Source organism: Dermatophagoides farinae, unplaced genomic scaffold, assembly GCF_024713945.1.
Source record: "Dermatophagoides farinae isolate YC_2012a unplaced genomic scaffold, ASM2471394v1 contig2, whole genome shotgun sequence".
Lineage (NCBI taxonomy): Eukaryota > Metazoa > Arthropoda > Arachnida > Sarcoptiformes > Pyroglyphidae > Dermatophagoides > Dermatophagoides farinae.
Window position 1 is genome coordinate 241,966 of NW_027461517.1, and position 104,588 is coordinate 346,553.

The following is a 104,588-nucleotide window of genomic DNA, read 5'->3' on the forward strand; positions in this document are numbered from 1 at the left end:
CAAGAATTGTTGAATTTTTTAAACGATTATTCGAAAATACTTCTTTTTTTAACTCAACAAAGCAGTTATATGAAAAATATAGTAGCGAAACTGTTTTATCGTTTCTCAACTACAATCAATGTTTATTCAACTTGATTAAAGTTATCAGGGTGTTTCGAAGCTTTGAGGAAAAAAACTTGAAACTTAAACTTGCATTGCGTTCTGATTCAGATATAATACTATTACTATCTACTCTAATTGTTTATTTTTTATTTTCTACTAATATAGATATAACTAATACTACAAAGTTTGGTCAAGAATTGATTGATTTAATACATGGAATATTTGGATTTCATGAAAAACCCAATTTGCACTCGCTACTCAATTTATTCTTAGAACTTTTGTCGATTTCAGATATTGATAGCTTGTTTGAACAATTATGTCGTGAAAAAACTAATTCAGACAACATTACTCAACTAGAGAACTCTATTTCAACAACTCGAGATGTATTTTCCATGTTATTTTTAGCAATGAATATCAAAGAAAATAACGATGTGTTTATTTTTGGACCTTTAGGCTGTGGAAAATCACTGATAGCAAAAAACACGCTGAATCAACTTGCCTATTGTTATGAATATGAGTTAATCAATTTTTCTCAAAATACCAGAGTGACAGATTTGATTGATTTGCTTTTTAAATCTTGTCTATTAATTAAAAATACTGAATATTACACGCTAAAGGCACGGGCAGTTAATAAAAAAAAAATTATATACATCAGCAATCTAGATTTGCTTGCCCATAACGTGGACTGTAACGAAAAGGAATGTATTCTCGAATTCTTGTATGAACTCGTCACAAATAAAAGTTTCTGGTACTTTGAAAACAAAAAGAATTATTGGGTAAAAGTCGTACTCGAGGACGTTCAATTTATTACAAGTTTCAGTGCAATAAATAGCAAAGCCGAAATCCGCATTCCACCGCATTTACTATCGAGACTTTTTTTCTTATCAGTTAAATATCCAACAACTGATGAATTGAAACACATTTGTTTAGTCAAATTTAAAAAAACAATCGAGAAACATACAAGTTGTTCACCAAACCAGGTCAACTCTATTTCTGAAAAATTTGCAAATGGTTGCGTTGACTACTTCTTAGTTTGCATAAAAGAACTTCACTTTAAACGTCCACATTATATACTCAGTCCCCAAGACCTGCACAATTGGCATTTAGCGTTTCATACTTTCATGCCAAACCTAAATTTAGATACACCAATTGAAAATGTATTTGAAGAACTCACGCTACTATTAGTACATGAGGGAAGAAAATTATTTTGTGATAAATTGGTAGAAAAAAACGAAAAGCTCTCGTATTATGAAAAGTTGAAAGAAACTTTCAATGTTAGATTTGATGACAATTTTCTTTATAGCAGTTTCTCTGAAGGTCATCTCAAAAGGTGCTCTACCGAAGAACTCCGTAATCAGTTGTCAACTAAAATAAATAACATAGATTATATATTTGATAACGGAAAATACGTACTTTATGACGATTTTATTTATCATTTGACCAGTATTGTTCGATGTTTCTCCATCCCTGATTGTCATTTAGCTTCTATTGGAAACGTCGCAATAGGAAAAAGTTCACTTTGTTTTTTATCCAGTTGCATTACAGAAGTTCAGTATCTTAATTTCCATCCCCACGATTATGACGATAAAAAATATTTTCAAAGTATACTTGAATCCATAATAACGGGCTGCGGCATTGAACAAAAAAAAATCTGTTTACACATAAATATAGTTGACTCAGCAAACGATGACGTCATCAAGTTTATAACAGGTTCGTTGTTAAACTACGACTTCATCACGAACATGGATCATGAGCAGCTCAAGTTATTGTTAGACAAATTTTTGCCTAACTGGTGTAGAGCAACCCCGATTGATTTCAATAGTCCGTTGATATTGAATTTGGTGAATAATATCAAACAAAATTTGACAATGGTGTTCACTTTGGAACCTTTAAACGAAGATGACTCAGCAATTTCATTTAAGCTTAGAAACTTGTACTCGCGATGTGTCATTGATTATTACGGAGAATTAGACGAAGTTAGTTTGGAAAAAATAGCACATGACATATTGAACGATGAGGTGTTAACTGATCTTGCAAATTTCAGACTAGTACACAAAAAAGGAACAGACTCGATATCGTTGCCAAAGGTTCATTCAATTATAAAGTATAATAGCAAAGGCTACATGGTCACTCTAAAGAACTATTTCCAATTTTTAAAAAAGCTCAACGAAATGTTCTGTAAACTGACTGATTCCTGCGATAAAAAACTGAAGAAATTAAACAATGCGATCACTATCATTAATGACACAAATAAACTTATAGTCAATCTGAAGCAAGAATTAGATTTAAAACGCAAAGCCATCGAACTTGAGAAGTCCTTTGCGAACGAACACCTCAGCCAGATAACTGAAAAACAAACCATGATCATAAACACAGAAAAAGAGTCTCAGAATCTGACGCAAGAATTGGAAAAGTTACTACACGATAATGACAAAGAGTTAAAAGACATCAACAAAGAAAAAGCCCTCCTTGTGGACATGTTTGAACAATCCAAAATGTTTATAGATCAGCACTATAAAGAAATCGACCAGGTCAAGACGCTCAAACAGCCTTCATCCTTGATCCAAAGTTTAGTTACATGGGCAGTTCAAATAGTAACTTCAAATATGGAAATTAAAGAATGGGCTGAGGTACGAACACATACCGTATCCTATTTTGCAAACAAAGTAAAAGCGTGCAATGTAAACAACATTACAGCAGAGCTCGCTTCAAAAATTCAAGCCGAAATGGCTGAACAAAAGCTGAATAAAGAACGAATCAAAAACGCCGGTGCGATAGCGGTTGCATTGTATGAGTGGATAACAGCGATCTTGAACTTTGGTTATTTAAATGATAAAATAACAGTTATTGACGAAAAAATTGCAAAAGCCAATGGTATAAAGAAGCAGTACCAAAGCCAACTCGACTTGAACAGAGCAATCATTGAAAATGCCCAACAAAAACGTGAAGAATATCAAGCTAACTACATAAAACTTCTTGACAAAATAAAAAGGTTTGAGGCAGAAATAAACAAGACTGAAGATTCGCTCAAAAGGTCGGAAACTATAATCGAATTTATAACAGAAGAATCTAAGCATTGGTATTTAGAATTGAAAAGCTTAAAGTCTCTGAACCAGGCTAAGAGCGTTTACTTGATCCTACTTGCCGCATTCACGTCTTATTTCGGTATTTTCGAGGCCGAGGAGCGAGAAAAGCTTTTTGAAACAATACTGACTTACATTAAGTCCTGTTGCGGTTCTCTCGCAATTACTTCATTGAACGAACTCCTCACATTATACGTTTCACTCACCGAAGACAAACGTTACTCCACCGCGATACACGCGTCTAAAAAGCAAATCAAAACTCAAAACTCAATTTTATTAAACGAAGTCACTCAGTATCCCATGCTGATTTATCGTCACAGCCAAGCGGACGACCACATCAAGTTATTGGTAAACAGATTTACACAATCATACAAGGAACTGGCAGCAAACGCCAACAACTTTGAAGCAAATTTAGCAATGTGTAAAAAGTTTAACATACCTGCACTTATAAATTTGCACAACGAGTTTCCTACAATCTTGTATTATGTTCTGGCAAACGATGCTTATCTTTACACACTCGCAGACAATGCTGAAACTGCAAGGATTAAAGATGAACGAAACAACAATAACTTCCAAAATTACGTACTACGTGCCCGTTCAACTAACGTCCTTATTAATAAAACCTGCTTTCAAAGCAATATATCTGTCATAAATTACTTTGAATCTAGCTCTCAGATGGATGAAATGATTCTGAATATAATATCAGAAAAATTTTTATGCAAAACTCAACACAAACTACAAATCAGCCACACGAGCTTACTAAACATGAATAACGAAATCACCGAACTCAGAAGTTCTCTTTTGTCAATGTTTTTGAATAACGACATTTGTGATTTAGTTAATCAAGAATATAACAACCTTATTATTATAATGAGGAAGTTGAATTCGGACATAGCTAGCAAGAACGCAATTTTGACAACTATTGACCAGGAAACCAAAGAAAATCAATCTTCTCTAGAGTTATTGCGTGCTCTCACGAAAACCGTTAGTTGTATCTTCGCAGAGTTCGAAAAATTTTTTAAGCACAAAACAGTCATTTTGGAATTTTTTATTAAGCTTGTTACTTTCCTTGTTAATAATTTAACCAGTAGTTCCGACGTTTCAGCGGAAAACTTGTCGAAATGTTGTTTTGAATTTCTTCAAGAACTTAGCACACATCTTTTGACTTGCGTTTATTATTTTCAAAACAACCAAGCAGTTTGGATTCACTGCTTCGTGTCAATCGTCAGTGCTTTTGCTGACAAATCATGGTACAAAGAATTGAGATCGGGGCTCGAGGCGCGAGCTACGGAATTCGTCGACTTCGTCGAGGCAATTTTCCGAGTTAACAGTTCGCAGGCGACTTCAGAAAGGCTCTTTGCTCAAAACCTAAGCCTGGTAGAGAATCAAAACTTGGTCGTTTCACAAAATGATTTTATCGATTTCATGGCCGAAAATATATTGGACAAAGACATGGGGCTCATGATTTTAAACTTTCATGACACAAACGTCGAGAAGATATTTACAGACCGGTTTATAAAAAATCATGAAAACGAGACTATTAAATTTCTGCAAGCGGGAGACATGTTTACAAATGCAAAGTTGCAAAGCGAACTTGAGAAATATTTGACGATTCCCACCAATGCGGAGTACAAGACTTACTTGATCATACAGCATTTTCATCTTGTGAACAGAACTATCTCGAACTATTTATACGAATTGGTTCAATCGAACAATGTGAGGGTGATTTTAATTACGGAGAAGCGACAGCTTAGTATTGCACTATTGGAGGACTGTTTTCTACCTATATTTTATAAAGAAGAATTGTCAATTGCGGAATATATGAAACTTGGATTAAGCATTTTAACCCCAGGTGAGCAAAATAATATTGTCTGCAAAAAACTTTGTGTCTTACAAAGCATACTAAACTTCCGATCGCGTTTTACCCCGATTGGTTTCAGTGTGCATTATAATTTCACGCTTTCAGATTTGCAGTACGCGGTCAAACTGGCGGCGAACACGTGTTTGACGATTGACGTTTTGCTGGACGTGCTAATGAAAAACGTATATGGACCAAAAATATTTGAACCTATTGATGTTGCCACACTACAAGCGATAGTTAAAGCAATATTTTTGGCCGAGCCCTCCGATTTATTTGAATCGAATGAGTTAACAACAATAGATTATGACACGGTAGACTTACTAAATATTGAAAAGACATTTCCGCAAACTCGCGACTTTCTGATAAGTGGAATGTCGAACAGCGACAAAACCTTGTTTATCGACTTTATGGGTAGAGAATATACAAATCTTTGCACAAGAACACGCCAGTTTAATAGCATGTAAGCTTCATTCGCGGACGTAGTAAGAACAGCCATGAATCGGAATTTTGTCGTACAAGTCTTCAGTGACGTAGTATTTGTAATGGTAGTTACATTTGTAGCATTTACCATATGGTTCTTCCTTGTTTCTTTTATACAAACACTTGAGGTTGACGCAACATTTTTGCGATAAAACTTCGTCTAGAACGTAAATGTTTTCGAGCTCTTGTAGGTGTAAAAATGATTTTATTGGAAAGCCGTCAATCAACACGGTGGGGATCGCGTCTCTGTCTTTTTCTGGGATCTTTTGTAACAATTCTTCGTTTTTGGTTTCCGCAGCGTTGGAAAAGTCTGTATTCAGGTCCAAGTCGAACCAAGTGGCTTGTTTACATATCAGTAACTGGATGATCTTTTGGTAATCGTAAATCTGAAATGGTGACGAGTGCAGAGACGAGTGGACGATGATTATTTCAGCAGTAGGCGACTCGAACAAATCCATGTTGTAAAAAGGTTTGGTTTCTATGTTGTACTCGAGCGACGAGTCGCTGTTGGACGCGTAACCGTCGTGTTCGATGTAGTCAACTTGTTTGGAATACGTTATATCGCTTATATCTGAAGCTTTTTCAATGCTTGGCTCAGTATCTTGGATTTGCAACTCTTCTTTTAGATCAGACTCCGTGTCTTGAGAATCTTTGTCCCAACTCTCAATACGGTACATAAGAGGATTCGCGTCTTGCATATTTAGTTATTATTTAAATGCCAGATGAACAAAGGACGTAGATTGATTTAATTTTAAAGAATTTATTTTGTATTTAGAAATAAAATATGTCGTCAGAACGATGGCGGTAACCCATTCGTAGCTGAACTCGCGATCTGACGTAGTGAGCTTTCATGTTATGCATATACGATCAATATTACAGGCGAATGTCGCATTTGGCGGCTCACGCTGGATAATCTAACAATACATATTTACAACAGTTATAATAATAATGAAGTTTATGGGTAAAACCAATCATAAATTACAAAAAGCATTTATAGAAAAAAACAACGATCTTCGCTTAGTAATCTGCTCTGTATAGTTTACCGTTGGTGACTCTCTCGATGGTTGACAAATACTTACCGTGCTTCACAGGTTTGTAAGTAATGGAAAATTCACCGAGGTAGTGACCAATCATTTGAGACTTAATTTCGACGGGCATGAAAACCTTTCCGTTGTGAACCCCAATGATGCTGCCGACCATTTCGGGCAACACAACCATGTTTCTGTAGTGGGTCTTGACTACGGCGGGACGAGTGCCTGCGGGAGCCTCAGCCTTGGCCTTGCGAAGCTTGTTGAGGAATCTCTTAAGCTTGGTTTCTTCAATGTGGCCTCGGGCGAACTTTCTTCGCATTCTTGCTGGGAGAAGCTTGACAACTTCTTCCAATGGCTTCTTGACTAAATCAGTCACAGGAATACCCCTGTAATTGATGATTTTTTGAGCACGGCTAACGGCAGTTTTTTCAGTCTAAAATAATGTACTCATTGCTGGGCGAACTTACCATCTAGTAAAGTTGTACTCACTAACAATTTGTGGTTTAATAAAAGTGTTTTGTCTAATATTAAAATCAATTTTAACCAAATTATTTTTCAAATAAATAAATCCAAAATAAAAAATTTCTGGCCGCACCGGTATCTACAATTATTTTGGAATTACAAGAAATACAAATCAAAACTACAACTGTTTAATTATTTATTTATGTTTCACTAAAATTTGTCTTTACGCTTGCGAGCTGTATATTTGCTGTCGTTTTTGATAACTTTGCCTAAGCTTCGCTGGCGCTCTTTCTTGTTTAATACCCGCTGCTTCCTACTTTGAGCTCCCTTTTTACCGTTTTTGAGTTTTCGACCGTGCTCAGTCGAATTCATTTCAGATAAAGCGCTCGCAATGACAGAGTCGGGGTCTGTCGGCTGCCCAAATGTGCAGATCAAAAACAGCTTTTTATTTTTTTTGCTGTCTGGATTATCGACATAAAAAAAAGTAGAAAAGCCCACACTGGCGGCGGCCTTGCCAATCAAAGCGACCTGGTTGTCGTCAGAAGGGTAAAATTGCAAGACAGCTCTGGCGTCCGTCGAGAGAACGTCATATAGCCACTGAAAAAAAACGCGTAGACGCGTTCGCGGGTTGTGATCGGACTGGAAACTATGGCAGAGCCATTGAATGCAACTGACGGATATAGCGCCTGCGTAGCTTCCAGGCTCGAAATCTTGCTTCGTACCAATGTCAGCAAGCACAAAATCGGCTTTAGGATTCGCCATGTGGCGCTGCTTGCACAGCTCAATCATATCTGCAGAATTGTCAATGCCCGTCCAAGCTACACCCAGCTCAGACAAAGCGTCGCCACTTATTCCAGAACCGCAACCTATGTCTAGAATTTTTCCATTCTCAATCGCATCGGGAGTCAACTCCAGCAAATCAATGCAACGGTTGGCTAGCTCGTACTGGATTTTATTTATTCTGCTGTTATTTGTGTACTTTTCAGCGTTTTCGTTGCTGTAAAACACTTCAGACGGTAATTCACATTCTGGGCGAGCTGGACACATCGTAACACACTGATTCTATCAGTCCAAACTCTAATAATATCGTTTTCTTCAATTTTAAAAGGTAAATCGTTCTGTTTTTTATTTGCCAAAAAAGATTTAAATTTTTAAACTTTTTTGCAAGCAAAAATTAAGTTTATTTAATTTTGTAGCGCCTGGCAGTCCTGTTGTTGAAGGAGTTCTTTTTTTTTGCTCTTCTAAACAGAGATATAGCACTACCAAAAGTACTTAAGTCTTTGAACTTGTTGAACATCATAGCCCCAGCCGCAGAGCCGGCGTCACCCTGTAAATTGTCGTAAAAATCGCTATCTTTGTTATAAGCTGGCTTGATGTCATTTTCTTTGTTCGAATCGTTGCGCAACTCAGTTCTCGAGTCCAAGTTGAATTTGCTGCTTTCCTTTATGAGCGCTTCGTCGTATTGCTTGATTATCGAACTCTGGTGACTGTGTTTTTTTCGTTCGTTTTCGTCGTCCGATAAGGTATGGTATGTACCGATGCTCTGGTTTTCTATTTTTTTTCCAGAATTAAACATAATTTCAGAATTCGAAAGGTTTTCTATGCTCAGCCTTTCAATGTTTTTCCCTTCAATAAATATGCGCGAAGTGCCTTCAGAATCTTTGTACTGAACTTTTCCGTCAACCAGAGTACCTATTTTAACGTTTATCAATTCTAATTTGCCATTTTTCGGCTCGATTTTTTCCAAATTTCCCGCATAATGTTCGCCGGTACGAGTAGACACATGAATAAATGCGTTTGAGAACGGTAAGGCTCCAAAAGTTGTAGAACTCATTTTTTAATTTTTATTTTAATATTAACGAAATATAATAGAAAAAAAATAAACAATTTCCAATTTTGACTTTTTATGCCCATATTTATGATCGGTAAAATTTTTTAGCAATAATTAAATTGCGTACTTTGTGAAATATTAGCATGTAAAGGTTTAATTTGCTAGTTTGCTACTACCAAACTTTTTTCAAAAGTTTAAGACGGCTGCACATCATCAAACGCATATGCATCAGTATAACCTGTGTCTTTTATGTAAATCGCCACGTTAATTGCAAATTAGAACTGCTGAATTTATCTTTTATTGGAATAATTAAAATCCTCCTCTCAACCGCAACACCAGATGCAAAGTTGATTCCTTTTGAATGTTGTAATCTGACAATGTCCGCGAATCGTCAAGTTGCTTTCCAGCAAAAATTAATCGCTGTTGATCAGGCGGAATCCCTTCTTTATCATGAATTTTCGTTTTCACGCTTTCAATGGTATCGTTTGGCTCTACTTCGAGAGAAATATTTTTTCCTGTCAAAGTTTTTACAAAAATTTGCATACCACCTCTAAGTCGAAGCACTAAGTGTAATGTGGATTCTTTCTGGATATTGTAGTCTGACAAAGTTCTAGAATCTTCTAACTGTTTTCCAGCAAAAATTAATCGCTGTTGGTCTGGCGGAATCCCTTCTTTGTCCTGAATTTTCATCTTTACACTCTCAATAGTGTCGTTGGGTTCGACTTCCAAAGATATATTTTTTCCTGTTAAGGTCTTTACAAAAATTTGTATACCTCCTCTAAGCCGTAGCACTAAGTGTAACGTCGATTCTTTCTGGATATTGTAATCTGACAAAGTTCTAGAATCTTCTAATTGTTTTCCAGCAAAAATTAATCGTTGTTGATCAGGCGGAATTCCTTCCTTGTCCTGAATTTTCGTTTTCACATTTTCAATTGTGTCAGTGGGTTCTACTTCAAGCGAAATATTTTTTCCTGTTAATGTTTTTACAAATATCTGCATACCTCCTACCAGTAAATATCGAAGGTGCAGCGAAATATCGTTTTTATCAGACACATGCTTCAGCATGCAGCTTTCAGCTATTCTCATATTATTGAATGTTAAACTAAATTTACAATCCTTTTTTTTTTCCTTTTTGATACTATTTATAACGTCCTTTACCTGGCAGTCTGCGTCAAAATCCGCCGCAAATACGCATTCATCATTTGCCAAGACTTGGATTTGCTTTATATTCAAATTAACCATGTGTAAATTGGAATCTGATCAATATTAAATAATCTTGAAAATTAAATGGTTTTCTCTGTTTGAAATATTTATAATAAAAATAGATCTCGCCTGGTAAAACTGCTCGCTACAACTGAACACACAGATCGAATAATTATATTTTTATTTTAACAATTATGTGCGGAAAATTACAATTATCAGCCCAAAAATAATTTATTTATAATTACGGCAAAATTGCTCAAAACTTCGCGTCCTACAGCATATTATTAATTATATTTTATCTTGAAATATAATATAATGTTTTAATTTATAAGTTATATTATCGCCTATTTTGAAGCAACACAAAAAATAGTTATAACTTATTGAATGCTCGTGTCTTTAAAGTTTTTTACTAAATGTCAGATGAAGCAAAAATAGTTTTTCCAGGCGATTGTGAACATTGTGACATACTTTCGATAATTCTGCCAAAACCCATCATTAAAAAAGTCTCTTTTTTAACAATTGGTCATGAGTATTTTCCAAAACTACATGATGTTATCATAGGAGTTGTCTCGCAGAAAACTACTGACGCGTACTTGTTGGACATTAATTACTCATCTCCAGCGTTGCTCCCTTTCAATGCTTTTTCCAGAGCGACAAAGCAGCACTACCCTAAGTTGAAACAAGGGGATGTTGTGATGTGTGGAGTTTCTTTTTGTGTCAATAAATTACAATTACAGGTTTCATGCTGCACTAGCGGTGAATCTGTTGGTTGGGACACTGGAGAAACATATCTAGGCCCGCTTGAAAACGGAGTGTTGAAATACATAGGCTTAATTAACTGCAAAATGTTGTTGTCGGAGAATTGTACAATTTTGTTCTTGCTCATCAAGCGGTTTGAATTTACACTCAGCATAGGCATGAATGGGTACATTTATGTCACAGCTCCAACGCTGTTTAAAATCAAAGAAATCGTTTATTTAATTGAAACCGGACTCAAATTTGAATCGCTTAAACAACTAACGGCGTTCATGGATGATTATTTTAGTTAATCACTTTTTGCTGTTTCTTGGTTTGGCTGCACGCTATCTTTTAGATAATAACCTACAGATTTATCAACTAATTTTATTGCTTTCAGTAGTTGGTCATTTTTTATCGCGCTGATTGGTACAAATCCAACTAAGTTAAAGTCCTCCACCATTTCAACAATCGATTTTTCCAAGTCGAAAAATTTTTTTTTAATTTTAACAGTTTTTTCGTCGTCAGTAGGCTCAACTTTGTTTGCCAAATAGACCAGGTTGTCTAACTCACTAGCTTCCAAATAATAATCAAACGCGTAGTCGAGCTGTTCTTCGTTGATCAAATCGCTTTTACTAAAGAAATTCAAAAAAGGAAACGGCAAATGTATTTGTATCGATAACGCTAGCAGCAGCGAACTGATGTATTGGTGGTGTTCTTTGCAAAGAGTGCTGTCTGTTATGTTAACTACGCAAAATCTGATTCCATGTTCTTTTTCGTTAATCTCTTTTAAAATAGAAATTATTGAATTGTCGTTTACGTATAACTCTACCTGGCCGGGGCAGTCAAAAATGTAGTACAACTGCAACTTACCCTTTTTTTCTTTGACTTCTTTTATTTTTTTTTTTAGCCAATTGATATTATTTTTTAAGTATTGCATTGCATACAAAAACGATCCATTAGGACCCAGCTCGAACTTCTCCATAATGTCTTCCAGCTTAATCAGTTCACGCACGTCAATATCAGGCTCCAAAACCATATAGTCGTTATTAGCAGCGTCCTGCTTATGTACCCTGTAGTCTTCCGTAGCAATTAAATCATTCGCAAAATCTAAGTTTATTACAACGCACTCGCGATTTAAATTTTTAAGAATATTTTGTATCGCTATGCAATATGTTGTTTTTCCGGATCCTGGAGCCCCAATAACGACTTGTCCAAACTCAACCATTCTCCTATTGACCGTAGAGAATTTTTTATCTTATGTAGCAAAAAAATTTTAATTTATAATCGAAAATATTTTATACTGTACATGGCTTACTAGAAATGCCAATCCAAGTAAATACAAAATTATAGCTTATAGTTAAATTTATATATATACGGTTTCTGCTTCGTTACACATTTATCAATAACTTATATCGAAAACGTATAGACCAGGCTTTTTTACCTTACACACTTTCCATCGTCCCAGACGATTTTCGGTGGCAGCACTAACGAGCAACTTTTTTTTGCAATCAGATGTACTCATACTAGTAACGATTCCATCGACGGCAAGAGTATCCAAAATTTCGATTAATGGGCTTGGTTCAGCTTGAACCTTTAGGACAAATATTTTTCCACAACTCGTTCCAATAAAAAACACGTCCGTATGCAAGACACTTGTCATGCTGACAGCCCATTCGTCGTCAACCGTTTCCAGCTGTATCTGCATCAAACATTTTTTCGCCGATAGCGAAAACAGCTTTACTACGCCATCCACTGTCACAGTGACAAAATGCTTTTTATTGATCAACTTGACACAGTCTACAAAATTTTCAACTTCCAAAATGATATGTTTTTTAAGTTTTAAGTTCCAGTACCGAGCTGTTTTATCTTCTCCACAAGAAACTATAAAGTTTTCTGAAAAACTATCCAAACTGTTAATTGACGATATGTGTCCGTAGTGAATTTCCTCTAGTTCCATTGTTTGCAAATTCCAAACCACAATTTTAGCGTCTTGGCCGCACGAATACAGTTTAGTTCCAATCGCTTTAAGCGCGTAAACGTCGCTTTGATGCTCAGCCAAAGTATGTTTCAAGACGAAATCATCTGATTGAACGTTCCAAACATATATGTTACCGTCAGCCCCAGCAGAAAACAAATATATTCCGTTCAGTGCCATCTCTAAAACGTATATTGGTTTTTCTTGTATCTGAGGGAACCGTAAAACTTTCTTGTTTGTAGGATTGATGCAGTATATATCTCCACTTTTAGTTGAACAGTAGTATCGAGACCCACAGTCAGAGTCAGAATTTTGTGAAGCGTAATCTTTATTAATGTTATTTGAAGCGACTGACGTGATCACCTTTTTTTTTAATGGTGAGTAAAAAGACACATTTTTGTTAATACTAAATGAATTGGATATGCTAGTAATAATTATGTCTTGATGCATTCCCAAAAACAAAAGTTTGCTGATCGCTTCAACGCCATCTTTACTTGAATCTAGTCCATGTTGAACAAGTAATTTTTTTGCTAAGAGCATTCGGCGTTCTTCAATTGATATAACATGTTTGGTTTCTTCTTCGATCTCCGAATCAGATGCGAAGGATTCGACACTGGTTATGCTAACATCAGACAAATTACCATCTATTAAGTCTTCATCATGCAGCGCGTTCTTTTTCATGAAAAGAAATAAATTTTAGCGACCACAGAAAATGGAATGCTAGTTTAAACAAAAAAAATGATAGTCGCAAAAAAAAAAATTTATAAAACCTATTTCATAAGAAATAAAAAAATCCTAACCCTAGTAATTAATGAGTGATGAATGTAAAGAATCAACTCGCGTACAGAAAGACCGTCTGAAAAGAAACAAAGAGACCACACCTCATTTGAATAAAAAGTTCAAGAGTTTAACTGCCCAGAACGAGTTCAATCTCGGATACAATGAGTCATCTAACTGGCTTACGAATCAACCTTTTTCTGCAAATTATTACAAAATTTTAGAATCACGAAAACAACTCAAATCTTTTGAAGTTCGTTATGATTTTGCTAAGAGTCTTTCACAGACTAAAGCTTTGATTGTTTCCGGAGAAACAGGTTCAGGAAAAACTACACAGTGTCCGCAGTTTGTTCTTAAAGCAAATCTAGCATTCGGAAAAAAAATCGTGGTAACGCAGCCACGAAGAGTAGCTGCTATTTCCGTTGCAGCTCGTGTAGCTGAAGAACTTGACGTTGAACTAGGGCAGGAAGTGGGGTACAAAGTACGATTTGAAGCGAACTGTTCTGAAAGATCTTCAATAGTGTCTTGCACCGACGGATTACTTTTGCGAGAAATTCAAACTAACACAGACCTTGAAGACTGCGGGGTTGTAATTCTTGACGAAGCTCACGAAAGAACATTGGACACAGATATTTTGTTTGGATTATTGAAAGAACTATTGAAAAGACGCGACGATTTCAGAGTCATCGTAATGAGTGCAACGATGAATATTGACAAATTTTCGACGTATTTTAATGCTCCTGTTTTTCATATTAAAGGACGTTTCTTTGCTGTCAAACTAGTTTATACGGAAAAACCTGTAAAGGACTATTATAAAGCAACAATAGACACCGTCCTCAAGATTCACTTAAACGAACCTGAAGGTTCTGTTTTAGTTTTCTTGACGGGAGAAGACGAGATAGAAAAAGCTAGATCCGAACTCGAGGATATTTTTTCTCAACTCAACCAAGAAAAATACGGTTCTGTACATATAAGTGTAATCTACAGCTCGCTTTCTCCGCAACAACAGCAAGAAATATTTTTGCCTTGTCCTCAAGCGAAGAACGCTAAAGGGCGTCCAAACAGGAAAGTCATCATTGCAACTAATATTGCCGAAACTTCAATTACAATTAACGAAATCAAATATGTCGTCGACTGTGGGTATTCAAAACAAAAAATTTACGACCCAAAAACTCGAATCGATAGTTTGCACATCCACCCCATCTCTCGTGCAAATGCAATACAAAGAGCTGGAAGAGCTGGTAGAACGTCACCTGGAGTTTGTTACCGCCTCTATACGGAGCATTCGTTTGAGCATGAAATGCAAGAACGTGCTTACCCTGAAATTCTCCGATCCAACCTGACGGCCGTTATTTTGCACCTGATGAACATTGGAATCAAAAACTTGGTAGAATTTGACTATTTAGAAGCTCCTGCGCCGGAAACACTGATGAGAGGTTTGGAAGAGTTGTACTATTTGAACGCTCTCGATTTTGATTGTAACATTACTGAATTCGGAAAAAATTTAGCCAAGTTACCGCTAGATCCTCCTTTAGCAGCATTAGTTTTAAAAAGCGAGCATTACAAAGTTTGCAACGAAGCCATAGCTTTAGCTAGCTTACTTTCGACTGCAATGCCTTCATTATCAGAGAAAAAAACAAAACAAAATCCCAATTTAACGTCTCACTCAAGCGACCATTTAGCTTTGGTTAAAATTTTTTTTTCCTATTTGGAAAACAAAAGGTCACGTTCTTGGTGTCGGACAAACTGTTTGAACGAACGCGTTTTGTTTTCAGCCTATAGAATCTACAAACAGCTGGTTTCCTTAGTCAACAAATTTTTCAGCTTTGATGTCACAGTTGACTACAAAATTCCAGACTCGTTTGAAAAAAAACGGCTTGTAAATTTCAAAACCTGTTTGGTAGCCGCGTTTTTCAACCGTATAGCGATTAAAATAAAAGAGAATAAATATAAAACACTGTGTGATGGTTCAGTAGCTACAATTCACCCAACCTCGCAGATTTCAATACAACCGAAATGTGTTATTTATAACAACCTTTTGCAAACCTCCAAAACATTCTTGTGTACAGTCAGCGAAATTGATATAGGCCTTCTTAAAAATCTCATGCCCGATTATTTCGAATTGATCGCCAAAAATATTACTAGTTCGGAAATCGTCTCTTTCTTGTCAAGTTTTTAGAAATAAATAAATAAATTTTTTCACAAAATTTTCTATACAAATATTTCACAATGGCGCAAAAAGCTATAAAAGGGTCTTCTAAGCCGAAAGAATGTACAAAACGAAAAAACAAACCATGCAGAGCCGTCAACGTAATTAGTAAAGCTGAAAGAATGCTTCGAAAGGTTAGTTTGTAAGCCAGTTATATTATTTTAGAACAAAAAATGCGTAAGCGTCAAAAAAGTCGAGTCTACGCTCGCTGAAAAACTTAAAAAAATAAATTCAAATATCACTATTGTAAAATAATTTATCAAACACACCGACATATAGCTAATTATCCTTGTTTTCCTTGGGTTTTGCATACTTTTTTGTCCATTCACGTGCTATAAAAGGTAAACTGTTTTTTTAACTTACCAGTTGCTTCAGCTTTTGCTGGATCTGTCTTGAAGACTGTGGCAATTTCTTCGTCTAGAGGATCGTTTAATTCAGGCTCACACATCAAAGCTTGGATACTAAGAAGCAAGGTGCGAACTTGCAACGCTGGAGACCACATATCTTTAAGGATGTCGAGGCAAATACGACCCATTTTGTCGATATTTGGATGAAAAATTTTAGTTAAGAAACGCACTCTTGGAGGAACTAAGGGGTAGTCCTGTGTCAAAAACAACTCCAACTCAAATACACCGTTTTCGTAAGGCGTGTCTGGCGCACCGTCGAGCCAAATGTGCAGGTATTTAGGAATTTCTGGATCAACTGTTACTTGAATTCCAGCAGTAGGATCTTTCTGGAGACTCTCGATTTCAATATTACATCTAGTGTCCATTGTTCTTCTCATTTTACTTAATGCTTAGTTTGAGTGATAACGAGTTACGGTCAGAGATAAAAATTAACAGTTAAATAAAAATTGACAACTAAAATTATTTTTTATTTATTACTGACGGCTATATCACACTACTAAAACAGTTGAAAAGATCATTTTGTTAATACCTTCACAAAAGCGTCTAATTAAATATTTATTATGGTTTTGCGCGTTCGCGGTTTATTGTCGTTTAAATTCAGTGAACCCGTGCAAAAATAGCTGTTTTTTGATCATACAATGCTTGGAAGTGAGCAAAAAATTACATGCTTAGTTTTTTTCAGAATTGCTCCTAAACAATATTAGGTCAGATGAGCTCAACTAGTAAGCCACCAATGTCCAAAAGTTTTGGCTGGGCATCCAAGCATTTTCAGACGGTTACAAAAACTAGCATAAGTAAAGATTTAAAAATGAAACCCGTTCAGTCCAAATCTTTTGCAAAATTACCTAATTCAAACGTAGGAATCGCCAAATCTTCGCTTGAGTTAGAGAAATCGAAAGAACAACCAGTAGAAACGCTTAAAAGTGTTACAAGACCTAAAGACAACATTAAATATCTTGACAGTCCAAAATCTAAAGATGTTGCAAAACAAACAGAAGGTTTAAAGTCTAAAGAAAGCTTTAAACGTAAAGATATTTCAGCACCCAAAGAGCATCATGATACTAATGCTGCCAAAATCAAAGATGTGACAAAACTGAAAAATAGTTTATACGAATCAAAAACAGCCCCTCTAGCCGCTAAAGATTCCCCGCGAACATTAAAAGCGCTCAAAAGCGTGAAAAAAGAAAATCTGGGTTCTCCAAAACAAATTACTAGCCCGGGAAAATCAAATTTGTCTGCGCCGCCAAAATCAGAACCTAACATGCCAAAAGAATTACCTATTTCGTTAAAGATGTCGAAAGGTAGTTTCAAGCAAATTGACCCAGCTCAGCCAACGAATGCGCTAGGAAATGCTTCCCTTGGCATTAAAAGTCCAAAACCAGCGACAACCAAGGAAGAAATCTCATTACAACAATTAAAAAAGAACGCAAAACAAGCGGAAGAAAGAAAAACCAAGGTAATGCAACGAAGTTTGACCAAAATAGATTTTTCAATTGAAAAAGATAAACCTGCAGCCGAGACCGATCCGCAACTGCTTGAAAAAAGTCAGCAAACCGAAGACTCAAATCAATATCTATCTGATGCGGCTAGAAGATTCGATAATACACCAGACAGCAACGAATCAGCCAAAAGAATCATTCAAAAAATTAATGAACTTATGGTAGTTGGAGATGACAAAGAAAAGTTTTTAAAGCTTATTAATCTTTTTTCTACTATCAACAAACAAATCAAAATTTTTAACTCTGACACAGAACTGCCAGAAGAAAATATTGCAGGCAACGCCATTACTGACGCAACAACAAGTCGAACTCAAAATGCAAGTCCACGTAACGATCCCGCAGACGATCCAAATAGAAACTCAACAGAAACCAATGAAAAAGCTATAACATCCACGTTCGAAGATTCAAAATCTGCGGAATCTATGCCAAGACATTGTTCTAAACATGCTCGAGAGTGTTACACCGATGTAGTTGCATACCACCCACCTGAGAAAATGCCAGAGGACGGAAAAAACAGTTCGTCAACCTGCAATCTGGATTTGAGTTTCACAGATTTAACATCCAAACAAGCTGTAGCCGACGCTTTATTTGAGAATGCCTCCAAGCTAATTCCAATGTTGCAATTGGCACAGTTTCACGCTTTTTCAAAAGCGTACCCCGAAGTCGCAAGTCAGATGTTGAAAGACATTTCAAACCATAAAAAAACAAAGATACCTGATGACATAGCTCAAACGCTTTCGGAAAATACATCATCATCGATTGAATCCGAGCTGAACTCACTGATCGACATTATGGAGGAAAGCAGCAGTGAAAACAAAAAAAAATCTAAAAAATATCGCTATAAATCTAGAGGAGAAAACAGCTCCAGTGTCAAGAAAGAGGTGATATCCAGCACTGGAACGTCAATTTCGTCTGATGTTTCTATTGAATTTAGCGACTATTGCAGCAGCGATTTTGAACAACTTGGAAAAACGACTTCTGCCCGTGATATACATTTGCGGTCTAAAGATCTACACGATGCCCAAGTCAGACAATACCTTCGCAAGAAAGCTCATTATAAAACCAAATCCGTCAAGGATTGTACTCTTAATGATTGTTTAAATTTTTTAATTCCATCAAAACACAACATCAAAGAATGTAATATTTGCACAAACTTAGGGTTCAACGATGTGCCATTGATGCCTTAAATCTTTTTAGTTTTTAACTGCGGTCTAAAGTCAGCTATTACAGCATAATTTTCTTTTTTACTTGTAGAGTTAAGACTAACTAAAGGATTGATTGCACGCATCATGACGCTTACAAGTGAAGCAGAATGCTGTTCTAACGTTGCAATCAACAACTTAGTTCTTAACCGCTCAGTAGGAGACAAGAAACAGGCAGGACAGTTTTCTGTGATGATTGGTAAATTATTCTTCGTAGCGAAGGCTGCTAGCTCCGCTTCGCGGATATAAACCAACGGACGAACAATTTTAGCTAGGTAAGTAGTGCCTGCCTCGCAATCTCTGGACGCTGAAGAATCTAAGTCAAACATAACACACTCAGTTTCATACGCAGCCTTCATGGTATTGAGAGATCCGCTGTAGAACAAATTCATCAAAAAACTTTCGACTATATCGTCTTTATGCTGTCCTAGCGATAATACGTTGTAGTTTTTTTCTTTCATTGTAGCATAAATTAAACCGCGTTTCATACGTGCACAAAAAGAACAGAGCTTGTTGACTTTAGTTTTGCTCTTAGCAACCTCATAAATGGGATATTTCACGTGATAGTAAGGAACGCCAAAACTTTCAATGTAAGCCTTCAACGGAGACGGATCGTAAGTAGGCATCATAGGGTCAATGGTGACAACACCCAGCTTGAATTGGGAACGCGACCGTTTCTGAAAGAAAAGCCATAAGTGAAACATGGATAATGAATCTTTGCCGCCTGAAACACCGATTAAAACATTGTCACCATCTTTTACCATTTTAAAATCATAAATTGCTTTAGAAAACTTTTTTTTTAACTTGTTGTCGATTACTATTGGATTCAAACCAAAATTTAAATTGCTCACAACTTTTGTTGCAGTGGCAGGCACTTTTTCAACTGGATCTGAACCATTTTTCCCGCTTAGCAACGGACATTGGAATGCCTTATTATCAATCTGAGTTACTTGCTTAGAATATTCATTTAAGCTGTCGTTAAACGGCTTTAATTCATCTACAGCAGAGCCTGTATGGACGTCACCATCAACAACGGAGTTTTCTAAAAAGCTTTCATTTTGATCATTGACAGACAAGTCTTTTGAGTAAACAAGTTTTTGCAAATCAATTTGCGGTTTTGCAGATGTTTTTACACTCAACAACCGACAGATCGCTTGCATGCCAAGCTTTCTATTACTAGATCGCTCGAAAGCGTTGCCGAAATCGAGAACTTCGAAGGGCGAGTCTTCTGGCCTTTTACAAAAACTGTGTTGTGAGTTTTTAAGTATCGGTAAATAACCAAAAGAGGGATTCTTACATACACAAGGCTCACTCCATTTATTGCTAAACAAAGAGTAATAAGAATCACTAGGGAGAGCAAACCACAAAAGTCTAATAAATTTGTCGTCTAACGTGGCTCGCAAACTTGGATTTTGAGTTATCAGAACTGTTTTGCTTCCAACAATATGTTTTTCTTTTGTTTTTAATGTATCAACAAATTTGTTGCAGACACTGAAACGCTCAGAATAATTTATAGTCGAATCTAAATTTAATTCATCAGATGTAACGGTCTTGTTTGACAGAAAATCTTCAGGAAGCCATTTAGAAAACAAATTGCGCTGAAAATACACACAAGACCACGAACCAAGTTCAACGGAAAACGAATATATAGAAAGTAATTTCCATCCATGTTCGGCAATCCACAACAGGGCGTTAGCTATGTAATCGATTTGTTCGTCGCTCTGTGAAAAATGCAAAGAAACACGACAAAAACCTGGTCGAAAAATTTCTAAGTTCGACTCTTCTAGACAGCGAAGAAAAACAGATGAAAGATCATTTTCGTAATTAAACCCTAGCAGATACTGTGTCCAAATAGCGGCGCAACTACATCCAGCTCTAGATTGGATTCCAAAGAAGTCATTCAACAAGGTAGAAACGAAATTATGATGCAGATACAAGCCATTTTTAGCTCTGGAATTTGCGTAAATTTTATTTGTGCCACTGACTTTGACAAAATCAGATGCGGTAGTGTGTACAGTTAAGTTGTTACCGTATTTAATCAAAATACCAAAACAAGGTTTTCGAACGTAATTCACAGCATGACCGTTAGGGTCACAAGGCAATACGAGTGATCCAATTACTTGGATGTTGTCAGCCTTAAGAATGGTCGAAAGAAACCTTTCTACGATCAAGTTGCTGCGTTTGTTTATATACGCGTAGTCAAACTGTTTCAAAACGTTAAAAGCGTACCCAACTCGAATACAGCCAACCAAGTTTTGTGTTCCCGGTTCATTACGTTTTTCCAAGTTAAAATTGTAAAGCACAGAGTTGCTATTAACGTATCTAACAGTGCCTCCACCAGGATGTGGCACAGTTTTGCTGTTAAGCAGGTTTTTCTTTAGGATCAAGACACCTGAAGACCCTGGACCTCCTAAAAGTTTGTGTGGTGATAGGACGACTGCATCAAGGGGTTCTTTTCCTGGATAGGAAAAAAAAATCTCATTGTACCCAAGTGAGCTTGCAAAATCCCAGATGCCAACAGCTGAGTACTTATGCAGCAGTTCTGAAATATAATTCGCATCTACATGGATTCCGGTAATATTCGAACAAGCGTTAAATACAGCTAAAATAGTTTTCTTGGAGTTAAAGTTTGATTCACAGATGCGTTTCAGTTTATACTCTAACTGACTCAAGTTAAACATGTTATGCTCATCAAACACTGTCACATATTCATAGTGAAATTTAACAGCCACGTTTACACCGTCATAAACTATGTAATCTTTCAACTCGACGAACGGTAGCATGCAAGAGTGGTGATTTCGAATGTCTATCAAAATGAAAACGTCTCTAACTTCCAACTCAAGTTGGATTTCGGATTTATTGCTCGCATCATTATTACAGCTATTCAAGTGGTTACGCAGCGTGGTTTCGTTTTCAAGATGTAAGCCACATGAGTTACATTCAAAAGTGTGCCACCGCGTTTCGGAATAGTTGTTCTGGCTAAAGCGCCAAGTCTGCTTGTGAAATATGGAAATCAAACGTTCCAAAGCGCTTGTTGCACCTGAACCTGCGAAAATCAAAGCATCATCGTTAGAACAGTGTAGATGATCTTTGATGATTTGTCTGCTGTGCTCTATAAAATTCTCAGTATCCAAGGCTAAAGATTCAGTGATGGAATGCGTGTTGCCGTAATAAGGCAAAATATTTTTGTTAATCGAATTTTCAACACATCTTAGGGGCAAGCCAGTTGCCGTGTAGTCAGCATATATACACTTTTGCTTTCCAAGAACACTATGTGTGTAAGCGTTTTGCACAAACAAATTTCTCCTGATTTTCAAACAAAGTTCGTCGTAGTTTTTTTCGCTTTCCAAATCAACAGCATTTAACATTTTAGCAACTGAAAAATGCGAAAAATTTTTTAAAAAGATATGTTATAAATTAATTTAAGAAGTAGCAGACTAGGTTAAAACAGTAGACTAATGTAGAAACAAGCTGTTATGTGGTTTTGGCAAAACAAAAAGCAAATAGTTTAAAATATTTCCTAGAAATTTCATGTTTTTTAGAAATAAAAAAATAATACACGCTAAAAAGTTTTGTAGCAAATGAGCCAGCCAAGCAAACTAAGAGCTTTTTTAAATAAACGGAAAGAATCCAGTACTACTCCAAAAGCCAGTGTTTCAAACAAGGAACCTAATTCTTTTGAAGACGAGTGGAACTCCGACATCGATCTCAAGGTTACCGCAATCCCACAAGCCTTTACTGAAAGAAGCGACGACGAAGATGAAGATATCATTTACGAACATTTGGAAAAAAATAAACCCATCTGGGATAAAAACACCACAACCAAACTGATTGAAAGCACAGAAGAAGCCTCCGCTGGCAAAAAAACTGCAGCAATCGCTCCACAAGCTCAGCCAGGACTTTCATCGCTCAGTTCGCTTGTCAGTCTAGAAGGCTTGACGGCGCTCAAGCTCAAGACGACCAGTGCGAAAGTGTACGACTACAAGCCTTTAGACGAGGTCGCTGTTTCAATAAAACCGGAATCTTCGCAAAACGCAAGTAAATCTACAAATAAAAAAAAAAACAAAGATAAGAAAGACAAAATATCGATTTTTCAGGATATCCAAAGTAGAAAACCGCTTACTTCAAGCGATATTTGGAGCGTTGTAGGCAACTACCAAACACTCAGCACCAAGCCAGTGTCGTATTGGTCTTCTCTGGCGCTTTGATTTAATTTATGCAAGCTTTAGAACAAAATACGCAAATACGAGAAAATTAGTAAAACTCACATCACCTCAGCAATCTGAGCTTCATTGACTCGTAGCCAAGCGTGATTATGTGGCACCGTTTATTTTTCCTTTTCCAATATGTAACTTACGCTACGTTTAACGTAAATTTTGCCGTCGAACCTGGTAACTGTATATGCTTGTTGAACTTACTCTAATATGAACACTTTGTGCAGCTCCTTCAGAAACTTTTGGATTTTAGCGTGAGTAATGTCTAGGTAAGAGATTTTTTGATTTTTAAGTTTGTAGTACTGCAAACACAGCGATTCGAGACCTAAAATAAATCGTTAATGGTTAGATATGCCAGACATTGACCACTAGCCAACGAATCAAAACATACTTGACTCTAAACTCTTGATGTTTTCATGCATTTCCCAGCATCGAGTGTCAGGTTCGGATGTGTACTGTATCAGCAACAAGTATCTCATAAATTTAATATCCTAAAATAAAATTTTGTTTATTCGGTGTTTTTAATTAAATTCTTGATTAAAATTATTAGCACGAAGTGCGAAACGAACCTGCGCTAATAAAAGAAATTTACGAGGCGATAAGTTCAATCATAGTGACAATGTTCATTTCGGTTTAATGCGAGACTCCAAAAACTCGTACAAGTCGTTTAGTTTCGATCGGATTTTTCCATAAACCGATTCGTAGGTTTGTTCCGCCAGATTATTGAGTCGTCGTACTTTAGTGTAGCCCGTTAACGTATCGCGTCGTAGTTTTTCCAACATTAAGTTGACTGAATAACGTTTTTTATTTATAGCATTTTCTCCGTTTTTTATGGATGGTGTTGTGCTAGACAAAAGGTTCTTAAAACTGTCCAACTCGGAACTAGTGTCTAAACTACAGTTGGCCTCGCTATCGGTAAACAACGAATAAGAATCTTTGAAATCGTAACCGATGTTCACTACAGACTCAGTTATGAGCGAATTTGAATTTCTGTTTGAGTTTTTGAAATAACTGAACATTTGTCTGTTTTCTAAATAACCGAAAATTGGAGTGACCGACTGAGAATAATTCCCTCTGCTTAAAAATTCGTCAGTGGAAATGAGTTCGTCCACACTAGGCGTCGAACAAAACTTTGAAGTGTTTTTCACGCCGAAACTATCTTGCGGAATTCTTCTAAGTGTTTCGGGCTGGTATTGACGTTTGTTTACAGTAGTTGCTACAGATCTACACGCTTGCTTACTTTTAAATGGATGAATAGTAGCAAAGTCTGATGGGTTTGAAACAATCGGCGTGTTGTCGTCGTCACAGGTACAAATTCGATTAAACATCACGTCGTCACAATGTGAAATTTCAATAACTTCTGGCTTTTCGTTAAATTTACACGTTTCGCTGTTTATTATTGGTGGAGATTCCGGTTTAAAAATAAATTTACCTGGACGTGGCAAAATTTCGGAAAGACACTCTGCACGGTCATACGTCATTTTAATAATTACGAAACTAGCTTGAGAAAGGTCTTTCACATTAAATTTCTGCAAAATACTAGACTTTAATAAATTTAGTTTGAACTTGCATTCAACTGAGTTATCAATAATCTCTAACTCGTCTGCTTGATTAAAGAATATTTCTAGCATAAATTCAAATTTTGAAGAATCTTTTTTGTCTGCCTGGAATATCAAAACGCTTAAAGGCATGATGAACACAACAGCGTCGAACACGAAACAGCTGTTTTGTTTTTCATTAAGGAGTTGTAAAATCTCGATTTCTACTTCTGTTTTCGAATAAACCTGACCAATTTGTTTTTTCGATAAAAAAAATCGATGAAATTCATATTCAACTAAATGTTTCTCGAGATCAAACAAACATGATAATAAAAACTCATCAGTTTCATCGTGTTGACTCGTCAATAGTTTATGTACTCGCGTTTTAACATGATCTAAAGCACGGTTTTGCTTTGTTTCTTTTTCATTTAACACACGAACGATTTTTGTTGCTAAAATGCATAGTTCAATATCGCAAGGTTCAATAATGTACGAAAATAACATTTTCGTAAATTTTTCGTCATAAATTAAATTATTGCAGTAAAACAAGTCATTCACTGTTACCCAAGATAACAATAAATCAAGCAGTAAACGAACCGTTATAATAGCGTTCATAGCTAAATCTTCGTAAGTGTTGTCAAAAAACTTGTTTACATTTAAAACCGCATCCTTTAAAATATTTCCAACAGGAATCACTTCTTTTAGCTGTAAATATTGCATATTCGATTGAACAACGCGTTGGAATTGTTCACAAATAAAAATAATACAAATATAACCTAAATTTTGGTTCAAAGCACAGTTTGACAAAAGTTCAATTATTGACCAAACGGAGCTTGATACGTTATCCTCGGATAACTCAAAGTAATATTTAATAGCCTTGAAGGCATTTTCCCAAGCTTCAGTTACAATTGAGCATTTAATATATGATATGATTTTTGCAGACACCGATTCAGTTGAAAGTAGCCTTGGAATTTCATCTTCGCGATTTTCAAATTTTTTTAATTCTTCTAGTACACGTAACACGGACGACGACGATCGTGATTCAAATAGTTCTTTAATCTGCAAATATTAATTCTGTGTCACTTACATATGTCAGTGGTTCGTTATACATAGCTCATTAGATAATTTACAAATGAAATGATTTAGTGTATAAATACCACCTTCAGAGGTTTTCCTAAACTTGAAAAACTTTTCTAATGAAATTTCAAAAATAAGTGGATTGAATGAGTCAGCACAGCAAGATATAGAGCTGGAATATGAACAATATGATCAAAATCAATATATCTCTGTTTATTTGGTGTGAAAGTTGTTTAATAGTGTTGATTGAATTTTTTGAAAACTTATTGACATCGTTGTAGTTTAAACCTTGGTTAATTAATATTTCAATATCATTAGTAGTTTTGGCTATTTTATTTGAAATGTGTTTAGATCCCACGCACAACTGGTTTTCAAGTGAAAAATAAGAATCGGACATTATTATTAAACGAATACAAACATAAAGGATCAGTTCTGGAATAATGCTAAACTAATAATGAGTTGAATTCAATAATTTTTTAAAATTATTTGATTATTAGTTTTTTATCCCAAATAGAAGTCTAGCAGAGCCTTGCTTCTTAATAAAGAAATTTAACCACTAAAAACTGGATTTCATGAGTTCACATAACAATTCAGTATTAGACGTCTCAAATATATTTCATTCCAATTCTCCTCATCAAGGGACTTTTCGAATATCAAAGAGTTTATTTGGGTGGAGAAACGGAAAAACGGGTGAAATAATTCAAAACTCTTTCAATAACTTGACAGAGGTCAGGTATTCATTAATCAATCAAACTCAATACGAAATCACTTTTATTTTAAATAACGAAAACTCACTAACCTACTATCCTTTTACTGAGAATGAAATAAAACAGATTAAAAGTTTTTTGGAAAAGTCCTGCTCAATTTCTTTGCATGCTGGTGAAAAATATGCTTGTAGAGGTTGGCACTGGGGTACATATAGAGTAAATAACACACACTTTTGTCTCGACGTCGAAGAAAAAACAGCTTTTGACATCTCAAACGAAATAATTAATGATATTTTTTTTGAAGACAATTCAATTTCTTTAATACTAAATAAAAATGAAAACATCAACGTTCAAGACGGTTGCGAGGTTTCCAACATCACAATTTCAGTTCCAACTTCGAATTCGAATTCACAAGACGCGTTCGAACTGTCGAATTTATTAAAATCGAAGTATCAGTTAAACAAAAACAAAGAAACGTCTATTATATATTCGATCAACTATCTCAATTTTTTTTCGCCTCACGGCCGCTTCGACTTTATTATTTTCCCTACGGCGTTTCATTTGAAAGGATACAGCAATCACTTTAAAATCAATTACACTTCAATCAAAAAAACTTTCTTGATCTACCATAAGTTATGCTACATTTTGATTTTTTTAAATTCACCGATTAAACGAGGAAACACGTCATACACTTACATATTGTTTTCATTAAGTAACTTAGAACCAATGGATCTTACTCTACATAATGTAGAAAACGAAGTGACAAAAAAGTTTTTAAAGGATCATGGCAGTAAAAACAACGAAAAAAACACAGCAACGACGCCTGAGAAGAGTTCGACTGATGATAATCCGATGACTAATGAGCCAACAATTGAGCAAGAACTGTCAGAAACAGCAACTGTACATACTCGAGAATGTGATCTCATCATCAATTTATTGGTGTCTTTTGCAAACCATCCAATAGTGACCAGCGATCCCTTCTTGAAAACACAACGATTTGAACCGATAAGCTGCTCGTACAAGATAAACACTGGAGTATTGTGTCTGCTAGACTCGGAGTTAATATTTTTACCAAAGCCTGTTGTCACCATTTCTCTTTCCGCTATCACCAAGGTCGCTATACATGAAACAAAGGGTAGCGAAACACACTTTTTCCATATAGAACTAGAATCTAAGCACAACATTATATATAAGTTCAGCACAATGCCCAAAACACAAATGACAGACTTGATAAACTATCTAAGTGCAAACAACGTTACGTACAACGTTGAGAACCAATCGTCTAGCGTCGGTAAAGTGAGCGCACAGCTCGACGACGACTCGGACGAGAACGATCATACGTTCGACGAACAAGACGAAAGTGACTCAGACGACAGCTCTTTCAGCGAAAGCGAGAGTGACGCTGATGAATAAAAATAACATCGGTTTAATTTTTCATAATAATTATTAGAAGCATACATATATAAGCTTAATTAAATTATTATTTCTTATATAATTAATTTTTAAGTTGTTTCTAAGTACGAACGGTGTATGTTTGTCTGAAGTGACCTTCAGAGTTCAAAGTACTCAAACCAGCTTCTTTAAGAAGCACGTTGATGCATCGCTCGATCAAGTTTTGAGAAGTAACAGGCGGGTTAAAGCTATATTTAAATAACTGCCCATAGAAGATTCTCATAAATTCTTCAGTGTTTATGTATTGTGATGCGTATGATTCCATTTCTGCGTTTTTGAACGAGAAATATAACCCTGGCCTGGAAGAAAAAAAGTTGCTGTTTACGCCAGAGTGAATCTCTACAGGTAACCCGCGTTGTGTGTCAGTAGGATTTATAAATAAGTTTAGCAACTTCTCAAAAAAAGTTATTACACCAGTGCTGTCTGATTTCTGGATAAATTCGATGTATGCCTCACGGTCGCTATCCATGGAGCTGTGCGACATGATGAAGTCTCGCGCTTTTACGTAAATACGCCACGATAAAGTGGCTGTTTCGGGGAGAATCGGAATGGGCACTGATTTAGGGAGTTTGAGCACGATGTTTTGTTCCGAATTTTTGTTAAACTCACCAAGTTCGTTGGTGCGGATTGACCGGGTAAACAACGAAGTACTCTGCAAATCACGAAGATGACCTATAAATCCTTCGAACCCAAAACCAGGTGCCCTGATTAGTTTTGGAAACCCAAGTATATAATCTTTGTGCTGCGGCTTGACAGTAGACAAGAGTTTACCGTAGAGATTTTGGAATTCTTTATTAAACGAAGTGTCAGGTTCAATATGATCTTTAAGATAACAAGAAATAAGATTAAACGATTTCATGCAACTTTGATCTGCGTTGAAATCGCAATCATCCGTAACAGTTTTTATCGGACAGCTTGTCGAGATTTCGGTTTTCGTAATCATGTTTTCGAACAATTCGCTATCAAATGACTGCAAAACCTTCATTAAAACATTAGTGCACAAATAGTTATTCAAATCGTAAGTATTTGTCGTCTTATCTGTTAGATCAAGCATGTACAGTTTATAGTTGTTTGTAAGGTAACTTAGAAGCGCGTCCGACTGCGCTTTGTTCAGTCCATTCTGCAAAAACTTCTTTACTCCTACGTTTTCCATGAGAGACTTATAAGCCTGAGTGTGACCAGAAAAATAAACACTTTCGCGAAACAAAATCTTGTCTTTCTCCGTTGGAACGCGTTTTTTTAATGAAGTCAACTGAGCTAAGTCTGGGTTGTCTAACAATAAAGAGTTTTTGGAACAATTATCAATACTTGGAGTAAGAATTTCGCCAGATAGAGAAACGTCAGCTGAGATACAATAACATATTAATGTTCCAAACCTCGATAACTTTAAATTATTACTTATTCTTTGCAATTTTTTTCGCATTATCTAGTGCATAAAACTTTAAGAGAATTAATTAAACTATTGGTAGGATTCAAAATATAAAAACATGCGAATTATTTTTATTATTCGCATGGTATTTATTTAGAATTTAATTTTTGGTAAAAATTTTTACCTGGCATTCCAATCACATTTAACAGCGCGTCAAAACACCCGTATCCTGATAAAGCACTGCAAGACGTGAATGTCATGTTTGTATAGTTTTTCAATTCTGCGTAGATCAACTTTTTTATCTGAGATTCGTTAGTAACAGTTAAGTCTTCTTTGTTCAACAATATGATAACTCTCTTTATCTTTTCCAGACTTCGAACTAAAAAGTTCAACGCTTCCAAATCTTGAGAAATTGTTTGGAAGTTTTTAACACAACTCTTATCGATAACGTATACCAAACAGTTGCAATCCTAGAATTTTTATGCTTTGTAACTTACTAAAAAGATATTTACAGTGGCAACAGAACCCCAAGTCGCATTTGAGCATGCTAAACTGGCTCCTGCAGATGCGGTCTTTTTGTTTTTTACCAGATTCACAATTTCGTTAAACCAAACCTGGTTTGCTAAACATTCTTCAAAACTTATCTCAACGAAATTGAGATTAAAATTATATATTTTTTTTATTATTTCGGCGCGACCATCATCATACTGGTTTGATAATGACGTCAGCGTCACTGAAACAGGTACAAAATTTGCGATAATTGTTGGTTGAGTAATTATAAAATCTTCCAATTTCCAACGATAGATCAAACTTGTCTTTCCACTATTTTTTTTACCACAAATGACGATCTTCAATTTACTTCTTATATTACTCATCATACATAAATATTTTTAATTTGTAATATAAGTTGACTGACATAATTAATCTCTAAATTTACACGAAATTAACGCCGATCGCTGCGAGTAACAGTAGGCAACGTTCTCGTTCACATACATAAAATAGAACCGTACGCCGGTATTTGCTTTTTGCATTTAGACTCATACAACGATAATGTTATATCGCCGCTTTTAGACAGATCGAATTCAATAATTGCGTTAGAAAATAAAACCTTATTTAATTCGTCAATACTTAATACGGTTTTTACTAATTGTTTATGGCAACGCGAACCGCTTAACGTTGCGTTTGGAACTACAATCTTATTAGAAACTCAACTTACTTAACAGCAAATCTTTTCTTTTTCCCAGCTTTACAAGATCAATATACGTATAACCCTTCCCTTCCTCGCCTTTCGACATGTTTTCACAAAAAACAATGTTTCCGTTATTGTCCATCGTGAAGAACAAACAATTTTTTCTCGAATTACAAAAATACACACTAGCATCAATGTTATTTTTGTACAGCTCGTTGTTCGATGGAATTACGTCGTCTTCATCACATGAAAACTTAATTTTATCTACGATGCCATAGCGATCTTTAGGTTCAGACAAGATTTTACTTAATTCCAAAATCTAGCGATAATCTGTTGTTAGACTTACTTCCTCAAATGTATTTATTTTGCCAAATGCAGAAACTAAGGCGAATAGTAAATACAGACACATTTAACAAACAGTACAATCAAAGTAAAAGTAACACTATGATCTATTTTTTCAAACAGTATTTTAAGATTAAACAAGCGTTTCAGTTTCTGAAGCGTTAGTTTCAGTACTGTATCTCGATTTTTTTTGCAATTTTTTTTTCTGTATTTTCTTTATTCTAGATGGGTATTCATTATTTTGATTTTTATTTAATTTTTTATCAGCCTGCTCGCTGATTTCCTTGTCCACACGTTCAATGAAAGACTCTACATCTGCGCAGAATTTTTCATCGAAAATTCCTAGATCAGACGCTTGAGATAAAAGTAATTCGTCAATAATAGTGGAATCTACATAATTAGTCAAATTCATTTTTATGGATGGAACTAAAACTAAATTTGCGAAAGCGTCTTCTAATGGTTTGTATATTTCATTTTGGACTGCAGACCTAATAACAAACTCAGCTTCATCGATTATCTCGACTTCGGTTAAAGGATATTTCGTATACAGTTTTGCTGGCATTATAGCTTCATGATTATTGATTAAAATTTTATCAACAGCATCAGTTTTAATGTACGATTTGTCGACTCGATGTCTTAAATACCACACAGATTTAAAATCTTCAAAGGATTTGTATTGATTACATGGTTCAAATTCTTCATTCTCGCTTATCAACTGACAAGTTTGCTGAAAAGGAATTGTATAAATCGTTGACGGTGAATAACAAAATTCTAAAGGGAAAGCTAAACGGTACTCTAATATATAAGATATTTCAATTTTATCTTCTAGCTCCTTATAACTATGAGAAAAAATATTCAAACTAAACAAGTTCTTCCATTCAGGTAAGGAAGAATTAATTACGAGACGCTTTGATTTTCGTATAAACATCAAAAACACGTTTTTTAAATTTAGTAAACTGTCAACAATATGGAGTCGAAAAATTTCTAAAACAATTCCGAACGGTAGTTTGAATAACTGGATATTTTCCAGATCGAGATCAACGCGATAATTCCTGTATCTTTTTGATATACATATATCAAAACTACCATCATACAACACACAAACCTGTTTTGTCCAAGTATTCACACATATTAAACATTGATTCGGATATTTTACCCGTAGATGTTGAGCAAATTCTAACAAAATACTTACGTTTCGAATGGTATTAAAATAGTACAATTTTAAGTTACACGAAAGTTCAGATTTTATAATTTCAAGATTAATTTGAAAATGATGCGGGGAAACGCAAGCTTTATCAATCTAACACATGCTGGCTACACTAACATACCTTGAACCCATTTGAAAACACTAACAATTTTTCAATCCAGCTTTCTTCTAGATTACAACTAGTAGCTGTCTCATTTTTATTTTTAATTTTTGTAGCTTTTTCAAAGTTTAACGTGGCATCATAAACGATGCCCAACTCGTTTAGCTCATCTAATATTTAGTTTATAATAATGCATACCTTTGATAGTTTGCAGAGATATCATACTTCTTATAAATAAATTATATATTACTGAAATCAAATATCAAAATCAAGACTTCACACATAAATAAATTGAAAAACTCTTATTAACACATTACAGGTTTGATTCTATTTAAACCAAAACAAAAACAATTAACAAATCAAATAAGAAGAATATACAAAAAAAATAAAAAAAAAAACTAAAACATGAAAATCAACGAACCAAATCCCAAAGCTTATCCATTAGCTCCAAAAGAGTTAGAAACTGAATTATATAATTTGATTCAAGCTGCTATTAAACAAGGACAAATTAGAAGAGGTGCCAATGAAGCGGCTAAAGCACTAAACAAAGGCAGAGCTGAAATAATCGTACTCGCTGCTGATACTGAGCCAATAGAAATAGTTTTACATCTTCCTTTACTTTGTGAAGATAAAAATATTCCATTTGTATTTGTCAATTCACGTTCTGCGTTAGGTCGCGCGTGTGGAGTAACTAGATCAGTAATTGCGTTAGCCATAACAACAGACGACAGAAGTCCATTGGAAAAACAGATATTAAAAATTAGAGACGCGATAGAACAAATACCTATATAATTACACTATTTCATTTTTGTAACTTTAATTTTTTTCCAAATTTTAAATTTTTTTTGGCTAAAATTTAATTCCGCTTCGTTACCGACGGCCTTGACATGTTCAAAAATAAACCACAAATGATACTTGTAATATGTGGCCCCTCAGGTGTTGGTAAAGGATCATTTATCCATTATATGATGTCTAAATATCCAAACAAATTTAGTCTATCCATTTCTCACACAACTAGAAAACCTAGAACAGGTGAAACCCACGGAGTAGATTACTACTTTGTTACTAAAGAAAAATTTTTTGAAAAAGTAAAGAACAACGATTTTGTTGAATATGCTGAATACAACAAAAATTACTATGGCACAAGCAAAGCGGAAATGTTAAGATGTACAGAACAAAAAGATAAAGTAGTTATTCTTGAAATTGAGATCGTAGGAGCGATGGAAATCAAACGTTTACTCGGAGATAAAGCTAAATACATAAAAGTCATACCTCCAAGTTTCGAAACATTAGAAAAAAGATTACACAAAAGACAAACTGAAACAGATGAGGAAATTTCTGAAAGAATCAAATGGACCGAACAAGAACTCGTTAAAATGGAAGAAATGGAATTTGATGACACAATAATCAGTGACAAACTTGAATCCTCATGCGTCGAATTCGACAAGCTTATACACAGTTATTTATCTAATTAAATTTTATGTTATTTATCTATATAAATTATACGGCATTTACTCTTCGTGCCCCTGGATGATTTGAACCTAGTCCAGCTAAGGATCCACTAGGGCCCATCGATGTAAGTGGGTTTCCACCATAACCCGGTGTGAACAATTTTTCCGTTCCGATAAGTGGAAAGCCATATCCAAAAAATGGGCGATAATAATAAGGGAATGTTACACCCATCAAGTTTCCACAACCATATCGACAATACATTTCTGATGGATATGCATTCCATTGTCCTTCTGTTACAGGCGGTAAAGTTTGGTCAATCTTAAATTCAACTTTTGGCTGCACGGGTTGGGGTTGGGGAATCGTGTAATAATGTTTTTTACCGTGTAATTTTCGTAGTTTTCTGTGATTAGATTCGTCAGCATCGTTAAACTCAATTGATATTTCATTATTTTTTATGTCTTGATTTTCCAAATCAGTAGATCCTTCAGATTTATCATTGTCGTTAAAATTAATTCTTCCTACAAAATTTTCATCAGAATCTTTTAAAGTGGCGTATTCAGGTTCGATAACTATAGTAGCACCGTTGTCTAAAATATACAAATTCATATCTAGCACGGTAACCACTTTAGAAACTTCATAACTTAGAACTTTGTTGAAATCGTCGATCTGAAATTGTGCTGTAGGAAAATAATTTTGAGGATCTAACGTAAACTCGATTATTTTTTTTTTTCCAGTATTCAAGATCTCAAGCATTCCGTACACATTGCTTATAGCAAATACTATAAAAAATGCAAACATTAGAACTGTTTAGTCAGAATTTTAAAATATATAACGAAAAAAAACTTTCAATACCCAAGAAACTAATTTGAAAACAATACACATCACACTAAAAACAATAAAATAAGTAAATTAAGTTTTAAAACAAATTAGACTATAACTAATCAAGGTTCGCCCCAATAATTAATCTGAGGCTGATTGAGCGAACTTATATTGGTTTCGTTTTGATTGGAATTTATTAAGGCCGCTGACGGAGTACCCCAACCGTTAGGCCCCCAGGTGGCGCCTTTAGGAATGGGGGCGTTGATACCCGGGATTTTGTACTGTTTGTAACATGGTAAAATACCAAGCGATTGCATTACATGGATCCACGGGGGAGGCGCGGTTTCGTTTTGTAAGTCGAGCGCTTTTTGTAGTTCGGGCGATAAAACACCAGGTTGATATTTCCCAAAACGTCTTTCCATATCGAACTCTTCGTAAAACAGTTCTCCAAAATTTGTAAGAGCCGGTATAGTTTTATGCACTAAAAATGCGTCATGTAAAACCTGAAAGTCAACATAAAGTTTGTTAAGTTTATTTCGAGACTTATCTCGCTGAATTTGTCGCACAGATTTGTCAGCGAGTTGTTTTAACGAAAAACCCCGAATTTGGCCAATTTGAGTTTCTTCAATGTGAGGTGGTAGTTGATACAAGGGTTTTGCAACAGATCGTTTAATTGACATGAATTTACTTTTCAAACACCAATGGTAAGGAATTGGCACGGTGTTTTTTATCTGTTTTATGCACAATAAAAACTCCGGACATCGAGCAAAAACGTCGTGTGGTTGTACTAATTCGGCTCGCATAGCCTTGAGTTTTAACTCAACAATACTCAATTTTTTTTTTAAGCGTGTTTTTATCGTCGCTGTCGTTTTTAGTATCATGGATTATTGTCGAAATCGAAGTTTCTGATTCATTTTTTTTATTACGTAAAGCATACTCGCGATTATTGAACGATTGTATCGCAGAAATAATATCTTCCATACATAATTGAGAAACTAAAACTTTATAGTGTTTAGGCTGTAATTGTTATTAATAAATACAACAGACAATTATTCTAAATAATTAATTAGTCGGCACGGCTTAGAAAAATTTTACTGATTTTATCTTGTTGAACTTAATTTCAGCATAAAATCAAACTATTTTTTTTTGCTTTAGATTTGGAATGTTGATTTAAGTTTTGAAAAGCTACCCAAAGTGTACATAGATAATTTAATTTTAGTTTCTGACTTTAGCAAACCTCTGAAAAATCGCGCGGTTTACTAAATATGAAATTAAAAAGGTCTATTGCTCCGACTTTTGAGGAACTACTATACACTTCGAGTGTAGACAACTTTATCAATAATATTACGGCCAACGATAATTATATCATATGTACAACGGTAAAAAGTCAAATTCAGAAATTTGACATCAACACCAAACAAAAAACAAACATCAACTACCGTTCACAGTGTGAAATTGCGCATTCATACTTAAACAACGATCAATGTGTATTTTACATTGACAAAAGTTATTTTCTCACTCTGGATCTGAATCCAGTCAGCACGTTATCTGTGTACAAATTGGATTCTCGGGCCGGAGTAGTTTTGGCAACCATTATTGCTTGTAACGAAGTTCTTATTATTCCTACTTTATCTTACACAATTTGTTATAACATGAAGACGGGTACGAACCTTTACTCTACAATTAAAATCTACCAGAACAACAAAACACCAATTTCTATCACTAAAATCAACAACACGGAACTTTATTTACTAGTCTTATTTGTGCCTCCTTCGCCTGAGTATTGCAGAAAAAAACCAAAATTACAGTTTTTATATCTCAGTTTCAACAAAGTGAACCAATACAAAAGCCTCTCAGGCGAACACTTTTACGAACTTGACGAGTCAGTAAGATACATTGTCAAGGCGATCTTCTTATCTCCTGACGAGATTGTATTTTTAGATAATAGGAACTTTTTAAATAAATATAAAATTTCAGTTAGAAAAGTAACACAGAGTAAAAAAATCCATATTTCCTGTCCTTTAGCATTTGAGCTCTATAACAGTTTTTATATCTTAGTAAGCCGAATGAACCGTATTTATTGCTATGATAAATCTTTTTTAAGAATTAGGAAAGCAAAGCTCAAAACTACTGGGTTCCATTTTTACGGAGCATGCACGACATATATACATAAAAATATGTTTTACTTTTCAAGTGACATTGGATTGCACGGAATAAATTTGCATGCGTTTATTGGTGATATTTTGTAATAATTATTGAAATAATAGTAGGTTTTCAATCAGCGAGTTTGAAATCAGAGAAACAAATAGATTGAAACGAATAAGAAGAATAATAGTTTTTCTGTACAGAAAATAAATTTGAAACTTTATTCAATAAAAAGAAATCATTTACAAACTAATTATAGCAAATTCCGTATTAATAATGGCATGTGTGTAATACGCACTACAAAGATATAGTGAACATTTCTTCAGCTTAATTTGAATACGAACAATTTTTGACAATATGGACAATGAAACTGATGTATGGCTGAACCCATTCGATTTTCAAAAACCTCAATCAGCTACAAAACTGGCGTGGATACTCGGGATTGCTAACGCTTTAAATTATTGTTTAGGATACACCTTATTGTTTTCACGAAAATCGACAAAGATGAGTTCGAAACTACAGTTGTACATGATTGTTACATTAGCTTTAGAACCTCTACTTTATTTGTTTATTAGCAGTATTGGTACTGTGATTCTGTTTATTTTTGGACAGGATAGCCTTAGTCATTCATTAGGCATACTTTCTTTGACCAAACAGCTTATGTTGAGTTTAGTGTGCATTTGTATTATGCTGTTAGGTTTTTCCCTAGTTATTGATATATTTTTTCACAACCATGTGTTTGAATATCAACGAATCCCCACTTTTTTTTACATCCTAATCAGTTGGCTCACCGGAACTGCCTACATCATCAACTACGTCCCAGCCTTGAAAAAATTGATTTTTAATCTCCATGATGCTACAAAAGACGGTACTTCTTTGTATTCTGCTATACAGAATGACAAACATTTGTTCATTCGCAATCTGAACTTTAGCAAAGATTACAAATACATTACAGACATGGCAAATACGTTTTTTAACAAAAAGATTGATGAATATTCAGATAAATATGTGAAATTTTAGCGATAAAGCATATGAACTGTCGTTGGAACCATTATTTTAGCTATATAAATTAATTAAATACACAATCGCAGCTTCGAAAACCCAATTATATATTATATATATTATTTAAATAGAACTGACTTCTTTAAGAACAATTCATACTTTACAAGAATCAGAAAAATAGTGAACACAGTAAAATTAACAGTAAACATAGATGTTTATAAAATCTAAAAAAAAGTCAACAACATTGATTAGATTAGTAAACCATTACACTTCTGTCAGAAGTTCTAGGACGGACAACTTTGTTCCAGTTTTTATATAACATGTCGTAAATAATAATGTAATTGTTTCTCGTATCCAAGTCATTAACTTTCATTTGGAACCATTGTTTTTCGTCTAACTCTTTAAGAGCTCGACGGTAATCCTCTACTTTAGGGTACTTTAAAATTTTTGTTAACAGCTTAGCTCTTTGTAAGTAAAACTTAGACGTGTTATCTCTTAACGTAAAAGCAGCCTCCTCAACACGGTTCAATTCGTGAATAACGTCTTCTTGTATCGCAACTCCGAAATTATTACCGTCTTCAATCTTGGGAATGTTTAATTGAATCCAAAGCTTAATGTTGCTAACGATATCCATCATTTCAGTTGCTTCTTGTTTTATGTGGCTGATCCTATCGCATATTTTATTGCTGCTATCAAACTTGAACGAGTAAATATATTTTGGGAGTTTTACAACCCCGTCAATGTACTGATAGTCATCGGTTTTGAAACGTTTAGGTTCTGATTCAGCTGATTCTTCAGTGATTGTATCAGTCAGGACAGAATATATTGGATCATCGTGAGGAAAATCAGAGTTGTCTAGTATGGAAGAAGAGTTACTTGACATCGGTATCAAGTCTTCATATTTTTGCATTTTTTCTGGAATTCTTACTTGCAAGGCGTGCAAAGCATTTTTAGTCACTTGCGTCTTTAATGAAACATAATTTTGCTGAAGTTTTTCATCTGTTGCTTTTAATACTTTCGGCAATTCTATTTCATTCTCTTTACTCATAGTTAGAAAATAAATACTTATTGAAAATATAGGTTTATAATCGCATAAATAAAAATACTGAGTATATATTATTTTTGCATATTTTCGAAAATTTATTATAACTTATTTACTTATCGCAAATGAGTTAGTTACAAGGAGCAGAGCTGTATCTTTTTAATTTATAGTTTTTTTTTTTAATATTTAATTTAATTATAGCTGGATCTATTTTATTCATGCTAGACTGTAAAATGGTTGTTACTTTCGTCAAGTTACTATGAGTCTGAACATTGTGTTTTATGTTATTTATATTTTCTTTTTCTGCCTGTTTACAATGTTTTTGGTTTTCATTATGAAATTGTTCGGTTTCAATCACATGTTTCAGATACCTTTTCCAAACATCATCGATTGTTTTCCTAAAGGAACTAATGTTAAAATTCCAATTTTGATTTAAAACTCCTTTAGATACATTGTAATGAGAGTTTTTTCTGAGATCAATAAACTTGACAGCACTCTCGTTACATTGTTCGCAAGTCTCCACTGACCTTTGAAAATTCGTTTCATTCAGTCGCAGCTTTTCTTTGCTAACCAATCCAATATTATCGCCAAGGGAATACCAAGACGACTCGGTTATGATTTCTTCTAATTTTCTAATATAATTATATTCATCTGACTCCAGAAAATAAGTATTATTTGAACAACTATATTTACTTTTTGGGGAGTCCTTTATAAATGTTTGGTATGCTTTAATTCGACAAACTATATTACTTGGGTTTGTAATTATTTCAATTGGTTTTTTGTCTTTAATTGATAAGATAGGCATCAACAAATAAGGAATTACGGAACGTTTGTCCGTGGAAAGATATTCAGATCCGGCTTGGGAATATATTGGAGAAAAGTCCGTTGCAGGTATTTCGACTTCGCGCATACCTTCGCAATTAACATATTTTTTATAATCCGAAGTTTTAATTATCGCGTATAAATATCCATGAAGCGAACTTCTAACGTCTCTTCTACAAAGAAACGATTTAGACCACCAAGTAGACCAATCAGGACAAATTTTGTTTATTTTAATTATGTGTAACCGGGCGTGAAATAACACTATGGCAAAACGTGTTGAAGAATAACTGCACTTGCTGCAGAATGGATGCATGGTTTGATTACCAACGCCTCTAATGTCAACAACATTTGCGCCCCAACTGTTATCAATATTCTCAAAATATCCTGGTAGCTCCATTTTTTTTTCTGATTTATGCGATTCTTCTGATAAAAAAACATCTATAGTAGCTGGAATCATGAAACGATCAAATTTCCGATATTTAAAAATCGAGCTAAACTGGTGTTGAAACGCCAGTGCGATATAAACATCTATTTTCATATTGGTACAATAATCTATATTGTTTTCTAAATTAATTAAGTTAGTAATAGGCTTTTTTGTCAAGTTTTGCATAATCACCGTTTTCGGCCAAAGCTTTATTTTATTAACTGACTCATAAATAAACTGCAGCAATCGTAATAACAGTTGCTTGCCTCTACGCATTTCAATCAAATAAATAATCCACGTAGCACAACTTACTTTTACAAACACTTCGCGAGAGAGGTCCATATTATATTTTTTGAGTGATACATTTTCATCCTGACCATAAAAAACTCTATGTTCTAACTCATCTTCCAAATGCCAATCGAGCTTTTCTATTACACTGTCAAAATAACAAACTGGATCTTCAATCGAAACTAGATTTTCCCAATATCCGTTATCATTTTGATTTGAATATACTGACATATTTTTTTTCCATTTCACGATACACATTTCTTTACTTGGCAAAATTTGAGTTGAAAATGTATTATAGTTGCTGCCAATAACAAAGAAATTCAATAAATACAGTATCAACGGAACTTTTTCGATTAGCATTGGAATTAATTTGCACAACCAATCTCGAACAGATTGCGGTAGATTATTCAATATTAAATAATCTGGTGCTGAACAAAACGCCGATATAATTATCATCCAAGCAATACCAGGCAGTCCACCGTCTTTCATGGCGGGTAGACATCTAGCTTTAGTCCAATGTTTCAATAATCTAATTAATTCTTTTCTAATTGGGTTGTCATTAAACGATCGATTGAAAAACAATGCGTGTTTCAGTGAATTATTTGTATTAACGCTAATGTCGCAGACCAACCCAGATTTCAAACTTATGATCAAAACCGGAACTCTTGCTGTGTCGATCAACTGCACATGACAATTACTCATGAAACTATAAGAACCTCGATTCCAATTTTGATTGTTAAAATAAAACAATAGCTTGATGAATATTTCCGAACTAACAATAGAATCGTTTAATATCACAATATCCAGATCAGACCCGTGAGAATCTACACCACACGCTGTGGAACCAACAACGTGAACAGTACTCTCAGTTCCAATAACAGACAGAGTCACGTACTTAATTAATAAATAAAGTTTTTTTTTTTTCGCTCGTCTCATCTACCCGAGGACTAATAAGATCTAAATAAACTCGAACAGTTTCTTTTAGTTGGTCACAATAAGCGTTTGAAAAAGTACTTATAAACCGATTTAAGTTACTTTTGCTATGTTCATTGGCTAAAGTTTCATTTCTTCTAGTATTAGACATGCATTATCATTTTCTATATATATATATATATATATATAAAAATTAATTTGTGCATTAATCTGAAAACATGAACTAATCAAAAATATTTTTTATTTATTGGTACAAAACATTAAATTATATAATACTACCATTATTAGCACATCCACGCGGGTTATCATCTTTCCATTTATCCATGAATATTAATTTTTCCTAAAAAAAAGTTATTTTGTTTAGATTGATTGGCATTATTGAATACGTGATTTTTTTTCAAAATTTAACAATGATAATAACTTTGGATTTTACTTACTCTAGAGATTTTTTCTTCCTGTGAATCATTGCCATTATCATCCACTTCAATAAAATTATTTACACAATAATAATCGGCTATATAAATATTTTCTTTATCGCTAATATTTTTTTGAAATTGATTCACACTATTATACGCGTCTAATTTGTTAGTATTGTTAATTATTAAAAATTTATTTGTGTTTTTTGTATAATCTTTTGATTTAGTATTATCAACTAATCGCAGTGAATTTGGTTCTGAATTGAAAAACTTTTGCAGCATTGCTTCTTCAATATATATACTACGTAAAAATAAAATAGATTCAAGCATTGATGAATATAATAATGCTTTTAATTTAAAATCTAAATCGTCCAACTGAAAATCAAGTGAACTATCGAATTCAAATCTCGACCAATGGTTTTGATGAAAATTTCTAATTTTTAACACGTCAATTAAATTTAAAAAAATATCAATGTGAGATTGTAATAAATTATTCAATAAATCATTTAAATAGATTTCTTCAGATTTAATGAAGTAAAAATTAATGTCGTTCAAATATATTAATGATTTTTCGAAATGAGAAAATAAAAGCTCTTTTGAATTAGATAGTACATTCAATCTTTTTTTGGAGTCGGTTTCTTTATCAATATCAAAATACGTTAGTAATTTTGAAAACATATCGAAGTTGAATTTATGTTGATTTTCGTTTGTTTGCTGCTCATTTGAGTCAGAATTTAATTGCTCGTCTTTGGATATTAGAATTATGTTTTTAAAGTATTCATAAACGTGAGTTTCCCAATTCAAAAGACTTTTATTCTTGATCCAATTACAAATATGAATTAATGAATATTGCATAATTTGAAAATAAAAAAATATTATTATTCGCATTGTGAAAACTCGGTCTGAATATTATCTAAATTTGTTAATGAGTCTAACTGAACACATTTGTTTTGATTTTTGTTCCAACCACATTTTTTAAGCAAATTATAAGATTTATTTGAGTTGGTCGAATAAAAAGTACAATTGGTACAATTGCTGAACTGCTGACAAGATATATCAGTAATCTTTTGTAAAATAGTTCCAGGACATTTTTCAAATAAATTTAAACAAAACCACCTGTTTGAAGCAGCATCGGCACAAACCCCTTTACAGGTACTTACCGGATGGTCTCTTAATCTTATGCATGAAATTGGATCATCTATTCTTGAACAATCTATTTTTTGCCAGACTCGTGCTTCTCCATATGGACAGGATAAAATGTTCTGATTGATGCATTGTTCAGATTCAGGACACCAACCACCACAATTACCAATATAAGACTAATAGTTCATGTTAAGAAATACTCACTTCTAATTTACATATGATCTCGCTTAAATTTGTACAATCGAGTGTATACACGAACGTATTTAGTAAAAGTATTATAATAGAATACATTGTTCATTCCAATTAAACTTTAAGAATTTTATACACACAAAGATAAAAACTTAAACTACAATCGATATTCTACGAGACGAAAAAAGATAAACAAATATTAAGCCGCCTTAGCTCAGTCGGTAGAGCGCAGGACTCTTAATCCTGCGGTCGGGGGTTCGAGCCCCCCAGGTGGTTCTTTTTATTTTAAACTATTTTAAATACACATGTGTGAAAATTAACAACAAACAAATTAATAATCAATGGCCACGTGGCCTAATGGTATGGCATCGGTCTTCGAAACCGGGGATTGTGGGTTCGAACCCCATCGTGGTCTTTAAATTATTTAAAAAAAAATTTTTGTCAATTGAAATTTTAAAATTATTAATTGGAATAAAAAAGTGGACGACCTGAGTATCGATCTCAGTACCTCTTGCATGCTAAGCAAGCGCTCTACCATTTGAGCTAGACGCCCTAAATATTTCAGGTTTTTAATTAATAAACCCTTTTATTTTTTTTTGATAAATAACTTAAAATTTTAACTTTTCTGTTTCTTGAATTTTGAATTCTTGAATGTAAAATGGGAAATCAGGAATGTAGTTTCTGAATTTTATTGGGGTTAATGAACATGAAAAGTGCACGCGATAAACTCCTGATTCAGTTCTTTCTAATAAATTTCAGGACTAAAACAAACTTACTGTCATATTGATTTTTCGCTAGATAGTAAAAAGAACCTGTTATAATGAAAGATTCTTGCTTTAAAATTTCTTTTTGAAGAGTCTTATATAAATATTCGCTTTTATTCAGTTGATGGAATCGTTCAAAATGTATTTTAACGGGTTTTTGTAGAAATGTTAAATCATTTTTTAGAGTATCGTCTTGGTAAATCTTTTGGATTTCATTGTAAAAAGATTTAAGAATAGCCATAGAGGATTCACTCACATGAGATTGCAACCAATCTTTATTCTGATCTAAATTGTTTACTGAATCTAACAGTTTTGGAAAAAAAACATTCTCTAAATAACAGATAACTGATTTTAGATTTACATTTTGCAAATAATGGAATTCTTCACTAAATAATTTCTGAACATCCTTGTTTATAAAATAACTACTTCTGCCAAATATTTTAATCGCAAGTGGTGACTGTCTGAGTGATCGAAAGCTTGATTCTAACTTTGAAACCAAATTACTTAATCTATCGTGAATGTGAAATTTATTTGTAATCAGGTTGATTGAATTGGTATTATACTTAAACGCATTAAATTCGTTTTGTTTGAATAAGTCAATTTGTTTGTGCTTATTATTAGTTGAAAAAATATCTAAATTATTACCTTTATTGATATTATACCTTCGGTTAAACCAATGAGACAAAGGCTGTATTGACAAATTTTTTATATTCTTACGACGATTTGCAGAGAATCTAGGTTTAAGCATAAAATCGTATAATGGCGTAGCTAATATTGAGTTAATATTAATTAATAATATATGAGGCTTTTATGATTTGAAATGAAATCTTAGAATAAAAATTTACATTGTTAACAATTGCGAAATAATTTTTTTTAAATTATTATACTCCGATTCAAAATTATCGCTCTGAAAAATAATTTTATTATCTGAATTTGAAGCAAGTTGTTCACATAACATCTGAGCACTCCATATATTGTTTAAACCGCTTAAAAAATGAGGTCGACTCTTCTTCATCCATTCTTCGATCAGCTGTCTAGATGCTTTTAAATGAATTATATAGTCACATAAATGATCCCACTTTGCTTCAAACAAAATCGCAGCTTCTAAGAAAATCAGTTTTGCAGTGGATGTTTCGATTCGAGACTTCAAGATGCTATACATCTCCGGCCAAACAATTTTATTTAGCTCTTGGCGACACGACTCACTGTTGAAAATGATTTGTCCCAATATTCGACGGTTTATTGAACCATCATCGCACAAAACATCTTTACCAAAACAATTTGCAATTTTTTCTACTGTATTTTTAGATGAATTATATAAATTAGAACAAACCTTATCACATTCAATAAATTCAATTTGATGTTTATTATCTTTAAAGTGGTCTAATAACTTCATGATTAAAGAACTTTTTCCTGAACACATACGCCCGCAGACGCCAATTACGATTGGGTTTTTTTTATTTAAATCGACCCGGAAAGCCATTTTGCAACGAAATCCTGCTAATATCTATGAAAATTAATAGCAATAGCTTGTTGCGATTAGCACATAAAATTAAAAATAATTCAATATGATAAAAAAATAAGTTGTAATTGATTGAATAAAATGCATTAACAAATAATATAAGCTTTAAGAAAAAAGTTTCAAATAAATCACCGAAAATATTTTAAACTAATGGTGCACCTTATTGTTTTAATAAATGACTGATAGCTCAAAACCCGCAGCTTATTTATTAGGAAAGTTATGTGGTTTAACTATTTCAAGTTTTATTGGATTGGTCCAAGGATGTATACAAAGCCAAATTACAAATTTTGAGGATGTTAAATAAATCAGTTACAAATTGATGATAATTATTCTTATCTAGTTGAATACCATTATCATTATTTTGTAGTCATTACCACACTGCAAAAATAATAATTAAATGTTTATTTACTAAAGTAAAAAAAATAATAACTTGGTAATATTAATAATAATTTTTACCGCTTAATATCTTATGAGTGTTTCAATATTCCAGTTTGAGTTTTGTAATATGAATTTTTCATAGTGTATAGATGTCCAAGCGATGTTATTTAATTCACAACGTTCTTCATTTTTTTTTCGTTTAACTGATACTATACCTAATTTATCATTTGTTAGTTGACGATTAATTTTTCAAATTCGCCAAAACTAGTTTGATGTAATTTAAATACAATACTAGCTGTTGATAAAGGCTGATTTACAGTAAAATGTTTCTATCATAAATGTAATTCTAAGTGCGAAAACTTAGTGTCATTAATTTACATGGTGCTTTATGTATTGATTTTCAGTTGGCTAATCGCTTTTGAAGCAAATTACCGTATCAATTATAAAGCCAATTTTCTTAATATCATAATAGCGTTTTTGACTGATATTTTAATATTATTTATCTGTTTGAAGTTGTTATTAAAAAACACCCAGCTTGAATCAAACTGATTTCCAAGATTTAGTAAATTAAGTTACTCTCTGATAAATGGTAAAACTGTGATCAGTTATTCCTATATATTTTGATGATAATAATCTAAAGAAAAAATCGCTGTATGAATAAATTTGTATAAAAATAAATAAAACATTAAGCAATTAACTTAAAGTTGTCCGAAATCGGTGAAACGTTTTATTTATAGGGCAATTTGGTGAAAATACAATGAATAAAAAACTACAAAGGACTATTTCAATATGCGAATAAAAATTAACAGGTAGAAACGGTGTTAGGTTCGCTTAACACAATTTTTACAGGTGTTATAATTGTTTCAAGAGCTTTTAGAAATTTATTCGTTAGATTCATCGTCTTCATCACTGTCAAAATCCTCGCTGTCGCTGAAATCATCATCGTCGAAATTGTCGTCAAGCAAAGTTTGAATGTATGGGTAAACTTCACTTCGGAAGACGTCACCAAATTCACCAGCTTCAAGTGGATCTACAATAGAGAACCATCCAGCAATTGAGTATACTGGTCGAAGATCGTCGGATAAGTCATTGTCTTCATCATCATCATCGTCTTTGTTTTCATCGTTGTGTTGAGACTTTTCTTCATCTTTCTTTTCTTTGTCTTCGTTTTTATCGTCGTCGTCGTCGTCTTCATCATCCTCATTGGATTCAAGTTGGGAATAGATAGAGTTGTTGTAAGCTTCTGCAAATTTACGTGGATCAATGTCAGCGTTCTTGAATTCGATTTGAGTGACAGTAGACTTTTCCTGGTTGACTTCACCGTCATTGTTTATAATAACAGTTTTGTTCCAAACAAGAGGTTGAAAGTGATCTTTGGCCTCGTTAGAAAAAGTGAACTTAATGCTGTAAGAACCATTATCGTCAATTAAATCGTTAACCTCAACATCCTTAAGGTAGGGAACAAGATAGTTGATTTCATTTGGAAGAACCAGGTTGTTTTCATTGAGGGTTGGGTGTATAGCAACGAGTTTACCCCATAAACAGTCATTTTCGCTAATGATTTTGTCTCTGGCTTCGTATAATGGTTTGAGCTGGCCGATGAAGCTTCGTCGGACGCCAATTTGTTTTTTCTCAATAGCTTTTTCTAGCTCAGCAATTTTCTCTACAACTGGCTCTAGCTTTTCACGAATGGCTTCAAACTCGTTTTGAATCAATTCTTTTTCATTGACAGTGGACGCAATTTCATTTGTTTTAGTCTTCTTAGAAACAATTTCTTGCTTGTCCTGCTTCTCTTGAAGCCTTTTTGAGCTGGTTGGTTTTGTCATGTTTATTTTTGTCTGTCAATAAAATTTTAGTTTTTATTAAAAAAAAATCTACTTATTATTATTTTTAAAATAAATATAACATTTGCTTTTTTAAATTTATTTATGGCCAAATGTTGTTTAAATTTATCGCACATTACTGATGATAAAAAATTTGATCAACTATGTAAAAATTTATCATTTTTGTTACTTACTGAAAGATTATTGAAAGATATTGGGATTGATCTGTGCAATCTATTTCGATTAATAGCTGCTGATTATCATAGTTTGTTAAAACACTTTCCTAAATTAGCTAGGCTATATTCTATCGTTCGCGATAACGTAGAAGAATTAATCTTTCCTTGTGATTTTGATATTGTACCAAACGTTTTTCGTTATGCTTTGCATTTTATTAAGCATTGGGACCAGAAAGCCACACATGAGCTTAAGCTACAATTTAACACAGCAGTTACGTGTACTGAATCATTGATTTTTTTAAGTGATTGGGTACGTTTTGTTTTACAAGATCCTGTGGAAATTCCAAAAGAAACGTTGCTACTTATGTATGAATCATATAAAACAGTAAAAGACTCTGAGTATCATGTAGACATTCGAAAAATATGCATCTCAACAGTTACTCGCTTGTTACGTTACAATTATATACAGCTTGATTTAGATAGTTTTGATTTTATTAGTTTAGTGTTGTTGCTAAATAACTATGAAAGATGTTTTAACATAGAGCAAAAAGATATAGCTATAAATTTGTTAAACCGTTTTTACGATGAACCTTGTAAATACACATATTTGTCATGGATTGTAAAACTGAAATCCGTTTCGTTTTATTGTTTGGAATATTTTTTAGCTTTTGTAGATTACATAATCAAAAACGACTTCAAGAATTTAAACAAATTTATTTTCGACTTGCTAGTTTTTATATCCAAAGCCATAGACGATGACGTCGTTTTGAAAAATGATCAGATTGAAGCTATTCTCGCTGTTATTGGTACACCACAGGTGAGAGATTACTTTTTTTCAGTTTACATAACCAAAGCCCAACTTTTTACTGACGAAATTATCACTTATTCGCGTCATGTATATGAAGAAAATATACTTATACAAAATGCATTAAGCTCAAGTATCATTACTATGTTGAACAAGTATTATCTCGAGTTGTTCAATTTACGTAATTTGCGAATCACTGGTTTGGTATTATATATTTTATTTTTAATATTGTTTGTTGACTTCATATCAAGAGATAAAAAATTTGAAACTCGAAAAATTCGAACTACGATTATAAAAAGGAACTTGTTTTCGAATCAAGATAATTTGGCTTTGTTAGTTAGTGATGATGCAAAAAAATTTGAAAGCCCTTACTTCCTAGAACTGTCATTAAACTTTTGTTACAGTGTATATCTAAAATCAAACTTGAAACTTAAGCAGGCTTTGTATCTTGGTCTTTGGTTTTGCAAAATATTACAAAACTCAAGCGTTTTTGTTCCAGACACTTTGTCAAAACTCAATTTGAAATTGTGTTCGAACTTTGATAAGTTTACGCCAAAATTATGTTTGCAAAATAAAGATATATTACCTCAGCTTATCTTTTGGTTGCTTGTTGTACCTACGTTGAGCTGGAATTTTCATATTGACTTATTGAAAGAAATAATTTTAAGAATATATGACATATTGAAATATTCATTAAGACTGAAACCCGTTTGCTTTTATAATAATAAATGTAATGAAATATTACTCCCTTCTCTAGTTACTAATATAGTTATAGCTTTATGGCAAAACTTACTTAATATTGACAATCATGAAGTCAATAATCAGGTTAACGATGAGTTACATGAAATAAATATGAGATTAATTGAGTTGTTGTGTACCCATCACAAATGTAAATCTAGTAAGTATTTGAGATTAAATTTTCTCGCTTATGCACATTCGTATTTCACAGTCGAAACATATACTAAACTCTTTACTTACAGTATTGACTTGTTGAATCAAGTAAATGCCAAGCTGAATAAAAATTCTTTTGAAGTGTTAATATATGCTTGCTTATTTCAATCACCAACAGACAAAGAAAGAATAAAACTTAATAATATAATTAATCAAATATCATATGGTTATGGGTACAACAACAATCTCGTTTTAGTTCTACTTATCAGGGAAAAAAATCTTCCAGTCTATGGCGTTAAAGATTATTTTAAGTCAGAGCTGACGGATTATAAATACCACGAAAATTATAAAGTACGGTGCGTTGCAAAACTAATGAAAGATTACTTGCTAATTCACGATATTTCTCATATGTCTAGTTATCAAATAGTGGCAGCTGCAGAGTACATATCGAACATGATTGACGTCGAACATTTTTTTACAGATAAACTAAATTTACCAATTTCGATTTTCGTTGAAATATTAACGTATAATGTAGTACGCTCATTGCTCGTAAAACTCTGCAATATTTCACCTCAAGGAGCATTAAATACAAAAGTAGTAACTGCAAAATTAGCCTCGTGCACTAATGCTTATCAACTTAGTTTCTGCGTTTACCAGTTTGGATCTGCAAGCAGAAAACTAGTAAATGGATTGGTAATTGAACTTATTGAATTGAAAACTGAATTAATGCTTTTTTTAGAACAACTCTGGATTGATCTAATAATTAATGCAAGTGAAGAATTACTTGTATGTTTAAGTTTAGGTCTTGAAAGGATGCTAGAATATATTTATAAAAGCAACGTTCCTTTTCTAGTTTGGATAAGCAAAGCTGATAAAGAAAAACTCACACGCGTAACTAAAGGGTTTCCGTATATGAATTGTTTAATAGACTTAATTTTAAAAACTGGAGTTAGTGTCGAAGAAATCAAACTCACTACAATGCAACTGGAAAAATTAATATTACTTACGGCTAAGCCTGTCGAGATTGGTACTGACGCTGCGCTTTTTGAATCAGTTGTTTAAGAGCGGTATTGGCTTCGACGTCAGTGTTGTCAGTGCGTTTTAGATACTCGAACAAGTTGTAGGCTGCCTCTTCGAAGTTCTGAATTTTTGCGTAGAGCTTTGACAGGAGTTTATAACTTTCTGCGTTGTTTGGTTCAAGTAGAACGCAAGTTTTTGCATTTTCGATGGCGTTTGTGGTATTGTTGATGTTATCATTTGCTGTTGCAAGCAAAGAAAATATGGAATACACTACATTTTGATGTTCAACAGGCCAACCCAAAGCTTGTTGTGGCAACAAAACAGGCCAGTCTTCACCAAATAGTGCAGCTAGAATCATCTCAAATCGCGAGTTGCACTCGTCGTATCGACTTTGTGAGAAAAGATCATACGCGTCTTCTAATAAATTACGTAGATCTGAAACTAATTCTTCCATTGTACAATCAATCTTTGGTTGAATTTTTTCTCTTATTGTTTCGACTTTCGAAGAATCAGTTATTTCCGCGAGCATCTTCTTTATTTCCTCATTGCTCGCGACATCGCAAGCAGAACAGCCATTCACTAATTTGTGAGCAGCTTTTTCGAGTTTCTCCCGTTTGACTTGCTTGAATAAAACTTTAATAAGTCCTATATTGCCGGATTCTGCAGCATTAAATAATATGTGATTAGAACCTTCATCGCTGGCATTAAGTATGACGTCGTGCGTAATACGTTTCAAATATTCTTCGAAAATAATAAGATAATCTGGTTTGTTAAACGAGGCAAATGCAATTAACGCAGGAGGGAATACGGATTTTGTTTTTTGTGTAAGTTCATAAACCAAGAAGTCATCTGGACATTTTTGAATAAATGATAAAAATACAGAAACGCTGGCGTAAAACCCTAGTATTAATAGTATGCTACCACTGTCACTAATGTAGTAGAAATTTTTGTGCCATTCTAGCTTAATATCTTGGTTTTGAACAAAAAAAGTCGGTGTTCTTTCTAGAGCAAGTTGGATGCAAGTATATCCGTTTTTATTCACGTCGTACAAAGATAAATTTTTTTTCACCAAGTAACTAGCTATTTCTGACTGATTGTTAGATAGTGCAGAATGTAACAAAGTGTTATTTTCACGGTCCTTGATTTTATCCAACTCTATTCCTTGTTGCTCGAAATATTTCACCAAATTTATATTCCCATTTGAAACTGCCAAATGGCAAAAAGTAACACCATTTGCATCTTTGTAATGAGTCGCAGCGTCTACAACAGAAATGTTGTTTTTTTCGCAAAACTTCGTAAATGTATCTATATCAGATTTTACTAGGTCAAAAAGCTTTTTAATTAGTTCCAGCGATTCCTTTAAGTTATTTAGCTCCATAAGCTCGAATTGATATCTAGTTCAATTATTCTGTATATTAAATTTTAAACAACAAAACACAAAAAGAGATTTCGCAAGATAGTCTATAAATAAATTTTTTTCAGAAAATTTTCGACTATTTCGTCTAACCTAAAATTAACTAATAATGTTATTATGCTTGGAAGAAAAACAATTTTTCAAATTTATAAATCTTATCGATTTCAAAGTAATTGCGCGTCAAAAAAAACTTTCTCATCAGTTTAAAAATTTTTTATCATTCCAAATTGCAGTATGTATAACGTTCAGTCAGAATTCACAATAATTATCTTGTTAAAATTGAAATAAAAATTATAGTATTAACGAAAAGAATTGATTGTATTTCAAATGCTAATATTAAATCAACACTAAAAGTGATGTAGAACTTCATCATTACATTAGAACTAAACATTCTTTAAATATGAGTGCCAGTAAAATTTGTTTATAACTTATATATTCATACATTGTCGACTAAAACTTTTCGTATTCGTTTTAAAAGAAACGTCATCCAGTGTTTTGGTAAGCCAGTCTTATAGGAAAAATACAACCTGTTTATTGTAGCTAAATATCGTTAGGAAAAAGTTGTAAAACTGACAGGGGTAAAAGATTGGTATTAACGTTTGGTAAAAACTTCACAATATTACTTAGAAGCCGTGTGTCAAAAGTTTTGAAATATTCTTGAGTATCTAAAATGATATTTGTAGTCTCTGGGTCTAAGAATGAAAATTCAGAAACTAGGTCGTTTATTAGTACTTCGATCAAATTAATTGTAGACTGGAAATGCAAATTAGTTGTAATGATTTTATTAATGTACGATTCATTGTGAATAACCTTGTTTACGTAATGAATAGCTTTTTGCATTGTAGAAGCAGAAATAGATCCAAGATTGAACGTTGAATCTTGATTTAACCAGTTTTCAATGTAAACTTCGAGTTTAGAAATTAATTTATGAGCGATTGGATTATTCTGTTGTTCTTCTGTTCCGAACAAAAGCATTTCGGAATTGAAAATTAACGCTAATGCGTGACTTAAACACATATACGAAACAAACAAACAACTAAGTAGATTTGTTATCAAATAAGAAAAAATATATTTTCCAACGTAAAGACTAAATGTTTCTGAAACCGTAACTTTGAAGCCTTCAAGAAGTGTGATTGAAGATTTTAGCATTTGATCTAGTTTGGATTGTTCATAGTCGAAAAACAATTCATTTATACAGCCTTGAAAATCATATAGCGGGTAAAAAATATCCACAACATTGTTGAGAAAATAAACAGATATTTTTGAAGCTAGTGGAATGGCGAAATCGTCAAGTTTAGCTATTAGATATAAATAATCGCAGACAATTTTCCATTGATACGTGATACTTTCTTGATTATAACAGCTGTTGTATAAATCTATTATTTTCAGCGCGGTGTCTAAAACTAACTGATCCACTTCGAGATTTGAAAAAGAAATAATTTCGATGATTTTAATGATTTTCGTTGAAATCGTATTATAATAAGAAGTTAACTGTATTGGAGTATTTTCTGTATCTGAAAACAGTTTTTCAAAGTCCAGTTTATCAAATGTTAAAATTTCACAGATACTAGTGGAGGCAAAAATAGCTTTTAAGTATTCGTTTTTGTCGACCAAAAAAACGTTTTCCCCTTGGTTGGCAAAATCAACTTGGTCATTGTTGCGGTCAAAAGAAAAGTTCGCACTTTGTTCGAACAGGTTGTAGTTCTTCGTGCGTTTAACGCAAGACGCAGTCTCTTTAATACTTATAGTAATCTGGGATAACATCTGTTCTACCGTGCTGAGAGCTATATGGTTAACAAAATCGTCGTAGCTCAAGTCAATAATACATAAACTTTGCAATATTATGTGTACCTGGCCCAACGTGTTAAAAATTTCACCTGTGTTTTCCGCCGTTGACATTGGTTTAATTATCGTTAAATACCAATCGTTCGTCGGTACAGTTATTATTTTGTGTTGTTTTATTGCAGCAGCTATCGGCAGATTGATTTTATAGTATTCAGTCTGTATATACTTTATCATTTGAAAATAGTCTTCAATTGCACTTAAACGTTCTATAAAATTAGCGGTTTCAGATTTTTCCAAAAGTTCATGCAATAGTTCTAGATCAAATATTTCTAGAGTCTGGATTGCTTGTTCCACTATTTCGTCGTCAACACGTTCTTGAAGTGCTATTCTAGCATTATTGATTATTTCCTGGTTAGTCTTTTCAACCTGGGCGATAAAATCTAGAATTTCAGCTTTTCGGTCGTAGTAACTCTGATTAGAGCTCAGCAACTCTGTATCAGAGCTGGAAAAATTATTTGAAAGCACTGAATTTATTTGATATATGTATAAAAGTTTGTTTCTCAACAATTTATATATTCTTATATTATTAAACAAGTCTTTCGGTGCTAGACATCCGTCGTTCGCAGCTAATTTCAATAAGTCTTGTTTTGAATCTAAAATTTTGTCAATCAGTTTAAGATTTTGTTCATTTATGGCTATTATACATAAGTCATAATAGTTGTTTATACTCGGATGTACACAGAATGTTTTCATAGGGATTGAACATTGTGAATAAATTTTTTTTTCAATTTCGTTATTGATACGCGCCAGATCTTGAATTTTTTCATTTAAAATAGGTTCGATTTTCCGCACTTCACTTTCCAATTTATTTTTTGTGCTTTTTACGTCAGAAAGAGTTGTTTTACAATAATCTATGTAATCTGAAAAAACGGTAAACGAAACCATGAATTAAATGATACATGCAGCAATCTAAAAACCTAGAAAAAAACTTTGCGAGTTTTTCTTATAATGTTTGTGATTATATTCAAGATTTAAAGAAATAATTAGTAAATCATAAAAATAATTATTACAGTATTTACAATAAGTTAAATTATAAAAAACTGCGATTTGGCAAGGCAAAATTCTGATTATAGAAAAAAGAACTTTGATACTGACAAATTACAAGCTTAGCCTAGAATTTAAAAACAACGAAAGAGTTTAATGACATTAGGCAGGAAAATATCACTGTTCTGTGATTAGTTTATTGTTATTCCTAATTTGGTTCTTCTCCAGTGTCTTCGCTTGTAGTTCCAGAAAACTTTGTTCCCTGGCTTCACTCGAATGAAATAAGGCAAGGGCCTGTTTTGCTTTATCTTTTTAGCAAGACGTTTTTTAAGCGCAAGACTTTTAATAGAACCCATTTTCAGTAGCTATTAATTACGCGTTTTATTGGCAATAATTTAGACAAAACATAGAATTTTGTTTAAAAATCAAGCTCTAAAAATTTGAAAGTAAATATTAGTATATTCTCGAAAAAAATCCAAAATTTAAAAAAAATAAAATCAGTTTTATATTGTGTGCTTGTCGATTTGATCATCTTAGTCTAAAAAAATGATCAAAATTAGGTTTAAGCCTGCTGAGTGAAAAATTAAGTACTAATGAACAAATGCAGTCTGATAAACTAGCACGACCAATTCGAAAAACGCGAAATAAGCGTTTCCAGATCACGGAAAGTGACAACGAGTTTTACAAAAACGAATTTTGGGCTGAGGAGGATAATGACAGCGACTGGTCTATCCACGAAAACCCCGAAAATTCTGATGAATATGAAAGTGAATGTTTTTTGTCCACAAGTGAGTCTGAAGATGATAACTCCGGCTTAAAACTGGACAAAGAGTTGTGGCGTAAAGAATGTCAGAGTAAAAAACGAAAACAAAGCTATGAAAAAGTAATTCAAAACAGACTGAAACGTTCTGACATAAAAAAACGCGTTTGGAGTGTGATTGAATCACCCATTAAAATAAACAAAAAAGTCACAGCAACTCAAGAATACATGTTAAGCTGTGCCAAAGCTCTTGAAGTGAAAAACAAAGCGTACTTAAACGAATACGAAAACAACAAATCTTTGTCCTACAATAAGAAAGTTCAAACGCCACGGCAATCGAATATGTTAAATATCGTGTCCACCTGGACTAGCCATCCGATGGTTGATTACACAGGCACATATGAATCGCAATTATTAATTTATTATAACACATCAAAAAATAACAAAAATTTAAATTCGAAATAATACTATATTATGTAGAAACTATAATAATGTGCTCGAGTTATAAAAACCCAGTGTGTTAGCTAAATGTTTTGTTTTTGCATTAGAAATTAGTTTAAAAAAAAACAAAGCTATGTCATTTAGATGCCAAGATTGCAAGGAAGACACTGTCATCGTAGTTGATAGCCACAACGGTGACGAAATTTGTACTAACTGTGGTAAAGTTTTGCAAGAAAAGTTGATTTGCGAAGAACAAGAATGGAGAATGTTTTCTAACAATGACAATAACAGCCAGGTAGAAAAGAGTCGTGTTGGTGCGGCGAATGATTCTTGGATGATGGACACAATCGGCGGAACGACTATGCTTGGCGGCGACAAGAAATTCAAATACTTGTCCGTTACTCATAACGTTACGACCAAGTCTAATGCAGCAGACAGACAGTTGAAAGCCGCCTTTAATATTTTGAGCTCAACTGTTGAGCATCTGTCTCTACGTAGTAACGTAACTGAGCGTTGTCGAGAAATTATAAAAGACTTGCAAACACAAACAGACTTTAACTTCAGAAACACGACTACGATGATTTTAGGTGTACTTTATTTCGCAGCTCGCGAAGAAAAACAACCTATTCCTGTCGAACTCTTGTCAGGTTTCGACGCTACGATATCCACGCAAGATATCCTTCGAGCTGCACAGAAAGTACGCAAGGCTTATAGTATGCTCAACCCTACTATTGACCGATCAGCATACGCCTCAATATTCCTAGTTTCAAAAGTTTGTCACATTTTGAAACTAGACGAGCAAGTAGAAAAGCTCTGTATTGACATGTGCAAGGCGATTGAAAAATCGGCTCTTGTCGACGTGTCTAAGTCACACTATATCGCTGCGGTCACTATAATGTTCGCAGTTCAGCTCCTTAATGTGAGCGTTTCTATATTAGATGTGCTACAAGCAGCGAAATCTGGCATCACACCAGTAATTGTAACTTACGCTATTCTACATGAAAAGTTAGATTCGATTTTGCCGCCTAATTTCTTTCCTTTAAACCCAGGTGGTATCAATGGATTAATTCCAGCGCATAATTTGAGAAAAATAAAAAAATTATAACGGACTGGAACACAGTCAGTTCAAGTCTTCACTGTCCGAACTTGAATCTTTGCTTAGGTCAACTGGTTCTTTAAGAAGAGGCATTTTTTTAGCTTCCTGTGCGTGCATTTTTTTAATTTTTAATTTTTTGCTTTTGCTCATTTGTTGATCATCTGTTTTCTGCAACAAAGCTCTTTTTTCTTTTATTTTTTTTTCTGCCTTGTTCTTTTGGTTGCCATTACCGCGAGATGTTGGAGGAATGCAAGATAAAGAACACTCAATCATGTTCTTGAACACGTCTTTCTTCGTAGGATCGACAGCGTTCAAAAATTGAACTATATTTTTATCTTCCATGGTTAAACTGTCATCAGCGTCCCAGAACCCAAAAGGAAAAGTATTTTTGCGGTCATATTTGAGAACGTATTCTATTCCAGATTTCCACGTTTCGGGTACGTTGTCGTTTTCAAGCAAAAGTTTGGCCAGGTACTTGAAATTGTCTCGTTTTTTTGCGTTGAACCTCGGGGGTAACTCTACCTTGTAGTGCTCAGGTACGTCATACATCAAGTGGTGTCGAAAACGACGAACCAAGTCTACACCTTCAAGTTTAGCAAGTCTTTTTTCACATACGTGTATTCTTTCCAAGAGAGATTCCAGCGTAAGACTCATTAGCTTGCCTTTTGTGAATTTTATTCTAAAAAAATTTTCTTACCATTTTATTTTTGCTTTAATTTGTAAATTCGATGAAAATAAGATGATGAAAATTCAATTATTCATCCTTATTTGTCTGATCAAAGCTGAATTAATTATTAAAAAGAACGTCCTACAGGGCAGCCACACGCTTGATAACCTTAAATTGATTACTTCGGAAGATGAACCTGTGATCGTAAATGAACCTCACTGCAACCTCATACACACTTCGAGGTTAATTCAAATCAAAAATAAAAATAAAATACCGACACATCCTACATATCTCGAATGTACTATTACTAGCAAAGGGATATCTTGCGAAGGAAAAAGATCTGTTATATTCTACTTTTATTCAGATATCATACTTCCTATTAATACGATTCCAGAACAACGTTTATGCTTTTTAATTGAACGACGCAACGCCCGCAAATCCGCTAAACCGCGAATTCTGTGTGCGTCTACTGCTGAAGCTGCAGACGAATTTTTGAAAAACATTTATAAGGCCATATTTTGTTTGTCCACTGGAATACAACTGACTCAGAAAATAGATAAAACACCGAAAAACCATCTCAAGCTTCCTCGCTATTCAAATAGAGGCAAACGGATCGCGAACCTCGAACATAATTTATATCAAAATCCTAACATTTCTAATAATAAAGAAAACGATTTAAATAAGTCGATAGAAGAAGCTAAAACAAAGCTTGATAATAAAGATAAGCCAGAAGGTAAATCTAAAGAACAAACTAATAATGATAAAAACAAGGCAACAGAAAAAACCGATAAATCGAAAAAAACTCAGAATGAAGAAACAGACCAAGTTTCCAATAACACTTCTCCAGACAAAAAGAAAAGCAAACAACCAGAGAAACTGCCTGAAATCGTTATTGATTTAAGTGAAATCGAATTACCCGTGATCAAAATAGGCGCAGAAGAATTGTAAGACTAGAATTGTTAGTTATCTAGCAATAAGTTGACAAAATCTCTTGTTAAACCTTTTATTAAATCAACATCTAAATCAATGCGTTCGCCTTGCAACGCCTCTAAATCTTCAATGATAGTTGAAATCAGCGCGTGACCAAACTTTTCGTCTTTTACTGTTTTTAACTTACTTCTGTCCTGGTTTACGATGCTTTCAACCGAATGATAAAGCTTACTCATTACGTCAAACCATTCCAAAAAACTAGATTTGTCTTGCAAAATATTGATAATGTCTACTGTAAAAATACGCTGATGGTCTGGAACTTTCGCTATAAAAGAAAGTTCTCTGATTTCATGCTCTTTTTCCAGTTTACCGCGTAGTGCGATAATTAAATTCGAGACAATGGTCAACTGTAGCAAAAGATTGTCTGGAAGTTTTTCAACTTTAATGTTTCTCATTGCTAAAAGCGTCAGTAACCCGCTTGTTTTGTAACGGATATCAAGTTTTATTACATTAAACATGACTGATTTTATGTCATTGTTCAATATCCACTCATTAATCGCAGCTACGGAGCTGTAAAACGAACCACATCCGTAATCAACTGCATATGCAATCAAATTTATTAAGTCACAATTGATAAATATTTCCAATGCATTGGGTGTATCTTTTGCTTTGTCATGATCGTTTATATCGCAACTTTTATTTTCATCTGAATCCATTAAACTTTCACTTTTTGCTGCGTTGTCAAGTGACTGTTCAGGATCATTGGACAAATCGTCTGGGAACATTTTCTGCGAATCGCCCGTTAACCAATTTATTAAGAGACTGGCTTTTTTCGTGAGCGACTGTTTTTGTTTGTCAAATTCAAAAGTAATATTATCTAACACTTTCGTAAAGTCGTCAAAGTCCTTGATTATTGATCTTTTAACTGTTTTTTTATTACTTTCATTGAGCAATTCTAACTTGAATGTAACTTTGTTATCTAGTTCCGCGATTGCGAGATCAAGTGCATGGTCCAAGTTTCTTAGTTTGATGTCATCTTGCAAAAAATTTGGTTCTTTATCCGGTGTTATAATTTTATCGACCTGTTTTACTTCAAATTCCTGTACTTCTGGCTGGAAGTCGGTCAAATTTAATTTACACAAATCAATATTCGAACTTGTCTTTTCATGGTCCTTCAGTCCTCCAAGGTTCAGAGTTTTTTGAGTCGCATTTTTTATTTGTTGAGCTAAAGGTTGGATCAATCTAAAGCCTAGAATTGGCTGTAGAAGAGTAAAATTTTCTAAACTGAAATTGAGTTCTTTTTTGAGTCGTAAAAATCCTGGTGACAGTAGAGGAAGCAAAGGATCATTATTCGTGGCACAATTGCTAAAAATGTAAATATGATAATCGGATTTTTTTCCTATTCTGTGATAAAACAGCGGAGCGTGGCGTATAAAGTTTTCTTTGCTGGCCGTTACAAGGATCGGTATGTTAGAGAATCGAATGATCGACGAGTTAAAAGAAAAAAATTGGGTAGAAAACTGTTTATTTGTAGTGTTAGGAGTAACTATTTGGGTGAAATTAAAAGAAAACTTTGAAGAAAGCGAAACAGGGAGGAAACCTGCCGAATAAGTATACAGATCTGGATTCGTTGGGTCTTTGGAAATTAAGTAAATAGCGGCATTGTCATTAAGTAAGGAGACTCTTATAACCATGGATTCAGACTTCGGGTGCACATATAGATTGGTAGCAAAAATGGAAGAATTGAACGATTTTAAAAAAGTCTGGTTAACCAATCTCAAATCAAGTTCCAGTTTGAGGCCAGGGACTTTTTCGATTTCGGCTATGAGTTTTTCTTGAGAACACTGTTCAAGATCGAATATGCAAGAAGGAATACTGTCAATTGTCTTACTGTTCAATAAGGTAGAAAGTTTGAAGCTTACCAGCAGACTTTCAAAAAAAAATAAAATCATATCGTTTATCGTGGGGTGAACTGAATAGGTAAGTTTGTTGAAAGTAATATTTTTTAGCGTGATCACGTTGAAAATAGTGGAGGTAGTGCAAAAAAATAAAGACCATGTATAAAGTGGATCCGTTTCTGTTTTGTTTGAGTAGACTTCAACCGGTAAAATACCAGATGTTTGCCAATTCAAAACAACTTGTGGTTTGGGAACCACGTTTGCATTGTCTGTGTGGAGATCGTATATTTTAGGGTGTTGCTTTTGCAACTGACAAAAAAGTTCATCCATGTGGATAATGGGGTCTGAAACGTTTGAAACTTCAAATATCCTAACGTTTTTATTAGTCATAAGTCACAAAACTATCAGAAAAAACAAAAATTCGCTTTAGAAAGCTAATAAAGGCCTAATCTTTGATATGAGATTTTAATTTTTAAATTATTTTGTCCGAATAAATAAATAATTATAAAATAACTTTATTGTTGCGCTCAGTTTGGTACTAATCACTACTAAGCTATTTTGATGTTAAGTTTTCCCAGATCTATTTGTCGTAAGTATATTTCGACGTGGAGAGATGTTGATCCCAATGAAATTCAGGTTGAACTTATGCAAGCAGGCTTGTCGAATAAACTATTTATTTTGAGCGTTCCAAATAAAGAGCCTTCAAAAGCTTTTTTGCGCTTATACGGACCACTTCGCCAAACATTGGCGAAAATCATTGACGAACAAACAATTCTCGAAGTGTTAACAGAAGTGAAACTAACGGCCAAGATCTATGCGTCTTTCGAAGAAGGCCGGATTGAAGAGTTTTTGAACGGCCAAATGTTGACGATCGATGAGTTTTACACCGAACCTATTTACAAAAAACTGATATCAAAATTACATTTACTGCATAACTTACAGAAGGTAAAACCTAAACTTCTTACGCTTAAAGGAAACGAAACTGCTATCATCAGCATTATACGAGAGTGGGTGGTAAACGTAAAAAATTTTTATCTGAAAAACCCGGAAAAAACCAAACAATTCGTGGAGCCAGTTTTGAAAGATAGTTTTGTTAATGATTTTCAAGACTTGTCACTGCCGATTGTGCTTGAAGAGACAGAAAAATGCATTTCAGCTTTTCATGAAAACAAGTTCAATATCAACATTCAAGACAACATTTTCATGGATGTCGTTTTTTGCCACAGCGATATCCACAGTCAAAATGCTCTTATCGATAATGACAAGCTACATTTAGTAGACTATGAATTCAGCGGTTTCAACTATCGTGCATACGAGTTGGCGGTGATTTTCACGGAGAAAACGATTAGCTACACGGTGAAAGAACCACCCTATTTCAAATACAACTGGGAGGCTAAGCACTACCCCGACGAAACCGAAATTGGTCACTTTATAGAGCTGTATTTGTTGGCAAGTCAGGAGTACAAATCACTCGCTACAGACAAAAATTACATTCGTGACTGCGCGCGTTTCGTGCTTGTAATGAGTTTGTTCGCTCAGCTTTTCTCATTCTATTGGGCGTTAGTCGTCATACAACTGAAAAACGAATCTGTTCATTTTGATTACTTTTATTTTTCCTACATGAAATATAAGGCTTATTTGAGCATGAAAGAACTTTTGATTGAAAAAAAGATTATCTCGCGCTATTAGTGAGATAAGAAACATTAACGAAAAATAATTTGTCATGTACACATTAGTGTTCTAAAAAACTTTTGTAACAAATTCAACTACGAGAACGACTATTGCTCTTCGAGTGGAAGATTAACTCATTCGCCATTCAATTAAACAAAATAAAATATTATCAATCTATTGAGAATGAAAAATGAGCTATTTTGATAAAATTTTATATGCTTTACCTTAGTCTCTTACGCAAGGTGTTTTGATTTACGTGTCGTAACACATTAAAATTATTGAAGTCATATTTGCGAGCAGATGATGGCATCAGAAACGGGAGAAAAATTAGTCTCTCTAAATATAAACATTGGTGAAAACATCTTAATTAAGAAGGAAGATGCTGTTAATTATAAAGTAAGTAACATTTCAGTAAATACTTTTAGCTGTACAAAGTAATTAAAAATAACTCCCCTCCTAAAGTTGAAAACTCGAAAGCACCGGTCTCTGATGCGGAAGAAGCAATCGATATGAGTGACTTAAACGCAAAAGCTGTCCCCACTCATGTGTATGAAAAAAAAGAGTTTAGCAATAGAAATGTGAAACACAGCGAAAGCCACACGCAAAACTTTCCGAACAAAGAAATAGAAAAACCCGCACATGAATACAACTTGAACACCAAAAATTCACGATCTGCAATTAACAAGCCCACGCCAACGAGTTTTGAACCGATTATGAAATACAACATATTTAACTGCACCGAATGCCCTTATTGTAACAAAAACTATTATGTCGCAAACAACTAGTTACATTGTTTAACTAAAAATGTTGATATTGATAGGCATAACAAACGTGTTTTGTTTTTTTTGGAGTTCTAAATGATTAAAAAAGTTTTATACATTTTTCATTATGTGATACAAAACGTTCAGGGTTAGTCTAGTAGTAATAAATCTATGTAGGACAGTTGGGTATTGCTTCCAATATCAGTTTTGGAAGCAACCGGTGGTCTGTAGCGCCCAAGATTATCAGTGATTTTAACGGTATCAACTTTCCTAATAATCCCGTGTTCCGTTCACAACAGTTCCATGGCTACCGCGCTCGCGGAGACTATCTAGGAAACCACGTTGGGTGCTCGGGAAACGAGTTTCGCTGTAATATACGGTTTGACTGCTGCAGCGGGTACTGTCACAATGGTCGTTGTAAGTTTTGTAACCAGATAAACAAATTGCAGGTAAACTCGTGCATGATTACCATCCGGATACTAAGTATTTAATTTTCTAAAAATTCTTCAGTGAGCATGAAGTCTTCTGTTTTTTCTTCCGCGTAGCAATCCTTTTTTTGGGCTGTTGAACTCGCAAAGCAGTTATTTTGTGTATCGAACTCTTCCAGATTGCATACTTTGGCTGTTATATACGAGTGTGCGTTGATCTTGCAATCCACGTTTTTTGCTGCATCTTCTGTAATTTCGTAAACTTGATTGTTCGATATTATATATCTGGTGTGATCAGAAAATTCAACGTAAATGGGTTTTTCGTTATGTCCTAGTTTGTTTCCTTGTAATTTGGCAATAGAATGCGACCTGTTTACGGCAAGAACTAGCTGTTCGTCGTCATCGAAAGCCATAATACAACTAAAATTTATTTTATTTTTTTAGAATAAAAGCCAATTTAAGCAAGGCTCAGAGAGAATTTTGCTCGATATCACTAGCATAAAAGCTTAATATTTCTATAATTTCCAGGGATGAATCAAAATGAACTGAAGGACGTCTGTGACCCGTCTAACTTAAAACCTTTCCCCTGTTCGTGTAAAACAGAGAGCAACGAGCATTCGACGAAATCCGCGGCGTTAAGCCGGGCTTTCCACTTTTATTGTCAACGTAACGTTGACAAGACTTTAGAAGAGCTCGAAGTCGTGCTCGAAATCACTCCTAATTGTGCAGAGGCTCTGGCGTTAAAAGGAACTGCGTTGGCTGTAAGCGACGTTTATTCTGATGACGCGTTAGCTTTAGTAAAACAAGCGGTTACTCTAGTTCCGGCGAGCCATTTCGCTTGGAAATCGCTGGGGTTGCTGTATTACGAAATAGGGAAGTTCAACTTGGCAAAAAAAGCTTTTTCCAAAGCCAAACTTTTAAATCCAGACTCTGACGTTATAGTTGCAACCAACCTTAGCAGACTGTATTTTTTGTTGAAAGATTTTGAACAATTCACAGAAATCCAATTCAACGAATGGAAATCAAGCTCGTCACTCCACTTTTTTACCTACGTTATTTCGCTTTATTTGAACAGCATGTACGCCGAAGCGTCAAATCGTATCTCTTGGTTCGTACACGTTCTCACCAAAAACAACTCGGAAATTATAAAAAGCGATAGTTTTTTGGACTTTGTACTTTTCGGAGTGAAATGTGCTATAGCTGAAAAAGACTATAACCAGGCATTGTCGTTGCTGGACCGATACAGTTTCAACGTGGAAAATAAAGCGAGAACGGTAGTCGCGTTGGAGTTCAAAGCGTACTTGTTGCTGAAATTAAATCGATTGTTTGAGGCTCGTGAACTGCTTCTTAGCTTGCTGAAAAACAATCCTACGTGTTTGAACTATCAATACTTGTATTTGCTGACTTTTCCCAACAACGAACAGCTTTTGCTGCAACCCGAAATTGTTAAAAACCAAGAAAGTTTGTACCAAGGTTTGTTTTCATTCATTAGTTCAAACTTTTCTTACTATTTTCCAAAACCATTTTACCGAAGTGTAAATAAATACGCAGATCTTTTCGTGTCTTCGTATGAAACTTGCTCTGTCGCTTACCAACGTATTCCAGAGAATGCTTTTTACGCTTTCATCCAGCACATGTTTAAGCGCAACGACGAATATAACACCAGATCGGCGTTTCTGACTAATGATTCGAAACAAGTCTTTTTCAAAATCATGTCTGAGGAAACAGATAGTATTAAAAGTCACGACACAGCCATCAAAACAAAAAGAATCGTTTCGAAAAAAATGAAAGTTTTGTTTAGAGAGCTCATAGAGTCTAACAGATCAATTACACAAAATCTACAGCCGCAATTGTTGCTATGGACCTACGAAGACGAAGACCAGATAAAGATGCTGACAGAGATGATAACGACCGGTTTGACAAAAAACAAAAACGCGCTTCTTCAATTGTATTTCACCTTAAAAGAAACAGCTCCTGTGCTGTATGACAGATTTATCACCATTTGCTACAAATTAAATGAGGACGAAGTTATGAAAAAAAACAACTTCTTGCAGTTGATTCTTTTGTATCACTTAATTCAAAGTCACAATGAGAATTTCATCAGTATGAACATTTCCGAGATGATACTTAAGCTGAAAGACGTTTTCACGACGGAAAACGTGTTTTTGTACGAGCGACTTTACTATTTGTTGTACGCCGTGGGCCATATTAAAGGCAGTGAATACCAACTTGCGCTTGAAGAATGTATTAAAGTTACAACTAAAGATTCGGAACTGTTTAATCGGTATTTGATGGTTAGTTTTGAAATAAACGATATCAAATCCGTCATGAAGATGTGTAAGCAAATGTTTATTATTCATGAAAAAAAAGCAACAAACGTGAAAATCGACTTCGAAAATATCCGCTTGGAAAATTACTTTGTCCACTTTTGCCTAAGAACATTCAACTGGAAAGAAATTTATATTCGAGGTGAAGTGATCAGACTGAGATACCTGAGCTATCTCAGAGACGCTTACGACTTTTTGTTTTTCATTGTTCGGTCTAATAACATTTGCACTTCGACAAACCTGTTTGACCAGATATTCAACTTTTTGGGTTTGGAGCACTTTGCGCCCATCCTTCTTTACTACACTCTGGTACTGCTAGGATTGCTCAAGAAGAAAATCTCCTGTTTCGCAGATCTTAATTCTACGTTCGACAATGAGGGTGGCAAAGAGTTTTCTAAAATTGTAAATTACCCCACAGAAAAAAACTGTTTGGCAAATGTTTTCAACATGTCGGACGTGTTGCTAAAAGCATACATCAAAGATTTTGTTAAAGATTTATGCGCACTAGACGAACAATGCAAGTCGATTGACGTGTTACTGGCTATAATAATCGCAAGTAATCAACTCAACATTGCAGACAAAGCGTTGTCTCATTTATTGTTGCTAAGGAAGAACTATCCAGACTATTTTAGTGGATTGAACCATTCTATACCAGAATCTAAGGTGTCGTTTGAAAATTTAGAAAACTTTTTAATTGACTTTGACGATACTTGTAACATTCTTGTCGCAAAGAGTCAACTACGCTTGCGTTTAATATTAAATAAAGAAGCAGATGCATTAACATACTATGAAAAAATAGCTCAACATGAATGGCCGTTGCTGCAAACCAAGCAGGTAAATATCGAGTTAGCTAACATGAAAGGAGAACTGCAACTGTTCTCCTGCATTGTGTAGTAAGTTACAGCATATTTTTGCGCATCAATATGGAGTCTCCAAAATCATAATATTCGCGCATAGAGATCCACTGTTTTTTGCTGGTTTCAAACAAGGAAGACATAATTTGGCAACCGAGCCAAGCTGCGCTTGATTTGTCTGGGTGCGCAGTCACGCTTAGAGCCGAAACAGAGTTGTTAAAATTTAGTTGGCAGAGTTCGTGGTACAGTCGGTCTTCAAATTTCTCAACCAAGGTTGCGCCGCCTGATGTTACAATATTCGAAGCCAGCGCAGCTCGCGAATCAATGGGAGCTTTTTTGAACACTGTGTTCACTATGTCTTGTAATTTGACTGATGATTGGTAAATTTCAGTGTTGTTGAACATGATTTCATTTGCATATATAACATCGTTGTTTAGTCTGATTTCCTGAACGTTGTTCCGCAGCGTGATGCCGTCAGGCAAACGATATACGTATTCCAAATGCTTTTCAGATTCGCTTCTTGGATCAAAGCCAAAAGGCACCGAGCAGTAGGTTTCTTTGATGATTCGCACGACTTGTTCTTCATCAGACGTCGTCACCTTGTAGCCTTGATTCGACAGCAAATGCTGAATGTGCCGCGTTACCTGCTTGCCGCCGAAATCTTGCTTCTCCATAGTTGAGCTGATTATTGAACCTTCCACAATCGCAACTGCCTGAGTCACGCCGTCCCCTACTTCGAGCGATATGCCCGTAGTATACCCCGCGCTCATCATCGAAGCTACGTTTTGAAGTTGAAACGAAAGATAAGTTGCAGCATTCTCGTTGAAAAATTTTTCCAAGTAGTAAGTTTTCGTTTTAGTTTCCGTTTCCAGTGGAATAGCGATTATTATGTTTTGATCATTGGGGTTAAAACCTAACTTGCAAACGCTTTCCAGAATAAGGTCTAAGTCTTCATAGTCTCTTATTCTGCCATGCTCGATTCCATTATATATGTTAAGGTATTTTCTTTTTTCGATTGCCTCAATACACGCATACTTGTCGTCAAACTGCTGTCTCCGTTCTGCTTCCAATGAAATAAGCGGAGTTCCTATAATGGATGGCACTACGTATTGAGGCCCTTCCTCCTCAGAATTCCCTATTTTTACAAAAGCACTTCCAAGGTCACAAATTATCTTTTGACTCATTCTTTATCTAGATTATAAGAGATATTTGGAACGCGTTGTAGATCTTAACTATCAAAGCGTTTTGTTATATTTATTTCAAAGCACTTATTAGATTAATAAGGTTTTTACATTATTATGCATTTATTTCTAAATATTTTAAGACATTCTTAAATGGGTCGCCTGCTAGTTCTGTTTTATTATCTGAAAAATTTTTTCAATTGTTTTTTAAAAAGGCAAATAAGCTTTGTTTCTAGTTAGAAATGGTGTAGGATTTGAACGCGCGATCGTCTTAAAACTTTAAATTTCTTCTGTTTTTGTTTTCTTGCATTTTTTTTATCAAGTTGCTGATGTTTTGGCTGGAGTATTTGGAATCATAGGTGTTTAGAAACTCAGCATTAGCATATTTGTTAGACAAACTGTCCTGGTTAATGTTTTCAAGGTTTGCATTGATGTTGTTCTTGTTGATTGTTGGAGAAGTAAAATCCAAGACTGTGCCGTTTGAATTCAGAGCTTCTCGAGGTGTTTCCGCATCAACTGAAGAGTTTTGTTCTTGTTCTTGTTTGTCACAGAACGTAAACACGTCTGGAACTTTCTTAAACAAGTCGTTTTTCAAGGTTTTATTTCCTAAAGTTCGTGAATCTATCAGTTGTGAGAACAAAACGTCTCGGTAACCGAGTAGAAGTTTTGGTTTGTTGTTTATCTTTTCGAACATCTGGTTTTTTGCAGAACTGAAATTGCGCAGCTTTTTAGGTACAAGAGTCTTGTTTCTGAAACGGTTGACATCGTGGTTATCTGGGTTGTAGGCGGAAAGTGGCTTCGAAGATGGCTGCGAGTGGTTGATGCGCAAGTTGAACGACATGAAGTGGCGCACAATGTCAAAAGAAACCGGGTGTTGTATTTTTTCTTTTTCCCATTCGTATAATTCGTTCAACGAGTACTGTTCAAAAAATTTTAAATCGATTTCGTCGCTTAAAGCCACGTCGATTGGTCCTTTTTGACTGAAAAGTTTTTTGAAATCGATAGATTCTAGCCACGGATGCGATAAGATGTCGTAGATATTGGAAAAACGAGAGTTTTTCTCTGATATGAGCTGCGCTATTAAATTCTGGACCTCGAAACTGAGCAAGTCAAAACCTTTGAGCTGATTGATTGTGTCCTTGTAGTTTTTTATTTCTGTTTTTATTTGTTCCTTTTCGTCTTCTTCGTCGTTGAAAGGAAGCCATCCCAAAAGTATTTCAAACAAAATTACCCCGAGCGACCAAAAGTCTGCGGTGCGGTTATAAGGTTCTTTTTTTTCAATAAGTTCCAACGCCATGTATTGGATCGTGCCAACTGGAGTGTAAAATTTTTCTGGGTACGAAACCCCGTAACTGTCTTTGGAATAGTTAGGTAAACGACGAGCTAAGCCAAAATCGCCCAGCTTGAGGTGACCTTTCGCAGTAATAAATATGTTCTCTGGTTTCAGATCCAGGTGTGCAAAGCCGATGCAGTCGTGCGTGAAACCCAACGCTAGCACAATTTCAGCAAAAATATACTTCGCTTCTTCTTCGGAGAAATACTTTTTTTTGATTAAGTGTGACATGAGGTCGCCGCCTGGGGCGTATTCCTGCAGGATATAAAAAAACTTGTTTTCATACCATACACATTCACCTTTGATAATAAAGTTGGCTGAATTCATTCTCATGTAGTTATATATACTCTGAAAAATATTCTTATCGAATTGGGAACCACAAGTTTCTTGGTAGTGTTTGATCATAGACTGGACGAGTCTCACGTAATTGTGCGCGGAAAAAAGCACTTCAATTTCTGTTATAACTTGTTGTACTGCTCGCGAATTAGTCAGGTCACACAGAGCTATTTGCTTGACCACGAACAGCCGGCCGTCCGTCAGATTTCTGACCAACCTGACTACGCACGATGAACCCTTCCCTATCAACGCCAGAGTTTCATATGCTCGAATAAATAACGGATAATCTTGTCTATTATGAATTATCCTTGACATTACGCATCATAACTCGATCTCTGAAGGAAAACAAATTAATACATTTTTTCTACATTAAACTAATTTGCTTCAATTTTAGAATTTCGCGGTGGGAAAAATTCTGACTAAATACCGAACCTGCAACTAATCTGAGCAACGAAGTCGAGTAAGAAATTCAATATTTTGTTGCTGCTTATTAGTTTATTTAATTTTTAGCGTAAGAAACAAATTCAATTTTTCTATGATTGGGGCCCTAGTAATTTTTTCCAACAAGGGGAAAACGTTATTTCAAAGGCAATACCTACCAAACCTCAGTTTAAAAGCAATAAAAACTTCTTTTTTGGAAGCTATCAATCTGGCGGAGCTTAATACACGAGATCAACTGCTGACAGAATCTCAAGTGTATTCGATTCAAAATGACTCGAAAATTTATAACCGGTTTGCAAATGCGTTTTTAAATGTCAGTTTAGAGCCGTGTACATTACCAGTATTCTCAGTAGATGGAATGACTTTTTATTCTGTGAAAAAAGACTTAATTTTGTTAGCTGTTTGCCCGGAAAAAACGTTTGACGATGTCATTGTACTTAGTTTGTTGAACGAGCTGCCTGAGATATTTGAGCAGTCGTTGGGCGAATTTAGTGAGGAAAATATTAAGAACAATTTTGTACTGCTCTACCAGTTGGTGGAAGAGCTGATCGATGACGGAATGATCCAAGTCACGGACAGTGTTGTTTTAAAGAAGTTCATCAATCAATCTAAAGAAACCAGCAACGTTGTCAGCTCCGTTCTCAACACTAGCGTGCCCTGGCGTACTATAGGAATAGTGCACAGGAAAAATGAATTATTTATTGATGTTATAGAAAAAGTCGATACATTGCTTTCTGCGGACGGATCTGTCATCCAGATTCAAGTGGGTGGTTCCATTTTGCTGAAGTCTTACTTAAGCGGGATGCCTGAGTTGCAACTGGTGCTGGCTGTTTCGAAACACGTAACTTCACCAACAATGATCAAGTCAAACAGACCTAGCAAAAACACTGAAATGGTTGTGGTGAATGATATTTCAAAGATAAATGTGTTGGAGGACCTGCGGTTTCACCAATGTGTGCGCTTAAATTACTTTACCACAAAAAAAATAATTTCGTTCATACCGCCCGACGGGGAGTTTGAACTACTCAAATACGAAATCAACAAATGCCACGTCAATTCGCCATTGTTTTCTGTTGTGATCAACATTCCGGAAAAACATTTAGACCCAGAAGTAGCAAGTTTCAAAATCAATGTTGAAATCAAAGCGTTGTTTTCTTCTAAAATTCAGGCAAATCACGTGAAGCTCATACTGCCGATTCCAAACAAGCTTAGCAACACCGAAGTGAAATACTCGACCGGAACGTACAAATACTTGCATTCAAACGACGCGCGTTTGGAATGGACCATTGACTGCATGTATGGCGAGGAAAAATGTAGCTTAATGCTTAGTGCAAACAAAATACAACACGTCAATGGGTCAATCAATGAAAAGCAATGGTACGATAAGCTCGCCACGCTTGATTTCCAGATCCCTTTCCACACAGCAAGCGGGATTAAAATCAGTTCGCTAAACATATATGAAAGCAGCGGATATAACGCTATGCCTTGGATCAGATATTTGACTAAAAACCATAAGTATCAAATCAGACTCGTTTAGTGTGCAGTCAAAACAACTCTAAAACATAAACATTCGGTGCAAAGTTATTCTGCGCCGTTTTCCAAATCTGAATCGTTGACAGGCTCAACGTTTTTTTGACACAGTATTTCAAACATCTCGTCAATAAACTGGTTCCTTAATTGTTGAACGGTTTTGTTTAATTTGCAGCTGAAATAAATTAATTGTGAAGGATTCCCCAGATGCGTGGCGTACGTGTCTAATTTGATGTTTTTGTACCACGACTCTTTTGTTGTGGCTTCATTCCCCGCGCTTTCGTGTTTTTCATATAGTTGATCTCTGTACGCGTGGACATTCAAAGGAATTTGGCTCATCATGAAAAATAACGCATTTGATAAATTAATATTGAGAATAACTCTCAATAAATTATATAGAAAAATAAATTTTACATGGCTTTCCTGTTTCCAGTTTTTGAAGAACTTACTTTTAGATATAATTTTCATGCGTGAAACCTGTCATACAGACACAGGAAAGGTTGATACGAAAAAAAAAAGATTCAGTTTTAGATTCGTCAAAGCAAAAGAAAGAAAGGGCGACTTTAAATACGATGCTTCTGCCGAAAAATTTTTAGTAAATGAGAAATCGAAAACCGAGCCAGCAATAATTGCCCCGGCAAACCCAGAAATTGTGCTTGAAATCAATGAAAAAGAAATAACGAACAATTCTTTCTCAATTGATCTGCAGCGAGAATATGAAGACTGGAAAAAAAGGCATGAAGCCAGACTACAGTCTGGATTGGTTAAGGAGTAGCAACGCAATTATCTGGTTTAAAAACTCCACTCGCCCTGTGAAGCATATAAAGGACCAAAAATTGGCTTGTAAGCATCAACACTGCTACTTCGCAAGTGTAGATGATGTGCCCCATCGACAACAGTTCAAAACCGTGCTCTGGTTTGTGCGTTGATCGTAATTTTTCTATTTCGTGGTTCGTAAACCCAGCTTCCGGCCCAAAAGCTAGAAATACGTTTTTTCCGCAAAATTTATGTTTAGACTGAAGTTGAACAATGTCAAGCGGTTCTAAGTCATCGAGGCTGTATGGGTGTGCGACAACAAGAAGACCGTTGAATGAAACAGTTTTTATAAGTTCGTCAAGCGACGAAAACAAACTTATTGTAGGTGTATAAGTTCTACAAGCCTGCTGCATTGCTTCAAACAAGTATTTTTCGAGCGCTTCTGGTGCTAGCTTGGACGATTTCAGATAGTCGACCTCGCTTTTGGTGCTGATGTAAAATAACACTTCAGAAACATCTAGCGTGCCTAGTGTTTTTACCATCCTGACAAATACGTTGGGTCGAGGAATGGCTAAAATGAGTTTGGCTGGTGTTACTTTCGCAGGTTCTGCAGAGTAACAAGACGGCATCGTTTTGCATAGCTTTTTAATAAGTACCGAGTCGTCAGAACAAAAAACGTTATCTAGATCGGCTGTTATTTCCAGTTTTTCGTAAGGATTGCTTAACCAATGGTTAAGCTCGCGCTCAGAGAGAGCAGGAAATTTTAATATCGAATTGTTAGCAGTTAAAGCTGGTTTTTCACTCATGATTGATCGCTTAAACTCTACTTCAGCCGATTTTTGCGTTATAATACCCCAAATGTTTCGTGCGTTTCGGAAATACAACGGTAGCAGTTGAATTTCGTAAATCAAGCCGGCTTTGATGTTTACATCTTTCAAAATTCGCAGCTGTCCAAGTCCAATTTGTCCGTTAATTACTCCAACTTTGACGATATCTTTATCTTCAAGTCTTAACACCTCGTAAATGTGTTTTTGTTGTTCTTTGTTAGGTATAAAAACACCTTCGCTAGATAAATCCACTTGTTTTACTAACAAAATGTTCATTTATTGACGCGTGTGGATTTTGTTATATCTTGAGGCGATGTTTAAAGAAACAATAAATTACTAATTTACCCGCCAAAATTCATATTAATTCATCAAAAAATATTATGGCTAGAATAATTTTGTAGCAGATTGTCAAAACTGGATGTGAAAACTAGAATTCAGCCTAAACGAAACTCTCTGAACTACTTTTTTGAGGCACATTAACTTCAGTTTGCAATTTTGTATTTGAATTTCGTCTCGGGTATTTTCCTCTTTTTTTTCTTGCTGACAAAATCTGTCAATAAAATCGGCTAAAGCAGCTCTGTAAGAACCAATAGTTGGATAAAAATATAGTATTATTTTATATTTGTCGTAGGATTCCTTGGTGTTAAATGTTAGAGCGTATGGCAGTCGCGAATTACGTTTTAGTTTATCTGCAAAAAGTAAAGCACTTTCTCTTTTTTTTGTTGGCAGTTTGTCAAAACAAATATTGTATTCACCTAGCTGTCGAGACGCAAACATAAAAAGTAACACAAAAAACTCGCCAGTTTCTGGATCGTCAATCATGTCGACTATTTCATTCCATACAAATTTACAATCTTTGATTTTTGTTGAAAGAAGAAATGAGATTATCTCCATTAGTAAAATATTTGTTCTCGAGCCTAAATTACGCTTTAATTTATTGAGAAATAATTTTACCAACTTTTGGTTCTGTTCAGTGGTGTATTTTTTAGCAATATTCACAAGATTAGTGTGATTGAGATCAATAAAGCGAACTAGAGCCTCATTCTTGGCTAATCGAATTGACTGCAGTACTAATAGCAAATTATCGTTAGTAGCAACGATAGTCTCTGCAAACTGGTTTATCAAAGAAGGAGTCAATTTTCCAGCATTAGAAAAATAGTTAAACAAAAGATTTGCATCGTAGCAACAAAGAATTACACGTACTTGTGGTTGTATGTTAAATCGCTCTAATAATTCAATTAAAAATGCAAACTGCTCAACGTAGTTTGCAAAAAACGGAAGTAATGTTTCTCTAGAATCTGCAATTGTGATCTGGTCAATTATATATAAAACAAAATGCAAGAATGATTCCGATATATCTGAAAGCTTTATTCTGCTTTCTAAAATTTTTACACTCTCGATAAACAGTAACGGATTAGAAATATTTTCGAACATATTTGAAACATATAGCTGTTCAAATACTTCGATTGGTAAAGATTTTAGAATAGAGTTGAAAGAATCTACATGTGAACGCTCGTTCAGAATAGTAACTAGATCGGGTAACCAATTTGAATTTAGGCTATCTCTGTGACGGTCACAAGAAATAAAAATAAAGAAATGCAGAGCCGCTTCAAACACAATATCAGCGTATTCTATAAATTGAAAAAAAAGACCGGGCTGTATATTGACTTGGTCGTATTGACTAATAATTAACTCAAACGCCAAAATTCGGGGTAATTCGTCTCTGAAATTCTGATTCATACGCTGTTTGTCAGCATTTATACAATGATAAATCTGTGTTATCACGTGGTTTGCATTACTTAGCATAACTAAGCGTGTGAAAATTGCATATTTGCTTAACTGCATTGAGTATGATGAAAAACACCAGTTTATCAAAGCAGAAAACTTGTTTGTCGACGGAAAAGATAAATTGAAAGATTCGACAAATAAATCGTTCAAATCTAACAATAATTGCCAACCATTAGGACACAAAACCAAAAACCTGTTTCGATGAAAACGCAAACAAGACATTGGCTCTTCCACTAATTTAGTTTCATATGAACTGCATATGATTTCTTGGTCTTTTACCGTAAAAATATGTATAAGACTAGTTGCCGATGTAAACACACAGAAGCTTGTATAATAAAATTCAGTCCAGCAATATAGCCACTGAGAATCCAAATCTAGATGCTGTACATCGATCTTGATTGTTGCTGCGCTATCTGTAATAAAACAGAGAATATATTTAAATTTTGAGAGTAATACTCCGGCAGACGAACTTGGCGAGTGGAGAGCGACCCATTCTGACTGAGAATTAATAGTTTTAGACGCAGAAAAAACTTTAGAAAGTTTTTTGGTAGCTGAGCAGTAGGCATATAGGTCTGAATTTGGAAGAAAATTCAGCGCTGAAAAGTAATTCAGATCTAAATTAGCTAGCACATTAAAAAAGACGCTGTTTTGCGGAAATGATAAAACAGACCCTGTGATATGCAGTTGAAGTTCTTCAGATTGTAGGTTGCTTAAAATCTTGCATGTGGGATCAAAATACAGTAAGTTCGTAAACCTAGAAAGCATTTAAACACACAGATAAGATTTTGATCTGTACTTGTTAACATTCAAAATCGATTTGACCTTAAAAATAAGGAGCATCGAGCAATTTTCACTCAGTTTGATAGATTATTCTGACTTTAAACAATTCAAATACGATTTTTGCGTTTAAACGTATATTTAATTATCTTTAATTCAAGTCTAATTAGATTCGTGAAACTCCAATAAAATTGAATTTAGTATTATTTTAATTTTTTCAATTATTTCGGATTCGAGATTAATATACGGACTGGTTTCTAACTCTTTAATCTGATTGTCAATAGCCACGTGCAGTAAAGAGATCAACTCTGAGGTTTCCAGATTGGTTAGATTGTTGTAGGACGGTTTACCTTCGTTAGGACGAAGGTCGTTCACTTTTCCGTCACAGTCCACAAATACACCTGGATAGTTTATAAGTTCATAACACTTGAGGCGGCCATCGTCGTCGTACTTAGGAAGAGAAGTCCAGCTGGTTTCATCACACAAATACAGATTTTCCTTCTCCAGTGCTTCTGTGTAATCGTAGTCAATTGGCGGCCATTCCGGGAGAACATACCACCATCGACACAAAATTAAACAAACAAGTCTGTGTCTGTAAAAATCAGTTGCTTTTTTTTGGTTATCGGCTATCTGTGCAGTCGCCATAAAAGAACGTTGAAAACATTTTTTTTTATGCAGTATATAGTAATTGTGAATTATTTTTTTTTGAAGAGTTAACTTCCGTTGGTTGCTTAATAAGAGATTACCACCGTTGTCAAAGTTTTAACGAAGAGCAATTTTAACTGTATCTTAAGTTAGTTTCAAAAGATTAGTGGATGTACACAGCCGACCAGCAGATTCAGGCGAGGTACGTTCAGTATCCGAAAATTGAAGTTGTTGAGCTCTCGCAAAACTTTCTTTCATTTTATCTTCGAGACTGTGATGTGTCTATTGCAAATGCATTGCGCCGTGTAATGATTGGAGAGGTTCCCACTTTGGCTATCGATATTGTTACAATTTCGGAAAACACAACGTGCTTGCAAGATGAGATTATCACTCACCGGCTTGGACTTATTCCCATAGATAGCACAAACTGTGAAAATTTCAAGTACAAGCATTTATGTACTTGTGTAGACAGTTGTGCGGAGTGTCAGGCGCGTTACTCAATCGATATGACTGTCACTGGAAACAGCGTTTACAATCTGACGCATTACGACATTAGTCCTATTGGAAACGCGCCCCCAATTCGTATTTTTCACGACGGCACTTTCCAAAACTTGATAAATCGTCAGTGCAAAACCGAACCTGGTATACTCATTGCTAAGTTGTCTCCAGGAAGTTCTTTCAAAGCAGAGCTTCAAGCAATTAAAGGAATAGGAAGTATACACACCAAATGGAGTCCTGTAGGAACAGCTACTTTTCAGAACGTGGCTGAAATAACTATAAATAAAGATATGCAACGAAGCATTCCGAACAACCTCAAAATCGAGCTTTACAATAAATCTCCACGGGGGCTATTTTCTTTAATAGTAAATATTAGTAAAAAAATAGCAGGTATTGACGAACTTAGCCGAGATAATGAAAAGTTATACGATCTCGACCTAGTCTTGAACGACCCACTTTGTTACAATTTTGACGACGATATTAAGCAATTTTTAAAAAAGCACAAAATCACTGATTTCATCAAAATCGTTAAAAAAGATAATGAGTTCTTTTTCACCGTAGAATGCGTTGGACAATTAAAAGCTATCGAAGTGCTCAAACAGTCAATAGACACAATCAGACGAAAGATATCCGAAACATACGAATCGTTTCTCGATAACTCTGCTACAATTACTACACTTAATATTACCAAACAAACTTCGCTTAAACTTGACTAGTTGTTGCTTTTTTGAAAAATATTTTGTTTTATTTGTGGAATATCAAAGTTACTATTAGTTTTTCTAAATGAATATTAAAACGTTTTTCGCTTAAAAATAAAAGATGCAAAATGAAATATCAGAAAACTAATTAGATTACTGGTGAATTTAAATGATTTGGTTTAGCAATATATAAAATCCAACTTTATATAGATTTGACAGAAGTAAAAGTACGCTTTATTTCTCTGTTTTTTGATTTAATATCTTCAAACAATATTGCTGTGTTACAAACGCATATCTTTGATGCGTCGATTTTTTAGATCAAGTCTGTTAGTCTTTTTTCTTAAAATTTATCATTTTAGTGATTTCTTGTTCTAAAAAATTTCTTACCTTGTATTGATTATAGTGCGGCTTGCATTTTGTGTTCTTTTGTATCACATTGTTGCCATTTAATTTAGATTTTGATTGTTTTCTCTTATTCTGATTGTATTGAAGTTTAGCTTGCAAAATAAAATTTATGTCGTAAAAGGGGCGACAAAACTCAGATCCCAAAATTGGAGCTGGGTGTTTGATTTCATTATTAGCAATAGATAAAATATACGCGCATTTTTTCTCAAGAGAACTGTCGCGTTCGGGCATGCGTACCGACTTTTCGATCTGATCAAGTACTGTCATTTGGTTATAAAATTATTTTTTATTTATACAAACAAAAAAAAATGAATTTAGGAATGATCAAACTGCAAATAATAAAAAAATTGGTTTGTAAAAAAAATTAGCGCAATCATGTGTTCGAGATGGCAGACACGCAAAAAGAATGAAATATTCTTGGGAACTGACAGAAAACCTCGTGATGTTTCAAAATCTTTATAGAATCAATAATAATGATTTGTGGTTGGAATAAAACTATACGCCAATGTAATAGTTTAGTTTTGATCGCAGGACAACCATTGACAAACTGCCCGTATTGTAAATTAATAGGAAAAAATGATTCCATATGGTATCCTCACCAGTATGGTTACGACTGTATCCGCTATATATGTTCAGAGAACACTAATGAGGGCGAAAACAACCGATGTGAAGAATTTTTCGACTACAATTTTTCAATGATTTTTTGGAACAAAAATGACCAATCTCACACATTTGAAATTCCGCTTTGCCCGTATTGCAACGGTGTTTTTGGCATTTACGAGCTGGAAAATAGTTCACTTATCAGTATGAGCAGAAATAGACTTAGATACTGCATCAAATGTCCAAAAAATCATTTGCTGCCGCTAGCTAGCTTTGTCTGCATGACACGCAAAGGAAGATCAATCTGCGGAGGTTCGTATAAATTGCAATGGACATACGATACTATGGTACTGAGATGCAGTTCGCAAAGAAACCGTGATCATGATCTTTGGTGGATTCGCTACAAAGGTGAGTGGAAACAGCGCCGCACGATAATTCGTTATAAAAAAGAACTGCTGAGCAAGCTGCCAGACAAGCATCGGCAATATATTTTAGGGCTTGTCATGGAAGGCGATACTATACCAGATCCGCAACTGCTCAGACTGTTTCACGGAAACCTCTCGAACACAATATCCCAATTAAATCAATTAATTAAAAAAAATTCAATTAGTGACGGTCAATATCCAAATGATTATAATGTGAATAACTCGTCTCTTTTACCGTCTAATATGACCAACAATTATGAGGCTGAAAATTGGCCTAGCGAACATTACCGCTTTAATGAAAGCAATGACCTGAACCAAAAAATACTTCTTAAAAAACAAGCCAGCTGGTACGACGAAGTAGCAATGAATTATCCTGAAAACTTTTCTGGAATAGATGATTTGATTTACGATTCAACGGATCCTGCAAAGGGTAACGTCCATTATGAGAAGCAAAACATGAGTTACGAAATGTATGAGATTGATAGAAATGTTCATCAAGGTGTGCCCTATGACATGAGCATTTGCAATGTCGAGTTCCACGTTAATGGTGTTAAGTAACCATTGTAGCCGCGTGCGACGCGATTCTAATTATTATTTCAAGCTGTAATGATATTAAGCTAGATCAACACGTTCCAGCTCGCTGTTTGTATAAACAATATCGCATGAAATAAAGTCGGTTAGGTAAAAGCGATTTTATTTCGTTGAGCTTTGTAAGTATTTTTAAAATTGATTTTCAATCCCTTTATAAATAATTTATAAATAATTAAGCCTGCATCGATATATTTTGTATCATTGCTAAGATTTAAATAGACGAGTTCTTTGCAGGTCGCGAAACGTTTTCAAGCAGTATATCTACCTCTGAATGACAGAGCAAAGAGATTATTATGAAAATGAAAGAAAGCTTGCGCAGCTGGAAAATGCTGTTTCAAAAAATCTGATGAACGCCTTACGAGCTAAGGAAGAAGAATTGGATAGCGAACTGAATGCGATACAAAATCTAAACGACGATGATTTTGAAAAAATCCAATACAACCGCAAGAAGCAGCTATTAGAAAAGTACAAACGAGACAATCACTGGCGTAGTTTAGGTCACGGAGAATTGACTGAGTGTACAAGCGATACAGATTTCTTTCCAATTTCGGAGAAAAGTCCACTTTTGGTTGTGCATTGTTTCAAAAACGACATTGGCATGGAGTATTCGGAATATTTGAATGTTATATTGGAATCTCTGGCGAAGAAAAGGTTAGATATTAAATTTATCAAGCTAAACGTGGAGCGTCATCCGTTTTTAGTGTCGACGTTGAACGTATTTGTGATTCCAACCGTGTTGTTGATAAAACAGATGAAAGTCATTCATCGTTTGGTTGGATTTGACGAGCTGGGCGGCAGCGTGGACTTTTCCGAAGCTGACTTTAATAATTTACTGAATAGTTACAGGATTAACGAGAAGTTCCTCACAGAAAAAAACTCAGACGATGATGAAGATGCATAGCTCGTGAATAAAAAATTATATAATCTCTCCGATTTTAACAAAATTTATTTTTAAATAAGCAATTAGGTTGTAGAAGCAAAATGGCCCGAAAACCAGATCCATATGACAATTTGCTTAAGAAGAAAGTTATGATAAACTTTTATGGAAATCGAACAAGTAAGTGTGCCGTGTTAAATTTTAGTTTCTGGAATTTTATTATCGATAGATAGTAATGGAAATATACTACTGGACAATGCGTTAGAGTATTTGAGCAACGCTAAAAAACGGCCAACGACACGGACACGAGAACTAGGTTTGATTATCGTCAAGATGAGTCAAGTTCGCGTAATTTCAGATTTCGATTCATATAAAAATATTGAAAATCCTTACGAGCGAAAGGAAAATAATAAAAATTAACAGAAATATTTTCTGGTATTTACGTATGGTAAATAATTAAGCATTGAGTTTGATGTCTGAAATGCAAAAACGAGCTGGGCAATGACGTTATCAGAATCTTGGCTTAAGTCATTTTTAACAAAGCATTTGTTGGATGACTTTGTACTAACGGACGAAGGGATAGATTTCTTGGAATCGTGGTTTTTATCAACGTTGACAATGTTTCTGGATTTCTCCAAGCATGTTTTGTGTTCTCAACGAAACACGGCTTTGACCCATGCGAATGTGGTACTGATCGAGAAACTGTTGGGTGGATCAAAGCACGCAGAAATGAGTTCAGATTCTGATGAAGACGAGCTGGTCAATCTGGATCAGCTGATCGACGAAGAGATATGCAGTCCCGTGGAGTTTCATACAGAGTTAAAATGGTTGGCTATAATGGGCGAAGTTGTTGACAACGACGCTTTGGTGGAACGAATTACTAAAGAAAAGCGGGTATTGTGGAAATACTCAAACTATCAGAGTTTCATTCAGACGATAGATTCGCTGAACAAACCACAACTGGCTCATGAGTTGATAATTAAAAACTTTTCTGCAAAGCAAATTGAGCAATTATCGTCGAACAAAAACTGCAATGATCTCATTCTTGACATGACGGGCGCGTTTGATAATTTTATCTACAACGAAGAAAAAATGTATTTTATGAAGGTTTTCGCCGTTATTACAGTTAGAATCGAGCTAGAGAGAAACAAATCCAAATCTAACAAACTGGTTCTAGAAAACAACGTGATTCTTCAAAAAATTTTGCAAAGTTTTAAAAACGGACTGTTTTCAGACTTGCTTGTAAGCATTATCGTGACCGGGCTATGCAAGATTTTGATGAATATTTTGTTGCTCGGCCCGGTGATTTGCTGCGAAATCATAATTTCGTGTTTCTATGCGCTCATGTCTAATAAGCAAGTCAATCTGCAGCACTTGATGCACCAACTAGTCGAGTCTTTACTGTGCATTATTCTAGCTCCGCAAATCGGCTTGATAGCTGGTAATTACACCAGCCAATTCAAGCTGGTTAAACTTATGGCTTCGGAAACGTTAAAAAACATAGTATACAACAAAGACTCCTACCAAACACTAAATCTGTTAGAAACTATCATTTCTAAATATTTGTCGTGTTTCGAATACGAGCTGGGTTCGCTTTTGGGGATAGTGTTGCTCTGCACTGTTTTAAAAAATGAAAACCTCAATAAGCTAATCCTGCAAAAAGAACAAAAAATAAGACGATTTCTTGACCAAATTTCGACGCAAGCCACTGAAAACAACGAAGACTTCAATGTAGAGCTCACTAGATATTTAGAAGATTTTTTGTTATCGATTAAGAATTCTATTGTTGATCTACCTCAATTATTTTATTAAATGTTGAATATTTAATTTTAGTGTTTGAATAGTAGATAACTCGTTCAATAGTTAAACTCCTAGCTTCAACGTGTTCTGGAGTTTAAAATGTTACTCTGATCTTTATTTTACTAAATAAATTAAAAGGTGATGATCGCGTCCGAACCGGCCATTTTGTATTACCATCTCGAACCGCTCGAGCTGCAAGAGCTGCCTACATTATACATTTACCTGTCCTTGAACAGTCTCACCACGTATTTGCAACACGGCCTTCAATTTAACGCTTACGAAGAGCACATTATAAATTTTAACAGACCTTTGTCCACATTCGACACAGAAAAACTTGCTAAAGTTTTCAATGAGTTCCATATTCGCACACAATGTGCTGCAATTTCAAATTTTGGTAACATTTATATCGCTTGTAGTTTTCCTTTTTTACAAATAGTTGAGAATCAGCACTTGTTTATTTCGACTTTGCGCAAACAGTTGAAAAATCTGAGAAGCCAAAACATTTATTTACAAAAACAAGTTCAGTTACCTAGCAAATCTTTTTTGGTTGCGTTTAATCAACAGAAAATTACTAAACCGTTCCCGTTGAAATTCATATACATGTTGGGAATTCGTTCCGATATTTCATACATGATGAAATACTTCGGATACGTGGAAAACGAATCTTACATTGAAATTTAAATTTATAGATTGCTGGATTAAAAAATGACGTTGCAAGATTAGTTAACATAATTCTAGCGAAATTCTACCTCTACTACTGCACTACGTATTTGATGCTGGGCTACTGACGATAGCTCGATTTACAGTGGGCATGCCTATCGTTTCGCTGTTAATATTGTTACTAAAAGATAAACGTATATTTATAAATATTACGCTGTACAGTCTAATAAGGGCTCGGGAAGAATACAATTTACTGTTACTGCAAAATTTAAAAGAATGTAGATAATAAAACAGAATAAGATAAATGCTTATAAATCACGATATCAAGAATTCTAGTACGTAATAACTAAGTTAGACTGAGACATACGGATAATATCTACTTTGGCAGAATACTTGGAGTCGGTTGAATTCAACGTGTCAATATGTTTTACCACGCAGTTAGCGAAGGTAGAAGCAGCTTCCGGAGCACAATTGTATCCACCTTCAAGTACACTAACGAGCCGCCCTTCACAACAATCATTAGCTACTCCTATCAAAAGTTTCGTAATTTGTCTGAACGATTTTTCCGTTAAATGACCAAAACCTTGGTTCAGTTGTTCGTTGACGTGTGCGTCAAATCCAGAACTAAGCATAATAAGGTCGGGATCAAACTCGTATAAAGGAACAAGCACCTGCGAACAGAATTTAGTCATATATGTTTCTTCTGTGTCCGCTTTGGAAATCGGCACGTTGATAATGTTGGAATTTGAAATATTGGACGAGCCGCCTGTGCCTGGGTAAAACTCTTGGTCATATCCGTGAATCGAGGCGAGGAAAATATTTTTGTGGTCGTCCATATCCCGCCAAACCCGCAACTGAGGAATTTCAACCGTGGTAGAAGAGTTGATGAAGTGGGGTTTTGAAGAGTTGAAGACCAGGTTTCGCGAGTGAGAAGTAAGTAGTTCTACAATATTCTCCGAGCCATTACCGTGGTGAATATCAAAGTCGACAACAGCAATCTTATTGATGCCAATTGACTCCAGGTTGTAACGCGCCCATGCGACTCCAATCATTACGTTATTTAATAAGCAGAAACCTTGACTTCCAGAGCTCCAGCTAGTCGATAAAAATGAGTTTTGATCGTTCTGAGCAGCTCCATAAGTACCTAAATGATGTCCTGGCGGTCTGATGGCGCAAAACGCGTTGCGCACAGAATTCGGTGTTTCATCCGAGTTCGAATTGTACCGAGTGACCAATCGGATAGCATGTATGACACAACCAGCTGCAGCGAGCGCAGCATTGTAACTGCCCACCGTCATTATTGTGTCTTGATCTAAATGAGACTTCATGTCAGGGTAATTCTTAGCTTGATTTACTTGTTTCATTAAAGCGAGAATGTAACTCGCGTCGTGTACTCGCGAAATGTCTGCGAGACATGGCGTGTAGGTCGAATTTTTTGTCAACACGCCTGCCATTCTTACATCATTGAAAAAAATTCCGTTTTCTTGATCGATGATTACTTCTAACCGGTGCATATTTTCAGGGTTGTTTTTTATATGTCTAACTTTTTCACAAAAATCAGCCGGCTCGTAATACATATGCTGCAGACACGTTTCATTATATACAAAAATTGTTTTATTTAATAATTCACAACGGTGTATTATGTTGTAAAAATACTCCAAATCACTGACCATGTCAAAACCAAACTGTGAAGCCACTCCTGAGTTGGTAATACTCTGCTTAATCATTTCGAAAGAGCTCGTAAATATCGGACTCGAAACTAAAAACTTCATGTGCACACTGCTCGAATAACTCATCGACTTTATGAATAGTTCAATGTAATCCTGCAAGTTTACCTCATTCAAAAAGTTTTTAGCCAAGTTAGGGAAGAGTTTGCGAGACTCGATACTTTTGTCTACGTATTGATACATCGATAAAACGCCGGTTTCTAGCAACAAAGCGATTGCATCGTCTAAATGCCTTTGACAAATTCGGTCTACCAAAGAGTATCCATCTGCATCGAGTTCTTCAATGTTGAAAAACTTTAATGTATTGTCGTTTACCTCGTAAACCTTTTTTAATTCTTCAGCCTTGGTTACGTATTTGTTCGAAAAATTAGATCTCATCGCGGGCAAGAAAACCAGAGCCAAACAAACCAAGGCTTGTTCTTTCAGGTCGCGCTTGTTCAACGAGTTCAAAAGCAAATGCAAACAGGGGGTTCCGAAATAAGGGTAATTCAAAAATTTTGATATGTTTGAAGATTTAGTAAGCTGAAACTGTGTTTCGCAGCCGTCCTGAACGTTGCCTTCACTGTAAATCAACGCAGCTTTGCGTTTTATTGACTTGTCGAGAGTAAACAACGTAGAGTCGGTAAACTTGTCTGTCAGCTTTATTAGCATGCACAGCAAGGCTGGCGCCGCAGATAGTAAACAGGTGTGGATCACTGTCCGTGACGCTTTGTCTAAATTCACAATGTATTCGTGAGCCAAAGGCATTGAGCAGAACTTCTCTACCTGCTTGACTTGGTTGGAAGCAATTGCTTTTGCCAAGTTATCCATGCTAAAGTAAATGGGGTCACGACACCATGAAGCAAATTTCATGCTTTCTTGAACACGGGGTATAGACATCTCCGCGGTTTGCGAGCTGTCCAAGTCTTTATTCTTCTTGTTGTTTAGTTCCTGTAAATGTTTCGGAACGTATGCGTCGGACCCGCACCGGAATCTGCGACGGCGATAGTGGGAACTTTCGTTGACAGATTCAGGATTCATTTCGTAACAAATACTTTTTTATCCGAAGATTCCTACGCCGCCTTTTGAATTTATTTAATTTATTTCAAATATTTACTTCACCATAATTTTCACTAATTTGCTGCCCAGCACGCTTATGTCAAGATTATCCGGTATTGTGTTTGTAACAAATATGGAATTTACTATAGTAAATTTTACGCCCTCGTACAAGATGTAAAACGTTGCTGAATACAATAACGACCTGAATATAACCGTAATGCTTAATTTTTTACGAAGTTCGCACAATAGATCTACAATCAACAAGTAATATGCTAGTATAAACATGGACAGTATAGAACTGTTTTTCAGTTTTAGTCCAAATAGCGAGAAAGAAATTTTCTGGCTTTTGATTTTTCGTTTTTGTATTTCCTCTAAAAACTCGTTCTGAGCTACAACTTACCATTTAGGTCGAAAGCGTCTTCTTCTCTGTTGTTCGAGCTGGATGCTGCTACAATTTTATTTTTTTTCCAATTACATCTGAAAACTTGTTTCCGTTTTTCTATTGCATTACAGTGGTAAAGACAGAGATGCTGAGCTATACACCCCGTTCTTTTGATTGCTAAATCAAAAATCTGGTCGAATATTAAATACACACACTTTTCCAATTCCCACTTATTGTTATCAGCGTGAAAATTTTTCGGTACAACTAATTTAATAAATGAAATAGCCGCGGTACGAGCGTTTGAAGTCGCCCACGCTGCGCATTGTCTTATGTAGCCATTTTGCTTTTGCTCAATCAAATTAGGATCTTTATATCTTTTTATTATTTCAGCATTAGCTTCGAAACGATCAGGCAGTGTAAGCGACAAATACGAATCGTTTTCAAAATTATAACATTTAATAGTCGTTTGGTCCTCTGCAGACGCGTTTCTAAACTCTAGCAATATCTCTAAGCAATAGTTCGGCTTGTTCAATATGGCAGGAGGACGAATTAAAAACAAATAGTTTGAATTTTCGTTAGAGCAGGTTTTTTCTTCAAATAAAATCAAATCGGTAAACTGATGTACATCATCTATGCTATGCATAAGTGATTATATCCGTTATTTTTTTAAATATGACTATGAATTATTGTATAGAATTAAAAATAAATATTAATTAATTGGTGCGAAATGATAGCGAAATGAATGAATCAAAAACTCATAACTTTATCCAACCGTACAATGTGTCGTCCATTTATGAAAATCTGCAAAAAATCGAAGGTATAAACAACAAACTTTTCTCTATCATTAACAGTTTAAAACAATTCGATTTTCCTAAATTGATCCTTTACGGAAACGAAAAGCTACTGTCTGACCTTGACTCGTTGTGCAAGTGCTTGAGGCTGATTGACGCTAAGAGCGTTCCTTTTTCACTCCAAACGTATTCAATCGTTCCGTGGTGTCCTACTATGCATGCTAAAGAATTGAATAACATTCCTACATTGCTTTCTGTCAAACTTCCAGACGCAATAGAAGCTCAGATATATGCGGCTGAAGCGACCGTTACTAACGCAATGCTGGAATCACTCCAACACACAATTCAAAACCAAAACAATTTGATAAGCAACAATGTCACTGCAATGCTTAAGGTTTTTAGCAATAAATACAAACCACGAATCGACGAAAGCTCGAAATTGACGAAAATCAACGAAGTCAAAACTATAGAGGAAAATGTTCGAAAAATCTTGAAAGTTGTTTTAAATTCTTCGTCATTAATGAATCTTTAAATTCATGGCAGTAAATCTACGCGGTGAGTTGTTTAATTGGATGTGCAATTGCGCCTTAGATATTGTTGTATATTTTTTGGTAATAATCGTTAAAAGGGTGTTTGTTTGATTTTAAATAGCTGCCTGCTGGGTTGTAATAGTAATTATTGTTTTTTTTTTGTTCGTCTAAATATTGAGCAAGTTTGCTTGCGTGCTTTGATTCGACCACGTAACTATCATTAGTTCCGGTTATTGAAGATCTAATTAAAATTTCGAGTTCATTAGGAAGAATTTTTCCGCTACTAGCTTTATTTATGTTGTTTCCAACCAAATAATTTAAATATTCAAGATCTTTTTCGTCATCACTTCCTTTCAAACTGGTTTGAACAGAGTTTTCGCTTGTTTTTTGGGCAAATGGATCGCTTAAGTGTTGCGACATAGGAACAATGCTTTGATTCTTTTGAGGAGTTAATATACCAGATATATCCGGAATGTATCTTGTCAGCTCCGGTCGATAGTAACTACCATGATGTTGTTTATATCCGGGCGTAAATTCTGGGTTGTCATATGGCGAAAATTGAGGCCCGCAGCCAGCAAAGTTAGGCATATTCATTTGATACTTGTGATGCATGTTTGAAATGCGAGCATCTGTTCTCCTTACGTTATCATACGCTGGAATGTAGTTTGAGCTGTACTGAGGAGGGTAATTTGAGCTGTACTGAGGAGCGTAATTTGAACTGTACTGAGGAGGGTAGTTCGGGCTGTAATAAGGAGGGTAGTTTGGGTTGTAATTATTACTATAATGATTGGTATTATTGTAATGACGATTGAAATTATTGTTGTAATACGAATCAGCATTGTCACTAAATCTTTCAGATGAAGACTGAGCTTGTTCATTTCTAGCAATTCTAGTTTGATTTTTTTTATTTTCGTGATTTATGCCGTTATCTACTGAATCTGATTCACATGTTTCATATACATCGTCAATTTTTTTCCCAACCGGCTTAGATACTGATTTTTCTGACCTTGATAATAAATTTTTAAAGAAGCTTAAATTTCTTGTTGGGCTCACGTATTCATCGTCGCTGACACTTGCTCGTGAAACTTTTGATTTCTTCTTTTTTGATGACTTACGGCGAATTAATGGAGCTTCCGAACAGTCCGGATCCATCATTAAATTGCAGTCAACACCTTCCTTGATATACAGATAGTTCAAAATCTTAGATATGGTTGACGTGTTGGATTTGACTTTGGTAGATACATTATTAGCTCGTCTTAAAATCTTAACAAATTTTATCAATCCGTATAAAATTATTAAACAGATCACTAAACCTATCGCGAAAAGTATGCACAACGCTTGATTTACCATCGACGGGGTTGCAAGACTCATGGTACCCGTCGTAGCGTACTCATAAGCTAACTTCAATCTTGGCCACGATGTCATTGCTAATACTTATATTATTGAAAATTTATTGAGTTTTCCCTGCAAATATGATATTTTACGCAAAACCAAGGAAAACCCCATTTTTTGCTAATATAAGCGGGTAAGTTTTTCAATTTTAAAATTATATAGTATTCTAATTGAAAGTTTTCCGCATTTCCACATTTAATATTATTAGTGGGTATTTTCCATAATTATTACTTCATTTTTTATTGATGTAATTTCTCAGATTATGACAAAAAAGTTCCCCTCTCAGTTAATTGAGAATTTCAATACTACTCACGATGAAAGCATATTATACTCAATTTTAAACAATCACACCGCTATACAAGAATTTTTTTCCGCATTTATAAATAGTGGAACAAGCTGGGATGATGTCAAATTAATAGGATCGTTTCTGCAAAATTGCTTTTGTTGCGATTTTTTTTTAGTTCCATTTCTTAAAGCTATACTATATACTCCTCTTCAACGTGATCAACTTCTTCCTGCTTCAAGTGACAAATACATCCAATATTACGAAGAACGCCTTAGTTTCGATTCATTAAGAAAATTCTTGTCTGATATTTTAAGTACACCCAAAATACCAAATAGAATTAGATACATAATTGATTTATACTATTATTTAATACAATTATTAGGTTTACTTGATGAATCAGAGCGTTTTTATGGGATAACCTCTTGTATTGAGTCGCTTTTTTACGACTTTTCAAACCTTTTACCAAACTACTTTAGTCAAGCTGAAATCGATACATTTTCAGTAATTTACAAATATTTTACGAGATTTTCGAAAGTTTTGCCGGTCAACGTAGTAAACATAATTTCATTAAATTCTAATGAAGATTATTCTAACCTTACTTCTCAACTCCGATCCTTTGTTACAGAAGAATATAACGATGGTCAAATCGCAAGACTACAAAAGATATATCTTGAATTTTATAAAAAGTTCAATAGTTTCTTTAATCAGTTTTTTACTAAACACATTGACATTCCCGTTCTGTTAAGATTTTCTCAGTTGTTACTAGTTTTTTCCAAATTTTCAACGCACAGTCACGAAGAAGAGCTACAATGGTTAGTTAATATTTACGATCACGAAATCTGGAATTCTAATGATGCAGTTATCATAGAATGCACACGTAATTTATTCATTGAAGAAACAGCTAACAACAGTTTAGCTCCTTTTAGCGGCGTTTCAGACATCATACTGACGCAATTGAAACCTTTGTTCTCAAACACAATAAACGTCGAGACAATGAAGCTATTTTTTCCGCTTTTAGCTCTACTTTTCAAAAAATCCAGTACACATAGGAATAAAGTTTCTCAGATCTTGATAGACCATACAGATACTGTACAACAAATCATAGATCTGAAGCAATCTGCCGATATTAATAATGATATTTTTGATTTCTTTTATGCTATTGAAACAATTTGTCGTTGTGAACAGTGTGAAGCTGTTCGAATTCTGCATCCAGTGTTTGAAAACAAAGATTTGATTTTTTACAAACCAAACGACTTTATCAATTCGATATCATGCTCAGAAGTTATGGAGCAAGTTTTGAAATCTTTAATTTGGGTGCTAGACGTTGTAATATTACATAAGGCAGCTTACTATCATGATTTTATCAACAATGTATTCGAACTTTTGACCTTAACCTTCACTCGTTATCCAAACGAAGAATACATTGTTATAAAAATATTTATTTTATTAACAAAAATCATTCAAGAACCAGACTTACAAAGTCAGGTAGTTGAATTTTTAACAACTAGTTCCCTGCTTAAAAATTTGTTTTCAACTTTATCGACAAAAGACAATATTGAATCCGTAAAAATACAGTCAAAAATATTGCTAGATTATTTGACATCATCAGAAGTTTGCCCACAATTAGCACAAACAATTAATGAAAAGCTAAATTTGATAGGAAAAGAACAACGAGTCTGTAAGTTTAATTTGTTTAAATTCCATTTTAGTTGCAGTTGCAACAGAAGCAGCAAGAGAGTGACGAAATTTATCTGTGTAGTTTTCTTGAGTTTCTGTAGGTTTAAAGAAAAGACTTTTGCATATGGTAGTTTGTGTCTGTAAGTTTAATTAATTTAAATTCCGTTTTAGTTAGAGTTAAAACGGAAACAAGCAAAGACTGATAAGCTTAATTTGAGAAATTGTCTTCGGTTTCTATGGGTTTAAAAAATAGATATTTATATACACTAGGTTTGTTGGCATCAGTGAAATATTTATAATTTCTACTTTTTACCTTTGCAGGCCCCATTTTGGCAATAGATGCAATTACATCTTCACGGTTTCTTTCGTATTCATCGAGTATATTAGAAAACTCACTGTGACGAGGAAAAATAGCACGTTGCAAATGAGACAAAGGATTGCTGTTTGCGATTACAGCACCAATTCCACCAGACCGTATGACTCTTCGTTGAGCTTCTGAGTGCGGAACAAGCGACTGTAAAACTGATTTTCGCAGTCGATCTAGCTGAAGCAAGTTTGACGCTACCTGGTTGAAAAATGCTACTTGGCCTCTAAGTTGTTGACTGCAAACAACATTAACCAGTAACAACACTGATCGCTTCATAATGGAACTAAAAATAATTTAATTTGAAACATCAGATGTAAAGCCCACAGTTTTTTATTTTTAAAAGATTATCAAATATTTAATAATCTAGCTGGTCCAGTAATAGCCTTAATTTGTCTGTATACATTCTTGACAAGCTTTTTTCACACAGAATGGATTTTTAACGCCATTCAGCGTCAAAGCGCACTGATACGAACAGTTGTGAGATTTGTTAATGTCCAGAATTACTGGTAAAACTTTTTCTTGGTCCGATTTAAGGGTTTTCAGGTTTATTCCGATTACGCCAGTGGAATTTATCGCGAATTCTTTAGAAATGTTAGAAAGTAGTTCCATAGATATTAATTTTCGGTTGATTGTGGGTGCGTAAATTACGTTGTAGTCCCTCTTGCTGGTGACGTTTTCGCACGTAGTTAAACCGCTTAACTTTGTACAAGGAAAATACGGAACCGGATCACTTTCCGCAATAATGTTAACTACGTCACCAACTATTGTGCTGAATTCCTTGTATTTTTGGTCTTGATATATGCAACTCGGGGCTCCAAATGTAACGACGTCGATTTTACTAAACAGTCCGGTTTCCCATAAGTGATACCTCAATATGTTAGCCACCGCTCCGCCCATCGAGTGTCCAGTAAGAACTAATTTTATGTTTTTGAATTTTCTCGTGTTGAAATAACTGTATATTTGATGCGCTAAAACGTTAGCTAAGTTTGAAAATCCTTGGTGGGCTACTAAGATCGGTTTCGTAGGCGTAATGATGGAGTAAATAGTAGTTTCGGCATAGTCGAAGTTCGCTATCCAATCAGAAGAGGTTTTCGTTCCGCGAATGACTACTGTGTACACGTCCTCTTGTGCTGTTGATTTTATTAAAGCTGCCAACGTTGACGGTTTTTTTTCAGAGTTCGAGAGCTTCTCGATATACGAAAATAACATCACGATATTTCCGTTCTTTAAGATTGCGCCAGGCATCGGTAAGTCTCCACTGTACGCATACTCATACAAAGCCCAAACTGCCCTTTGGTATTCGAAGTGTTCATACTTCGGAGAATCATTTTCTACGATTTCACAATGTCCAAATCTAGTTTTGTTTCTGGGCAAAGATCGTGAGTTTCGTTCGTTCTCAATAACGTCAGGGTTTTTCGATGCTCTTTCAGTGTCGCAAACTAGACTTCTGCGCGCCATTCGAATTAGTGTGCAAATGTATTTCTTGTTTTCAGGCTTTTCCAAGATTTTGTACTTCACATCCAACACATTGCACAAGATTTCCGCTGCATTTTTCATGTGCATTCGGAAATCAACCCCAACTATAGGGAAGTGGAATGAAAGTTTTGAATCACTAAAAAATCCGTTTAAGATCGATTTCATCACGTCACTGCTAATCATGTCTGCTATTTTTTTTTCGTCGCGTGAAGACAGCTGCTGTCCTTGAATTTTATTTGCAGAACTTTTAGTAGCGAAACCTAGATCTCTGCTTTCTGGCATCGCTAATTTAATCAACTCTTGCGAAGTTTGCAAATCCGATTTTTCCATTAAGTTTTTCTGCTGACTCGCCGATATGCGAAACAAGTTTTGAAGAGTCATAAACTTGATCTTGTTTACTACTGACTGCACAAATTTTTCTTTGATTAAAGTTAAATTGCTGGACTCTAGCCCGAGACTGTCTCTCAATTCGTCAAACATAGGCAGATCGTTCCTTCCATCGCACGACTTTGTGTTTACGTCCGAAGAAAAGGGGAAATTAAATACTACGTTTGAAAAACCCCATACTTGTGTTATCAAAACACAAATCCGTATGAATAACATTCTAGTGTTTAGGTATCACAATTGAAAAATTACATATAGTATATTAAATAATTAAATTTTATTAGTCGATCTACTCAAAAATTTTGAACGCACCAGCTTGAAGGTGATGTATACTTTACCGTGCTCAGCGATATACTCGTTCATAAAATTTTCTCCATAGAGTTCTAAAAGAGTTTGGTAAATTTTAGATTGCAGTTGGGCCACAGCAATGTCAACCTCCGAATTGACCCTGCTGTAGTTTCGAATCCCTTCACGCATCGAATCCCGCAATATTTTTTCGGCGTATCGACCCGCAGGCACATTTGGATTTTTAGTTGTGAATAAAGCTGTGAAAATTGATTGAATCGCGAAAGGCCCGTTTCCAATCAGAGAAACTAACCGAGCGGCGGTTGCAATGGGATCTAGCGTAGCGAACAAATTTTGCGTGAAATTCGGATTGAGCATCATTTGCGTGTACGTCGCGTCCCACAATTTTTTCGATTTCGAAAACGCCGCTGCGGAATTACGTAACAAGACTTTGCCCTGGATCAGTTGCTGCTTCTTGAGTTTTTCGAGAAGTTTTGTTTCTTTTGTGGTTTCCATCAAGATAAACTGATAATCCTGATCAGCAAGTTTGATGTCTAAGTGGAAATTTACTTTCACTTCAAAATCTGTGTCAATGTCATCCATATTAGCGGAGCAATTATTATTAGACCCCGAAGAACTATCAAGGATTTGATTAACCATAACTCCGTTAATCATGTTTGCCATTCCTGCGTTTGCACCGCCAGAGATTAACGAGGGGCCTAAGTTTCCAACGACTTGTGGCATTCCAAAAGGGTCAGTCCCTAATAATGGGATAGCTTGCAGTTGACGAAGAAGGCTTTGTCCGGTTTTTCTCATTTTGGTTTTTGAATTTATACTTGCATGATTTCTCGTTAGCACAGCATTTGGAAATTCGCTATTGTGATTATTTGAATGCACGTAATACCGATTACCTTGAGAGATCGCGTAAAACCGTCCGAATAACAAGTAACAGCCGATTTTCAGCATTAATATTGACAATTATACAACGGTTTTTTTTCTATATAAAAACGAACAGTACGACAAACAAAAAATACACGAGTTGTAAACAATAATCAACAGCGATAATATAAAATTTATCGCGGATCAGAGCCATACTGTAAAAATGCGTTTGCCACAACCGAGAAAACTACTTCTAAATCCCAACTGCAATCATTGGGTCTTAGCGGACTGAATATTGTATTTGCATGAAATTTAAGACATTTTTTATTTTGTTTTTACCGGCGATTCACGCAATCGAAATTGAGATCAAATCGCCCATTGAACCCATTATCAATGCTTTTGGAAACGGGACTTTCAATCCAATTGCGATAAAAGCGTTAAACCCATTTGATTTCGACATGACCACCGCAATTACACATATGTCTGACAACATAAGCAACTTATTAGCTTACTGGTTTCCGACCGCGCGGATCGTAGAAATTATGACAAATACCTTTTTGAGAGTTATCAAAATGGCCATTGACGCAAGTTTGTTACGACCTATCACACTGCAAAATGACGAAAACGAAAACGTCAAGATTTGCGTACTGGACACCGACAACTGCACAACAGCAAAGCCATACAACAAATTGCGAGGAAACGACGTTAGCACTGCGAATGCAGAAAACCCAGTTTCTCCAATAAACGAAAAAAACCCGACCAATTCGAGCGAAAATTCAACAAGCAGATTCAGCTTGCACGATAAAAATTTACAAGAAATCAAAGAAGATTCTGTAGCGACATCTCCATACGCTCTACGCGCTTTCACTCGAACGAAGCAGGAAAATAGTTGAAAAATTTGTGAAACAATCAATTGAAAAACAATATAAATTTCCCATTTTTTATAGTTACCACACTTTTACATATGAAGCTTTTTAGATTTTTAATTTACACGATATTTGTTCGAGGAGATATTAAAGTTAAAATTGATGAGATCAAGCATTTCATCGACGGCCTACCGTTCATAAATCATAATCTGCAGGGAGACGAAAACGATCCTCCCATTTTTGAAATAATGGAAATCTTTGTCAAGGGGCATAGACAAGTAGGTGAGCATTTTGCCAAAGAACTACAATACCATTTTGACCACGTCCTTCCTTATGTTACTTTTTTCAACACAAAAAAAGACCTGCTGCTGGAAATACAAAACATTATTGCGTATTTTTGTCTAGTTCACATATATAATACGGGAAAAGCTTTAGAAGATTTGTTATCTTTGCTTAAGAAAAGACCATAATAATCGCTTTGCGCAGCGCTAATTGTTTGTGCTCTTTAAGAAATATTCATAAATGTATATGACTTCACTAGTTTTTCCAAATCATACGGCGTACAACATGTTTTTGTAAAAACGAAAAATTAAGGTTCTCTATACACGCTACTGGGCAACAAGCCAACGATATACAACCTACGACTTTTTCAGCCGTTTTAGAAAATCAACACCTGTTGAAAAAGGTTAAGGGACAAAGTGGGTAAAACGCAGTTTCCTCACGCGTCCCATACTTATTTGTCAATTTATTTGTTATTTTTCAATTTTAGCAACGACCAAGCGGTACTAAAAATTACTGATCATGCAAGTTACTAAATTTTTGTTCGCTGTAACCTTAACTAGTGCTACCGTTTATAAAATAAGCATTGATGAGAAAGGCAAACTTGCTGAAGTCTTACCAGAAATTGCCAAACATGCCAGCTCAGTCGACGTTCACCAACGAAACTATTTGACTCACATCGAAAAAGCTACTCACGACATAAGCGCCAAAACTAACGCGTTAATCACCGCCATTTTGGACAACACTAAACTTGACGCTAACGAAGATTTAATTAAAGAAGCCAGTTTGAAGACGGCTGCCAGGATTTACAACAACTTGGAAAATCTTGAGTTACTGAAAAACTCGCTGCTCAGTTGGTACATTCATTTTTTAAACTCTTCCCATAAACCTCTCAAGTACTTCGATACGGAAAAAAAATTTGTCACTATCCACGATAAGTACGGAAAGGCAGCTCCTATAACAGAGAACCCCTCAATGATTGCGCAAGAAAATGATACGGTTAGAAGTGCAATGGTAAATGACCCAATGTCTCCGTTACCGATTAACACCCATGTAGGCGCTTCCATACCCATTACCGCCCAAGAACCTACAAACCACGAACTGAAAGACGTTGGAGTTCGCGGTACCCCTGTGCTTGACAACAAAATGTACGAGGCATTCCTCCGCGAGCAAATCAAAGAGGCAATGAACAGATCCACCAACAACATTACTCAGCGCAACGACGAAAACTCCAGACATGACTTGCGCGAACAACTGCGAGTAATCATTGACGATCTGAGTAAAACTTCCATGAACGAAAACTTAGAAAAAAACAATATCTTGCAGAGTGATGGTGAATTCATGCACAACGGAAAAAACAATTTTGGCGTCAAAAACTTCGGAAACTCCTTAGTCAAGGAAATGAAAGAGTTCAAAGACGAAATTATTAACGGATACAATGCATCTAAGAACAGCGTAAACCTGCCTGGCTACACGTACACTTTTACTGATATAATTAAAAACGGCCGCCCAGTTTACGGCGAAAACAAACGCAGCAACTTGCTAATTGAAGAGAACTTCATTGTTCCGGTCGAAAAAGTTAACTACATCATAAACAAACACAAGAGTGGAGATGTCTACCAAAAACAATACGACATCTTGCCCGGCGCTTTAGCTCACGGCTATCCAGAGGCAGTCCAGATATCTGAAACTCCAATAGTTAACAAAGTTTACTACCCCGAAATTGAAAACGTATCAGATGTTATACGTAACAACCTAGAATTTGGCGTGGTAAGAAAGCTTGAAGAAGTTTCGACATCCACTGCTCCTGCCCATATTACCGGCCCAGCCACAGAAATGCCCGAAGAATGTAATGTTAGTAACGAAGAGATGGATAAAGATGAAAAACTACAAGCTCTTTGTCTGTTTGACTTCATTTTCAACAAGTTCAGAGGAAGCTCCACCGCAACTACCGCGCCTGTGTCAACCCAAATCACAACTAGAATCAAAACTGCGGAAACCTCAACGAGCCCATACAATTTAAGAACGAAAAATAACAATTAAGACTGATAGGCGTTAACCCGCAATTCAGTAAACTTAGAAGTCAAGTATGGGGGCAACAAACCGTTGTCTGTCGACTGACAAAAATTTTTCGTTTTATTTACGACAGTTATTATAATTAGGTCACACCAAACTGTTTCTGGAACTTACTTACCAAAGATACATTAGCAACATTTTACGAAATTTTTTACTTTAAGTGCAAAATTATAGTTCTTAGTATATTTAAATTATTATCTAATATTTTTTTATCCATAGCTTAGCAGTGTTAGAAAATGAGCGAAAGGTTAGAATGTATTTCAGATTTGATTTTAAACCTACTCGAGATAGTGGTCAAACAAGTATCTACAGACTGTCACGCTCATAAATACTACATCAAATTCCTACAACACATCCACAATAAGACGCAAGAGCTCGACAAAAACTACAAAAAGTTGCACAACACCGACACTGTGTTTTACCATGGCTGTGAACAAGACCAATTTTTCATGGAAGCTTTTATTAACAAAGCTCCGAGCAACTATTTGGCTGCCGCCTATCGAATAGTCCCTTTCGCGTCTGAGTCAAAACTAAATCCCATCAAGAGATTTTATTTCAACGAGCCTAGGAACACAAAAAAAATTGACTTCAGTAAGACGAAGGGTGTGCTGTTTATGTTGCACGGATTCGGCTCAAGCTTTTTAAGCATAATGAGTCGTTCCACGCTTTATCCAACAGAAATCATCGACTCGCCGGAAATACCTAAAGATTTGACCTCAAAAGTTTTAGAAAAGTCCAAACAGAACATCGAAAGCTACACTTTCGAGAGTAGTCTAACGCAAGCCATAGCGAACGAAGGTTATGCTATTTACGGTTTCGATTACGAGAACCACGGGTTAAGCTCGAGCATGAACGAAGTGCACGCTCACCTACGGTCGTTAGATCTCATCTTTTCAGATGTTATTAATTTCATTCTAGACGTACACGAAATGGAAGATATTCCAGAATCCGTTCCTATCTATATTATGGGTCATTCTTTAGGTGGATTAATAGCGTTGTACGTCGTCCGCAAACTACTCGTGATGCAGACAACGCCGCCTAGAAGAATCAATTTGACCAAAATAATTTTCCTGACTCCGTTCTTTTCACTGTCGTCGGATACTTTGCCCAGCGACCCAGAAAATAACACCTCGCTAACGAAATTTTATACTTCGGTGTCTAATTCGTTTATCAGGTTGTACAATGTGTTCATGTATATGAGCGCCAGAGTCGTCGCCAGCATGCCAGAGTGCTGCTTTAGAAAGCGCTATCTTTCGATTACCTCGAATGCCGACGAAAAGTTTTCTTACATCTACCCTCTCTTGTCGAAAGACCACCTCTCTGTCAGCAAAAAATTTCCTCTTAACACTTGCATCATGGTCACGAACTACGTATCGTCTTTAAATGATAGCCCGCTGCCCTGTTTTATTTCTGTTCACTACTTTGGAGTTAAAAAAGACCATATTGTAGGCAACAACATTTCGCTCAATTTCGTTAGAAAAATAACGTCAGGTCACGTGGACGTTATTGTGACCGACACTCAAAACCATATTCTTCAACACTCGCCGGACCTAAAGTATTTCCATAACACTATTAAAAAATTTCTTCAACCTAATTAATTATTTTTTTGCACTTGAGTTCAATAATTCGTAAACATTTAAATATCTTACTGCTATATTTTATTAAGACAAATAAAATCTATTTTTATGTAAATTTAAGGTACCACAACAGTAAATGTCGGTCATTCCAAGCCATATCACACACGTCACATTTATCAAAGACTCGAACACCGACAGCAAAGATAGGAGATCGTCTGGCATTTTTAGATATTTAAAAAATGCGATCAATATATCTGAGAAGGAACGTTCCCAAACTGCAGTTATATTTGATATAGACGCAGAAGCTATCAACAGAACTGTACATCCTCTTACTTTTTATATTATTTTTAATGTTTTAAAATACACTAGAATTGTTTTTAGTAATTCTGATCAATGTTATGAAACTGAACCGCCTCAAATAAACATTTTCCCCCTTACAAGCATGTTCGAAACGGGCTTTATCGAAATTTTTGAACCGTGTTCTGACAGTTTAATGCAGCTATTGAAAACTATCCCTGGATCTTCTACGTCTTTATGTCTAATTTTTTCCGCGCTGATTAGAGCTGCCTTTTATAATTTATGTGGCGATTTCCAGTCGCAGTCGAGTTCAGACGAAACACTAGACCAATACGTTGGCACTTCTGAGTTATCAGATAATGCCAACGAAGACGAATGGTTACCGGACAGCGAAACTATCTCGATTTACAAGAATCTGCTTGAAGACTGGTTTTGTGCAGACAACGAACTGTTGCAGCCAACTGTAAGAGCTTTCAAGTTGAAAAATAAAATGAAACAAAGCATTGTCAACATAGAAATACATAACACCTACGCCTGCAATTCGAAACTCGCCTCCATCTTGTTTACTGAATATAAACGACTTGGCTTGGACACGCTTGGCGACTCCGAAGTCATTTTTGCGAAGAACAATAGCATTATCCCCATCAACATTGTAAAAAGCGACTGTTTCATGAAGAGTTGCAAGCTCGAGGTATTTAACACCAAGAGTGAAGTCTCGAACATCAATTTTATCCATCCGGAAAACAAAGTGCACTGCAAAAACAAACGAGTAGAGTGCATTTACACAAATCTTTTCAACCTTTGTGATAGAAAAAGCCAGACTCTGATGCTGTGTATTCCTTGTAAGTTTCTACGGATATTTATTTTCAGCAAACTGGCTAACAAGTCATTTCAATTTGATAACCTGTTCGTACAAATTAAAAGTGACTGTGGAGTATTTTAAATATCCAGACCTAAATACCGTAAGTTAGTTACGTATACCTTCTTTAGATATGTGATCAAATTGATTTTATTACAGATTTAATAATTCTTGTTTAATTGCAGGAAAAAAATCTTTATTTTGAAATTTGTAGAACCATAGAAAGTATTTAAGAATGGGTAATGATACAAAATATTGAGGGCAGCAATGTAGAAAACATGTCTTCACTTGAATCAGACCAAAGAGTTAATGAGATTTATATACAGGACCGAAATCCAGTAAATTTAAATTATTACCCTGAGTACAAAGAAAGTCAGACTTTCCCTGACTTTCAGAAAATCCCTCAAATAACCAAAGACCCCCAATATGAACAATACAACATACCAGGAAATTTAAACAAAATGAAGTACGAAATCGTTAATGAAGCTGTAAAGAAGTTCAACCAGATCAAACTCATGAGCACACCAATTCCACCAGGACCTATTTTTTTGGCTATTCCAGACCTTATGCGGCACGTTCCTTTCCACAACATTAATTTAACCACAGCAAGCGCGAACCCAAATGTCTTAACGAACTTAAAATCGCCTAATACGTTTGTTCCAAGTTCTCCTTGGTACATGCATGACGAACCCAGGTCTGCCATTATCAGATGGTTTTTGGCTTTTTCAAACACCCGAATTAGCAGTTTGAGCATTACCAAATATGTCTTTGCATTAATTCGCAAACTTTATTTGTATGATATTCAAGACCAAGAACGAGTATTGTTAGACCAAACTCAACAAATGATATATTTGTCGAACCGGGCGAAAAAACTTCAAACTGTTGTGCCGCAGTTTTACAAAGCCAATAAAACGCCTCCAAACTTTAATAACAGTCTTCTTTACTTTTCCGCTTTTGCGCCTTTTTCCGATAAAGCATTCTACAAAAACTTTTTCGACGACTTGTTTCATGTCAACAAGACGCTAAAACCCGTTTACGATACCGCCGATTACTGGTATATTTTACAGAAAAATTTACAAACAACTGTGGCAACTAAAAATCTTTCTAACATGACTCTGCTGCCTACTTGCATAGAGTTAGACTATTACTCTTCTACTGTAGTAGGGTTAGTTTCGCTCATTTTTAAATATTACGTCGATGCCATCATTAACGTAATAATTAGACGATCACAAAAAACTCAGAACGACAACGTATTGACTATTACAAAGATTTATGAAGCAGCCTTGCTAATAAAATCATTTTCGTTCCCAGGATCCCGCTTACACCAAAAATACAGCGGCAGTTTTTAAACAAGCAAAAATCAAATTAATTTCCCGAGCTGTTAATAAAATCAAATTATTAAATTTTGCTCGCGGACCAGCTATTGAATGATTACGAAATCCTCGTGTATATTACTCCATTTTTAATATATTTGTACGATATTGTTTTTACTTACGTTTAACATGAGGTTTACACGCTCTTTTCAAGATATTTTCCATCGATCTGTGGTTCTAGCAGACACTGTGCATAGATCTGCCAAAGTGGGCTTTGAACTAGGAACCGTTTTAGTTACGCACTGTTTTAGCACACCAGTATCTTTTTTTAACAATTTCTTAGCGAAAAATAACTCTGTCTTACCAGTATCTGAGGAGTCCGTCCGGAACGAATCAAAACACAGATATTCTCCGTCCAATCATAGTTTACGATTTAAATTATTTCGTACAGCCCTGGGAAGTTGGGGTGGACCTGGCATTAAATTTTTACAATGGGCTAGCGTTCGCAGCGACCTCTTCAATTCTGATGAAATAAAAGCTTTGGAAAAATTCCACATGCACAATTCATCTGATCCTTTTCCGTTCATTTACTACAAATGTTGTGAAGCATATGGAAAAGCGACACAACTTGAAGATTTAAAACAACATAAAAAAAAACTTGCTGATATCTCTCTATTTGGAAGAATTCGAAATAGCACGTTTACATCCTACGTTTATTCACAACCTTTTTTCAAAAAATCTCAACGTATAATCGCAAAGTTTGAACTAAGGTCTATAACAAACAAACTTTTTCGGAGGCACAGTGAACCAAAACCGCCGCTAGTTTGCTGCTCGTCCATATCAGCAGGTTCTATTGCCAGTGTAAATAAATTACTGCTTCCAAATGAAAAAAAAGGCTATGAAGAATACATTTTCAAATGTATTACTAATGACGTGTTGACTTTTGCCAAGCGAGATTTACTGATTTTTCAAACGATCACCGACATAGCAGATTATTTTTACCGTAAATACTCCGATAGCTTTGAGGTGAAAGTAGCTGCAGACCTGTTTAGCGCTGCGTTGCAGGCAGAACTAGATTTTGAGCACGAAACTCAGAACTTGATCAAGTTCAACCAAAATTTCCGCTCTGTCAGAAGAATAATTAAAAACTACTTGTTTGGTTACAGAGTAAAATTCCCTAGCCACGTATCCAGTTGGTGTAGCAAAAACTGGATGGTTCAGAAATACGTAAAAGGCGATGTTTTAAGCGGCTTTTACGATAACTTAAACTCCAAGTCAAAGCAGAAAATAGCAAAAGCATTGGCACACACTTATTTCACTATGTTGTTTCAAGACAACTTCATTCATGCCGACCTTCATCCTGGAAACATAATCGTCAAACATCGCTCGAGGCTCGGTAATTTTTTCCCTTTAAAATTTTACCTCATCGACACAGGTTATACCATCACGCTAAGCCCGAAAAATCGGTTCTGCTTTTTTTTAATTATGAAAAATCTGATCGAACAGAATTTTCATTTAATAGGTAAATACATGGTGATTCACTCTTCTGTTAACTCGTCTCAACAGAGTGAAAATTTCATTCAGGATGTCGAGCACCTTTTGAATGAAAAGCTAGAAACTCATCAACACAAATATCAAACCAACATTTGCGATTTAAACCTAGTAGATTGCGTCTTTGGCATGTTAAAATTCGCCATAAAAAATAATGTATCTCTTTCTTCTGAACTGGTAAACGTGGGTTTATCTTTCACGGTCATTGAGGGTATTTGTAGATCTATGTTTAAAAGAATATATTTGTTCCCTATTGCAGCATCGTTAATTAGTAGAAATTACAAATAAGCGTCAACGTGATTATTCAAGCAAGATTTTTTTAGCTTGAACAATTAAAGAAGCCAAATAGTTTGAGCCTGAAAGTTTTTGAAATTCGTTTAACTTACCTCCAGTGTCAGGATGGTTTTTTTTCATCAGATGGTAGTAGTTTTTCATAATAGTTGATCTGTTAGCAAAACTTGACACGTTCAAAATCCTCAAAGCTGTTTGGTAATTCATTTCATTATTTTGATTTATTCCAGTAATAAAAAAGCGGCTAAATAAATTGTTTCTACCGCTATTGAACCTCGACTTTGACTTATTTAAACAGAATATTTTCACAGCAGAACAAATACCAAAAGCTGTAATTAGAGCAGCCTGCGTTTTGCTTAACTGCAAGTTTAAATTCATTGAAAAATTATTGCTTATTTTATATTATTATTTAGAACCCAAATTCAAGTCACATGATGCAGTGTTTCTCAGATCAATAGTTTATGAAACTAAAATATTTTCAAAAATCCAAAAAATCAGAAGGTAGCTATAATTCGCACAAACTTCGAGGTAAGTAGGGTATAAATTTAACTTCCTTATAGATTTAGAACTGCTACAGTTGCGAATTACTTTTTTGATGACGCAATGTGAAGCTGAAGCAGCAGCCAACGATGAGTTAAAACAAATAGAGCAGTAAGTTACACGTTAATTTTTTATTGATAGTCTTGAAGCAGCTATTTATGCTCAAATTATTGAAATTAAAAAAAAAATTGCTGACAAACATACCGAACAATGTACAAATGGAAATAATATAAAAGTGATAACGCTGACGTACGACATAAAGAACTTGATTGATGTTGCAAAAAACAACGCTAAATTGTTCACAGAGTTCAAAAAGTCCGTGACTGATGAAGAATTAAAAACTGAACTCGACATAGAAAATAGAACTAACTTAATCAATTTGCAAATCAAAGAGTGCGAAATGCTCTGTGATTCCTCCGCTGACTATTCCATAGAAATAGTAAAAACATTGACAGATTTCATCAGTCAGATGAACTACATGAATATAAAACCTAACAAACACTTTGCGAACAGCGATCATAAATGGGCAAAAAAGACAGAAACCGAACTTGAAACATTAAAAAATTGGAAACAACGTGACGAGGAAATCAATGCTCAGATTCTCAAGGCTGGAGAGCAGTTAGATAACATCGAGAATATATTTGTCTCGATCGAAAAACATTCCAGCGAGCAAGCCAAGCTTGTAGCGCAAGCAAGCACCAAATCCGAACTTGTTTCAGCCAAGCTTTTAGATTTAGAGCACAAATTAGATAAATTAATACTGTCTTATAGAACGTTCAACTTCACACTCAAGTTTTTGCTAAGCGTGATTATTATTATTATTGCGAATTCTTGCGCAAAGCTCATTTCAAAGCATTTTTAATACAAACTAATAAGTTTCATGTATATATTAGATAAGTGGATAAAAGACAAGAATAAATTACTACTTCAATAGATCTATAAGAAAAAAGTGTTCAACTCCAATTAAAGTTTACATTATTGGATTAATTTACGGAATCCAAATGCTGTTTTACAGAGAGATTTAAAGCTTGAATGCTATTCCAAGGATGTGGAAGTTCGTCTGCGGGATTTGGCGAAAACTCTTCCGCTTGTTTTTGCGTTATTTTGACTGACTTAGGCGTAGGATGGAAATATGAAGATAAAGCAGAGCCGTGAAGTCTGAAAAATTCCGGTGAATACATGTTATGGATTTCTGTAGTAGGACAGTTCATCCATTGAGACTGAAGCCATGTTGTTATTAGAGGATGATTTCCATCGATAGGAAGCACGTTATCGAATATTTCTTCTTCGTTTTCTTCTTGTGTTTTTTTGTCTTGTGCTTGTAACACAGAACACCAGTGGTTGTCATCGGGTTGCACTTTAAGACTTGGGT

At 34.9% G+C, this 104,588-nt stretch overlaps 6 protein-coding genes, 3 non-coding genes and 1 pseudogene across 9 annotated transcripts; 5 read left to right on the forward strand and 5 right to left on the reverse strand.

Moving 5' to 3' along the window:
• Positions 1-7,229: 7,229 nt before the first annotated feature.
• LOC142597968 (putative 18S rRNA (guanine-N(7))-methyltransferase) lies at positions 7,230-7,805 on the reverse strand. The gene has a single exon (XM_075734967.1). It carries the CDS (start codon positions 7,779-7,781, stop codon positions 7,230-7,232), a length of 552 nt encoding a protein of 183 aa, XP_075591082.1. The 5' UTR covers positions 7,782-7,805.
• A 1,354-nt stretch (positions 7,806-9,159) lies between these two features.
• LOC142597967 (polyubiquitin-B) lies at positions 9,160-9,894 on the reverse strand. The gene has a single exon (XM_075734965.1). It carries the CDS (start codon positions 9,847-9,849, stop codon positions 9,160-9,162), a length of 690 nt encoding a protein of 229 aa, XP_075591080.1. The 5' UTR covers positions 9,850-9,894.
• A 1,204-nt stretch (positions 9,895-11,098) lies between these two features.
• Positions 11,099-12,016, reverse strand: LOC142597956 (GPN-loop GTPase 2 pseudogene; annotated as a pseudogene).
• A 6,825-nt stretch (positions 12,017-18,841) lies between these two features.
• Positions 18,842-28,791, reverse strand: LOC142597957 (uncharacterized). Its single transcript, XM_075734956.1, has 6 exons — positions 28,620-28,791; positions 21,799-22,236; positions 21,090-21,462; positions 20,485-20,810; positions 19,195-19,938; positions 18,842-19,131 (listed from the first exon to the last, which is right to left on the reverse strand). The coding sequence occupies exons 1-6, from the start codon at positions 28,789-28,791 to the stop codon at positions 18,842-18,844; spliced, it is 2,343 nt and encodes a 780-aa protein (XP_075591071.1).
• A 14,142-nt stretch (positions 28,792-42,933) lies between these two features.
• Positions 42,934-43,006, forward strand: TRNAK-CUU (transfer RNA lysine (anticodon CUU)). The gene has a single exon. It is a non-coding gene; the product is annotated as a tRNA-Lys (tRNA).
• A 67-nt stretch (positions 43,007-43,073) lies between these two features.
• On the forward strand, positions 43,074-43,145 carry TRNAR-UCG (transfer RNA arginine (anticodon UCG)). Its single transcript has one exon. It is a non-coding gene; the product is annotated as a tRNA-Arg (tRNA).
• A 65-nt stretch (positions 43,146-43,210) lies between these two features.
• Positions 43,211-43,283, reverse strand: TRNAA-AGC (transfer RNA alanine (anticodon AGC)). Its single transcript has one exon. It is a non-coding gene; the product is annotated as a tRNA-Ala (tRNA).
• Positions 43,284-60,705: 17,422 nt separating this feature from the next.
• LOC142597958 (choline/ethanolamine kinase-like) lies at positions 60,706-72,096 on the forward strand. The gene is made up of 3 exons (XM_075734957.1): positions 60,706-61,151; positions 61,371-61,467; positions 72,022-72,096. Exons 1-3 carry the CDS (start codon positions 60,706-60,708, stop codon positions 72,094-72,096), a joined length of 618 nt encoding a protein of 205 aa, XP_075591072.1.
• A 3,873-nt stretch (positions 72,097-75,969) lies between these two features.
• On the forward strand, positions 75,970-77,013 carry LOC142597959 (uncharacterized). Its single transcript, XM_075734958.1, has one exon. The coding sequence runs from the start codon at positions 75,970-75,972 to the stop codon at positions 77,011-77,013; it is 1,044 nt and encodes a 347-aa protein (XP_075591073.1).
• Positions 77,014-79,287: 2,274 nt separating this feature from the next.
• Positions 79,288-79,937, forward strand: LOC142597960 (uncharacterized). The gene has a single exon (XM_075734959.1). It carries the CDS (start codon positions 79,288-79,290, stop codon positions 79,915-79,917), a length of 630 nt encoding a protein of 209 aa, XP_075591074.1. The 3' UTR covers positions 79,918-79,937.
• Positions 79,938-104,588: the final 24,651 nt, after the last annotated feature.

Excerpts from the sequence above, each read along its gene's own strand:
- LOC142597958 (XM_075734957.1), top strand. The coding sequence starts at position 60,706 with ATGTTAAGTTTTCCCAGATCTATTTGTCGTAAGTATATTTCGACGTGG. Across the intron at positions 61,152-61,370 it reads ATCATCAGCATTATACGAGA|CGATATCCACAGTCAAAATG; the intron begins GTGGGTGGTAAA and ends TTTTTGCCACAG. Across the intron at positions 61,468-72,021 it reads ATCGTGCATACGAGTTGGCG|ACTGAAGTTGAACAATGTCA; the intron begins GTGATTTTCACG and ends ATTTATGTTTAG.
- LOC142597957 (XM_075734956.1), bottom strand. The coding sequence starts at position 28,791 with ATGATTACGAAAACCGAAATCTCGACAAGCTGTCCGATAAAAACTGTT. Across the intron at positions 22,237-28,619 it reads AGAATTCCAAAATCTCTACG|TTGCTAAAATGTTAAATGCT; the intron begins GTAAACTCTTGT and ends CGCATTTTTCAG. Across the intron at positions 19,939-20,484 it reads TTCGTTTTCCGTTGAACTTG|ACTTGTCTGTCAATGATCAA; the intron begins GTTCGTGGTCTT and ends TTTACTCAAAAG.
- LOC142597959 (XM_075734958.1), top strand. The coding sequence starts at position 75,970 with ATGTACACAGCCGACCAGCAGATTCAGGCGAGGTACGTTCAGTATCCG.
- LOC142597968 (XM_075734967.1), bottom strand. The coding sequence starts at position 7,781 with ATGGCGAATCCTAAAGCCGATTTTGTGCTTGCTGACATTGGTACGAAG.
- LOC142597960 (XM_075734959.1), top strand. The coding sequence starts at position 79,288 with ATGACAGAGCAAAGAGATTATTATGAAAATGAAAGAAAGCTTGCGCAG.
- LOC142597967 (XM_075734965.1), bottom strand. The coding sequence starts at position 9,849 with ATGCAGATATTTGTAAAAACATTAACAGGAAAAAATATTTCGCTTGAA.